The following is a 121896-nucleotide window of genomic DNA, read 5'->3' on the forward strand; positions in this document are numbered from 1 at the left end:
ATGACACTTATATTGGATCATTGGGGTTTTTGTCCAGCTCTTGGTCAGAGAAATACAAAGACATACAAAATCTGCTAAGACCTCAGAGTTGACAGACTGTTCTCCAACAAGAGCTGAATGCCCATAAGCATGTTGACCTTTTGGGGTCAGAAATCATTGTGTCCTGTCCTTCCACTGTGTGGTCTCTGGTGTATAATTGACATTTAATGAAGGCCTCTGTTAGCGTGGGGCCATAATGCCACTGGGTAAAAGAATGGAGAGAAGGGGGAACAGGGTGAAACAGGGGAAACAAGTTGATAATGGAAGCTTGGGTAAAAAGTGAAAATAGGTAGATAGTGGTGTTGGTGAGGAAAGGGTGTGAACGGAAGAAAAGAGGGGCTATATGAGGGGGTGGAGGAGAGGGGGCACATGGGATACATGGGAGCAAGCAAAGAGAACCCAGTAACAGACGCAGAGGACAACAGCCTGTTGTCTGGCTGCCAACCCCATCTGTCTACTTTCACATCACCTCCATCAACCACAGAGAGTGAGAGAGAGAGACGGAGAGAGAGAGAGAATTGACACACTAATGTGCCTCACGTTGACACCATGCCCTGATATGTCGTCTTAAAAGCATACCACTGCACGAGAAGAGCACACAAGTGATCTGTTTGTGTGTGACAGAACCTCTGAATGAGGTGAATCACTATTGTATAACCTGTGCTACAGTAATTATATTCTTCTCAGGGCATGTCTGGGTTCAAGAGCATGAAACACATCTCTTAATGTGTGTAATCATCTGTCACAGTGCGCTTCTTACACATCCTCCTTAATGACTGGATCAAAGTGGCTCAGTCTATTCAGTGAACAAACAGCCAAGGAGCATCTACAGTAATGAAAAGGTGTGTGTTCTTCTTTCCAGCCATCTCATTTGCCTACTTCTTAGAAATGGAGTCTATGTTTCTAAGGAGTGGCTGTTTTTTTTTTATCTGCTTCAAACCAACTGAAGTTGGCCGGGTATCAAAGTCTCCACTCGGGGGGAAAACCACGCTGAATCGCAGTGGTCCACAAAATGTGAAAAGTAAACAACTGTGGGGCCAGAGGTTAGCCATTGTGACTTAATAATGATACAGTAAAAAGCGTTTTGCCTGAGGTCAGACGACTGCAGCCTCACAAACGCAACGGCAACCAGAGATAAGAAGAGGCGGGAAAGGTTAATACAGCACAAAGAGAAGTAGGAGAAACCCATAAAGTATCTGTGACAGAAAACATAAGACCTTATTTTACCATATAGCACAGTTGGATGATGAACAACATGTTAGCCTTGTTACTAGATTTTTTGCATCATAATCTAGATTAAGATTGCCCAGTGCCAAAAACTTTGCCATCACATATCAACTAAAGTCTACCTAAGAATTGTAAAATCAGTAATCACTGAAGTCCTGTTATCTTTATTGCTTGAGAAAATCCCTCTATAATGTGTTGCCTTGTATGCTGAAAAGATAGCTGAGGTAGTGTATTATATAGCTATTAGTTTATCGGTAAGTGGATAAACAATAGAAACTATCTTATGCATTCTAAGTAGATAATAGTAATATGCATTTATTTGGACTCTCTAGACATTTATAGAAATACCTGAATCATTTTGACACACTGAGCACGTCTGGGATCATATTTTCACAGAGATTACAAACACTGTCAAGTCTGAAAATCCTCTGAGACAAAAGAACAGGGTGGGCACAGTAATAAAAGTAGGGCACACCTAAGGTGATTCAAAAGAACAATTCATTGAGGGAATTTGTGTCTCATGCTGAAGCCTAAATAACTATGATGTACAACTTAATGACACAGTCATAAATGACACTTGATGGTGCATGAACACACAGTAGCCATGACAGAATAAGGCAGCATGTGTAGCTTTCAGTTTCAACCAGAGTCCTCTAACGTTTGAATGTTTTTTAGAATGCAGCTCAAATTATGGTGAAATTACTTTGCAATGGCTTCTCAGCTGGATCAGAAAAGTCACTGTCATAGATATCCAATCAGCAAGTCGGCAAGTATTTGTTCAAGTTTGGATCTGTGCATCCCTAACAGAAGGTTTAAGGAGACACTGTTTTAATAGTCAGATGGATGAACCTGTATTTTTGGTGGGCCGTCATTACTAACCATCCCAGAACTGCTGTGAGAGAGAGCAAACGCTGCTTCAGTGGAAACCGTTAATGCCCATAATACCTGTGATTACATAGTGTACAAGAGGTTTATACCCCTATTATACTGTGACCTTGGCCATAAAGTGATGAGCCCTCCATTAATTAGCCAGTAGGCTAGTTACGCTATTAAGTTGTACTGTTATTATACTATTTTGTCCCGTGATAATTATATTACTGTACCCCATAATTAACCTCCTCATAATTACAAAATTGTCACCTTATAGGCCCCTTTCACAGCAGATATTTTGACTTGTCAAAGTGCAGGTGTTACTGATAACATTGACAATGGCTCTGTTCCATTCAAGTGTCCCAGAAAGACATGAAAGTGAGCCAGCAGGATGTATTATTTACACCTGTTTCCTACTGTGACGTGCCAAAATGACTTGTGTGAAAAAGGTCAGTCATTCTCTGTCTTATTTTGTTTCCATCTAACTAAATCGCTGCATCCACAAGTTTTTTTTTCTGTAATTGAAAACATTGTCAGATCCCATGCTCTCGTGACTTTTAATAAACAACTCTTTAATACAAAACATCTCCCAGATGAGGTTTTGCAATGGATGACATTTTATTTTTCAGTGTGATCATTATGGGGTATTATGGTTCGAAACAAAGAGTAAACATTCTGCATTTCTTATTAGAAGTTACTGATCTTTGCAATATTTCAAAGAGTTAATGTTTTCAGAACCTTCTTACTTGACTTTTTTTAGTTTCCAGTGAAACCAACCTTGCAGAGTGCAAGGCAGGCAGAAAACTATTAAAGCCTCCCCTTCTCTGGGGTTTAAAAACACTCTAAAATAGAGAGCTGTGCAGCAGAGTCGCCCCTCAGGGAGGAGCTCAGAAATACTGTTCCTCCCAAACAAACTTTACTTAGCCAGCGCTCATTCTCACAGCTCTGTGATCTCTTTGCAAAATTATACATCGCTGCTGTCTGTCATTCACTTCACCTTTCGTTACCTTCACAGCATAATTGAGTTCTTGTGTAGGCTCCCCGTACACACACACACACACACACACACACACACACACACACACACACATAACTATTACACCTGAGATATTTTAACCCAATTTTCAGATAATTGGCTAAATGGATTAGAATCTGCCACACATCTGCTCTGTCTTGTTTCGATCCCTACTCATCTGTCTGTGTCTATCTACACACAGAGGTACAGACACATGCGCATCCAATGTCTCATTTTAAATACACCAAGATGAAACAATGTCATGGGAACACAGGACATGTGAATGAGTTTCTAAGTGTGACAGAACACTGAAACGTAAAAAAGAACACTTATTATGTTATGTTATGAGAAGTCTGTTCTCTAATACATTTGCATAAGATCTCATCAAGCCTATTGCTTTCACACGCACAAAGAGGAAGGTTTGTACTTTATTAAACCTGACTTCATCCTTCCTCCTTTCTCGTCTGTCCTCTTCATGTCTGTCTCCCATTCCTTCGGTACCTGTAACCGCACACTTAGAGCAGTTAACGGTGGCAGTAGTGTGTACGTGTGTGTGTGCACATGTGTTTAATATAAACAGACTTAGAGACATCCATCTGTCAACACAAATACCCTGTCGACACAGGGAGGCAAACAGTAAATTATACACACACATATGATTTTTGTTGGCGTGCCCTCTGTGAAATGGTGTGTGTGTGTGTGTGTGGACTTTTTCACGCTGTCTTGGAGATTGGCATGTGAGAGGTAATGGCTTGTAACTGGGTGTCAGGATTACCAGGCCCACAGCTGTTCTCGCCATAATGAGAAATCATTAGCTAAACCACAATGGAGACACTCACAGAGGCTCCAACTGTGTTCCTACATGAAGGTGGAGATGACTAAATATAGAGGGATTTCTGCTGTTGTAGTGGTTGTTGTTTGTTGGTCTTCACCTACACACACAAGCAGACACACAGAGAGCAAAATTAGGGCTGTGCGGTTGCCTGTCACTAGCCATCAGGTGTTCACACATGTGGAGATGGAGGGAAGAGCCGTGTGCATACCTGGCCCTCTCCCCTGCAGGTTACCTGTCAATCACAGCTCACACAGCACTAATAATCTCAGTCACTACAGTCACATGTAACTGCAGGTAGTAGTCACCTAAACATTATTTTGCCACCTCTTTCTATTTAATGCAAGTTTGTTTTAACTCTGCACCTGTATTTTAAATTGTGTCTCCTTACAGTAAAGTAAAAGCTGTGTTTCCTTTTTTTATTAACTCATGCCTGATAATATTTTATTTATTCATTTTGCAATCATGTTCTAAACACCGCCAGTAAAATCTGGTTGTTTCAGGACTTTTTTGAACTGCATGTTTCCGCCATGTACCATTGTGTTGAATGATATTGGGATTGAGTGATTTTTATGAATTTATGAGTGCCCGGAGGGTCACTTCATTTCCTCATAACTGCCTTCTCATTTTTCCCCTCTGCTCTCAGCTTTCTTAGTCCACTTTTTCATATCAGGCTGCCTTCATCCTCAGCCAAACAGTCATAAATTCAGGGGAACTTAAACCAGGCACATGCCATTTCAGAACACCTGACATCAACCATGAATATACGTTTGGCACAGCAGAACTTCTGGTTTTCTTTTCTGTTAGGTAGTTAATATTGTATCATATGGTATCCCAGCTGTAAAATAGTCCCTGACTGGATGGAGTGAAAAGCAGCAGAGCTCTGAGTCATTTGTTGAACTCAGTGTCCTTATAAATTAATAGAAATCTTACAATTAAGGCTTGTGTGTCTGTCAGTGAGAGTTGATGCAAATCCATTTATGCTATGAAACCATATGACTTCCCAAAGACAAAGAAAGAAAGAAATGTAATATGTAAATAATGATAATAATAATGATAATAATGATATGTAACTTCTTTAATCACAGGACATGGTTGCAAACATTTCCTCTGAAAAAATCAGCATTCAAAATGCTGTCTTCTACTGTTCAGATCTTGTACGAATCGGCTCTATATCTCACACACACTTGCTTTAATGGTGTGTGTGTGTGTGTGTGTGTGTGTGTGTGCGTGTGTGTGTGTGTGTGTGTGTGTGCGTGTGTGTGTGTGTCTGTGTGTGTCACTCAGTCTCTGCTTGACAGGTAGAAGAAGAAAGAGCAACTCCTTACCTCTTATCTGTCTTCTCATGAGCCTTAAATTAGAGGGCACATACAAAAGGAAGTACATATGCAATATTGTGCATACAATATGTACTTTACTGTATATGTACAATATGTATATATGCGCATGTATACTGCCAATATCAATATCAAATAATGCATGCCTCCGGTTATCTTTTTCCATATGCTTGGTATGAAACTGTCTGTTACTTAGTCTCAACCTGCCCACTGACTCTTTTCATATGTGTGAGAAAAGAGAAAGACAGAGAAAGAGAAAGACAGAGAAGGAAATCATTTATTTAAATGATTATTAAAGAAAACTTTTCATAATTTTGCAAAGAAAATCTATATTTTATTTTTATTCATGTGTGCATGAATGCTCGCATGTTCGTCTACACGCTTTGCAGTGTGTGAACAGGGTGGGAGTACCCAGCAGCATCAAGGACAGCCAGCAGCCATTTCTTGTGCTTGACGGAGCTGTCAGAATGCATCGGCTCGTCCCCTCTCTGTCGGGGAGCGCAGGGCATGCATTCTTCCATCAGAGAATGGAAGGATGAGACCTGGGAGGTGTCTTCATCCAAAGGACAGACAGGTCCGCACAAAGAAAGGTACGGTAGACTTGCAAACATACAGAATCTGACAGTGTGAGTCGGTGGAGGGAGACACTGTCTGAGGCCCCTGTGAGACATCCTTTCGTGCCAGTCACAGTAATGCACCTCAGTATCGGACACTAGGACAGAATCTGGTGTACACAACTGGGCATTTGGCTTTAAAGAGCAAATGTAACCAGACTGAAGTTTGAACAAGTGCTGGAAGTTATCCTAAACAATGACAGTGAAAAGAAAGTTCATGCGTTATGCCCCCCCCATCCCGCTGACACTGACACACATGCTCAGAGAGTCGAATCCATCCTTGCTCCAGGCTACTTTCATTCTCCGCTGTGTGTTGAGACGTGAGCAGACCTGCCTGTCACATCCCACGCCAAATTATAGCAAGAGAATGCCCTTAACCGCCAACTGACTTCTAACATGTGTCTGTGTGTATGTCAATGTATAGTGCAGTATATGTATGTGTTGATACTGTTAGACTAAGACTGTGTTTTATATATATATATATATATATATATATATATATATATATATATATATATATATATATATATATATATATAAAGATCATTGTATGGCTTTCACTCATATCTCAGCTACAAATACATTGTATAACTGCAAGTGAACCTATCGACAAGGGTCAAGTTCATAAATCATGCCTCCCAACTATCACAACACATTCCTTGAAGTTCAATCCTTTTCCATAACTGTGACATATAAAACTCATAACTCATACTGATGACTGTGAACACATTTGATTAATTCCAACTTCTGAATTTGGAGAAGATGTTCTGATCCTAAGAAAAGGTTCAAGTATAAATTACAGCAAGTTGAAAAGAACTGATAGGAGTCTCCTCCGTCAGGATGTTACAGAACAATCAACTGGAAATGTGAAGTCGTTGCTGAAATCTTGTTTAGTCACCAGGCTAGATTTACCATCAATGGCGTGTCACAACAACACACCGGTATCTGACTCCTTTATGCTTGGTGTAAATATAAACACTGGCATGGGCTGCCTTTACAGCTTCAGTGTTATGTGTGTGTTTGGAAGCTTTACACTTGGAGGGACGGAGCAGTTGGCCTATACTTTGATTGTCTGCTGCCAACGCCTTGTCTGTTTGTTTACTGTACAGTGAGATAAGCAAAACCCAAAACATAGTAAACGCTCAGCATGCTCCAACGCTCATCCTTTTCTCTGGAATGCCACTCAGCTTCTCCAAAGGTAATCAGTTCTCACTGGGGGAGGAGGAGGAGGAGGAGGAGGAGGGCGAGAGTTGTTCATTTAAACAGCACACAGTCGTTTGATCCAACTGCATTATAATTTGTCAAGGTGATGTCATTGAAGTCGCTTGGGTAGATTTTGACTGGATGAGTGGTGATTATACACAACATATTTATCTGACATGTTTGATTTCATGAGAAACTATGTAACCTTGGCTATAATCTAAATTGGGGTTCACGGCAGGTGTTTATTTTGTCAATCTGAGAGACTGTGTAAAGTGAAGAGGTTAAAGGCCTTGTCACATCTGTCATTTAAAATTGCTAAATCAATTCATTTCAGTGGGAAAGAGTTGATTCACCTATGGGGCGAAGTAAATCAGCGCAAATCTTTTGCGTCTAGTTTGACTTTGGTGAATTTGGTGAGCATTAATGGTGTTGGTGGGTGGAACTTGGAACAGAGCCAGTCTAGCTGTTTCCTCCTGTTTCTAGTCTTTGTGTTAGGCCAAGCTAACTGGCTGCTGGCTGTAGTCTTATTTTTAATGAACAGATATAAGAGTGGTATCAATCTTCTCAGCAAATAAGCATATTTCCTGTTGAACAATAGCTTCAATAGCTGTGTTTCACCATCCTCTGTTGGAGTATAAACTGCTCCATAAAAAAGCAAGGTTTGCAGACTAAAATCAATGGTACAAACGTCATGAACAAACTGTGACGCTAACTAGCTTGGTAACTGACAGTTAGCTATCTTAAACGGTTATTGGGCCTCGTATGTCAGGAGACTTCCTAGTGTGTTTTCGCGACTAGCTCGCAAGCTACAGTAGATCACTAACTAGCCCAGAGATTATTTACACTTTCTGGTGTGACCGGACGTTTAACCTGTACAGTGATGTACAGTAACTTAAATGCACCTGAAATTATCTTCTGATTTGTAGAATACATTTATTTATTAGATTATAGAAACGTTTATTTTACGTTTTAGCCAAACGTGAATCTAAACTGATGATGAAGATATTTTAAGAGTAAATAATGCCGTCATGACATTTAATAAAATAAAAAAATGTATTTACATTAGTGATGATCATCATTTTATTTACCTCCACATCAAAATCTACACGGACAACAAGGAGCCTCATCTAAATCGTTCCAACATAAACACAGACACACACCCACATGATTCCAAATCCACACACACACAAATGTATGGGCACATACGCTCACATGAACGCTCAGCACAATCCTGTAGCCTATCTCTTTTTTCTCTTCTTTTTTTTTTTGATCAGCCTTTTTAATTGTGCGTTCCTGCATCTCGCCTGGTGTATTTACAGAAAGCGTAACAAGGCCATTGGAGCCAATTATACAAAGAACGGTCTCTAAACCCATCGTCCAGGCGGAGGAATCACAGAAATATTTATCCTGTTTAAAAGTTTAGGAAGGAGAGAAAGGGCCTTGGCACTAAACCCTTTAGTGAGGCAAGGGGAATGAAAACCTCTAGTGTAAAAAGACCTATTAGTCTCAGGACATGGGCATTAGCATGATAGTAGACTTAGCCTCGGGGCTGAAGGAGAGGGACGCTGTCTCTACGCTTTCAGCTCGAGGGAGAAGGGGGGTTCCTATACATATACACACACACACAAGCTCTCTGATAGGCAGGGAAATGCAAAGTGGGGCCCTATACAGAGCATGAGGCACACCAGCAACCCAGTAAATAAGGAGGAGGAGGAGGCGGGGAGGAGAGAGGGCGGGTCGGGGAGTGAAGGAGGGTGATGAAGAGAGAGGAGAATTAAACTCACAACAGACCAAGAAGAGGAGAACCATTAAAAGATGTAAGGAGCAATTTGTAAAACTGCAAGTGACAACAATGCATGAAAAAGGAGTTTATACCTTCTTTTTGTGTATAACAGTCACTCTGTTGAAGCTGCAAATGTTCTGCTCTGCTCCAGTCAGTAATGACGAAGTGAACTGTATTCCAGGACAGAATCCCGTGATATGTATTATAATAAAAATAGTATAGTTTCAGATGATCAGTGAGTCCTGAAGATTTCTGCTTTTTCGTGCACAGTGAAGAGAGAAAGTAGGGAAGGATGCTTGAGCAAAGGACACACAAGGAGGTTCAAAAGGATGGGAGGGGTTAACCTGTGCTGAACAAGTTGACCAACACTTCACGCTGACTTTGGGGAGAAAGAGTCCACACAGGAAACATCACAATTCTAAACACACGCAAACAAACACCCAGTGTACATTGAAACACAAATACAAGCACAATCATGTGTGGTCATACAAACATGCAAATGTGTGTGTGTGTGTGTGTGGGTGGCAGATGAAAGGAGTAGCCTCAGTCTGGGGTCACAGAGGGCAGTTATGTACAAAGCGTGTGTTGATATAGTGTAAAGATGGAGGACACACAAGCAACTCATGCAGGGAGAGGGCAACAAGTGGAGAGAATGAACCTCATTGTATGTCCGTTAGGGAGATGCCGAGCATGGAGGGATGGTGGTGGTGTTGGTTTTGGTGGGAGGGTGGTTGGGGTGGGGGTCTAAAACTAAACAACAAAACTGAAAGTGCGTACTGGCATTGAACTGTGTGCCGACAAAACAATCAGTAGGCGGGGGGGGGGGGGGCGGGGTTACAGAGAAGAGACACCTCCCTGAAAATATGATAAATGGGCTGTTTAATGTCTGCATTCATAGTTTGGAGACAAGGCAAGACGTTGAGGGATTAGACGGTAAGAGTCAATATTAGTGTTGGTGGCATTAGGAAAGCCCTGTCTGGTTAAACAGAGCAGGGAATAAAGCGTTTCCAGCTGATGCCAATGTTTGAACAATGACTCTAATCATTTGCACAGAAATGAGGACTGCCTTGGTTTATCTAATAGATCAGGCACTGGTGTGGGGCTGATACAGAGACCTGCATAGTAAGAGGAGGCAGAATGGTTTTCTGAATGGGCCGATGGGGGTGGAAAGTGTTGAAAACATATATATATATATAAATTCTAATTAATTAGCTGGAATTCTGCTTATAGGTGTCATATTTTAGTGGGAGGTGGGAGTAGTAGGAACTGGCCCATCTCTATGTATTAAAGCTCCAATTCCCCAGCACCCTTTGAGCAACCCACAGTGGCATGCTCTTGGTTTAGTTTTCCAAAACCTGAATGAACATTGTATGAGAAAGGAGGTTTGGACTTGGACCAGTGGTACATAGCGTCTTGGCTTGTTTTGACAGTTTATACAGAGATGCAGGGATGACATACTAGTATTCAATTTTACTTTATCAATTATCACATGTGGTTCGACTACATTTAAAGGCAAAAGTGTTAATACCTGTTTTGAATTCAATTCAAGTCAATTTTATCTATACAGCGCCAAATCACAACAAAAGTCATCTCATGACACTTTACAAATAGAGCAGGTCTAGACCGACTCTTTATAATGTTATTGCTATAGTACTGCCTCCCCAATCTCTCGAAAATAATTCTGTCTCTTTATATATAGTCACAACACAACAAATCATACAAATGGTGATAACGGTGCACACGTTCGGACAGTCTCTTCTCAAAGGCAATCATGGTGTTGCGCTGCATCCTGAGGCCTTCACTTTCCAACCATACTGCTGCCTCTAATATGTAAAAATGACAGCAGTTCTGTAAGAAACAAAAAAACTACACCAAAGAAAACTATAGGGACCTAAATTCCAAGTGCGACAGATTATTTACCACCTCTTCACTAGTCTAACAAGATATCAATTTAAAAATTGGGGTAACATTAGCCTCAAAGTTGGATTAGGAGGTTTGGACAAATAAACAGAGTTTATCGTATTAATTAGTTACAATTCCTAATATTAACGTTTTTGCACACCCATCGTCCTCCAACACAGGTGTTTCCATTTCTTACGACTGATTAGAGCTCTTAACAGGACTGTGTGGTTGTGCACAGACTGTACATATTTGATATCTCCTTCACACTCTGGTTAGGTTTGTTGCACATATTAGGATGGGACAAATTACACCTTTATCATTCTTATTTGTACGAGTTGAGTTTAGTGAGCTTAATACCTCCACCAAACTAAAACCTGAGCAGAGGTCTATCCAGCCAGAATAGCTGAAAACACCTGAGTGGACGTGCCAGGCCTTCAATGACGTCACATTGTTAACCATTCCTTCTATCTTAAACCACAACTCAATTGAAAATATATTGTGGTGAGATGAAGATGCAGTAGGTGGTCAGCAGCAACCTGTATTATTGGGGAAAACTATGGGTAGGCTCAGATGTAGTCAGTAGCCACGGCGACAGATTTACCCCCTGCAGAGTCCAAATCTGGAACACCAACAACGCCGAGCAGCAGCAACTGATCACTGTTTGAGAGCACAGTTAATCCTATAGTAGTGCCTCACCTGACTCAGTTTACTGAGTGAAAGTTAATAGGTAGACCAAACATTGTTATGATATGCAACCTCGGGTCTTATTATCTTAGTTATTGTATTAGTTATTGCACCTGGATGGAGCCATTTTTGGCTTGCTAACAAAGCTGAATATGTAAAAGTTTCAGCTTTAACACCTCTGCATGCTTGCAAGGGTTTATATCATTTTAAAAGTAGCAAAGTGCAGTCACAACAGAATTATGGTAGCTCATAATTTATATGTCACCTAAAACTCATACATAAATTGTCCTTGTAAAGTAATTGTATTTTTTGCAATCCAGCAAGTCAAACTGAACAGGCATAACAACATGTACACTAAAACCCTCCATAAAAAAAGGGCCTCTTTGTTTTTCAGGGAGGATTTTGCATCTGATGTTTCAACAGTTTGTTTTGATCCAAATGATTTACAAGTTTCTCTAGTACAACGCGAGCCCAAGGTTGTAACTGCGAATTCAAAACGACCCCACACTAACAGTTCCCGCTAAGGTTGAATGGCACATCAGATATGACAGATAACATGCAAATGAAACCACACGTCAAGATCTCACTGATAATGCATCAGCATTTCATAGAGTTAACACTTGTGACTCACATTTATGTCTCAGGATAACTGTTCCACAAGTGTTTGCATACACACACACACACACATTTAGGCAACAGCAAACTGAAATCATACAGTTATGTGTGGGGTTGCAGTGTGTGTGTGGTGTGTGTGTGTGTGTGTGTGTGTGTGTGTGTGTGTGTGTAGAGGTATCCCTATAAGACAGGGGGAATATGCTTGTCCCGCCTACAGCTGTGATGAATGGGTCTGAGGCTTTGTACCACAATGCTCCTCACTTCATTACTGTCACATGGAACAGATGGTGCCTTTCACCGTAGCATCACATGTACACACACACACACACACACACACACATTCTTTCCGGGGATGCCGTCGTTCTGTGATGCGCGCACACACACGCAGGGGACAAGGAGGCTTAATGAATTCTACACCACATGCAGCCTCTGAGCTCAGCCGAGGCATTAATTTACAGATCTGAAGAGCAACCAAACAAAAAATTAGATCATGAGTATGAAATGTTAAACAAACCAAAGAGGGGGTAATTGAATGAAGCGGGGAATAAACAAAGACCTGTGTTCCTTCTTCCAAATGGAAAATTGTTTTGGTTCTTGGGAATCATGATTTGCCAGCACAGCAACACAACATCCCTAGATGTTTGAAGAAAAACAATGTGTGTGTGTGTGTGTGTGTGTGTGTGTGTGTGTGTGTGTGTGTGTGTGTGCATCGCTGCCTTAGGGACATCAGGTTACACACTCTTCTTTGCATTGTGTATCTCAACTGGCGTTCAGCGTATGACAAACAGACAAAGTGCAAAGTTTGAGTGAGCGATTTTCTTTATTATGCATCCAAACAAATTAACTAAATCAAACATGAGATATGCCAAGAATCACATTAAATATTGCACTTGTTTTTGCAGGAAAAGAGCATCAGCTTCTTGCCCACTTGTCTTTCTGTTCTTCTTCTTCATTCAGGCCTCAAGGTCCTGAGCCTGTGGGTGTGTGTCACATTTGTGAAGGCCCACCGCTTGAACAACTTTCTGCTCCCTCTGGCCTCAAACCCAATGTCCCCACTAAACCCGAACGATATCCCTTTCCCCTTCCACATGGGTCACAAATTAACAGGCCCCCGCTCGCTCGGCCGCACAGGAGCATCCCTGGAGCGCCTGGTAAATGCAGCATGAGCCAAGGGGGGCCGAGCTGCTGGGTGGAGAGGTGTGAAGAAGCAGGGTGGTGGGTGGTGAGGTCACCTCTGGAGAGATGGTTGGCACAGTAACTGACGAGGATCATTTTAAATTCTTCTGTTCAGAACAGCCATCTTATCTTTCTCTGCTTCTCTCTTTCTTTGTGATTCTCATTTAAGTCTTTAGTATCCACCTTCTCTTTATCGACATGTAATCACACTCAGCATCTTCTTCATTATCCTCACCGTCGTCTTCCAAACTGTGGCTCACCTGTCCCGCAACAAGAAAAAAAAAAGCCAAAAGGGCTTTCGACACACATTCACAGTCTGAGGAGCAAAGTTCACAGGGCTACACACTCTGCTTTAAAGTTACACCTGCCAATAAGTGGCTGTAAACACTATCTTTAACTTAGCACACACACACGTTTTGGCCCCACTATCTAACTGAAAATCAGATACAGGGACCAGAGACCACACGCCACACAGTGCCCAGTCCAAGCTCTATCTCTGGATGGAGTGAGTCCAGACTACATAGTCCCTGTATTATCTTATTGGTTTAACATTAAGCAAACTGTGGCAGCACACCAGACCACCAGCTCTTGGTTCCTCTTTGCTTTATCATTTTTTCTATTTACTCTCCTTTCCTTCTGCTATCTTGAAGGGAGCTATTAAAGATGCATCTTTCTTATTTACAAGCAAACCAAGACAGTGTGTTTGTCCAGCGTGTTAAGGTACTTTCACTTAAATGAGGTCAGGAGGACTGGAAGAGTAGGAGAAAATCTGTGTGAATAATAAGGAGAATTGTCTTTTACCATGTCTTTTGTCATGTTTTCCCCATAGTGAATAAAGACAAAACAAAAATGCTCAATTCGCACAGAAATGTTGTCTTTAAATATTAGTAAATAAGGTCAAATATGAGATATAACATGAATTAAAATAGATTTTTAATCCCAATTTCTGAATATAGTGGCCTCTTCATTTCATAACTGGAAACAACGCATACATATGTTAACACATCAGTGTACCACAATATACAAATAACGGCAGAATGAATGGACTGGTTTTAGACTATTAGAGGAGTAACTGGTCCCAGTGGGCAGCAGATGCAGGACAACCTCCCCACCATGTAACAATAGCTCCCAGTCTATGCTGTCCATCCATCTGTATTTGTCAAATACAGTTAAGAATCCCTGCAGGAAAACCAACTGGCATTCTTCTGTTGTCTATTGTTATGAAACTATCACAGGAATGGATCACTAGGAAGACAATCCAACCTAATTCTCTGATCCCAAACCAAAAACAAGGCCAGGAATGAACTTTGATTGATCAGGGAACAAATGGACCAGATTCTCCATGCCCGTCTTTCTCTGCATAGACTAGCATCTGAATGGCTAACTCAGTTAATTTCCGCGGCCTGTGGCTTCATCCCTGTCAAAGTCTGATGGAGTAGCTGGTTTCAGTAGGTGGCTCGTAATGACCGGGGGGTTCATACATGCTACCGCTGCTGCTGTAGGTCTTCGCTGCTGTCTCTGAGGTGAGTGAATGTGGACCCCCCAGAAGAGGTGAAAGCACATTACACATTCCTGTGTCTACAAGGAGATTGCTTATCACTGCAGTGACACTGGACGACTGTGGGTCAAACAGACACACACGACACACACGATCGTATCAACCCCTGGAGTAGTACACCTCTTTCATTCAATGACCTGATGCACTGATTTCTACACATTGGTCCAAAAAGATGCAGACTTCCTTGTCACTCAGAACAAGGCAGTGCAACATCTCAACAGTTAGCAGTTAAAATAACTGTATATGACATGTGACTGTAGCTGAGTGATCTATAGTTCTGAGTTTGAACCTGTCACAGCATGAAAAACAGTATATATGCTTCTGGGCTACTCTGAGGCGTCAAACTCTATCAACACTCAGTGCCTCCACAAGTTTTATGAGCTAACCAGCCCGAAAATAGACTGGAGATACACTGACAAAATATTTTATTCAAATAGTTCTTTGGTATTTCACAGGCATAGAGAGGCAGCAGCTGCATTTGATTTCTGAACAAATGGTTTCATAATTTATGTAATTAAGGAAATATCCTGTACATATGGGGTACCAATGAAACACTTTTGGGGTACTCCAGTAGGTAGTTGCTATGAGGAACATGCCAGGGAAGCAAAGTAGTACTGATGTAGGCTACTGCTTGTGTGTGGGAATTAGCCTAAAGCTCTGTCTGGTGGGGGTTTTTTGCTACTAAAGAAAAAAAAAGAGAAGAAACTGCTGAACCAGACAACTGACAAGTAACCAGTTGGCTAACGTGTTAGCCAGATTTATCCAGTGTTATCCAGAGGCTTTCAACTTCAGTTTTTAAGCACAGATCTTTAAACGAAAAAAACAAAACTTACCGATACACTTCAACAGCTGTTTTAATACTACACATTTTGGCCTGCATAACTAATATTTACTTTGTAATGACGTTTAAAACGGGGTACCTTCATGGGTACTGGAAAGCTACTTAAAAGCATCCAAGTAGCCAAACAGGTTATCACAGAGAATCTTGCAAGAACAGGACAATGAGCCTATATATTTGTTGTGGAGGCTGATTTGAACAGGTTAGTCAGTGTAACGGCCACAGGTTGGTGTGTGCTCTTTGCCTGTCTGAGGCTGGACTCTGCCCAGAGAAGACCAATAGGGGTGGATGGAGGGAAGAAAGGTTTCATCCTTTATTGCCCATAAAGACCCAGGAGTGGAGTCACTTGTGTGCAGTAAAAAGCGCTCGACACCTGCCGGGATGTTGACTCAAAATCTTTATCACCAATATCTAATCGCTCGCCTTCTCCCTCTGATAAATGGGCTCATGTCGGAATTTTCCCCTTCTAACTAAAAGACATGCTAAACACAGGTGTGAGTATGTGTGTGTTTGGCTGATAGAGAGGATATCTGAGGACCTGTGCATTTATTCACTTATGGTTGACGTGGTTAATGCTTAAGCAGGTGTATGTGTGTTTACCTGTGGATCCTCTATACCTGAGGAGGCCATGAACCTGGACAGGGCATAAAGAGGAAAGAGTGACTGGGGTTGTTATCTAACGAACTGAGATTAATGGTGAACAGAGCAGACCTGCTGCCACACGTCAACGAAAGTAACTGGAAATCCAACACACATGCACAAAATCGAAAGAAAGATAGGCTGTTTATGCTTATTATGACATGGATAATTAAATTGAATGAATGTGGTGAGTCACTGCTTTCTTTTTCTTTCTTTCTTTGTAACTCTTTAAGAAATGTCTCTCACATTCCTCTCAATGACTAAAAGGAATAAAAGAAATGACGCTCAAAGCCAAAAGCAGTTTCTTTAGATCAATAACAATGATAGGTCTTTTCAGGTGCTCTGTGTGATGTGAGATGCTAAGATCTTACACACTTCAAAGTGTTAGGATTACACTCTTTGCTTCTGTTAATCCCAGGAGTCAAATGACAAGAGCTGCCTGTTCTGTTTGCATGGGACGGCATTGGCCAAAAACTGTTACCGCCTGCAACAAAAACAGGAGGGAGGGAGAAAGCCAAGAGGTCTCCACCTAACTCTAAATATTGACTCTGAGGTCTGTCACTGCGTCCAGTTTTGCTTGACTGCTATTCACACAGGAACAAGGTTATTCAAGATGAAAGCGCTGCACTTGAGGGAAGCCATTACAACCGCACAAAACAGATACTGTTGAATCTATGAATGCTGTTACAGCTAAACCTCATTTGTCACTCACTGATGAAAACCCTAACTAAGTATCTAAAGCAGTGCCATAAAAAACATCACCCAGAAACTCTTCATAGACGTGCACCTCCATGTGCAGGTACAGACAATAAGCTGGTCAGGTTTGAGGAGTGACAGTAATTGTGATGTGTTATGTCGGTACCACAGGCACATAGCAACACAATGTGGTTCAAGGACTCCAGGATAACCTGAAGGTCTACCGTGTGTGTGTGTGTGTGTGTGTGTGTGTGTGTGTGTGTGTGTGTGTGTGTGTGTGTGTCTGTGTGTGTGTGTTTGTCTGTCTCATAGGTCTGCACATGTAAAAAGCGACACTGTCAGTAGAACTAAAGTCTCACCACACCCAGAGGTGCATGTTATAATGGTCCAAATGCAATGTGAACAGACTCACACAAACACTAAAAGACACAAACACATAGTGACGCACACATACTGACTGCGCCATCTGAAAAGGTAAGCTGCAAAGTCTTATTCCAGAGGTGGATTGTAACATGTACATTATAGAATCGGACATTTACATCATTTTGAGGCATGTGTGTTTCCATTTCATGCAACTTTGTACTTTTTACTCAACTACATTTATTGACATTTATTGACATATATTGACAGCTAAATTTAATAGTTACTTTATAAATTTAGACCCAACATACTAACATTTGATGATCTTATGACATGTAATGCATTGTTATAGATTAAACCAACCAAAAGTAAAAGCTAAATAGCACTTAAAATTAGCTAAATCTCCAACTACAAGCAGTAAAATGTTATTCAGAATGCATAACAATATTAATCTAATAGTAATATAGGGACCATTTTTATACAGACTGAGTACTTCTACTACTATGTACTTTAAGTACATACTTTTGAATGCCAAACATTTGCTTATGATGGAGTATTTTGTTTGGTTATTGTGGTTATCATTCTTCCATCACTGTCCTGCTCACATACTGCGTACAGTCCTTCTTGTTACTCATCTGTACACATTAATGATGCCCATTAACCCACTCAATCACTTATTTTATTACAGGCCCGCCTAATACAAATCACTCTTTCTTATAGTCTGGCTCAAATTACAGCTTTACAATGTTTGAATGGAATCTCTCTTTAGTGGCTTTATGTGACCCTTCTGCCTTATTACCTGTACCAGAGGTAAGGTAATGCTGCTTGCTTATCTGCAAGTAAATGCAATAGAAGGGAATCAACAAATGAAAGTGAAGTAAAATGTGTAAATTATGAGGCAGCCCACCTACAGTGCAGGTGAGTACACACACACATCTCAAAATGGTCAGCAGATAGGAGCTGTCACTGAACAATAGAAGTAGGGCTGAGAACCAGCCAGCGCTGCGACTGCAGGGGGAAGCAGACACATACTGATAGTGGACAACCTGATGAAAAGAGAGAGAGAGAGAGAGAGAGAGAGAGAAAAAAGACCCCCTACCAACAAGGCCACACAGGATCAGCCACATTTTACTAATTTATCTGACCCGCAGTCTGCTTCCGTTTGTATTTGTTTGTTTGTTGTGGAGGGGGTAATGCATCTAAATGCCAGTGATAGCAGTGAACTGGCACGCTTCTCTCTGTTACAACTGGTTTCATTTATTTGACATACTGGGCACATAAATTGTTCAGACCCCTGGCATCAGTGAATAAGGCTGAAATGGGATTACACAGTGACTTGTCTTCATCTCAGTCCTCCACCCTTTTTTTTTTTTGTCTTTTTTGAGTCCTACTCTGGACCCGGCCCTTCTCACAGGCCTGTAAAGCCACGCTGATGAGCCTGACTGGCCCGAGCTCTTGGGGCCAGTAATAATCTCTCTTTAGGAGGCTGAGAGGGTGAAGTGAGCCATAAGAACCCTCTCTGTCAGCTTTAACCGGCCAGCAGAAAGAAAAAGTCATAATTATAGTACTCTCTCTGGCTGGATTTAAATAAAGCTTCCTAGCCGGGCCCCTATAGACACACACTCTCTCGCTCACACACACACGCACTTCAATAAAGAGGCACTAATCAATCAGGGGTTCCCCTGCCACGGCTTCATTGGAGCCCCTGTCTGAAAGGACTGACAGCCCTCAACCTCCCAGTATTGTCAGACGAGACTGATTAGGCTTCTGACTGGCTACCTCAGCCACCAGCTAGAAAAGCATGGAGGTTAAAGGGTCTCCATTTGAAATCGACGAGCACTGAAAAGTTCTGGACACCTGCTTTTTAAAGTGATGCTTGTGTCTGCAGTTCTATCCTCCTTTTTTGTTATTTGCAATTTGAGGGCAGCACAGGGGAGAGGGAGAGAGTTGTTTGAGAGAGAGTAAAAAAGGGGTGAGTGGGGTAATGTGTGTGTGTGTGTGTGTGTGTGTGTGTGTGTGTGTGTGTGTGTGTGTGTGTGTGTGTGTGTGTGTGTGTGTGTGGCTTAAGTTTTGAAGGGGGAGCTTGGCTGTGGGCCCAAGGCTGGAACAAAGAGGAGACACTCTTTACATGCATAGCCAGACAGAGTAAACTGGCCAGCAGTGCTGCCAGTAAATACAAGGCACAAAAACAGACTTAGAGAGAACGGAAAGAAGGGCGAAAAAACAGGAATATCAGACTAACCCAACCATCAGCTTGCTCCACCTCGAAAACTTTTCATCCTTCGTGGTTGATTAAAACGAGAAATGTATTGGGTGGCATGCTTATAAGGCATTAAATAGCACAAGCTGCTTCGATTTTATTGTGTTTGCATTCAATATGGAGCTGTGTGGCCGCGGGTAAACGGAAGCTATCCCTTCGCAAACACCCACAGGATGAACAAATACAGGCAATTAGTGCAGCACAGCAACAGAGGGACAGGTGGACTGAGAGGAGAAGAGAGGAGAGGAGAGGAGAGGAGCTATTTGATTCATAAAGCCGGCTACATAAATAACAATCGTATGTGCACAGCTTTACCTTGAAATTGTCAAAAAATGTATATATTGAGATTTACCTGAAAGTCTACACATCAGGTAAACACATTTTTTCATTGTTAACATGTTTTCTATTATCAGCTGTGTTTACATGAAACACAACAACACTTGGATGTAGCCGTCATCACACAACTGTATCTCTAACCTCTGAATGGCCCAACAGCAACTGAACAATTCCTCTGAGCCATGACACTTCAGATGAATGATTTCTCAAGACCAGCTTTTTTCTCCATCACTGTTATTTTTAAAGGAGGAGGTGCAGAGGATTCCCTTTCTTTTATACTTTCTTTTTTTTCCACTGAAATCAGCTTAAAGCTCTGCAACGATTTCGCCCTTTAAAAAGGAGAGCCACTCCATCAATGAGGGACAATGGTATATTCTGACAAAAAGTCTGAGGGCGTTACGCCACCCTGCCATCACCAGGTTCCCCTCCATACAGCCTCTGTTGGTGACTGGTAAATGCCACTTTCAATCTTTCTCCTTTCTCCCCTCTTTCCTTTTCACTCCTCCTATTCCTTGGCCTCAATGGGTGTGTTAAGTATTGTGCGTTCTGCTGGGGGGCGGTGAGTCAGTCAGGATCATTAAAAGCAGGCCAAGCCTTTGGCCAGATCAAAATAATTAACTGGAGAGGTCACAAGCTAATGAAATGAAATGGGGGGCTGAAAGGAGCCCTAAATGGTGCTCACTAATCCTCCCTTTACCTTGTTTTAGGGAGGGGGCAGGACTCTGTAAGCCAGGGCATCTCTGCTGGTAACAGGTTGTGGGGTGCAGGGGAACTGGGACTATGGATTTTTGTGTGTATGTATACATATGTTTGTGTGTGTGTGTGTGTGTGTGTGTGTGTGTGTGTATGTGTGAGTGTGTGTGTGTGTGTGTGTGTGTGTGTGTGTGTGTGAGTGTGTGTGTGTGTGTGTGTGAGAGAGAGAGAGAGAGAGAGAGAGAGAGAGAGAGAGAGAGAGACTGCAAATAACATCCATCTCAACATTTCATTTGATCACATTCTGAGTCACAAAAACGTATTTTTCAAAAAACGAAATGAAACAGTTGCCAGGAAGGTGTGAAGTTTTCAGTTGCTCTAATGCAAATCAGCTTTACGTGATCATGCATCATTTAGGAGTGGAGTGGAGGGGGGAATTTTTCCTGTTTGAAGAATCTTAAACAGGGAAAACCCTAACAAAATAATAAGAAGACTTGCAGTACTACACTGTAAACACATTTTATTACAAGTAAAAGCATTAAAAGGTTTACTTAAGTAAACATACTTAACTATAGTCAATAAAATATACTTAGTCAGTATCAAAATAAAGTTACTCATTATGCTGGCAGAATGGCCACAACATTGTTATATTATATTGTATATTATATGGTTAGATTGTCACCTAAGGGCATTAAGCAGCATTTTGCTGTTGTAGCTTGTCAGGGTGGACCTAATTTTAAGTACTTTATTGTTGAGCAAATGAATAGACTAAAATTCATATCTTATTTTATACGTTGATCATATGTTTTGTATGTAAAAACTGAACTGAAAAGTAACCTGAAATTGTAGCTGTCAAATAAAGGCAATTTGATAAAACATACAATACTTTGCCTCTGCAAGTCTTAAGTAGCATAAAATTTAAATACTCAAGTTAGTATGTCAAAATTGTAATTAAGCACAGTACTTGTAAATTACCGTCCTTAGTTATGTTCTTCCAATGCATGTAAAGGACACAAACAGAGGATACAAAGAGGGTAAGTGAAATATTATGGTGACAGATAATACACATATTTACAGTATATGTAGGTTTATGAATAAAATGTGGCCAACAATAAGGCTGTAAAACCAGACAAATCAGACAGAACTTCCCTGTGGTTTAACTTTACTGAACCACCTTTACTTGATTTCTTCTTGTTATGCTAAATGCTGCATGTGCTCTCATGTTTCCATTCAGAGTCCTTACACACAAACCTTTCATGACCAGAAGCAAGTGTACACTAAGCTTTGATACCATAAAGAAGGCACATCTATTGTGTCATGCAGAGATATTCACAAGATGTATAAAAGAAAATATCTAAGTGTGATACTGTCTGTCTGAATCGAACAATGGAAGAATGAAGCATGTGATCCAAAGCTGAGGGCTATGCGTGTCAGAGGTTGATGAAGCCATGGTGTGTCGCTGTGAACAGGTTCTCCAGGGGCAGGCTCCAACCTGCTGGGAACCCGAGGACATGACTGTGCGTGTGTGTGTGTGTGTGTGTGTGTGTGTGTGTGTGTGTAGGGAGGGACAGCACTTGTTTGAGTAAAAAAAATAGAGTAGAAAAGTGGTTTTCATTGTTGGAGGTGTGACCTCTGACATGCAGACAATCATAAAAATTGGCTCACCAACCCACGCATACGCAAACTCAGAGACATTATAACGTATCGTTGAGTGAAGGAATGCACCTTATCTCTCTCTGAGTGACAGCTATTTAAACACACACACACACAAAGACAAAAACGCACAAACACACACAGCAAGCCCACACATAACATGTTTTTAGAAAGACAGTTACCGTTTTTTTTTCTTTGATGACTTAACATCTCACGTCATCACACACATACACACAAGTGAAGGCAGAACAGGATAGTATGGATAGTATGAATTTTCAATGAGGTGACAGGTCTGTAGTGGAAGCGGACTGGTATGACTCTTCTAGTAAAATGTACTAAACTGACGCCGTAAAAGAATACATTCAAGAAATCAGTAGATACATTATAATATACTAGAGGAAGTACTGTTGTTGTAGAGTTTGAGTCAAACAACAGTTGAGTGGTGCAGCCAATGTGAAAGTGTCTTGAGATGCAGGTCCTCTAACGACCACAAGATTGTGGCTCAAAGAAAACATGGATTGCATCAAGGTGATTGGGCAAACCCCCAACTTCTTTCTATCAATAAAACTTTCAACAAGTGTTGTTCACAGCAAGCTTTGGTCTCAATACTGAATGTCTTCTAACGTGTGTCAAAACGTGACAAAAGCATCTGCCAAATGAATAAATGTAAATGTAAAAAGATGCTTGTTGTGGGGATATGTGACAGTTGGCTCAGTCTATTACATTTCAGCTGTGATGCTTGCATCTTTCTTATCCCACCACAGCTCAACCAAGGTTTCTCCACATGTCCCAATTTGGATTTGAAGTCATCAGTATACCATTTCTGAATGATAGATATAGCTGGAGAAAAGTACCATTCTCACTGTACTCACTTTCCTGGGTCATCACAATCTTCCCATCTAAATTTGCACACTTAAACTTGTATACTAATCCTGCTTCTTCTACCCATCACTAACCATCATCTCCAACGCTAACTTGGCTCTCATGACTCATGACATGTTTTCCTCATCTGCCTGCAGTTACATTGCTGTAAGTCTTTGCCACTGTTTTGGTAGCAGCACCAGTCTATGGTCCCATCATTGTGTCCATCATCCTCTTCCCTACACCTAACCTTAGACATCAGCTCCAGCTCTACTCTTCCCACCCAGTCTGCCCACACAAGTATAAAAAAAAAAAAAAAAAACAACATCTCCCTCTCAAGCTCTGGACAAGCAGCCCACTCCAGGCTGCGGGCTGCAGTCTTTCTGAACCATCATTACAGTCATTAGGCAAGAATAAGCTCTGTATCACAGGAGTCCACCAGCATCCAGTTTAACCCAGTACAATTAGCACATCCGTTGGAGTAGAATTACCCTGTAAAACGAGAATGCTCTGGACAAAAGAGGCAGGAGAGTTGGAGTTGAAAAAAGAGGGTAAGTGTGAGGGAAAGGGGGAGAGAGGAGGAGAGGAGAAATAAGGGAGGACAGGGAGAGATTAAAATTGTTTGAATTGAGTCCACGCTCGCCCCATTCATTTGGTATTCTGCTCAAATCAGGGCTTTTGTTCAGGCTGGCGTAAAGTAGTGTCAATCATCTCGACCCGGTTTTGTAGAATGGGGAAATTTATTATGAATTTGCTCCTGCAAATAATGAGGACTACCCCCTGCCTGCTCTCCCTTTTCCCTCCTCCTTCTCCCCCCGAGCCACCTCTCCTCTTTCCCCCTTTGCCTCCACCCCCATATCAATGCTGCAGAATAGGCAATAGAGAGTGAAGTTAGCAATCTCAGGGCCACTCGCACTCTGGACCCACATCAAAGTGACAGAGACGTCCAATCAGATTTGTCTTACAGGCATTACATGATGAATATGGTGCGGCCGTAGCACAAAAGCGCCTTTGTGTCTCCTCCGAGCAGAGACTATTCACAGCCCGCCACAGCCAGCCAGAGTGGAAGTAAATGGCCAAAAGGGCCCAGGCCAAAAAAAAGCACCCAAACTTGTGCAGCACAATGGCCCATGCAAATCACAGCCCCCGCCACCTCCACCCTACCACATATCCCCACCTCTTCCATCCCTCCACCCTTCAGGCCTGAGCTTGGTTCCTCCTCTGCTGGGTCGTCTGAAGTTTAGGGCCTATTCACACACATACAGAGGTGTCAGTTAAAAGTGCTGAGCTGCACGCATTCAAACGTTCATTTGAAAAGAGAGAGATTTCTTTTTTTAGAAAGATAGAAGAAAAACACGAGCCGAATGACTGACTTTTTTGTCACAAAGTAAGAGTGACTTGGCGGCTGTGAGCAAGACTCCCATTTAGTAAGACTTTTGGTGTGGGGAAGAGAGTTTCCAGCACAGAGGAGCGGCCCTATGATATTTGCTTGCATTGAGAAAAATGATAAAAAGATATGTGATAGGCCCGTTTTGGCACAGAGAAAGGACTCGTATCTATTCCTTCAACACAGTGATGAACAATAAAACTCAGCATGATTCTGATTCTAACCTTAGCGAGTGAGTTATCCATTTCACTGAATATCTCACTCTCTAAGGTACATCTCCCACTCCAGGAGCGGAAATCCTTAATAATGAAGTCCGAATTTGAATCCCGAAACTAAACTATCAAGAATGCTACTTCATCACAGCAGATATAAGCATCTGCACTATTTCAAATGTCTGCTCCTGCTGTGCTTACAGGCTAGATAAACCTCTTTGTTAAGGACAATCTGACAAGTGAAACTGTTTGCTCTATGAAGAAGAACTCTCTAGTGAGAAGAAAAGCTTAGGCAGCACCAAAATCTCAAAATTTTGTGGAGACAGAAGAAACCTGAAGCTTTAAATCTAAAAGGTTTTATTATCGTGGCTCAGAGCCAATGGGACCCAAAAAAGTAGTAGCAGCAGTGATCAGTGCAAAACACCTGTGCGTCCATAGTGCTTCTACTGCCCAGGACCAATCAATAGCCAGGGGGTCAGCAGATTTGTCTCTGAACCAGCTGCACGGCCCCGTGTGTCTGTGTGTCTGTGTGTGTGTGTGTGTGTGTCTGTGTGTGTGTGTGTGTGTGTGTCTGTGCGTGTGTGAGTCTGTGTGTGTGGGTAAATGAGTCTACACTAAATCAGTTCAGCATGTCTTCTGTCTATGTCAAATATAAACGTGTCTGTGCCTCTGCTTAAACATTAACACCTCTGTAAGCATTGCTCAAGGTTGTCTACATCACTGCTCTGTCTCTGGTCATTCCTCCTTTGTCTGGGGCGTATTTATCGTATTTGTATTAGCAAAAAGAAAATGAATGGCTTTGTGGAGCAATTTAATTCAGGTTCTCGATTAGTTTAAAGGGGTCAAGTTGTTTTATCCACCAAAAGCCATTTGTCATGGAGTGTACGATTTTGTATTGACTCTGTGAAGCATACTAAAATGAGAAAAAATATTTATTTAGTTTGTGATAATTGACAGGTGTGATTGTGGTCTGTAATGCATAGTAAGACAAAGTCTGGTTTCGCCATGTTATAAGCCCAGTGGCTGACCTTTTACTCAGTCAGTTCCTGATGCACCTGTTGCTCAGCAGGCGGATGTGGCTCTGAGGTGAGATCAGATGAGCCACACACTCACATCTTCCAGGTACTGACTCTTGGTGGGCTATGACTTCAGAAACATTCCTGCTGCCATTTTGGTAAAATAGCTTATTAGCAGAAGCCCAAGATGATGGAGAACTGCTGTGAGGTCTTCTCATTCATGTGTGTTAGATAAGTCACGTTTCTTGGACAAAGTGTCAATAACAAAGCAACCACTAAGACTAGTAAACACTTCAGCCTCTACCTCCACAGACATTGGTACAAATCATCACAGCTGCAAATGTGACACCCAGATGTGTTGTGCAAGATAAACTACACCTGAAACACCTTCACTTTTCACTGAATGAATGTTACTGGACAGCAAATTTAATCCAGGCTTCTTTTACAAGTTCAGATCAGTGAACACACTCACTGCTAACATTAGAACAACTGAAGGACAAAACACCAGCAGCTGGGCCACTTATATTTTGATGTTGAGATAACTGAATGCTTTCACAAAATACTGTTTTTCATTTTTGCTAAATGGTAATGTTTAGCATATAATTTCTAAAGGAGTCACACTGAGACACTCAGATTAAACTGAAAGGTAATGAGAGAGAAAATAGTTGTGTTATTAGTGGCAGTTAGACTGTTATCATGTAAATAGTGTCTACCCCTGAAATGATTCATGTTGTGAGGCATACACTGATAAACGTTTTTTTGCCTAAGGGGTCAAAATATAAAAGCAAGACGGTTGTGCATTAAAACTAGCTCAGCAATGCGCAATTTAAGCACACAGTGGAATAATGGATGGCCTCGTGTTCATGAAAAAAAAAAAGGTTTTAAAATCCACTGAGCACTCTGATGACTGCATCTAGAGCAACAGATGACCCCTCACCACCCCACTCTTGGCCAGTTTAGCCCTATATTATAGTCTAGGTATGTGCGCATTTGGCGTTTCCATGGTTTACGCATACATTACATGGCTTTTGCGCACGAAAACGCATGCATAAATGAGCTGCAAGTGATTGATTATTCACCATTGGATTACGCCGAAATTAACATCGCCCTTATGTATTGTCAAAGTGAAAATGACCCACGGACAAAATGACATGAATAAATCTATGTTCGCCCCTGCTCCTCCCGATATATGGCTGAGGAGAAAATTGCATATCCATCTTAGGAGGACAAGAGACAAGTGCTTACTTTCACTCTGTGCCCTGGCCTCTCTGCCTGACACTGAAGGACATCACAAACACCATTTCAACCGCATGATAATGGAGCAGCGGGGGATTCTGCGCCCAACATTGATTTGTCTTTCTGAGTCCCGGTGACGTAGAAGGTTATAAAGCAGAGCGTAATTAATGTCATTTATCACTTGTTTGATTTTGTCGCTGCCTTCAACCAACGGGGCTCACATGCGCGAGCCATTAACCAATGGGAGCGCTGGAGCCTTTGTCGCCGACTACAGGCACGTGGCTTACACCTGCAGGCTGCAGCGTGTGCGTGTGTGTGTGCGTGTGTGTGTGTGTAACAAAGAGAGAGAGATGGAGCGTGCATATGCATGTGGCACACTTTCAGGTGCAAGAAAAAAAACACCCCACATTCAGTGTGTTACTTTTTGGTAAGATTTCAAAAGTCCAGAAGAGAGAGTGACCACTATGGCTCATATTCTTGTCATTGTTGGATTATTGTTGGTTTATATCACATATTTTTAAATTCACTATAAAATACTCGGTCTATAAGATCAGCTTCAATCATCCTCTCTTGTTCCCAATTTTCCACTCCCGCAGAGAGCACCAGGTGAAATTAAACTCGTTATTTCTCGTTCTGCCTCGCTGAATTTGGCATCAGTGTTTAATTACAATAGAAGATCTTCCATAATTGACATAATGAGGCGCAAAGGCGCGCACAATGGCGCTCACAATGTGGTGTTGTGCTCCCCATTTTGCAGGAGATGGGCTTTTTGATTGGGCTGTGTGTGCCATGAAAAACACAGTTGGGGATGCGACTAGTCTACAACCCCAGGTTTTATTTAGATTGATCTCAATCGGGCAATAAGAATTTTGACCTGTCTCATTGTCTTGCTGACTTTCCCCAGGCCGTATTTCAAAGTGTCCCTTTGAGAGGAGTGAATTGCACCCCTCCTCGCCCCTCCATCCCCCCCTCCGCTCCAGGCCCTCTGGGCTATTGGGTAAAGGCAGAGTATGCAAAAGAAACAATGCAATGCATGAAACGTAATATTAATCTCCCCGTCCTGAATGCAGACAAAGCGCTGTAGAAGGTGCACGTCTATAATGGTTATTGAGTGCTCACCCAGCTGCGCAATTTTCCCCCGTGTGCCCAACCAAGTCGGGAAAAGGTCATGCAGGGGCTTTGAATAGAAGAGAAGCTCCATAGTTTGCTCAATTACCGCCACAACTAACACACACCCCTAACACACACATCTGAGCATAAATGTGTGCAACATCAGCTGAAGAACCAAACCACAGCAAAAGCATATAATATAAATAGATTCATCTTTATTTATAAAACTCGTTTTACACAAAATATATCTGTTAAAATCGAATATTTACATTACGGTACGGGAAACGGAGAACAAGTGCATACATTAATTAAGGTCTCCTTACCACCTATAAAAAAAAACAACAACTACAGTCTGACACAGGTAGTAGCCTTGATATTGCTGTCCAGTCACACAACTCATACATGCCAACTCACTGCCTCACTGACAGCCGGGTCTCAAAACACTGTCAGGAAAAGTGGCAGTGACCGTTGTTAGGGAACATTGTTTGTTTGACTCAATGTACAAAAATAAGTCTTCACATTAAAACAAGTCGTTGTATGATACATTTTTTGTTATGAAAGGGGGGGGGGGGGCATGTACATCACGAGAAAGTCTGTTGACGTATCATCTTTGTTGACGTCTTCCAACAGACGTGGCAGCACGAGGAAGGCAGTCCTGCTCTGATGAAACACTCATCAAACAAGTCCTCTGGAACTGCAGCACCGTCTCTGCAGAGTCTGCTGTGTCACGTATTAATTGCACTTATTCAAACATAACATCAACAGTTCTTTCCTTCCACGCGTCAACGTGACTCTGAGTCCAACTCCCTCCTCCTTGTGGGGACTTCAGGGCGACTATTCATGCTCTGTGCAACAAGAGGCTCCCCTCTCTCTCACACACACACACTCTCTCTCTTTCTCACTATTGCTTTGCTCCTGCAGAAGCAGCCCGGGTGAGGGAGGGAGGCAACAGATCACTTCCAAGCACGGAGGGCAATACTGATCTGACGCCTCTATCAAGTGTTTGTCAGCATTTCTGAAAGAAGTCAGCCGCTTTTACAGACACTGCCGTGTGTGGTTTGGATGCTGTCAGCCTCAGTACCTGTCGAACCAGGTCGTAAAATCCAACAGCTCCTGTTCCTCGGAGCTCAGAGGCTCGTAACCACCTTCATCTGATGAGTAGGTGGAGTGAGGCGACTCCGGGTCGGCGGAGTAGCTGTTGGAAATTGTCGGGGATGGCAACCCGCACTGGAAAGCAGCCGACACAGCGTCATGTTCGTCTAGAAGTTGTTGTAAAGCCCTGATGTACTCCACTGCAGACCTCAGGGTCTCCACTTTGCTCATCTTCTTGTTGGCGGCGCCGTTGGGCACATGCTGACGCAGCGTCTGGAAGCCCATGTTGACTTGTTTGACCCGGTTCCTCTCTCTTTCGTTCCGCCGCGCCACGGCCACGGGCTGCTGCTGAGGGATGGAGTAGCCGAGGCCGTTGAAGCTCAGGCGCCGCTTGCAGCGCAGGAGCTCCGGCGAGCTGGAGCGCTGTCTCTTCAGCACCTTGGTTTTGCTTTGGTAGCCGGCAGCGCTGGCGTTGGGGTGCACGGCGGGGACGGCGCAGTCCTGGGCCGGGGCGTGCAGGCTGAGGCTGGCGTGTCTTTCAGTAAGTCCAAAGGTGAATGCAGTCTGCGTGGTGGTGATGGTTGTAGTTTCCATTTCGCTGACAGTTGTTCTGAAGTGATGGATGCACAGGACCTCTAACGGTGGGACGAGAAGAGGAGGAAGAGTGGAAAGCGTTGGCAGTGTACAGCTCTCGTGTCCTTCGCGTGGGGACCGTGTGGCTAACTCTAGTCCAAGTCTCTCTTGACTGCTTTTACTCCACGAGCCGATCTGACCCAAACTTTGGCAGCACTCCTCTTTTTCAACACGCGCCCCAACACACACCCCACCCACCCCTTTTCGGAGACGCACGCTTCGCGGCGAGGCCCCGCCCCCGCTGTGTGATTCTTCTGCACGCCGACTCCCCCGGGCCAGGCGCGTGGCTCCGGGAGCTCAATAAACAATCCCGAGCTTTCACTGCGCCGGGAGCACGCGCTGGGCTCATTTACATTCCAATGTCTCTAACTTGAAGGCCCATTGGTCGATTCAAACGGCCTGCAACCGTGCGAAAAGAAAGAAAGCGAAAGAAAAAAAAAGACAGAGAAAGAAGGAAAAAAAAAGAGAATGAAAAAGTGAATGGTTAGGTTCTTTGAAATGCCTTTTGAATTTGACAATGTAGGCTACCCCTGGCAAGTCTTCAAATTATCAGTCTTCCCCCCTCGGCCATCTTTCTCCTCCAGCTCTTTACAATCTCAAATACCAAGGACGCTCTCTCCTGTATCCAGGCTACAGCTCTACAGAGCAAAATAAATTGCAAGCGTGTCTCTGAGCACAATAATTGGCAATTATAAAGCTCGCGCGGGGACGCCGTTGATTTAAAAGTAAACGTCATGTTTATGACATGTAGGCGTCCGAGAGAGCAGATTACAGTTACTTCTCAACTCGGTGTTCCGCAGGTCCAGTTGGTTGGCACTTGCTTGACAGGTTATCACTTGTTACATTCAATACAACTCTCTGCAAACCGTTTCTTTAGTGTTGTATGTTTGTGCTCTTCCTACGCTCATGGGGACCACATCGTAAAAACCAAACCCAACTCTAAGTGCAGATGCACGGATGCAGCGTTTCAGCACCACATCTGACTGGACAGTTAAAACACAACAACATCGTCATCCTCTAGTTTTGCCTTTTTGCAGACTTAAGTCGCACTATGGGTTTTTATTCACAGTTAGTTTTATTCAGTGTTGCCAAAAGACCTTCGAAATACGTTTTGTTTGTGGAAAAGTCTCCTTACCAGAAACTTCTGGCTGTGAGACTGTGTGGACACGTAGAGACAGTTGCCCAATGAAAATGGGAGACTCGCGGCCTCTGGCGGCGAAAAATGGCAACTACCTCCTGCAACTAAACTTGAACACATCTGTTGCGTCCAATTCAGGGAGAGGGGGGTTGCCTGACAGCTAGTGGTTAGACATCTCTTCCTTTCACAATCAGATCTTCAGACTTTCATTGTCCACAACAAAACTCACAAATCACTGACAACAAGATGTACTATATAATACTGGGGAAATCAGAGGAAATACTAGGCCTAATTAAATAATCCATCTTGCCTTCTTCCAGGCTTTTGAGTCAGCAAACTGAAAGGTATCATCATCATCAATTAAACAACCACATACACTTTTGATCATCTGTACAGCAGAATATTTCAGGCCATTTCATGAGAAATCATCGTACAATATATACATAAGAATATATTATAAGAAAATTCATAATTTTCCACTTCTCCCATATCACAAAGCTCACAGCATTTGTTTTCCTGCTGAATATTTTAAATCTGCCCACCTCAATGACCACAGGAAGAATACCAGTTCACAACTGTGCTAATAAAGATATTCAGCTTCTAGATGAGCAAGCACATGATTCAAGGCAAAACTTTTGTTTGATATGCATAAATGACTCCCCTGATTTAGGCTTTGACAATATGTTTTCAAACCATATTTCTTCCAACTTGAAGAAAAGGTAACTTTTATTAGAGTTAACATTACAACAAAGTGTGACACTGTCAACTTCAATTTATGACCAAGACACGTCGTTCTCCTACAGAAAATATTTCCATTCATTATCATCACCTCATTCTTTATTCATGGTTGAGATGTTATTCATTTATATTTTGATATTCCCTATTGTGAAATGTATTAAGGTAATATAATTTGCCCGTGCAGTAATATAGAATTGCAATGGCCTGTGTGCTTTTTCCCCTTTCTCTCCTCTCTGCCCGGCCTTCCTCTATCAACAGCAGAGGGCGCTGAGTGCAAATAGAAGTGAAAACCCTCTGGCATCTGCCCTGATGCTTCATCGGAACCAGTATCTGACAAAGCTGTCAAGGTATAACATGTACTTTGATGAGGAAGTCTTATAATACATACTGTAAGCTGCATTGGGGTGCTTTTGTGCAGCAGTTATCATGAGAAATGCCACATCACATGGCTGATCTAGGTCACCACCAGGAATTTTGTGACTGTATGAAGGAAAATCTTTTCAATTTCACTTGAGTATTTGTTGGAACCTGCGGTACACTGACTGAGAGAAAGATTCACTTCCTGACACAGGCCTGATTAGGGATGTCAGACATGTGAAATGTATTACAGACTAAGGCACGCTGGAGCAAAACCCCAGAGTAGGAAAAAAAGTCATCAGTCAAAGGTCATGTGACCTCACACACAGCCAAAAGCTCTCCGAAATGGCTCACAGGAAAATGTAGGTGTGTTCTCAACTAGCCCACAATGAATCTTGGACAGTCTTTAAAACCCATGGAGAAGTATGTAGTTGGCTAAACAAACCTGGAATAGGGTGAGCAGATGTGTGTGTGTGTTACAGAGACAGAGAGATAAAGAGGGAGACATGAATGAGGAAGGATGACCTAGAATCTAGCTGGAATTCCCAGTAAAAACCTCATATTCAGATACTGTATGTGATTGTGCAGGCAAGCTAAGAGCCTGTTATCTCACTCGTTAGTATTTTTTGCAGGCCGCTGTGGCATCACACTGGGGAATAAGAACAATGTGACTTTTCTGTGTCACCTGTTGGAATGATCTGCTCCGTGTTCTGCCACAAAATACTTTATATTACCATTGGCCTTCACAGACAAGCTGACACTACTGATATTGGCTTTTTGCACGGTGAATAAAAGTGGAAAATAGGATGTGAACTTTCTGTGTGGTCTTTCAATAACCAGGCTACATCCTTCCTCAGCGGCTGCGATGAAGCCTGTGTTTTCTACAGGGGGCCGTCCACGAGGACTGAGCAGCACTTCCAGTGAGCAGGAAAAGGGAAGTGCTCCATAAGAGTGTGTATCGCTTCTCTATTCCTGACACATGTGTGCTGGGCTGTAGACATATTTCATAAACAGTGTTAGACTAATGCACAAGCGTTATGATGCCTCACTTCATCATTAGCGCAATCTGTGGTCAGGACAGAGAGCAATTCTCCCAGGTAAAGAGAAGTAAGCTCAGTGACCTTCAGCATGCACACTATTGCAACCAGACATTTTTTAGTGTGATTGTGGGTAAGACGCCAAAGGGGGAGAAGAAAAAAATATCTCACAGTTGTGCTTTCCTGTGCAGTGAAGTTAGGAAACACTTATGGTGGAAGGAGGAAGTGAAACATAGTTTGGAGCAAGCCGAGTAGTGTTTTTTTAGTAACACAGACTAAAATGCATGTCATTGAGGCAAGGGCATCCCCACTGCTCTCTCACCCACTGCACACCTGCAGGATTCTGACTCTGAAAGTCCCCCAAAACACTCGGAGTACGCTGCGCATTTATGACAGACTACAGTACGTTCACTGCTAGATGCATTTGTCTAAATTAACTGGAACTGGGTGGTTTCATGGGACGCTATTTTAGTGAGCAATACCTCCTCCAAAAGCACATGAGGTCGGAGCAGCTGGAGCTGAAGTATTGACACAACATAAGAAATACAATCAAATTTTCCTTATTGTACCACGACATATATCAATAGTTACCAGTTTATAATCACTAGTGAAATTGAGTGTCCTTTGGGTCACTTCCATCACATCACACGCTGTATAAACTCAAATACTCTATCTGTTTGTTCCAGTACTACATTACAACTATATGGTGCCCCATGTGTTGCACCATAATATTTTAAATGTCTGGTGCATGGTTTTATCTCAGTTATGACGTGTCATAATTCAGCGGGTTGTAGGCCTACACATGATGTCTTGTTGGAAAAAAGTGGATTGCCTTATTTATATTCTTAGTTTGCCATGAAAAACAAGTTTTCCCAACAGTTGTTGCATCTAACAGTACAGGGAGATTGAGATTTCCCTTAAAGCATTTAACAAGCGAAACAATACCGGAGGGAAAGAGCATCAAAGACAACTGAGAAATCCTCTGGTGATACTGGGACTCCATAGTGTTGAATGAATTCAACATAATTATAAAGTTTACCATGTTGATTGAATAACCAATATATTATTAATTATTATTATTATTAATAATAATAATATATTGGTTATTGTTATTATTAATAATAATAATAAAACACTGTTGAATGTTGAATACAATACATATCTATTATTGCAGATAAAACACATGTGAAGAGTGAAGCTATGCTTGTAAATTAAAGACCATGCCAGCAGCATTTGGAACCGGTTCCCTTAAACGCATGCATGTGTCAATACACACAGCAGGCTTTACATCACTCTCTATGGGAAAAAAAAACAGGTTCAGTGAGAGATCATACAGCAATAAACCCATCATTAATGACAACACGGGGAAGCGCATCAGGTCCCTCTGAATACCAGCAAACCCAAATACCAAATGTCAATAACTGTCAATGACTTGACTCCTGACACAAAACGTCAGTGGGCGAAAATGCCTTAGTGAAAATATTAGTTTGGTATTTGGGTGATGCAAGAAAAGTGACGAAACACACTCGGCAAAACAACTTTCACTTTCTGATACGATAGTTAATGACGAAATTCCACTCAAATAAACACACCCTCTGCAGGTCTTCAATTTATCGACCGTCGGCGGCTCTCTGTTAGAGGAAGTCACGTCGTGCTTTTCCGTGTGTCAGACTCACCCATTCGTCGGAAATGCCCCAAGGAGCTGCTCCCACTGGGGAGGAGACGTCAAAACATGACGTGATGTCACTTGGTTGGTTTCTATAAATGCGCTCGTTTGCTCCCAGAATCCAGATCATCAAGCTCTTCAGGGTTTAACGCCTCTTCTGAGAAATGCAAAGGTAGGGAGAAACACAGCGCCATCTCTTTGTCTCCCTTCCGTCTTCAGGATATCGTTTAGTTGTGAGTGGATTGCACTTATTGTGAGGTCGTTAGCGCTCTGTGAAACTTGCTGTGTGTGTACATTTATTCCAATCCTGCTGTCGTCGTCTAGTGATGTTGCTGATGCATGGGTATTTCCTGCCTTTGTGAATGTCTGTGTCAGAAGAGAAAACACATTTGACTGTGTAAACTGACTGTAGCTGTCACCACAGTACTGTGTCCTGCGTGTGTGTGTGTGGGTCCTGCGTGTGTGTGTGTGTGCAGGTCCATCTCCTCTTGTGTGAGGTGTTTTGTTAATGAGCATCACTGATTTGTGGCCATGTTTCCTCTCAGCCTTCCCAAGCCTCCGTTTGCAAGCTGGCTCATAGCGCAGGTGGAGACGGGCCAGTACACGGGCCTGGGCTTTGTGGGCCAAAACAAGTTCAGAGTCCCGTGGAAGCACAACTCCAGGAAGGACTGCAATGATGAGGACAGCAAAATATTCCGGGTAGGTTCAACGGCCGGCTGTTGAACTTGTCACTGCAATAACAGTGTTATCTGGCACTGCGTGATTAGATCAAATGTTGATGGCTTTGTTGACATCTGTCTGACACATCTACAGTGATACTGTAATGCCTTTGGATTTATGGACGTAAAACCTTAATGTATAATATTGTGCCACAAACAAGTTTCTGTAGGAAATGACAGTGACAGGGTTGTCATTACTGTCAGAGTGCTGATGTGTGGCAGGTGTTGCCAGGGGCATTTATAGCATGCCAATACCAGTGCACCACTGGTATTGCTATAATTGGTACTTCCACTTCCCTCGAGTCAAAGTAGAGGCAAAGTAGCAATACCACTGCGTACATGGTTCAATCAAACTTTTCCTTAAGAAAACAATGACAATAACTGCAGGGAAATGTAATAACCTTCTGCTATGTAGTACTCATTATGAAGAATGGTAGCAGTCAGCCATTTTGTTTGAACATATACAACATATATTTAAGTTATAAACACAGGAGAGAAAACAGACAATGGATCACCAGAATTATTTTTCCTCACTTGCCTCTCAGGGCTTTGGTATGTAAACAATGGATGTAAGCAATGTGTTATTGTTGTTGTTAATCCAGGTGAAGCTGAATCTGACAACTTCATTATGTAAAATCTTAATCTGTAAAGTGACTTCAGATGGTAGATTAATGTAGTGGAGTAAAAAGTACTATATTTCCATCTGAAATGTAGGAAAGTATACATTTAAAGTATCACAAAATGGAAAGTAGTACATAAATGTATTTATTTTTCAACTCTGGCTAACACAGTAACTGTCATCATATTTAAACTTTTCTTTGCATGGCTGACAGGCATGGGCAGTAGCAAGTGGAAAAATCAACGAGTTCCCCACTGACAAGGCCCGGTGGAAAACCAACTTCCGATGTGCTATGAACAACCTTTCAAAACGCTTCAAGATGATAAAGGATAATTCCAAGAATTCAGATGACCCTCATAAAATCTATGAGATTATCAACACTGAGCGTAAGACAATTGTCATTTAATCCGAGCCTCCCACTGTGGAACCATTTTGAGTTTGAATGCAAATGAATGTAGGTCTGTTTTCTTTATCTGCAGACAACTATGAGGAGGAGGATTCTAACATGGCCGCAGTTATCTACCACGTCCCCTCCGGAAATGAGGTGCAGTATGACCAAGAGGACACTTCCACTTCTCCCTGTGAATTGGTTTAATATCGCAAAGATTTTCTTTGTGATGTTTGCTGCCCTACTTATTCAGTGATACTATACCTTTTTCCTCCAAACAGCTCAATCTGCCTGACAATTTCAAGGCCTTGGATCTTGACGACTTAGGTACAGTGTCTGTATAAGACATACAAGTTGATAATATCCTCTCCACCTGTTTATGATTTTACATTGTTTATAATGAAGGTAAAATGTAGTTTACTTAGCTTTTTATTGTCTTCAACAGAGGAGCAAATGTGGCCAGACTATGGTCAGCCCGATCCAGCTGTCCCCGGAAGCTATCCTGTAGCAGCCGAGAACAACCCACAGCTGATACCGGACCAGCCATCTAACTATGAGGGTTTGTTCAGCCAAATAAAATTTTAATGAAATCCTATACAACAAAAAGAAGTTTCCAATCGATTATCTGTAAAGATGTGATCTTTTATATCAGTTATTCTTACATGTTTTCTTTTTTGACAGTACCTCCGCCGGCCCTCAGTTCATCTCAGCCGCCAAGTATATATGACCTGGAGATAACCATCCACTACAGGAAAAAAGAAATGCTGAAGACCACATTTAACACTGCCCGTCTCCAGCTCCACTACCACCACGAGGCCCCTGAGCTCGATGCCTGTCATCTCTGCTTCCCCTCCACTGACGGTCTGCTGGACCACAAACAGGTACGTGATTACGTCAGCTGGACATTTTGGCCAAGTCTGGGGAGTATACTTCCTGCAGTTAAATTCAATAAAGAAAAGTAATAAATACAACAATAAACAAAGAAAACGAAAGAGAAAAACACAGACACTGCTCCTGTGTTCTATGTTGCACATAGATGGTGCTTCCCAAAAGGCGCTGGAAGTAATGAACATTACTAGCCAGGTTCAGACACTAGTTCCACTCTTGGATTCATCTAAGTATGTGAGGTATGGCCCCGGATATTTGAGCTATATTTTGGCATCTGTACAACTGAGATAATGTTGGCAATCCACCTTTGGAAACATGGGAAAGATGGGGATTTGCAGCCTGTTTAGATAAGTCTCTTGGCCAAAGTAATGACTATCAAAGTTTGTTGTAAGAAGATGTAATGTGGATTCTAAACTGCCAAAATTTGCCAGCTCAACTTCAGGCTTAGTGTGGGACAGAACGTAAAGGCTCCCTGTGAAGTTTTCATGTAAACAAAGTTGTTTACTTTACTTACCAAAATGCATCGTCTGTAACCTTAATGTCTAACAAACATGGTGAATGCATTTCCTTCCCCATGAAACATATGCTAGCCCTGAAGTATCTTAAATAATGCATGGTTTACATCCATGTTTGCCAGCAGCTGCCTTTGCTGGCGCATTACTGCTTTTCTTGCTGTGTTACCACCACTTGTGGATCAGTGGAATAGTGTGATACCATTGGCAGGAAGTATCACATCACCAGCTTGCTCGTGCACTGGGTATGTGATATGTGCTAGTCTGATTTTATTTTTAAGAAAAGCATTAAGCATTAAGAGGAGGAACAAGTTTCAAAAATTGGTACACATGGTATCTAAAAATATCACACACTTTGGCTTTGAAAGAGGGCTGTAAAAAGTTTGGGTTTGCGCTCAGCTTCAATTCAGAGATGAGATTTTGTGTTAGTGCAAGAGTTTCTTTTGAGACTCAACACTTTGAACGGGCTTCCAGCAAGAAAAAAAACAACACAAAAACCCATCACAGGAGGAAGAGATATCAAACTGTCCACTGGCCTCAGTAAACAAATAAGCAGAGCAATGCAATGCACCTATGACGTGTGCTTTGAGTGTGGGACATATCTTTACCAATCGTGCCTTGCTGTGGCTCTCTCCATCTATACCTATAATCCCTCGGCTCTCTGGGGTTGTCAGAAGTCTTTCAGGAAGGTAGTAGGAAGTAGAGGTAGACAAACCAATTTCATGGGAGGTTGTCACACCATGAAACATTTATCACACACATCACAACACTTCACTGCCAGAATTCATTGAAAATCAAAATATTCAAGGCTCAACCCTTGCGTTTATGTGCAATATACTGCTGTACACCCTCAATGTGACAAAGATTTTTTATGCAAAAGCTTATCTAAACACAACCTTTCTTACACCAGATTGATTTCACCAACCGCATCCTCAACAGCATCCAGAAAGGTCTACTCCTGGAGGTACGGGAGACTGGTATCTATGCCTGGAGGCAGGACAGGTGCCATGTGTTTGCCAGCACCAGTGACCCCAGCGTGGCTCACCCAGAACCAAGAAAGCTTCCCCAGAACACCATGGTGGAGCTCCTCAGTTTTGAGAAGTATGTAAATGGTAAGTGTGGATCTCTTGCTCATTTATGTGAACAAAACTGCTACTTATTGCTAGTATTATTATATTTAATTTGAAGCCAGCATTAAGTGTGCACTGTGAAATAAACGGTTCCACCTGTATCTGTTTCAGAACTGAAACAGTTTAGAGAGAACAACGGTGGCTCTCCGGACTACGCCATCAACATGTGCTTTGGAGAGAAGTTCCCCGATGGAAAACCTTTGGAGAAGAAGCTCATCGTAGTCAAGGTAACACTCTTTCCTATTTTTCCTGAGCTTCTCCTCAGAGACACTTACAGTATTTGAATTCAGCTCCCTTCAGTCATGCAGTTTAAGTGCTGTAAAATGTCTCTGTCGCTTTGCCCCTGTAGGTGGTACCTCTGATCTGTCGATACTTGCACGAGATTGCCCAGATGGAGGGGGCTTCGTCTCTTCACAGCGCCAACGTCAGCCTACAGATCTCACACAACAGCCTCTATGATCTCATTAGCTCTGCCTTTAGTCTGCCGACAGCTTATGAGCCAGCACGGGCTGATGCGCCTTTTCTACACCAGATCTGAAATTTTCTCTCTCGCCTCTGATGGGCGCTATTTCAACTACCTATGGGACCACATGATGCACCACATTCTGCTCTTACCCAAAGCTTTGCTAAATACATAGCTAAACTGGTGACCTGTTGAATGTGTTACAGTAGCTGAAACAGGAATGACCAGAAGGAAGAATGAATTGCATAATGTGACATTACCGGTCACTTTATGTTCACATTAGTCACAAACTGTAGGCAAAAACTGACATTTATCACTACATAGGTAGAAATGGACTCCTTACTATTGGACAGTTATGTTACGCAAGTCAAAGGCCAATGGGCTTGCCTTAGAATAAACTTTATATGGTTATGTAAATGCCAAATTACCTTTTAATGAAATGTATGGTTCAATTGATATTATATGTATGAAGTCACCAAATGATGCCTAATATATAAAGTTTTTGCTTTTTGATAACATTTTTGAGCTTGTAAAGTTAAATAATGCATCTAATTTTTGATGTGTCATACAGCCAGTGGCTGCAAAAAAACCCCCACGTCTCTGGTGAATTGTTTTGCACTTTGTTGAAATCATTTTAATACTCTGCTGGTCATCTTGCACTTTTCATACTAAATAAACCTAACTGACCTTATTTTGATTTCAAATAAACTGTTTAACCTTGAATGAGGTCTCATGTCATTACCACTGTGCGGGCTGGGAAATATGACGAAATATGACAACAGGAAATGGGAATATGGATATTGGAAATTCCTTGAATTAAATTGAGACAAAACCCTATTTATCAACAGTGATTTATTATCATTTGTGTTTCCTCTTAGAAACACCTGGCCTGTTTGATCAAGTAAATGCAGAAAAAAAGTAAAATACATTCAGAGAAACATGAGCACCAGTTTTCTTCCACTCCTACTCCTTAGCTTTATAAAGCCGAATTAAACGTGACAACAAAGTACAAGGCAAGTCCAACCACCCACCTGCTCAGTCTTTACAGTAGGCAAACGAAGTACCATAGACAACAAAGTGGTGAACAAAGCAATGCAGAGTAGTAAAGGGTAACGTTTAGGCTAAAGACATGACAAAGCAGTCATAACGAGGTCGTTATTAAATACTGCAGACACCTCAAGGTCAACACTGAAAGGTTTCTTTTAATGTTCCCAACTGAAGGCATGTGTTAACTTCTATCATACCTACCTTGGAAAATGCTGCTGTGACTGAGATGTTGCATTTTATTTCTAATATATGCACTATAAATTGATCTCACAAAACCATGAAATTTTGCCAATAAGATTAGCTTAATACTTAATAATAAACATTAAATACAAAAAGAAAAGGAACTTTAGTTAAAATGTTTGTGGAAATGAGAGCACCAGGTTGGACAGTGACAAAATCTAGACAAACATTTTTGAAAGATAACCGGGGCTGCAGCTCAGCCATTGAGACATGAAGTAATAATGTATAATCCTTTTCACACTATAATAAAATCTATATTACCTACTGTATTATGGTGTTGTAGTCTCCATTGTTTAAAAACAGAATGCCCAAAAACAAATGAAATCTCACTTATTCAGGGAAATTGATTATTTTTATTATTTTTATTATTTTATTATTATTATTACTCGTTTGGCACAAAAAAAAGTAGTTCTCTAGTTCTCTAAAACCTGGTTTTCTACTTTTCAGTCATGGGTTGAAAAAAGGATAATGATGAGAAGACATACGAAAACAAATATGCCTAAAGAGAAGATGCTGTTATTTGAGAAGAGTAACTCTATTATTCATTTCAAACTACTGAGCAAGAATTCACCTGTAGTATGCTGGACTAGATTTAGCTCATTAGACATGGATATTAGAGATGTGGAAGACCGATAACAGAGGCTTTCAAATACAAAACATAAACCAATCAACTACATAAACTAGAACAATTATGTCATTCGTAACAAGCAACACAGATGAAAGGAACATAAGTGGATATATCAAATCTATATTATTTACAATCAGTTCTAAAATTATTTAATTACTCCACTGATAAATGTTCTACAAAAATTGCATAACAGTGTCTTTCCTTAATGTGACAAACTTCTTAAATATACATACTTTTATACCACTTCTTAACCAACATGAGTTTTGCCACTGATAAATTACCCCTTCCCTCCCTTCAAAAAAAAAAAAAAGCAGCCATAGAAAACTCGAAGCATGCTGCATCCTCTCAGTGATATGCCTGTGGAGAAAGCTACCTGATTTATCACTCCATGGAAGGGACTTTGAGATTTGCCTCTTTAAGGCGCAATCTCAAGGGCTCCTATTAAGTTTCTGAGCTGGACTACACAGAAAGTGTTCTTGGCAGTGACAGTCCAAGCACAAGACACCAATAGGTGCAAGTGATCAAGAAAAAAAGGGTTTGTCCTCAAAATTTAATTAAGATAGAAAGCTTGACATTATAGAAAATGTTCCATCTTGAAGCTGTGAGCAAATCTTAGTTAACCACTTAGTTTGGGTTAAGTCTGAGAGTTTGAGATCACACCCAGTGGTAGGACACAAAGTAAAACATAGTATTACATACAAATGAGTGTTTGCGGTGGGTGCAGCAGTCCTTGCCTGTAGTTTATGCCGCCTCATGGGCTGTCAGAGGTTTTCATGGCCTCAGTCTGAACTTCCTCTGCCTTCCCTGAGTCCTCCCCTTTCTTGTGTTTCCTAGCATGTTTGTATTTGTCAACGTATGCCTTGACCAGATTGCCCACTTTCACAGGGTTGATCTCCCCGCTCTTGCTGTGGCACACCTGATGACCGGGAACACATAAATTCTCATGAAAAACTCCTTCAACTGATGGGACACTGAAAAATGCCTGAGTTTATTACTCAAAAACTATTAGGGCTTTAAGTTGTCGGTCAGTGACAGACCTTTCAGTATCTTGGCATAATGTTTAACCCACCTTCTGGACGGCTTTGCGTAGAATCTCTTTGTATTCATCCTTGTTGATGTCTCTCCGCTGGTAGAAAGGCTTGATAGCCAGCTTCACCTCCTCTATAGCTCTCTCCTGCATGTGCAGCTTCTTCAAGTACTGTTGGCAGGGGTAAAACATCACAAATGTCATGATATAGTTTTCACAAATATTCTCCAAATAGGAAGGAGTTAGGATTTATTCAAAATTAAAGACGGTGCGAGACTACTCGAGATATTCAGTTCAAAGTATGAACATTCAAAAGCCAGATTCACCTGGTCTTTCCTCAAATCCCCTTCCTCTACTTCTCCTTGTCTAGTGGTTGATAACCTCTCAGGATGGACACCATCACACCTAGAGGAGGAGCTGAGAGGACCCTTCTTGGAGGAGCCACTGACAGCTCCAGTGATGTCCTGCGAACGTCAAGAGAGATTATATGGATAATATGAAAATTACTAGACTAAAAGATAACAGGAGGATAGAATAAAAGATAAAAGATAGATTCAGTAATTTAGGGTTGTGATGTATCTTATACAGACATATGTATTACATGTCTTTAATTTACACTGTAAGGACTTAGTTTGTAATTGGTGATTACATCAAATATGCATAAACAGTTTTGATTTCCACAGAATGGCTTTTAGTTTCGTTTAGTCTGAAAATACTTCAGTATCAGTTTCAGTTTCTACCATGTGACTTAGACAACACAATTGCACCTTCTAGATAAACACTGCCACCCTCTGGTCACTTAATCGCATTAAACACTTGATGCAGTTCTAAAAATAATTGATGCTAGAAATATAAGGTTAACTCTGTGGCGACAAGTGACTCTGGCCTACCTGACTGGATGTCTGGACTGTTGAAGACGGTCTGCGAGCTCCTTCCTGCTTCAGCTTCAATTTATACAGAGCCAGCTCTATGTAAGAAAGGAATCAGGAAATATTCAGTTTATATAATAGAATATATAATATTTATATTTAGAGAGGCAGATACAAATGGAGATAAAAATTCTTGATCTCTCTGGTGGGGGGCATTCTAGCAGCGACACTTACTACTTGCGGATTTCTCCGGTTGAGGCCCCTCAGGCTCCTGTATATTCCAGGTAACCCTCTTCACTTGAGTCTTGGATTTCACTCCCACTACAGTCGATAACTGCTCGCCTTCAGTCTTCCCCTCCTCTACTCCCTTTTCTTGTTTGACAGATGCACCACTTCCCTCTGCGTGCTCAGACTTCACATAGTCCAGGTTGTCTAGCATCACATCAACATTGAAGTCATCATCAGAGTCTGAGGGTTGCTGAACTTCCTGCTTTACAGGGACAGTCAATCCAACAGTGTTTGGTTGTTCGGCAGAGGCCATCGACACTGGCGGAGACTGAGAGACAGTGTCCTGGAGGCTGTCTGCTGCAACAGGTGAGGTCAGTGTAGAAAATGAGGTGTCAGGGGGGAAGTGGCATAATTCTGGGGAACTTGGTTCAGATTTAATCATGGTGATTAAAGTTTGAGTCTTGATTTCACAAGTCTCAGTCTTGATTTCACAAGTCTCAGTCTTGATTTCACAAGTCTCAGTCTTGATTACACACGTCTTGATGGGGTCTTCTTCGTTTCCTTCCTGATCCATGCCTTTGACTGCCATCAAAGCATGGATGTCAGTGTCTTCTTTCTTAATTGATTTAGTAATAGGAGAATCTTCAAACATATCAAGAGATGGTTGTTTTTCTTTCTTAATTTCTTTTCCAAACTTCATCTCTTTCACTATTTCTGCTGTTGTGGCCTGGCTGTCTGCCTTGAGGTCTTTGCCTTCCTTTTTAACTTTAGAGGCAGTGGTACAGGAGGGAGTCTCCGGTTTATTCACTGTAGCAACTTTTTCCTCTTTGAGGGAACTTCGAGTGATTTCCTTCTCTTTTTTCTTGTCCTGTGACTGTTTTGTGTCTTTAGAGTACCAAACACAGGACCCTGACATTTTCTGTGAACTCTTGGATGACGACCCTTCTTCTTTCCTTCTCTCTCTTGAGCTGGATCTAGACCTGCGTCTCCTCTTGTCTTTTGACCGTGACTCCATCTTGTCTCTAGAGAGAGACGACTGTTGCAGTCGTGTCTGGTCTTTCCTCCTTTCCCTGGATCTGGATCGTGATTTGGACCGTGATTTTGAGCAAGATCGACCACGTTTACGGTCCTTCGATCTAGATCTGGACCTAGAACGTGATTTTGACCTTGATCTTGAGCGAGACCGACCATGTTTCTTGTCCTTTGACACCCGTCTTCTCTCTCTGTCATCATTTCTCTCCTTGCTCTTTTGTTCATGCTTCTTCCTTCTTGAATGCTCTCTGCTGCTAGAGCTGGAACCAGACCTAGAATCAGTAATGACAGACAAAACCCTTAACTGAAGAAAACAATTTGGTCCTCAATGAAGACCTTAATGTCTAACAGATGGTTACTGAATAGCTGATACCAGGAAAGTATTACATATTTACCTAGATCGCCTCCTGTCTTTGGATCGTGAATGGGACCGCCGTCTCTTTCTGCAAGCCCTATTGGGGGAATTGGACTGAGAGCTTTCTGAGGTTGAGCGTGCCCTCCTCCTCTCTCTGGACCATGACCGCCTGGAACTCCTTTCTCTGTCCTTCTCCTTTTCTTTCTGCCGGCCTCCCTGGCCTGAGGCATAATGGTCTCCTCTCTTACCTCTGTCTGTCTCTGAACTGCTAGAGCATCGCTCCTTTGAAGTTTGGAAGGTTTTCTTCTTGTGGCCCAAATCTCTTGACGGCGACTTGGAACAGGGTTTGGAATCAGATTTAGTTTCTGCCTTTTGTTTCTTCTTGGTGGGAGCAGAGCTGGATGCTGATGAATTATTCTTACAGTTAGGAGGAACACTGTTTGGACTTCCAACACTCTGTCCACTCCGCTCTTCTGAAGTCTCTCTCTCAGTCTTAAGATCCAGGTTGTGATAAATAGGTGATTGGGTGTCTGCTGTCTCTGGATTCAAACTTTTTACGCTGTAACCAAGGCTTTCAGCTTCCCCTGCATCATCTAACCCTGGCTCTTTCTTAACTTTAGTATCAGGTAATGCTGTTTGTGTCTCAGTGTTTACTAATCTTGATTCTTTTTCAACCTTGACATGTTCCTCTGAGCATCTGACCTCCTGTGATATGGTTTCCTGAGCACTAGCTCTCAGTGGTTCTTCCTGTGAGACCTCAATCTCCTGTGTTTCGGTTTTCACATGAACCTGATTGCTTTGCACTAAACCCTGCTTGTTTCTTAAACTACGAGTCTTCGCCTCATGTGTGATGTGTCGGGAGCTGCCAGCCAGGCTCGTGTGCTCAGCTTCATCGTCTGAGCTGCTTGAGTCTGACAGAGTGGGATTAAAGGGATCATAGATATTATTACTGTCTTGTTCCTTACTGACCGGCGTATGTGATGCCAGGAGCATCTGTTTATCCCTGTGTAGCTGTCTCTTTCTTGCTTCATCTTTCTTTTCTCTCCAGGGTTTCTGCATGCTGTCTGCACTAGTAGAGGGTGACGCACTGCTAAGCCGCCTTGAATGCCAGGAGTTCCCACTGGAATTAATGCGGAAGCTCACTGCTGATGAAGATGAGGACGATGAGGAATAACGTGACTGGCTGGCAGGAGAACCAGAGGAGGAGGTAGAAGAGGAGAACGAGTTGGAGAAGGCTGAGGATGAGCCTGCTCCGTCAGGCCTGTGCCTCTGGGCTTGACCTTCAGCTCTGCCCTTTTGCTGGTCTACACTTTGTTGCCTTCCCTTGTCCCCAGCAAGGCTGTTCATGCCTGTTTCTGGCATGTCGTAACCATTACTACTGGTGGTAGAATTACTACTACTTCCCCTACTACTGCTGCTTCTATTACTGCCACTGCTGCCACCTTGATTAGTGCCATCATTTGTGCTACCACTGCACTCCCTTTGTATTTTTGGTATCCTAGGAAGCACTGATACGTCTACCCACATGGGCTTTGTAGGTGCTTTTTTAGATTGGGATGTGGATATTCCCTTGCCCTTGGAGCTGGGGTGGATGGACGAGGAGGGACTGGGGGCTCTAATTCCACTGATTCCCCGGTGACCAGGAGGGTGGTTGGGTCTGATTGGACGAGGTGGCTGCAAACTCAGATGACCTCGAAGTGGTAAATCCGAATGGGGAGATGATTGTTGGGGATGTGAGGAGGACATGTAGGGGGGTAAGCGAGAAGAGCTTTGGGAGAAAGGTCTGTTCATGGAGCTTTGGGAGGATCCTGGTAGGTCTCCGTTGAAGTGGAGAGACGGAGAACTGTCTCCTTGGTTGGGTGACATCACTGGGTTGATCTGGGTGCTGGCATCTCCTGAGCTACTGCTTTTGCGGCAACCTGGTTTTAATGCAGATGGTATCGCTGTAAGACAAAAAAAGGACAAATGATAAACACACAAAGAGTGAAACAATTTAGTTATTTTGCTTCTTTTGCTTTGCTCAGCAGATTACACTGACTTACACAATGTACACTGCTCGCAGTAATTATTCAAGAGTAAGTCACAGTGTTGGGAAAAAAAGAAAATGGTTCAGGCTCAGTCAGTCACAATCAGTGGAGAATGAGTGAGGAATCACTTGCCAATGTGGAAGAACACGAGCAGCACAGCTGGCCTCTTGTCTCGCCCAATTGAAGATAAATTAATTTTACATTTTACATGAAGCAGTCAGGTTGAACTTAATTAGAAGTTGTGTGATATTCAACAGCTGGATTTAATGCAAATAACTATTTCAAAAGCATCAATTATCTTCATTTCAATTCTAAATTTTCTAATAAAAACAGCAACAATACATTTAATTCAATCTCGCTAGACTTTGTGTTTAAAAATGTTCCAGGCACACTTACTTGGCTTTGTAGCTTTAAGGGAACCATCTCGATTAATAACGACATCGGAGCTGTCCATCAAGAGCATGCTCTGTCCTGATAGGATACTGCCCAGCAGGTCAGGCACAGGAGCTGCCTCCACAACATCCCCTGCTTGGGGAACATCAATACCCCTCCTGGTATAGCAAAGCAAACCTTTAATTAGATCAGCCATATTTCTTAAGTACTCATCAAGCTAGAAACCGTCTTACCATCACAAAGACTGAGACAGTTAAGGCACATTAGGAGCATTTGGAATTGCTGTTTAATTGTTTCATGCCATGCACACGTTTTCCATTTACAATTGTTTTTACATTCGACCTACAAGCTTTTGCTGATTCTGGGTCATTATAACTCAAACTGACAACATTTAAAAACCCTGCATTCTTACACCAAACGGCAATAAATGCTTGGTCATATTAGGGGTTGATAAGCAGAATCAAAAAGTTATAAATATGGACAGAGATCCAATTGAGAATTTGTTCTGGACAACCAACCCTACACATCATGGCGTCATGTTACCTGGAGAGGCTTGCAGTGACTGGTCGAGCTACAGGCTGGTGAGAGCGAAGAGCAGAGCGAGAGATTCCTCGTCTCTTGGCCTCCAACAGCGATGTAACGTGGGCGTGCTGCTCTTCCTCCTCACTGATCAAATCAATACCATAAGGCACAATATGGTTAATAATTAACACTCTATATGCTAAGCTAATTACAAACACAAACACAGTGAAACATACATAAATACTATCCACACATGTACTATACGATAGTGATAACCACATAATGATTATAATTCGGCTGATCAGAACTATTTCACTTTTGTTTGTTTGATTGATTACAAAAATAAAAACCTAATCGCATTGCTCATCCATGCTGTTAAGCATCAAAACAAAGCACACATTGGGTTGAAAGGATTTCAGTGGAAGAAAAGCTTGGTTCAAAGTATGTGATATGGAGTTACTGTACCAAGGAATCAGGACCACTAGACCAAAATGTGAGTGGCACGAGTAACCATCTCTGTGCATTCCCTACGTATTGTACGTCTGTAAAATGGTATTCAGGTAGGTCCTACAATAAGAACAAGTCTTCTTACCGTTCCACAAATGGATCCAGGTCAAATGGATCTCCATAGATAGAGAGGGATGCAGCGCCTATGTCAGCACGCATGTTGCTTAGCGTGTGCTCCGATGGCCGGTATACTGTAGGAAGCGAAGAGCCCTTCTTGTCCTTTACAATTCTGAGATTATTAGCAATACGGCTGCGAGATGTGGCCATCTTTTTCAACACCTATTGGGAAAATGTAGGTATAGAGTTTATCTAGAGAGAAAAGCATCTTGTGACTACAAGAGAAATTAGTTATTCATTGTTCACATTTAGTGTTAGGTACATCTAATGAAACGTTTAAAACCAAATGATGTCCACTGATGTAGATGACACACTCACCAGCTTTCTTCTGGATTTAGTCCTCCTCCCTCTCCGTTTCCTCCTTCTGACTCCTGTAGTTCCTACTTTACCTTTTTTACCCGTAGCATTCTTGCTTTGGACTTTTCTGCGCTTTCCTGTTCAATCAATCATAAAAGTTATCCCATATCACAAACACAACACTATTTCACAGCTATCTCTTGCCGTTCCTTCCACTACATCTGTTCATGTATGTGCTTGTGATCATGCTAACCTTATCTGAAAATTATTGTGTATTTGTATTTCTGTGCTTACTTACTGCTCTTGCGCCTAGATGGGATACGAGGTGTGAAGTCCCGAATATACACAGCCGTGTTGAGCCCAGCCACCACAGCATTAATGGTCTCATCCAGCCAAGTGGACTGCATCAGATACGTTGGAGCCAACTAATTTGCAATAAAATTTGCATTACCCGACTGGTTCACTTTCCACCCCTGCTGTCTGAATACAACTCTCCTCAACACAAGCATTTCAATCGACAATCACATTACAACAAATGTCAAAAACACATGCTATCATTTCTGCTGTCAGTGACACTAAGGTACATTACCCAAATACACAACATAATAAATACATACATGTCATCAGTAACTCTAATATGCAAAACAACACTTTGTGGAACATCAGACATTTCTGCAAGATTCCACCTTGCGCATGTGCTGTAGAAGTGAGTTAGAAAATAAGCCAAGACCGAAGCGTCACGCCTCATGCCAAACCTGTGATGTGCGTGCCTGTGTGATGCGATGTCGGTTGACATTGGCTCGAACCCTCTCACTCTGCTGAGTTCGGGCAATAGCTCTGGTGGGACCTGCAGCACGAGACTGAGAGCGACTGATGGCAGCACGGGCAGTAGACGGTAGGCTCTCTGTATCACTGGGTTCTTCAGCTGAACCCCCTGGGAAGAGAGGATTTAAACATCTGACTAGTGAAAAGATGCTAATGAGTGCAAATAATTAGTTGAGTTCTTAACCATGGCCACTTGTAACATAATGAATTCATAGTATAGTAAATATGTATTATTTATATGAATTCGTTTTTTTTATCAGCAATTTTCATAGAAAGAGAGTTACCTAAAGAGCAATTCCACAAAGAAATTCAAATATTCAAATTCAAAACAAACATACAAACGTACTGTAGCAGCATTTTCAAACTACATTTGTAAAGGAATGAATTTTAAGAAGGAAAATAACTTAAAGGCTTACTTGAGTGACGGTTGTTGGCTTCACACTCAGGGCAGAACCATTCCTCTACAGGAACAGAGTCAAGAGGTGGCGTGAGACACTCCATGTGATACCTATGGAACAAAAAAGGCTTAACAAATTTCTCTGATGATAAGAAATCTGACAAAAGGTCTTAAGGCTGTAAAAAAGAAAGTTATTTGGTACAATAATATCTATCTCACCCAGCATCACAGCCATCGCAGAGCAAGAGGCGGTCCTCACGGTCACTGCCCCCACACACCTCACAGTTGGTCTGCTCCAGGTCCACATCTACTGTTTCCTCTAGACCTTCCTTAACAGGCTTTTGTACTGTGATCTGAATGAAACAGTCATCACAAAAATCACACATCCACACAACATAAATGTATATAGAGTAATCTGAGTTAACAAATGTTCCAGAAGTTATGCTACCAAAGACTGAATGCACTCACCATTTTCTTCACTTTGCCTCCATAACATTTCCTTAGGTATATGTTGTTGAAGGAAATGCGGTCTACTGGGCACGAGTTTGCATTCTAAATTGTGGAGCACAAAAACACTGAAAATGAGCCATTCTGCTTCCTCCTCTCCAGATGCTTTTTAAATGCAGAGCATATACTGTTAATCAAAATACATAAGGTGCTGCTCTCTAGTGAATTCTCCTTGTGCTAATACAACATTAAGTCAGACCCACCTTGGCCCACTCAAGGAGGCAGTCAAGACAGAAGTAGTGCTCACAACTCTCTGGTGTTGCAACAGGCTGGATGCTGAATGAATTAAGGCAGATGGGACACTTATCTGCGTCCTCATCTGAGCTCATCCCTGCAAGGTCAGCAGAGGTTCCCCCAAAACCTCCATCCTCAGCCTTGGCATCTGCCTCCTCTTCCTCATCTGATAAAAGTGTAAAGTAAAGATGTATTGTGTATGTACCATGCAAACTATATTCATAGAGGATATTGCAGCATAACAGAGGATAGTGGAAAAATAATGATACTTATACAACACACCATAAGTGTGTAGGGTATCGCAGAAGCTTATTTTTCCTCCCTCAACTCTACAACGGAAAACTAAGGCTTGTTAAGTTACAAAAATTCCAATTATATGTAAGTTGAGTCAGGGCAGCCATACATACTATACAACAGTGCATTTTGTAATCACATAAACCTTAATCAGAGAAACAAGTTGAGCAAAGAATAATTACATGATAATCTAATAAAAAAACAAAAAGCAGACCACCACCACCACCATCTTTGACAACAATATATATTGCAGTCAGTCACTCTTACCATCCTCCTCTTCATTCCCTTCTTCTTCTTCCTCATCATCCTCTCCATCTAGGTGATCCTCCTCTTCTTCCTCACCACTGTCAGATTCTCCCTCCTCAGACCCCCCCTCAACATCATCTGAATCATCTAGGAGGAAAAATAATATTAAAAATACACACACAATGCATGAGGTTTTAAAATCTTAGGTATGTTTGATACTGTACTGGAAGTGGGTGTAATTTTATGAAAACATCTGCTCATTAATTAATCAGCTCAAGATCTTATACATAACAAACATGTTAAAACAAAAAAACTACCTGAGATGGCCCACAACGCAGACCTTTTTCCTTTGCTATAGGACGTACTGCGGTTGATCAGCTCATCTTGGCTGTCATCTTCATCCATGGCTGACCATCAGAAGAACAGTTGAACAAATTCTCTGACAGATTTTCTCTAAAATAATAAAATAGATAAGACCAAAATAGCAGATAGTGTTTAAATGACAGATAATGACTGGGTTTTTCTTGTGTACAACTTTTAACGAGTTAGGTCTCACTGAATCTGAAATCTGACTGAAAGAAGTGAGTGTATTGGTAACATGTAGGGCAATCTACTCACTGTTAAAAGGACAGGTGATGGAAGAAAGATTTTCAACCACCTTTATGAAATAACAAGCTGATTTTTTTTGTCCTTGAGCAGAAAGGGAAAATTACCATCAAGCATATGCTCTCGGTCTATGGGATGTAGTAACAACTACAGTGAACAGACAAATTAAGTTAAGATTTTCTTACTAACCACGAGTGACATCTGAGAGCTCACGGGTAGTTCAAACATTATAAAACAGCCTTTTTTAAAAAGAACCGGATTTTCTAACATACTTTTATTGTTTGCTGAAAAATACGAAAAGGTTACCTAACATTAGCTAGCTAGCCAAGCAGGAGGCTGCAGACAATGCTAAGGCTACATTTGTAAACAAAGAAGACAACACGGCACAAAACAGAGTGCTTCCTCTATGCCTCATATAAAATATACACGTAGCGTATATGTAGATATACACATCATAGATTGCGCACTGACAAGAATATGGGACTAGCCTGTAACGCTGTTCTTACTGAACAACTGACGCTTGCTAGTAACATTAGCTTCAGTGTAGCGTGTTAGCTAGCCTCAGAATGGCTAAATTTAGCGAACGTCAACTACAAGCTCCTTCGAACTCTGCACTAAAAACAACGAGTGTGGGGTGAAATTTACATAAATTCCCAATTCAGCTCTCATAACTATAACGTCCTATTCGAGCATTTAATAGTAATTTCAAACCTACCCTATTAAGTAGCGTGGGGTGTGTTAGAGTGATTTGAAGTCTCCACGGTTGTTGAGTGACACCACCGGCTGGCGAGGGACGGAAATTGCCGAGTGCACTCTACGACTCTTAAAGAGACAGTATCCGTCTATTTGCGACCAGTATCCCCTAACCCAAATGGCTACAGTACTGTATGTCTAGGGTGCTCATCGGTGTGTATTCATGTGTGTATTCATTAGAGCGTGTCCAATCACATTAAAGGCACACTCTGTAATCACCACAGGGTAGCCCCTAAACACGACACTGAACTTGCTGTCACTACCATTTCAATTAGATTAACATGTATTTTAATACATGGACTGACCGGAGTTAACAAATGAACCAAATGTTTTGTGGTGCTATTTTTAGAGTAGTAGAGTAGGCCTGTATTTTCAATCGTAATACACACTTTTTTTCCACATGGTACCTCACACCTCAATTATATTGCGAGAATAGCCTAATAAAAAGTAATACAGAATGTAAATGTAAATGTCCATACTGTTTATTATTGCAGTTACAAACAAACACAATATAAAGAAAAGACACACAAATGCACTCACAACAAAAGGCGGGGATTTAAATGATGGTACCTATACCTTCACACAACTGACATATAGTATTGCCTCAAATTTAGTATATATACAGTAGTTCAGTTTACTAATACAGTTCAAAGTGGACATCACACTCGTGGGGCCAATCTACAGGTGTGCAGGTCTAAGCTGTGTGAAAAAAGTAACTTTTGAGACCCATGTGTTAAATTATGACAAGGTTATATTTTATATTCAATACCTAACCCTTACTTTATACTAATCAAAACATTTTTAAAAAGTCTGCTAAATCATATCGGAAATATTATAACAGTCTATTACTACAACAAATATTCCCTTAAGGTGTCAGAACTCCCACAAGTCACAAGCAGTCAATATGCAAGCAATCAAGTGCCCCTGTCGCCCCCCAGTGGTAACTTTATCTTGAAAAAATCAGCTGTTACATAATATAATGTAATCCTGATTTGCTACTTTATGTCATGGGGTTATGTGTATCCTGGCTGTGGATAATCCGAGAGGGCTTTGACAGTCAAAAACTGGTCAGAAAAAACACTAGAATATAGGTCTACCTAAACCAAATAATGGTGATATGATAATATCCTTGAAACAAAGAGAGAACATCATGTTCCAGTAGCCAGTTTGAAAAGTGGGTCAGTTACACATGAAGTGTTTTTTGTATATATCTAAAATAAAAAAAATAGGGGTGTTTTCTTATCATTTAACATGACGAAAATCTATTATGTTGATATTAACATTGTTATGTATGTTCTATGATAGGATTATAATTCCTTAATTGAGTAATGGAGTACAATGAATGTTCTGTATTTAACTTCTAAACCTAACTTTTTTCCATGTGATGTTGATATTCAAAGGGTTAACTGGTTCATATTTAAATTGTAATTTCAAATTGATATGCTGTTACACAATTTGTTAATGATGGGAGAGAGTCCTGAACTCTCACTCCGTAAATAATTGAGTGTTCATCATCGTCGTCGTCCTCCTCCTCCTCCTCCTCCTCGTCATCGTCAGGTCAGACTGTCATGCTGCATCCTTGGTACGTGCACAGCCACACTCTGCTCATGGCAACACTGTACACAAGTAAGCCGAGTTCAACCACTTCAAACTGTGGGGGTGGGGCCGTCCTTTGTCAAACCGGCTTAAAGTACACTTATCCCACCTCCAGCAGCAGCTGTCGCATCACATGGCGTCTATTTAAGGGAAAAGAAACCTGTGTCTCATTGATGTTTGCAATAAATAATAGGTCAGGGCAGGAAACTGTTAACACGATAATGGTTCATTCCTAATGTACGACGTGCAGAACTGAACGCGCCGCACCCCAACTATAACTCTAAAAGTCAACTGAACATGCTGGCCTCATAAAACCCACCTTCCTCATATTTTTACTGGCCGATTAGCTATGATAGGTGGGCCATTCAACTGTAACGCGGTAGTCCATTGGCTGTACGTGATGCCAGTTTCTTTTCAATTTGAATAACCAGGTCGGGTTGCAGATGCAGGGGAGTGGGCAGGGTAGGGGTAGTGCAAGTGAACTGAACTTCTGCGTCGGTGTAGGCTATAGGCTACTATAGTCTTAAAATGCACCTAACTTTAATCATGCAATGTGATTTCTTTTGGAGAAAAAACAGGCTGGATGTTTGGAGAGATGGTAGAGAGGCTTCTATCGGCGAAAATGAAAGAGTCTTTCTTTTAAAATTAATCCAAAAGAAAAGTTGGGACTGGTAAGTAGCTCTCTTTATCTGCCACTATTCTTTATTCTGTCTATATGGTGTGGATGAACAGGCCACATCCAATGTATCATTAGATGTAATTTTTCTATAAATTTCTTTTCAGTTGTCAGATGTCATTATTGATTATTTTGGAACTTTTTTTTATGCCAATAGAAATTGAAAGCATTTTAATATATATCGGTAGCCAAATACATACATCGTGGAATGGAAGCAGCTGTAATATCCAATTCTGTTGTACAGTTTGTTACAGTGTTGGGACAATGGAGGTTTAAGATATTTGTCGATTTAATTGAATTGTTATATAATTTTGTGTTGTGTGTTAATTTAGATAACGGTATAATTATAATAATTTTCTAGGTAGGCCTATAAGTGATGTGAAATAGATGAAGATATGTCACTAATCTCACACTTCATGTTGACTATATGTCTGTTTTATTGCTGTTTTATTACACAGCCTTTGTCTGTGTTTCTCCACAGATTGCGTGTGGTTATGGTTGTCAGTATAATGTCTGAGATCTAAAAGCAGGTAAGCCACTGACTAACGCACATTGTGCCAGTTGCCAGTTCCACTGTGCGTGTGACAGCGGCTAACCTGGTTTTGGGAATACTTCACATCTCTGGCTCGTCCAAGACCAGCCACAGCCGGACCACTATCTACAGGCAGGGCTTGATCATGTCCCGTGCACATTGCTGGGACCGGCCTGCATAACATGACTGCTCTCCCAGTGGTCTCCATGTGTACTGTAGCCTACTTCCTCCTATGTTCACATACTGTCCCTTCTTTAGGACCATAAGCTTTTGCATTGCCTCCTATGGAGCCGACCTCTCTAATGCCCCCTACTGTCAAGGCTGTTGTGAAGTGTTTTGTTTCAGTTTCAGTTTAATCTGAGTGACATGTTTAGACATGATAATCATCATCATACTCATTGGTTCCCAATCTGAGGTCAGGGACCCTCCAGGGGTTCTTGAAGAGGTTCCTGGGAGCCCTCCAGCAAAAAGGAGCATTACAATAAAGAAACTGAACTTGTTTTAGAACAAGATTTACTGAATCGTGAAGTAAATCTGAGTTCCAAGTAAGAAAATTCAAATCAATTTTATCCATTCATTATGTACCATGTTTGTTTGTAAAAGGTAACCCTCAAGTCATAAGTAAAGTTTCTATTCAAATCAATTGTGGCATCATGTATCTTACTTTCTGTTTTTACCACGTAATGCATTTCTTGGTATCAGTGGGGATGTTTTATTCCCATCGGTGCATACTGACTCATTGTGACACAGAGGAATAGATAAGTGCAGTATGTCAGACTCATTAACTTGTGGCCCCATTCTTCATCATCATAATGTGGACGTGCAGATGCTTACTCTCGAGGTTCTTTCCCAGACACGCACTGCCTGTTGTAAATATGTATCGATCAGTCAAACTTTCAGCTTTATGGCCCCTTTCAGATTCACCCGAAACCTTCCAGAGTGGATTTGGATAGGGTTCATGTGGCGTGCCACTGAGAGCAAAAATAATTCCCATGGTGAAGTGTCCTGAAACATCATCATAATCTGTTAATGTCCCGTTTATGAGATTGTGGTCCTCTGGGTTTAGATATGAAGAGGGTGACGTTGGGTAATATATTTCACTTTGCATGTAGGATAATGGAAAAATAAAATACATGTACAACACTGGCCTGAGGTCATCTGAAAAATAAAACCATATATCTGAAGGGTCCACAGGTAATGCATTGATTTTCAGAAATCTGACTTTTTTCTACATCATTAGGGATCTGACCTGACATTAAATACTGCATTATTTTTAATGTGAATGTAGTAGGTGGGAAATACAAAGAGAAAGCCTTTTTATTTTGACTTTAGTGCATGTGCAGTATCCTTCACGTCCACAGGAAGGCGTCAGCGTAGCACCATGCTGTGGGCTTGTCCAGACCAGAGGTCCAGACAGTGGGAACTAAACAAGGATTTGGAGCTTATCTAACCCCTGCCAAGCCAGACAGCTCTAAGTCTTCTCAGTAAAATCCAATTCTACATAATTAATCATAATATTGACCTCCTTGCTTCTAAACACATGGTCACGAGTTAACAACATTGGCATGAAGTGGAAATGACTGATAAAAATAACATGTTTTTGATGCTTTGAGAAAGTCTTTGATATCCATTCATGTATATATGGAAATGGAGAGAAAATACGTGCATGCCTGGGATTTTACCTGGCAAGTGTCAGCAGATGAGAGTATTTATAGAAATCCACAGGGTTTCAGTCAGGGGTTAGCCAGAGCACTAGGGAAGATCAAGTCACTCAGTATGTGACAGCCAGCATATTTATTCCCCAGGGTAAACAAACAGGAAAGGGGTGGAGGACAAGAGTGTTGTGCAGAAGTCCATAGTTGCGCAACTGTGAATTTATCCTTTCATGCCAGGGTGATTTTTTCACAAACGACAGAATATAACAAAACAATGGGTCGTTTTGTTGTCAGTAATTTAAAGAGTGATAAAGAGAACATACTGTACATCAATTCAGAGGGATAAAGTCCTCAGATGTATTCTGGTGCTAAGAAAAAAGACACAATTCATTATACTAATAGCAACCAGTTAATTTACAACTAAATAGATAGGTAGTCAGCTTTCTCAAATGGTCACAGGTCTGTAGTGCTTTTGTGCCATTATTGTCACATGTCTTGTAGATATACTGTGTTACATCACCCATAACAGCAGCATCTGTGATGCCAGGATGTTTGCAACATTTCCCTCTGCTCCCAAGTATTCACCCTGTGAACTTTCAATCAGCCACCTATGAATGCCAGATTTAAAATGCCCAGAAATGATCACGCATCTTAGGACCCACTGTACCTCAAGCAATGAGGAGAGCATGCATATTTCATCACCTATAATATATTCATAATGTATTTCACATAGGACCTTCAAGACACTGTCATTTTTAGAAAGTGTACACTGGTGTGTTAATTATTTACTGCAGGGTATTCCAGATGCGCTGCACCTCCACTCCTAGTTACTGTAGTTACAAGGATGATTATAATAAAATGTGAGTACATATACAGCGTATCAAGAAAAAATCACTCAAGAAAACATTATCTAAAACACAATGCACATTTTTATTATATTTAAATACACAGTAATTGCTCTAGGTAAAAGGTTTCTAAATTATTTTACATTTCAAACAGATACTTTGCAGTGTTTACAGTAGCAAAACTCTGTAAATATATTTGTCTTGTGTATATACAGTATGTATATCATGGTCGATTAAATAATGACAAGAGTTACAAAGAGAGGGGTTAAATAAGAGGTGACGGTGACAGAATAGTGAACAAGTTTCCCTTGGCCCTGCGGTCCATGTTTTATCTCCATGACGACTCTCGGGATGTCAGGACTGCAAGACACACAAAAATAAGTGGGGATGATGATCCCTTTGTTTGGAAAACATTTTTTTTTTTTCAGCTAAGACACAGCAGGAGAGACTCGGGTCAAACAAGCTAATCACACATGCCTTTGAGAAGCACACACTGACACAAGAGCAGTCAGTGGGTTAAGTCCTTTACCCGTAGACGTTGTGAAATACGACTGAAGGCTTGTAGTCAGAGTAGCATTTTGGGACAGAATTGGTTTCAAGCACGTTTCTAAAACAAGCACTGAGATGTCTGTAGTTTTCAAAGCAAGGAGCGGTTGTATAATCCCACACAGGAAAAAACCACACCGTAGATGGTAAGGAGAGTGCACACTCAAACACACGTCACTTTGACCTGTCAGCATAATGAAGCGACATAATGGTAAAATGCCAAGTGCTATGATTAAGTAAATATTAGTTTAGGTGGTTTGGATGGTCATGACAGTAATGAAACAACAGCTTCCCTTGTTCCCTTAGACTTATGCAAGTAAGCTCATCCTAAATCTACAGTACGCCGAGGCACATTGCAAGTTATGACAGGTCAAATGTTAGGTGTGATGACAGGCAAAAGAACCAGGCGCATCCGTCCCAATAGAGGAAAAGAAAGATATCTTAACAAACCATGGCCCTCTGGTACAACTTTTGAAATGTATCCCTTCTTTCAGCATGGAGCTTGACAAAAATAGACTGGCAAAAGCTATAAGCTCCTAAAATAAGTTGCGCTGACTTCAAGCTGAGCAGAAAGAGAACACAAAGATACATTTCTCTGCAGGCAGACAAGGGCCAAGGCTTCACACAGGAAGAGAATGGGACAGTGCAATACATTTTGCAGAGCCCTCCGTGAAAGGCTCTTGCTCTTTGGAAGTCAAGCGTCACCAAAGTACAAGGCATTGTATAGATACACCCCCCTCACACATAAATAGTATCCATACATACAAGGCAAACTGAAATGACATTGGTGCCATATCTTTCCATGTTACAGTATAAAAACAGCGCTACAATCAGAATGTCTGCTACAGTCATTCCCTGTGCGATCGATGCATTACATGGAGATATGGTGAAAAGCAGCTGTCAGTAGACGATTGTTGACTTGGTGGGAAGGCCACTCTGTATTACAGAGCGGGGAATTAGGAGCCAGTTCCCAAATGCATTAAAGTATACCGAAAGCAGCTACTGTTAGACCACAAGCAAACAGTGAGAGGAAGAGGGCGGGGAGAAGAGAGTCAGAATGAAAGGATAGGATAGACTCAGAAAAATGAAATATACAGGGGTATGCGAGAAAATAGAGGGAGGAATGTAGAAGATTAAGTCAACTGTAAGAAGGTAGGGGCAGGAATCAGCAGAAGACTGAGAGTTAGGCGCAGAAGAGAAGTCTTTCAGCCTTTAAAAGGTTGAGCACAGGGAAGCTGCTGAGAAGTAGCAGGGGCCTCCACCATACAGATGCTTCCGCTACCCAACACCAAAAAATGGCAGCTGTAGCCTTAAACCCAATCAAGCTGGGGGAGAAAGTTTGGGGGCAAGGGGCTCTGGGACCAGGGGGCGAGCAGGGCAGGAGAGGAGCAGAGCAGGATGGACTTGGGAAGCGGCAGGGTCTCACACATACACACCCTCAGGGTTGAGACTGGACACTAGAGGGTTTTGCAGGTTGCGTGGATGTCCCAGGAACTGTTTGGCAGTGGGGCGAGGTGGTGATTCCACTAGAGTTACACTGTGGCCTGTCGGAGAGAAAGAAACATGATTAGCAGACAAGTAATTTGACTTTAACAGCCAAGTAGGCTACACAATTATACGTTTTAATATTTATTTTTGTTTCCATACTTCCATTACTGTATCCTTCTTGCAGAAGATGTGCCAGTTCTAACTGCTCCAGTTGCTCCTGAAGCTCTGAGCGTGAGTGGGTGTGTGCCGGCAGGACACCCGTCTGTTGAATAAACTGCTGCAGGTTACACTGCCTCAGCTCCTTATTCAACTCCTCCAGCTCCTCCTGTTTGGCCTGAGAAGGAAAAGAACATGGATCAGTGAGGAAGACAAAGGACGAGAGCTCACATCAGTCAGCGCTGACTCACTGAACACTGACACGTTGTTTGCCTGTAAAGTGGGCGCAGCATACGGAAATGGGATGAGCTAAACATGTCTGTTAATCAGTAGATATAATTCTGCTCTGCATGATTTTAATGATAACCCTAATAATAACACGCCAACAGCAGAATTTATTAATATATTTATAAGGCAGGACTATTGTACTTTGCCTTTAGCTCACAATACCACTACTGTAAATGCCAAGCATCTTTTCACCATGGGGAGGCAGCAGAGTCTACAAATCTAGTCTCAAGCCACTGATGAAGACTATCACCTATCAGCCATCATCAGGCCATTCAGCTACAATGAATCATCAAAGTTCCACAAATACCATGAGCATTTTTCTGATTCCATCAGATTGCGTTTCAATGCCAGGGGGGAAAGATATTCATCAGCTCCAATTATTGAAAACGTGGACTCAGAGATCCTCCATCGAGACAGTGCCATCACAGATTAAACTGTGATGTACACAAACAGGCCAGTCAATCATTCATGATTGACTTTCCATTTATGCTTCATCAATGTGTCTGCACACAGCACAGGGAGTAGCAGCAGTAAGCTATAGCCCCCAACCCCAGCGCCTGTGTGTGTGTGTGTATATACGCGTAATTAATGTTGGACTGAGACAGCCTGCTGAGGCAGTTCACACCTGCAGGTCTGCCTCCATTAGTCTAATGACAGAAATGCTGCACTCATCACCATCAACACTCGACCCATCAGTGGACTGATGACTGACACCGCCAGAGACACACACCTTCCTATTGCTATGGATTGAGATTTATTATACTGTATCATGTTACCAGTGTTAACATGTTATTTACAAGAAATAAAAGGATCTTATTTCTTCCAGGCGATAACCTGCCTGGGTGGCAAACTGCCTCTGTGGTTACTTTTGGAACTCTTGCAGTTGCATGTTATGACATGGTGGTACATAATATACCACTATGTATGAAAAAACAAACCCTAATACCTCTGTTCTACAGCACGATGCTTTCTATATAATTGGCAAAATGATCATGACACAGTCCCTCTCTGTTCCATCAATCGGGCACTAAATGTGTTGAGTTCACCCCCAGAGTCAGACACATTCCCCCAAGGATGACTGACTGAAAAGCAAACAAGCTTATTGTTATGTTTTAATCAGTTTTGCAGCCAGTTTGTTATTTATTACTTTGAGCCCAGTGGATTGGGAGTGAGACAACAGTCTTTCAGTTGGGATGGTCTTTGCTAATGAAGACATGGAAACACTAGATTACATATGTTTTCAGTGTGCTATATTTCCTTGCCACAAAACATTCAAAAACACCATCTACCTTACTACAACAAAAGAGCAATTTAATTTTCTTCCCTGGCTGGAACAAGACTGAATGAGCTCCATGAAGTGGGTACCAGAGTCTTTGGTTTCATGTGGATTAGGAGGAAACTCGAGTTTGGGTTAGGCTTTTATTGATACAGCCGCATCTATGACAACCACCAAAAGTAAACAAACAATGACACCACAAACTACGATAAGTTGAGGCTGAGTAGATCCAATAAAACGGGCTTTTGTTCTACAAATCAATCCTCTTTAATCTCTTTTTTTCCATAAACAGGGTACAAGAATATATATATATATACTGGCAATGTGATATAAACACCATTGGTAACCACATGTTCAGAACATGCATACAAGATGATACCTGCCAAACCAGTTCAGCTACACTTTAAATAGTTGTTCAGACAATAAAACATTCATACAAGGTAGGATATGAGTATACAGCAGTCATGTCATCGTAATTTCTTGAATAATTATTTGCATATCAAAATGCCACAATAAATCATGTTTGCTGTTCAGTATTCCTTTTCTTTTTTTATGAGTGTCTCTGCACTGTTGTTTGTCTGCTGCAGTATGCAGGTAGGAGAGGGATACAGTTTTACAGTATAGCTACAAGAGAGTGTGCTACACCCCTCAAATGACCACACATGGGCTGATGTGGATTTACAGCCCTTTCTCCAGAACCGTGACCTCTCTCCTTACCTGCAGCAGAGACTCTGCCTTCCCCAGAGCCTTGTCAGTCTCAGATAGCTGCTCCCCCAGCTCTGTCCCGTGATTCTCCTGGCTCTGGAGCTCGGCCGTCAAGGCGTCAAGGGACTCCTCGGGTTTGTTGGCTTTGCCCTCCGCCTGGCTTTCGCGCTGAATCTCTTGCTCCAGCTGTGCAGAGCGAACAGAAAACTCGTGGAGCCGCCGTCCACAGTCGTCTAGCTTGGCATGGAGCTCTCCTAGCTTCCTCCTCATTCCTCGCTCCTTCTCCACCTCTGCCTGAAGCTCCTCCTCCCAGTACTGCTCGTGGGCAAGCTCGGCCTGGTTCCTTCGCACCGCTTGCTCCAGAGCGTCCATCTCTTCTTGCAAGCGTGCATCAGAAACTGGTGAAGGACATGGGGATGGGTAGGGTCGCTCCCAGGTATGCGACTCCCTCTCTAGGGTTTCTAGCTGGGCCTCGATAGCCCTCAGTCTCTCCTGTTGCTGAAGAACCTTCCTAAAGACCTCCTCTTTGGATGGGCCTATAGGTGGTGATGGAGAGGGGGATGGCACATGAGAGGATACAGGGCTGGGAGAAGGGGAGGGGGAGGCTCTTTGCTCTGGAGAGTCCCGAGGAGACCTCTTAAACTGTTTGGTTCTAGGAGAAGTGGATGGGCCCAAGTTAAAGGTGAGTGCTTTCTTAGGCTGGCTGCGTTTCGAAGGCTCTAGCTCAGGATGCTTGGGCAGTGGGAGGGGAGTTGGTCCATCTTGTTTTGAGCTGGGTCCATCACTGCTGCTAGGGCCAGTACGGCGCAGGAAGAACTGAACTTCACTGCCGTGTTGCCCTAACTTAGCCAGAGACTCCAGAGGCCTATCTGTGGCCAACAGCTGCCTCTCTGTATCCCTAAGACGCTGGATCAGAACATAACGGCCCGTCTGACCTGGGGACAGAGAGAGACAGAGAGTGAGCACAAAGAAATACACCTACAAACTGAAAAACAACACAAACTGTCTAAAACACCACCATGTTTTAGGCAAGAAGAAGCTGCATGACACTTAATAAAAACTTATATTTCATAAATCAGTCGAGACTGTTGATGAGTTACTTGTGAAAGACCTTCTCCTTCAGCGTACTTAAAGCAGTTGGTTTGACTCCTCCCACTGCCTCTACTCAAGTAATGCTAAGTTAACAAATGACATCAGACGCATTATGATGATGCTGACACCTCTAAACCCCTGCCTCTGAGGACTGGAATAAAAGGCTGCTGCGTAAGACTTGCACAACATGTAAAAAATGTTCAAATAAACTGAAGTCTCCACAAGGACCTTGAAATTAGGACAAACCCTCCCTAATGGCTTGGCAGGCAGCTCACTCATGGAAGGAGGAGAGTGCTAAATCTGGAGTGATGTTGTTCAACGCTGATGCAGGCTTGACTAAAGCCGGAGGATACGGGGACAGAGAGCTGGCTCAAATCCAAACTGACCCCCTGACAATCCAGCAGAGTACTCGATTTGGGTCAGTGGAGAATGAAAAGGTGAGCGCAGAACCGGATTGCTGCAACCTCGACGTCCGCAAATACTCTTGTTTCATCTGCATCAAATTCTAACTGCAGCGCTGTTATCTAATCACTTAAGGCCTTGAGATAAAGTGTCAAGCAGACAAAGAAGGTGCCAAGTAACAGCCTGGAAGCTGGTATCTCAACAGGAACACAACAGCAGAAAAGAGTTTGGGGTACTCACCAATGGCCTGGGCCAAAGCAATGACCACATCCTGGCAGGACGTCTCCTCAGACAGGCCGCATACAACCCGCACCACTCCATCCACCCACACTTTGAGCTCCATCTGGGACCAGGCAGGACGGGGTGAAGGCTAAGATGGTCTTCAAAACAGATCACTTCAGCTTGGGTTGACTCAACTCAACACTGCATGGCACTGACTCTGAAAGACAAGAACAGGGAGAAGTGTTAGAGGTGTGTTGACATAAACAGATTTAATGTGAATGTAAAAACAATGGTGAGCTCTTGGGGTTAACAAAAAAAGACACCACACCGATTTTTCTAAAGGCTTCACTGAGTTATGGATTGTGATGTAATCTTACCCCAACATGTGACACAACTTGTTGCTAACCTAAAAAAAAAAAACACACTGGAAGCTGCCATATACAGTACTGACTCAAAAATGTACAGTGCTCAGTGAGAGCATCATTGAATTGTACATTTCAAGACCAGCAGCAGAAGGGTAGAGCAGTGTAGCGTTTGTTAAGTTCCTAGTGGTTAGTTAAGACCCCGGCAGTATCTTGTGGACCTGGGAGCATAAATGCCAATCTGTAACCCAATTAAACGCTCCGCTGCCCTCCTTCAAAGCCGTTATGATAGCTTACTGCCGAGGGGAACGGACAGGGAAAGTGGAGCAACTCAAGTGTGTCTATGTTTGGGAGAGGGTGTTTGTGCGGGTAGAAATACATAGAAACATAGCAGGAGAGATAGAATAAGTGTGTGTGTTTGTGTCCCTCAGTTTGATCCTCCTCAGCGGGCACCAGAACTGGGTCTCATCAGACTTCAGAGAGCAGATCAGCAGGTAGCCTAACACACGTCTGGGCAGCAGCTTTAACCTAAATGAATATTGTTATGTTCAGTCCTCCCTCTGCCTGTCTGTACTTTTACAGCTAAGCTTCAAAACAAGGTAATAAAATACCGCAGTGCTCATAAAAAGTGAAATGCCTCGGGCGGTGGTAGGATTATCTATAGAACTTGGCACAGTAAATGAAACTTTGTAGCCTAGGTGGGTAAAAGACAACTCTTCACCCACAGTCAGACAGATGGTGTTCTCTTTCTGTCCGTCTCTCCGGTTCTCAATGGGAGGTGTTTAATACTGAGCCCCACCATTATCTTGCCCCTCATTCAGTGCCTGGCTCTGCTCCACTGGCTGCCTATAGGGAGCTGCTTTGGAGGAATGCACTGACTTCATCTGCCAGCCGGAAGAATTCCTGCTTTTCTTAACAAAGCCCTCACCCAGCCCTGCCCCCCACCCCACCCCCACCCCTCTGCTGCTGACCTGGCTGCCCCTCACCGCCACATCTTCTCCACTGTTTAGACGCCAAACACAAACTCTGCTGGGGAGCAACAGCCTATCTGATGTGGCAACAACATCACACGGAACAGCTCAACATGACACCACATACAGAGGGGAATGACGGCACAGCTCAGAGATTGAACCCACAGAACGAGATCACAGGAAACAAGCAGGAGATAGAGATGGATGATCACATGTGGTAGAAATTCTCTTGAGCCATGCGAGTGAGGTGATTTCATCTGGAGGGAAACTCGATACGAAAACACCACAGCGGATATGTCAATATTTTTCTTTGAGAGGGCACAGAGTGTGCTGTGTTGCAATACATAATTAAGCCTAACTGGCTGAGTCACATAGTGAGTAGACAATCATTTACTTTAGCTGTGAGGCTTATCTTAAAACACGCAGAGGTGAACAGGAAGAAACATTTTGAATCTTCAAGCCCTGTGCAGTGGAATGCTACCTGCCAGCAATGAACCAAACTTTCCTCGGTGCAAAAGCAACCTCATACCTGGGAGTAGGAAAACAGTTCACAAAGCTCAAACAGAGGTTGAACTCTTGACATTTTTGTCAAATAGAAACTGCATGTATAGGGAAATTAGGTCTTACATAACTGGAGTTGATGCAATTTACATGCAAGCAAACTTGCAGACTGTACCCAACTGAGAGGTCTCTATGTCTGTACAAGATTTCTATGTACCGTAACAATCTCATTAAATGAGAACACAAACACACAAACATCTCCCAGCTAAGAATGTCACTCTCCCATGGTGCTTAGTACTCGTCCCTCCTGGCTGGTGAAATGTGATAATCTGCACTAACAGGAAACAAACAGGCCTGTGAGTCTCAGGTTGCTGTCTATTCTCTTCGTCACAGGCACAGCAACACTGAGAACCAGACATCCGCCTGACCCAGCTCCTTTTCAAGGCACAGCTGCGGAGTCCTGTGTCAGTTGTCATTGAAATACATATGGAGAAGAGGCACCTTTTTACACTGTTTGTGAAATGTTGTCTCAGAAACATGAAGCATGCCTTCAACGTAGGCTCTCAACAACAATGACAGGGGTTGAAACAATGTTCTAAATATTGCAGAAGACAAACAGTCCGTCAATCAACACATTTGCTATCCCAAAAGGAGGGTGACTCCCAGCCTACTGTAGAATGTTTGGTTTCAGAGTCAATATGCAAATGCTGTCGACAAATGCACGCTGCAAACTGCTTTGCATGTTCAGAGTTACTGCACACACACACACACCCGTTCTAATAGTATAAAGTTATCCAAAACTCATAATTTTATCCAGCTGACAACACTCCTGACACACCTTCATACCCCACCCTTTAACCTCAGGTCACTGCCACCCCCCTAAAGAAGAAAAACACATCTCACCTTTACTTTCACCCTAGCCCCACCCACCAAAACAACCGGACACAGTTTCAGTTGAAACTCAGAGCTTCGGCCTGTCACATGTTTTCTCAGAGGAGGAAATCAAGAAAATGTTGAGGTAATCATCAAACTGAAGCCATCAAAAATCTCCCACTCCAACCACAGACACAAGCACATCCACACAAAAAAAGCACTTGAGGAGCTTAAATTGAATAAAGAAAACAGGCTAGGCATATTGTATGATGAAAGGGAGAGAAAGAGAGACAGTGAGGAAGAGAGACAGTGAGCAAATGACAGAGGGAGAGAACAAATGTGGGGGGGGAAAAGTCTGACAGAAAGACAGATATACAGGGAGAAAGAGTGGTAGAGAAAAGAGCAGTGATCGGAGCCATGTGCCATTCCCTCCTCTCCCCTCTCATCATCACTCACCCATCCAGCTAACCCGCTTTGCGTCTTTCATCACCCTGTCTATGCCTCTGTCTGTCTCTCTTCAATAACAGCCTCCCAGCTCCTCGCTGAATTCGACTCGAGGCAGAAGTGGTTAGCATCACAGCCCCGCAGACACACGGGGCATGATTCGGCTCTTCTGTGTGTGCCACTCTGTGCGAGCAACAAGGTCGGGCTGTGAATTGATGGGCCTTTTTGGACAAGCTGGGCACAGAGAGGCGTGCACATGCCAAAACTGCTGCTGTTTACTTGAAACAAATTACAGCTTGAACATCTGTGGAATTGTTCTTATTGGACGTCCACTTCCTGATATCATTTGTTTCTTTACAATTTAAAAATAAACACCTAACATCTGGCTCAGACAACAATCTTGAGGGAGACACCCACACTCTTCACCTATTTTTGTGTTTTTCTTACACATGGGAATCCAAAAATGCATGCACAAACACAAATACACACAAAACACATACACACACACACACACACACACACACACACACACACACACACACACACACACAAGCACAAAAGTATTCATGCAGCTGGACAGACACACCCTTAACCCTCGATTTCCTTTGAAAATGTTTGAACAATTCATTTCTGTTAGTCATGAGCAGTATCGGGAAACGTCCAGAAAAGAGTAAAGCTTTTCAGAAATATTCAGTTATTAATGTACTGGTGTTTCTCAACACCTGAGCCCTTAGGCTACATGAAGAGTATGCTTACTGGGTGTGTAATGTGTCAGTATGTGTGTGTGTGTGTGTGTGTGTGTGTGTGTGTGTGTGTGTGTGTGTGTGTGTGTGCGCGCATGTGGGAAGCACAGAACACTGTGTCATGATAGTGCAATGGTCAAAGGTTGGATTGCATGCGTTCATGTACAAGCTTGTATGTGTAAGTGTGTTTGCAAGCAGACATGCCTATCTTTAAGAGAGGTTGCTCCAGCTGAGCGTGATTACTGTGTTATCTCTGCAACAACACAAGTCCAAGGAACAATGGCAGGAGCAGAGGGCAGAGTGTGTACATCACACACTGCCTCAGATCTCATCCACAGACAGACAGATACACACACACACAGAGAGAGAGAGAGAGAGAGAAAGTGCAGACAAACAGTTATCCCTATCAGCATCAGCAGAGAAAATAAGACCCTGGCCCAGGATGGTTAAAGTGTACATAATAGGTTAGACATTGCTGTTAGAGGACAATGAACAGTGCTGGGAGAAGCTGTGCCCTCTGTGCCACTCCGGTCCAGGTTGGCAGAGACACACACACACACTCAAAGAGCCAGTCTCACGCTGGCACCGAGCAGGCTGGTCTCATCTGTACTGCAGAGACACTATTGTTGTTCTGGTTCCACACTCAGCAGACAGTGTTGCCTCTTTTGTGGCTCCTGGCATCGCTGGGTCGCCTGCCAGCTTTTAGTGCCATTCTGCTCTCTGTCCACATGTTACTAGTGATAAAACTAATAAAAAGGGAAAACAGATACTTTCTTTTGTCCTCCCTCGCCTCCTGTTCAGCATTCTTTGTCACCCCCCCTTCTCCGTCATCCAGTGTTTCAGTCTAACAAGTGAGCTCAGTTTATATGCTTAAAGACAGATGAGACCAAAAACAAACAAATAATTATTCATAATGGTAGAAAATTATCCTTTTGCTTCAGCAGAAATCTCATGATGAATCACATGGGTATCATCAGTCACTTCTTCATGACACACTTGATACTAAAGTGTGGTACAACACACACACACACACACACACACACACACAATAACTGGAATCATACTGTACCTTGCAGGAGTTTCAACTGGCTTTTATATTTTCAAAACACACACAAACAGCTTATCTGGCAAGCGTTCTATCCTTGTCTATGTGGCCGCTTAAATTTGGACAGAAGTGTCCAGGTGGTGCTGGAAGCAACCGCCTTGGTGGAAAAACCATCAACATCATTATTAACAATGAGCAAGCTTTTGCAGTCATAGCCCCAGGACTTTGAAAAGCTTCCCCACATAACACTTTGATGAACAAGCCTTTCTAGTATTATTACTTTCTTACTTGTATATTTCACATTCTCTTTTCTTGTACCTGCACTGTTGTTCATGTTTTCATTGCAATTTGCATGCTTTTTTCACCAGTATTTCCACAAAGTATTTAATATCTCGTTTTAAAAGAGTCTTTGTAAAAGAAAAAGTTGCTTCAAGGATTGAACTTTGCTAATCACTGTACAAAACATCTGCGCAAGCTAGGACCAACTTAGTCCTCGGGCAAATGCATTAGACAGACGCTTTACATTGCAAAATAACACTGACAGGCCTAGCCTAGCCTTATGTTCTTATCTGCTCGTGATTCTATCTCTGACAGATCTTCTTCCAGATCTGTCATGAAGAAAGCCATGTTTTCCAAATTCACTAAGAGCCATCAGTAGCTTCCAAAACACCATCACTCCCATGTAGAAGTCATTCTCAGCAGGGCTTGGGTGCCTGCGGTCAGAGAGCAGGGAGTGGTCCACCGGGCACATGAGGAAACTAGATCCAAGATCTGAGGGCTTGTATTGGGCTATATTAAAACTTAATAACGTTCCAATGTAGACACGCCTCTCACACAGGAGATAATTTGCTTTTATAGTATGTGACAAGGCAGTAAAATGTAGGAAAAATAATTGAGTCGCAGCTGGATGGCTTGGTTTGTCTGGGAGGTGTTAACAAAACATCAAACAGCAGTCTATTCACTCTGTGGTACATGCACAACTTCTGTAGCTCTGCTTTGGAAAAGAAAACTGGGTTATGTGTGTTTTTGTTTGTCAAGATAACATTTCATTTGTATGCAGGCATTAGTGTACACATGTGTAAAATTGTGTATTTTACTATGACAATGACTGTGTTGCTTCTTCTTCCTCACAGCAGAAGGCCAGGCTACAGGCACACTGCTTGTTAATTAGACTGAACGGTTGCCTGGTTCCCCACTAACGGAGCTTCACTGAAGCTTCAACACAACTGATGAATAATGCATTTTGTCACAGCACATTAATTTGGCAAATATTTCTCGGAACAAAATCCAAACGCTTGTGACCGACCAACTCTTTGAAAATGTCTCCCGTCCGTCCGTGTCTCTCCTCCATTGACATGCTAATGACTCAGCGCAAAAGGACTCAGAAACAGTACTAATAAGCTTTAGTCGTCATACTTGCATACAGGGATCTGTCGCAGCAGCCTTCAGCCTTCTCCATTATAATGATTGGTTCGTCCAAGTGAGTGTGAAATCTCAATGAGAGTAGATCAGTGGTTCATTAATACAGGGGACACCTTTGCCTCTTAATCAAGGGCAGATAAAAGGCAAATATGGGCAGCAGCACCTAGTATTTCCAAAAGCAGACTCATTAGTAAAAGGTTGAAGCTCAAATCCCAGATCAGCTGTACAAATGGGGTTTTTCAACTCTGAACTGCTCATGTACAGCCACTAAACATACAAGCTGTGCATGCATGTAAGTGATGATGGAAGAGGGTTTAAAGGTTGAGGTTGATTACTCCACTTGATCTGACGTAGGCCTCGACACGGCCATTCAGGGTCTGACCATCACCTGTGGTTGTCAGTACCACTACAGTCACACTGTGTAAAACAGCACTTAGTGTGAAATCCCAGTCATCGTGAATCACCAGCAGCACTTACACAGACAGATGGTAACCTGGCCTGAACCACAAGAGAGAAGAAAAGGGGGAAGGTGTGAGAGAAAGAATCTGACAGAAAATACTTAGAAAGTAGGTTTTGTTTTTATTATTCGTCTTTGGAAATATAAAGAAGCCCTGCTGGCACACTTTCAAATTTCATTGAATAAATGAATGAATGAAATAAAAAGGTACACTCACATGAGCATGTGGCCACCATAGTTTACACAGCTCTGGCCACAATAAAACAATACTGCATTATTCATCTCGCCGAGTGAAAGACTTACTCATACCTGGTTTGGCAGTAGTCATTCATTTGTCCGCGTCAACCCCGGAAACTGAGCGGAGGCGAGTACATTAGAGACCAGGAATTCGTTTGCGCTGACTCATGGATCCGCCCACAGAGCCACCAGCTAATGGTGAGAATGATAATGCAGGATTGCACATAGCCTGTGGAAGGCCGGGCAGAGCCGGCCTCCACTGAGAGCTCGGCTCAGGATGAGTGGTTGGGCTGGCTGCAGGCTGAGCCCTGCGAGCACAGGAGTTTGTATTGTTGGGTGAGCCAGGGAAGAAGGCTCTCAGACTGCTGATGGGCACCCATGTGTAATTATATACTCCCGACCTGACTCAGCAACGCTTGCCAGGGAAGGAGGACATCGCTCTGCTCCCACCCAAACTCATACACAGCGCACACTAGATAACACGTGTGCAGTAAGTACATGCCCACATACTGTTTGTACAGTCATTCAGTTATCAAATAGCCAAAATAATATGTTACAAAGCTGAAAGACAGACGGCAGACAGGCTGACTCAAGCTAAATGATGATGCTTAATTTGGGATTAAAGCAACATGCAACTGTAAAAGTGGACCTACGAATTTAAAGCATGCAATTTACACAGCACACGGGTGGAAATGAGTAGCCTTAAATTTACCAACACATGCTATTTATGGTTGAGTTTTATTGCAGGTGCATATGTCTGTGTGCGCTCCACTCTCACTTCCTGCGTGTGTGCATGTGTCATTGAGGAGTCAGGAATGCTGCCGCCTCCAGTGTCACAGGTTTGAAGCTAAACTCATTAGTAATTTAAAGGTCGTTCCATGTCTGCTCATATCAATTATTCACTCCACTTTTTTTGTTTTCTTTTGCCATCTTACATTCTTGAAGCACAATCCCAAATAAGGCCTCGAATTATACACAAGAAAACGTCAATGGTTCAGTCTAAGCAACTGAATGTAATTCAATTCATACAGTTGAAACTGTAGAGGTATTGAAGGCTTGGTCTTTCATCATACTTTAAATCCATGTCAGCCATGATGCAATATACACTTGCCAGTCTTTATCTGAGCTGACGGGAATATTTCCATTAGCATGCTCAAGGTATCAAATATCTATGTGTTGCTGCAAAGAAAATGGCATACAGGAGAGCTCAAAGCCACACAGTCTGTCACATCATGTGCTACAGTGATATATAAGACTTAAATTCAGTCTAAGGTAAGGCAGCTATCAATGCAGGACAGAGCAGGTGCACATTCCTGCGCAGGGTTGGAACGGTAATATTACAACAAAAATATATGGCTCCAACATAAAGAAAACACGGACCTGTCTGCTGAATGAATGTTTTCACAGATGAAAGTGAAGAATTCCACCCAGTTTCCTCCCAAGACATCAATCTGAGGTCACGGACTTTACACACTTCACAAACTACCACTATGGCTAATGCGATCCATTCACCGCTGGTTATGATTAGATTCAACTTTGAAACTGAAAGCCAAAGTTCCCGACTGTGACATTCTTTGAACAACCGCCAGGAAATTTGAGAGAAAGTCACAGCCTGTACGGATTAACATGTTACTCCATTGCTAAGGTCAATTTATGCAAAATTTCTCTTCTCACATGCTCCCAGTATTTACCTAGGGAGTTCCAACATACCTGGCCCTTGGAGAGAAGGATACAGGTAAACACAGCCATGGAGTGAGAGAGACAGAGAGTTAGAGCGTGTGTGTGTGTGTGTGTGTGTGTGTGTGTGTGTGTGTGTGTATGTGTGTGTGTGTAGACCTTCAGGTAACCCATTGCAACACTGTGAAAATTCCTGCTACAGATAGATAAGATGTTGTCTTTTCATTTATCATAAAAGAGATTCATTCCACAAAAACACTGTGTGCCGAGATAAGGTCCATACAGGGGGGGGTTTGAACAGACACTGTGGAATGTACAATACATCATCAAATTATGAACAATATTTTGTTAATATTAAAGCTTTTGTATTGTGAACACAATACATTTCAAATCCCACTGTTCACCTGTAGGTAAGGTTTTATTGTCTTATTCTGAATAAACAACAACTTAAAAGTGAAACATATTATTAGAACAGTGATCGGAGCTAACAGGCTAGTTAATGAAAAAACAGAAATAACTCTCAGACACAAGGAAGAAAAAGGGAAAAAAAAGATGCGATATCAATGAGCATGAAGGGTTCAGAGGTTCACCGACACAGAATAATTATAGCATCCGTGCCAAGAACTGAATCTTGTGGTGTTGGTTGGGGGGCGTTTAATGTTTTGGAAAGCAGCTGTACAAGAAAACAAACTTTGAATTTAAATCACAAAGTATCTGACCAGAGGAAGGGAAAACACGATTACAAATCTGACCATTAGATGCAAGCTTTTAGAACTTTTTCATACACAGTGCTCAGTCTGTACCAACAAAGTACTGACAGTCGATACCCAGCCCTAAATGTACCCATTTAAAATACACAGAAAGTAAAGGGTGGAATCTGTTTGTGTTGCATGTGGATCACAAGGCTTAGGGTGGGCCTCTCAATAAGCCTGATTTATAGTCCGATGGGGAGGTGTCACACACGACTCTCTCTCCCTGTCATTACTCTGAGGAGGAGTAACGATCACGCCTATCAGAGCAGTGGGGGGAAGATGTGTGGACAGTCAAGATGAGTAAGAAAAGGTAGGAGGGCAGGGTGCAGATTTATGGCTGATTCCCAGTATCCTAGGAACACCTTTGGGACTAAGACGGTATATCTGTCTGAGGTGCCCCTCCACTTCCAGAGAGCTGCCTTTCACCACCCCCCCCCCGCTCCTTGACTCAAGATCACCGGGGTGATCTTTGGCATGGATACACATGCATACACACACAGCTTAATACTGACAAGGCTGATGTTGTTGAGTTTGCATATGAGAGATAAGTCGGCTTCCCCTGGGGAACGACAAAGAGAGAGGAGGCGGAGGAATGATGATGGAGGGGATGGACGGCACATAGAAGAGTGTGTGTTAAAGGGGGAATATTCAACAGCAGGCAGACAGACACAAACAAAGTGTAAGTTATGTCAAAATGAAACTGACCAAACAATTCCTCTAGTCGGTTTCATAGAGATGATAATTGAAGCCTTTCATAAAAGGACCTGTTTCATGAAACAAGTTTATAATTTTGTTATGTAAAACCTGGAGCAGTCCATGTTTCACATTTAAGGTTTTAGTCTGCCAAGAAACCCAGGCAACTCAGTAAACCTGCGTCTTGGCACAGGACCCAGGTCTGAGTCAAACCGCAGACAAGAGGGTAACCTGGCACTGAGAATATGGCTTATCTGTTCATCTCTATGGATGAAAAAAGTGTCCGCTCTGGTCTCTTTGTCACCAGGCTGTGGCAAGCATGGTGGTCTAAAGCATGCAGTCATACGCACATTAAATGGCACAGATTTACCTGTGAAAGATTGTGCTTTGAGTATATTCCTTAAACATACATATTTATATAGTATATATATGTTTATTGTCAATATATTTCTTTTCAAATAAATCTGTAAAAATTATTGCAATTCTGCATGCGTGCACCTCACCTTACGAATGTGCGTCTGTGAACGAGTCCCTTCTATCTACCCACGAGCAGCATTTGTTTGTTTTGCTTCTAATGTGCTTGATCAAACACATCTACATTCAATGACAGGCCTAACATCAAGCCTCTCAGCGTGAGGGACGAGTCTGTCAAATCCACCTGCCTCTCTCCTCTCCCGTCTGTTGATTTAGTATCTCCGGGCCCTGAGGCAGACATTTTCTCTTTCTTGCTGGCGTCTTGACCCCCCTCCTGGCCCTGTCCGGGGCCCTTGGCCGAGGCACCATGTTATTTACTGCCCAGAGAGCTCTGTGTGCAGAGAGAGTCAACACAGCATGGCTGGTTGAGCAAGGGAGCAACCTGCTGCTCACTCTCACACACACATCCACAGATGCGCACTAACACACACACACACACACACACACACACACACACAGTCACATGACCATCCCAGGGGCTGGCAGAGATGTTTACCGCGCTACAATCACTACACACGGTAGAATTGAGAGCTACAGACAGAGAGACAAACAGACACAGACGTCCATAACCCCAGTGGTTTCAAACTGTTACAACTGAACAGGAAATGTGAAGCTATTGGTTTGATGACATGACAGAGCAAACACCCATGAAGGCTACGGAAAGTTCACCCCGACAGGACATGACAGCATTCGCTCAGGTGAACTTTACAGTCAGCTGGACTCACTTGGGAACATGTCCTTAGGTGGACTAAACTCTGTAAGGACGGTCTGAGTGTAGGTGGTTTAATCTAACCTCTGACCTGCACATGTTGGATGAAAGAAGAGAGATTCAGGCTAAGGATGTGTATGCCGCTCGATGACCTAAAACTATTTCAACAACATTCCCTAAAAAGGTAAACTGAAGACAAAAACAAGTACAATGGCTTGCAGTTGGTAACAAACCATTCCCCCTCAGGGGATATGTTTCTCAAACCTCCAGTTGGGATCAAAACACATGTACACTTAATTCTGATTGTTCCAGAAATTTCAGCAGTTTAACAACACAACAATGTGTTTTCAGATGGTCTTGAAAGGTTCATGTCTTAAGATCTAAAAGCAGAACCGCAGTGAAATTCCTTCTTCAAATCCCCTCCTTCCTCTCAGTAATTATAGCCTCCCAGCTGACAAACTACAGGTCTGTTGTGTTTGTCTTGGCCTCCTCAAATGCAACAGGTGAAGTAAGGCCTGTGTATGCTGGGCTGGATGCCAGTCTCTCACTGGTTCTGCTAGCCAAGTACATATTACCCTGATACAACAAAAACACCTGGAGAGTGAAGGAGGAAGAGACCTATTTAAAAAAAAATGTACTGCCCAGAACATTTCATGAGAAGGAAGAAATTTTCTTTGCATCACTTGTAACCTTGTACAACAGGCTGAGTACAGCATCCTACACAAGAAAAACAGAATGCTCCCCTTTATGAAATCCTATGGGAAAAGTCTGCCATAGTAAACTTGGTGAGGATGATTTATTTAGACGAGTACAGATGATTTGATAAATTGAAAACTGGGTTGACTTTGGATTGGAAATATGAGGGAGCAGGGTGTGAGGGATGCGAATGTGATGCAAGGAGGACTGGATCAATCTTTTATCACTGCAGTGTGCTTTCATCCCTAATGGATCCGACATGAGCAGAGCACAGCACTACCTTCCGTCACATTGCACAGGCAGGGGAAGGACGCACGGAAAGAACAAGAGGGAGCAAGAGAGGTAGACCGAGCAACACATGAGGAAGAAAGACGGCTACAGAGAGACAGAGGGAGGGAGGGAGAAAGTGGTTCAAGCCACCTTCCCAAAAAGAATCACAACCTCAAACATGCAAACATATTATTTCACCGACATACTGTCATAGCGTTTCCAATTACCTCTGGCCCCGAGTGCGTCTGCAGGAGTTGGGAAACACTCCTGATAAGGATGGCGAGAAATTAAGTCACTTCACAGCATGAAGAATGACTTTGAAAATTCCCATCAAAAATCCAAAGGGAGGACTTGCCTTCCTTGCCATGTCAGCTGAGTGGCAGACAGACACAGCGACAGAAACACAGATAGACAGACTATTCAAGAAGAAGGGAGTCCATCTGTGTATTCAAGCAGTGAAAGAGCAGTAAAAATAACATTGCGGAGAACAAGGCACGACGACTCCCAGGGGACACTCTGCTCTCTCCATGCTGAACAGGCTCATTCATGTGATAGAAAATAAGAAATATCCAGGCAGTGAGGGAGATACAAAGGGAAGGAGAGAGAAAAGAAGTGCTAACTAAACAAGGCTGGGAGGAAAGTTCAAAGTTTTATAATATGTTCAGACTGCTGGCAACCACATCATTATCCTGCCATCTGACAGTTGCTTTAGGTACAATATCTTCAGTGCCTCAAAGAGAGGGGACACTTAGCTGTACATTATATCATGACCTCTCTGCTCAGGTAACTGAGGTAATAAATATACTATACTTTAAGCAGAGTTCAGACCAAAGAATCGCGACGAGACAAGTTGAAACTTGCAACTACTCCCAATGCGCCTATCTGCAGCGTTCTGAAACCTGCCAGTTTACACCAAGCCCCCAGGAAATGGGCCGGGCTTTGAAGCCAATCTGACATAGTGGCCAAACTGTGTAATTACAACTTGCAAGTCTGTGATGCAAACTGGCCCAAACATACTTTTTCCCATAGACTTACATTGTGAAAGAGACGTCTGTAAATGCGGAAGATCCGGCTAAGTTTTCCACAGCAACGACTCTCTGTACTTCTATTCTAGCTGCCGGCTTTTCAGGCTTTTTATTTTGTAGCTGGATATAATTTGTAGTGTCATAAAATATGATCTTATTTGGGTACATTTTAAAGCTTGTGTCATACTGACATGACTGTTCCTAAAACAAATTGATGAGGTGATGCGCTATTTCAACCATCTGACAGTTTGTAACTGACTTGACCAGCTGACTTTGCTATGAGCTGATTGGATGTTGAAAAGGGTGACACGCCTTATGTCCTAAAAGCAGCCAGCGGCGACTTGACAAGCTGAGTCGCATGGCGACGCCAGCAGCCGGCTTGAGTTGAGCTCAGACGGGCCAGTTTACGCTGCTGCACCTTTCCCTGCAAGAAACGGTTCAATCTCGTCATGAATCTTTGGTCTGAACTGGCCTTAGGACAACTTTTTTCTTAAGGAGCTTGTGGTATGCAGAGTCAGTAAATGAATGGGAGCCAAGTTAAAGCCATGATATATGCTCAATTCAAACTTGTCCTTTTGGCTCTTTCCCCTACAACCATCTATTATGATGACATTATCTCTCTGGTACCAAGTTCACTGTGTGAAACACACAAATAGAGATAACACATATGGTATAACTGTGTAACTCCCACAGTTAGTCAGGAAAAAAAAAATCACCTCCCAAGGGGGGTGGAGGGGTTTCCAATCGATGGCCCTGATTGGATAACAAATACAGCCTGCTAATGAGCTCCACTATCTGACACACACCATGCTGGGAAATGTTAAATAAGATGCTAGCCATGCATAATGATGAGTCAATGTTTAAACAGGCTTAGAGTGGTTTGGTGCATTAGACTTGCACAGCGTTAGCATTTGAGATGTGTAGCACGTTAACAGTTAAATGTGGTAGGAACACGCAGCGAGTGAGCTGAACTCTGCCCGTGCCCTCCATAACTGAATCTTTAATCCTACAGTGATAAGAGGAGCTGCCTGTGTGACGGGAGACCTGTGTAAGAGATAGCCTGCACTTGTCTCATAGTTCCAACATGGTAAATACTTGCACACAAAAAACATCCACAAAGAGGCTGGCTCTCTGACTCACACTGGGAGTGCTCCAAACACAAAAAACACACACAAAAAAGTGAGAAAAACAGGAGTGCACAAAGAGTGAAGTTTCACCCAAACAGGTTTGAGTCCTGTTGTTTCATACTTGGGTGGCGGGTCTAGTGTCAACAGGTACATGTGAAAACATAGCTCAGCTCCCCACAGACATAACACAAGATTCTCTGTTTTCACACTTAATAATAATAGATCTCTTCACAAGCATGCTGGAACACACAGCAAAGCCACAGACAAATCGCCTGACTTCAGAGAAACTTCCCGACGCTGACATTCAAATAGGCAAGGACACATTCAAACAATCCCTGAAAGAAGACACTCACCGAGTGAGAGGATCTTGTCCTTCTCTTCAGTGTCTTTATTTCCTCGGTCCGTTTGTATTCTCTCCGTCTCTTTTCCTCACTCGGGGGAATCCTTTACTTCTGACAGAGCGGCAGAGCTGTTTGTGCGGCTGGTGTGTGCGGCAGCGAGCGAGCGTGTGTGTGTGTGTGTGTGTGTGTGAGGAGCGTGCGAGTCCAGCGGAGGTCAGAGGCAGTCAGACGTGGTCACGGACAGATTTAAAGGATGTCGCGACTCCGCTCTATCTTACTGCCTTCTGCCTCAGGAATGTACTTCTCCTGGGTGTCCTCACCACAGCCAAAATCTGAGAGACTGCTGGAGTTCTCTCTCCCTCTCTCTGTGTGTCTACACCCCTCCTCCTCTCTGTGTCTCTCACCCACACAGAAACACACCCTCCCAGTCACTCCTCTCTCTCTCTCACTCTTTCTCCCCACCCTTTCTTGCTGTGCTGACAGATCAGGTACCTCCCCCTTTTCAGGTAGTTGAAAGCGTCTCTCTCTCTCTCTCTCTCTCTCTCTCTCTCTCTCTCTGTATCATTTTTCTCAGTTATTTTCTTTGTATTCTACATTCTCCAATGACAACAAGGACCGCTTGTAAGAAAACTCAGAGATAAGAGCAGAATAAACTCAAAAGTCTTTGCATGCATGTGTATTTACATATGAGTCTCTACTGTTTGCACCATCTGTGACCTGAGGCATTAGACATACACCCTCTGGCCTCCAGTCACATGAACAGCTGATTACACAAATGAGTCTGTCAGGTGATTTTCCTTCCTTCCTTCCTTTTCCTGGAATGAGGTCATAGTCCAGCAGTCCAGGTGCAATTAGAGAGACTGCGTGTGTCTGTGTTTGAGTTGGACAACGCCCTGTGGGAAAATGAGAGAACGAAGCAACCTAAATCTGACTACCACTCTGGTCCAGAGAGCAACACATGTACAAAACAAAAGCCTAATCAATTTTAGAAACTATTCAACATTCATTTATGAAACAATGCCACAATCCTGAACTGTGCTTCTATCCCCACCGCCCCCCTCCCACACATAGACACAGAGCCGAGACATGCGTGACCAATTGGTCAGGCAGAATCTGTGGGAGCCCCTCAGCATGAGCCGACCCCTTTTTACTATTAACACCTCTCCTCTCCATCATCACATCTCCCTAAATCTTACATTTGAACCATTATTAGGCTCTTTTTGTTTTCTACCTTACCATCCCCCCAAACCTGAAACTAAAGGCCTTCCACTGAAAATGGACCTGATACCAAGCTCCTAAATGTAAAAAAAGTCAGACTGTATTGTCCCTCATAACATCCTAAAAACAGAGTAATTTAGACATTGATACAGTATAAGAGTAAAAACCTATATATTAAAATGTATTAGCCTACAGGCTATTTGCATATAAAAAGATTTGAATAAGCATACAGTAAAGCAAATACACTCTATAAAACTATATAAAGTCTTTAGAAGGTACAGGCATGTTTAATAAAGTTATTACAGCACATGTTAACCGTTAACTAGAGCCCAACCAACACTGGAACAAGGCGATACCGATATCACGTGAGAGTTTCAAAATCAACTCTATGCCCGTACCCTCTGGTAGATCAAAAATATCTTTGGCATTCCTATACTGCTTTTTCTTGTTACACTGGCCAATATATTCGCCAATACTGACATATCTGTGGTCATCAAATATCGGCTGATATATCAGTTATACCAGTCAGGTTCTTACTTTTATACCTCTTTCTGGTCAATTTCTTATTTGTTCTGCAACCATACGTACTTGATTTTTTGAAAACCAGTCAGACAAAAGTCAAAATCCACTTTCAACTGCAGTATCACAAAATATTAAAAAAGAACATTTTACTTCCTACTGCACAAAACCATTGTAGTTATGGAACTTGGACGCTGTGATTCAGCAGCAGGCCATCGACAATACCTACTTCTTCCTTGTGTTTACTTTGCCTTTATCTGACGTCAGATTGTTATCTGAACAGACTAATGAGGACATGCAGTCACAACGCCGAATAACCAGTGTGTTCATTGTATAAAGCAGATGTTCCAAAAATAGATGTCTTGGATTAATTGCATTAATTTGATGAATTAAATCATGCAAACAAAAGACCACAGTGAAGAATGCTTCAGCTTTTAGCCAGGCTGAGTCACTGAGGCCCGCAGAGAGTCAGTTCACATAGAACTGAACTGTTTCACTGTTCTGTCTATAAAGCAAAGCTTTTGGCACATCTAAGAGCTGTGTTGTCGGACAAATCACTTAAACCACACTCTAAAATAAAAGTGGGGGAGAGCCTCCTGAGGCATTGCTAAGGTACTAAAGGCCACAGTGAGAAAAGGCTGTGAGGTGCCAAAGAGGAGTGACATTTTAAAAGCAGCAGAGAAGTAAGTATACTTTATGGATCCTGACAGGCTAGTACCCTCCAGGGGATCATGTGCTTGTCCATCGTCAGACCCACACCAAGTTCATTTAAGGGCTTTTTTAAAGACATGACTAAGCAAAGGTTAACAGGTGGTGAGTCCCTCTTATTGGTTTGAGAGTCTGAAGACAGAAACAGGGACACCAGGGCTGAAATCAGAGTGGTGGGTGAGGGTATTGTAATGTCATGTGGAGGATTATCAGTCCAAAGACTCCCAGACTTCTCTGACACCTTCCAGGCATTCTTCAGGGCACCTCCCACTGCTGTGCCTCCCTCATCCCACCCTCCCCTGTCAAACTCCACATATCATCCCTCTTTTTCTGCGTGACTCAAGCATTCTTGCAACCCCCTTTCCTCCTCCTCCTCCAACCCTTCCTCTGCATTCAGCAAAGAAGCTAAAGAAAACAAAGACGAGGCCTAAAAAGCTTTAAAACCTGCGCTTTAAGAACAAATCCTCCTCCATTTTGAACTTCTTTACCATTTATCCCCATTGCACAAAGGCTGAAAATGCACTCAATTCTATACTCTACATAACTACTTGCTTTCAATCACCACCTACTACTAAGTTAATACCTCAACAAGTGATAGTAGGTATACATTTGAGTGGCAAGCCAGCCATGACTCTGCTCAGAGGAGACGGGAAGATGACTCTCAGGCTGAGAAATAGACAGGTTGAGTCTGGCAGCAGTTCAATAGGTTCTGTGGAGGGGAGCAGAGTGAGGGGAATACATGCTGATAGTGTCTTTGTTGGCCATTATTCACAGAGAATGAATAGCATTACGTTGCTGCTACGGCTCACCCCTTCCCGTCTTCCCTGTTGAAACCCCCACCTCTTCTTCTCTCTCTATTTATTCAGCCTTTCACTAAATACAGCCTTAACAGGTGGACAAGGTGGTCGGTCAAGACTAAAGCCTGGACAGTCAATGGAATGAGAGCAGACTATGTTAACTCTATTTTCAGAAGCCAAAACAAGTTCCTGAACTTTTGTTGACATCGGTTTTCATACTCATGGCAAGCAACGCAAGGTACCAATGCTCTATTTGTGCCAAACATGCCTAAGTATAGCATTGCTGTCTCATTATGGTCAGGCCAATGCTGTTGCTCCAGTGGTAGCTATGTCTTGTGTATCATTATGACAGGCTTTCGCCAGCGAAGGTAATTGCACTGTTGAGGTGTAAATATAGCCCATCCCACACCAAGAACAGACAAAGACTTTTGTTTTCTTCCCAGAAACCTGGCTCAGAAGATGATTCATGTTTTGGAAGCAAATGGATGTCACTATATCATCCCTTTACAAATAACAACGGCTGTATTGAAAATACATTTCCAAGGTAAACCTGAGGACAGCGGGATGACAGGGGAGTACAAAGTGAAAATGACAGGAAGAGATGGTCAATTGGATTACATACACTGCTGGTAAACAAACTTTGCATTCCTTCAAACATAGGGTAGAAAAGAAGATAGAAAAAAAACATACAGCCTTATTTTTTTCTCTCTCTGAACACCCTTCAGATTGCAAGTAATGAAGCACATGAGAGAATCTCGGTCGGCTTTTAGGAGCTTCCAAGTTGTCAGGACTTTGGCTGCACTCCGGCACCCTTTCTCCACCGTCTCTTTTTCTCCCTTTTTACTCAGAACCAGTCCAGACTGGCTCACCATTCAAAAAAGCATTGCTACCTCTCACGTGGCCCTGTGTTGCATCTTTGAGGGGCTATATGACAAAACTATTTTTAGAGTAGACTAGTGCCTCCTTCCTTCATCCCCTCTTGCTAAGCATGTTTGTTTTCATCCTACATCTAGATGTATAGTCATTCTCTGTCTCTTGAGATAAAGCTGTACAATTAGCGTCACATTGTGCTGCTTGGTGATACAGCCAGCCTGATTGGTACTGGGAGAAAGCTGTGAATGTCGTAGTGCCCTAAACTTTTCCCTCATGCACAAAGTTGGATGGGATGTTGTCAGTGGACCTGGTAGCCACTCCATTCCTCCCTGTGACACTCCCATACAATAAGTGCAAGTGAGCCAGGGAACAAAAGAGAGTCAAAGTCAACAAGGCGATACTGCAAGCCTCAGGTCCTGCCTAAGCGGGGGATTTCTCAGGACAGAAGGGGGACCCTACCCACAAGGTACAATCCCGTTCAATGCACAACATGTTCACTGAGAGAGCAAGGAAACAAAGACGCAGAGTAGGCAAGACGAGATATTGGCCTGCATGGAGGGTGGAACTGTTGATTTGATGATGATCTCAGTAATAATAAAAGCCAGTGGTGGTCTGCACTGGATGCACAGGAAATGCGAGTTAGTGACAGGGGAGCTATCAGGTGGGAGCAGGTCAGGGGTCAGAGGTGAACAAAAGCTTCGTAAGCCTCACACAGAGAGAGGGAGAGGCCCCCGGACGCACTCACTGACGCCAAGTCTGTCTGTCTACACCTTTCTCTACACGCCTCCGCCTGTAGCTTGTTTGTCTGACAATGTTTTCTTACATCTGTTTGTGGAGTCTAAATGCTTCTCCATTTGTCCTCCATATAGACTGAGATGTCACCCTCACTTTTCTGTCCATTTATTCAAGACACTGTTTACAATACTGGTTTATTCCACTGGGGGAAGTGTCTGGGGGAAAGGACTATCAAAACACCTGCAGCTCAAACACCATTTAAAAGCTCTCACTGCACCGGGCCTGTCATCTCTTTCCTTCTGTGGCTTTACGGGATCAAAGGAAGGCTGTAGCTGTGTTATAGTAAGAAAGTCTTTTGTAGCTACAATCATGGACTGTAAGCACACACAAACAGAGAAATGTACGTACGCATGCGCACACACATTAAGACACGATGACACCAGTGCATAGTGGAGTCAGATCTCTCTAATCATACCATCCTAACAACAGACATTTTAGTATGAAGCAGAGGATGTATGCAAAACGGATTCACCAGAACTTCAAGTACAGACACTTAAAGACCTGTTGAATTTTAACGAGGCCGGTGAGACTGCCATCACAATCTTTATAGGGGCGGTAGTGGGTCTGAGTGTGTGCTGGAGTGGGCATGTGCATGAGACTGAATTAATTACGTATGTGTGTGTCGGTGGATATGCCAGATTACTAATCAGTGCTTAGACAAAGGCCATATGTGTGCAAGTCTGTGAATCTCTCCCACATATCTCCCACATATTCCCCTCCACGTCTGCGTAAAACCCTATCAGCAGGAATGTTAGGATTGTCGGGTCAGCAGTGGTGACATCATGGCAGGCTGTCAGAAGCAACAACAAGGCCTCAGCGCCAGTTTCCTCCTGGTTGCATCAGCGACGCGATACCAGGCTGTGGATCAATGACACCCACTCCAGCCCTGCATCCTGCTCTCTTCATGAGTCTTCAAACATTCAATGTATACAAGCAATTGATATGTCTGAAACATCATATTCATACAAAATGCCCATACCATCTGACCATGCAGCCTTAAATCTATTTGCCTGCAGGTAACAAGAGACTTGAAATGGTAAGTTGGCTCTATCATTTTAACAAGCCCTGATGAATGACCTTACACAACACACAAGCTTCACTGAGACTCTTTACCTGCTTGAGGTGGTCTAAGGTCACCAGCCAGACATAAATGGCTTGATTATTTACAAAGAGACAAGAGTATAGCCTGAGGGGAGGTGAAAAAATCTGTAGATATGTAAAATATAGGGACTATGTCATTATTTACATTCTGTGGTTACATAAGCAGCACAAATCAGCAAACCTAACCAGCCCAACATGTATGACTGCATTATTCTTACCAGAATCAGTCACTTGGCCACTGGCAAACTCGTCTCTCATGTGTCCCCTGCCTATGTGAGGGGTCAAGTGTCAACAAACAGATGCTAGTGTGTGTTTGTGTATGGGAGTGCGAGTGTGTGTATGTGCAGAGGATCCTTCAGGCCATCAGATAAAGTGCACCTGAGGGAGGGGCAGGGAGCCCGTTTTCAGTGTTGCCAAGGTGACCAAACACAGATGTGACCACCTGGTTGGCGGAGCACAACAAGAGGGGAAGAGAGGTCACCACTTCAGGACGCTAACCATGCCAGAAAATCCTCACAAAGTGGCCCGGTTCCCCAAACACAAACCATACTGTGTTTGTGCCACAACGAGTGAAGAGTCCACACAGCTGTTGAATCTCTCATGGAACATAAAAAGGAACTAAGCCTACTGTACAGCTCTCATTACAGCAGAGAAATAACTTTGGCCCCTCTTGACTGTGTTATCTACACATAGCTTTAGTCATACTTTCTCCGGCCGGACATTTAAAATGTCATACCAAGCCAACCATGGTTGTTCACATCAAGTGCCAGACCATAACAAATCTATAAAATTTGTCCCAGACACACAAATCAGTAATGATCACAGTACATGTTCATACTAGAGCTGAAAATGACTTTGGGATGATTCACTATCAGTTATCACTTAATCTTAAAACATATTGTCATAGTGCAAGCATGCAATTTCCATAACGTGTCAAAAGTTGTTACCATGGTGATTAATATAAATGATAAGCGCATCTGTCAAATAAAGAAAGAAATAGCCCAATATCACAAATTACACAATTTGTCTCAGGCTTATATTTAACTTAAAAACAATAAGTATATATTATTTAATCAATGACGAATCTGTCCTGGCTTTTTTGTTTACTTTGTAGGATTTTTGCAGCATTGAAAACAAGTTCACCCATGTGCTCAACTAAAAAAGAAAGAAAAAAAAGTGTAACCTCAGTGAAAAAAAAAACACTTAAATCTCAACAAACAAGGCTATTTGTTTCACTCACCTCCTGCAGTCTTAATGGTCTCTGTGACTGCCTGCCTGACGAAAAAGGAGAAGAGGGAGAGGAGGAAGAGCGACACAACCCTGTCACTGTCTGTGTGTGTCGTGCTCACGGGCTACCTGATCTACCACAGCCTGAGGAAGAGACAGAGAGAGAGAGAGAGAGAGAGAGAGAGAGAGAGAGAGAGAGAGCGGCTCAGAGCAATGCAGAGAGGAGGGGGGGCAGCTGCAGAGAAAAGTGAAGTGGTGCCGCCATTCCCCGTCACCCGGGAAACCGACGCTCTTTCAAAGAAAATCGGCCAATGGCAGACACCGGCAATTGTGCTAGGACAAAAAGTCACATGACTGCCAAAACACCACTCCCTATGCACAGAGTGAGGAGGGAGGAGGGAAAAAAAGAACTTGGGGGGTGGAGGGTGATAAAGAGGAGAAGAATAAAGAGAAGAGGACAGAAAGAAAGACAGAGAAAAAGAAGTGAAGTAAAACAGATAGTCATAGAAAGTTGAGTTACAGAGGCAGGGAACCGGTCACCAGGCCTGACTCCCTCCCACAACTGTCTGCATGGAGGAACAAACTATTTCCACCTCATCTTCCTCACAGTAGCTTTCTATCAAAGCCTATTTCTGTTTGCCAAGAGGAACAATGCTGGGCAGCACAGTGTGACACTAATGGTACAGCTCTATCTCCAGCTGGCACACACAAACATTACCTATCTACTTCCATATTAGGCTATTGATATACAGTACAAATCATTCAAAGTTTCTTACTACACTGTGTTCAGCCCATATTGGCCACCAATATATAACAAAAATCACATTAAAAGTTTCCTCCTCACCTTTTGTCACAACTTGTCTTTAATCACTGAATTGGATTTAAAAGTGAAATCAAGAAGGAATCACCAGTCACCTAAATCACCCTAAAGTTTTGACAGTGCATATTGGTTATCAGCAGATAATGCTAGGGTTCATTTTATAATAAACTGATGAACTGTGATGTTTTGCTTGTTTCTATTCGGATGTAGGTTGTTACTTAATAGCGGTGGTTGTCAACCTGTCAACATGCAAGTAATTATGAAGGGCTCCTGTCAACCAATAAAAAGCAGACAGTATTCTTTAAAACTACTTAGTAGTCTTTAAATTGAACAGTCATAAAGGCATTATGGTGAAACAGGTGAGGCAAAGAAATAAACAGTTACCACTGCCTGATCCATTACGGCTGCCAGATTTTAACGTCCAGTACAAAGGCTACATTTTGGGGATGTTGGGGGGGGGGTCCTAGTATACTAGGAGCTAACATAATTGTTTTCTAAATAAAAGAGCCCTATTGGTGGCTTTTATGGATATATCAAAGATATACATGTCATACCAAAGCACATTAACTCATCCAGTTTGCAGTCTCAAATACAACAGACCAAGGTGGAACAGTTGAAGTGTACAGTTGAAAAACCAGATGAACTGGTAGTTACAATAGCAAATGCAATGTTGTCTCAGTTTGGCAATTTTGCCAGGTGTATAAAAGAGATATAAAAATGGCACATGAATTATAATTGGAACCCTTCATGCTGTAATCATTCAGAGAGGATTGCACACAGTCTCCATTCTTCTATAATTATTTTATATTATTATGAAACTTTCTTCATTTAAGGCAGCAAAAGTGCTGACCCTCATCTCAAACACTTCAACCCCCCCAGCGGCAGTCAGAGCCCAATGAGGCCAGCAGAGCTACATCATCTGCAAAAAGCAGCGATGCAGAAATCCCTTTTCAGGTTGATTCATTTGATTCAATATCAGCAGCTAGCTGAAGTGAGACCTGAAAATGCATTTGTCTCATCCTATCCCCTATTAATCTTGCCACCCCTAAAATCATCCAATGACCCTCGGGCCGGTCCTACTCAGTTTGAGACCCACTACTTTGCAGGTTAGTGATATCTCAACACATGGCCATGGCCAACAGTTCTGCATCCTAAATGTATTCAGTTGTTTTACTCTGCATCCTGAACAAGAAGACAAAACCTGAAGCATTTTATTTTTGCTATTTGTATAAGTCTCAAAGTTACTTTTATTTCAGTTTACAACAGTGTTGTTAGCACTTTCTGTCTTGGCTTTAGTCTACTGTACCAAACATAGACTTCAAAATTAAAATCCCTATGAATGTGCAATGTATCATATTTTGACTATGCACTCTGGCATCACAGTAGTAGACTAAATTATAGTGAGGCTCTCCAGCGTACATTCCCAACAGAACAGTGAGACAATACAGTCTAAGCATGTGAGGCAGCAGGTTTATTACTCAGACTGAAATCACACATCTATCACTTTCTCAGCAATGTCCTGTGCACTTGAACACAATCATCTGCCTTGTAATACATAGCCTCAGCGCCATTAAATTACCCTACTTCAGCTGTGGCAAGCAGGTCTCGTTCTCAGAACAGCATTTACCAAGTGAAAAGGGACCCAATTACCTCTCTGCAGTGTGAATGTGACAGGATAGCTGATGAGCCACAGCAAGAGAAGGCGACTAAGCCGACAGTATCCAACGCAAGGACAGCATTGACACGTCTAAGCTTCCACCATTGATTTTTTTTTTTTAAAGATAATGGAGAGGACTACCTGAGGATTAACAATCCTGAATCAGTTTGTCAATAGATAATGGGCACATTCTGGCTCCGGGCTTACCACAGATTCTTGGGATATTCCTGCGGATGGAACATGCAACCTGGAGATTAGACTTAATTATATAATAACACCAAAAGCAGTCAGCTTCACAAGTTTGAGGAACAATAACTTACAGTATGCAAGCTGCTCTGCTTTATTCACTAAACAACACTTGCCTATCTATTCTGCTTAAGACCAACTATAATATCAAACTGAAGAGACAAATCAAAACAGACCCTGTGGGGCTATATTTACACTTACATGATGCTCAGGCAAATATGTGATTCAATACTTGGTAACATATTACAATAAAACTGTTAGTCTAGATATAGTTGTTCTCATCTGATGTGCACAGTTGTAGTCATTGCTTAAGATGAGAGGATCATGAATTCTGACGGCTATATTAAAAAGGCACAATCTTTGTGTGTGTGTGTGTGTGCGTGCGTGCGTGCGTGATTCTCAGCTGCTAGACAAGCCTTTATGTTCTCTAGTGTTGAGCAGCTGGACAGATGAGTCACCATGGAGGGATTTCATAGTGTGGAGGGGACAAAGAGGTCAAGCAACTAAACACTTTACTTTCAACATTTTGTATGACTTTTCATTTTATTCCAGTATCATTATGACCAGAGAGAGCTGCAAATGTTTTATGGAAAAAGACTAGAGAAAGATATTAAATCAATTGTGACTGCAGCACTACGCCTAAATCCATTTCCAGAATCAGAAATATTTGCCTGTTTAAATATAATTTCCCCAAGCTATCGCCAGGCTCAAAAGTCTTGCATTAACGATCCATTTGAATGGACTTTTGTTGAAGATGACCAAAACAAAAATACTGCAGAACAGCATCCTATCTCAGCCTCATTCTCAAACATTATCTGATGAAATCTGTCAAGGATTACAAACTAATCAGACAGGGAAGACCACACACACTAATGGAAAAACATTATGGCTTCCAAAGACATAAATGAGATATGAATGAAATGCTTATAGCTAAGACATGAAGAGGCCACAACAACCATTTGTTGTTGAGCTATTCACTTGTGGTCGATGGGTTACGTGGGAAAGATAAAGAAAAGGGAAGAAAACAACATGATTAAAAAAACTAGGAAGTAAAAGTGGAGAGGTACAAACAACAGAGGAGAAGTGGAGGAGGTACTAACAACAGATAGACAATAGACCCACAATGACAAGCAAGAAAAGGAAGATTTTATCAGGCTAAAAACTGAACAACAGAACAGCTAGATAGACGGGTAAAAGGGGATAGATAAATGGTTAACAAAATGATAAACATGACAATTTGTGTACATGTGCATTCAGAACATGTGTGGTAAATACACATTACTGCACCCCAAAAGATGCTGCTTGAGGTGTTTTTGGGTAAAGCAGTAAATCTCCAGGTTAGTCAGGTTTTGTTAAAAAAAGGGAAACTAATAGATATGAGTAGAACTGAAATGATAAGTCAATGAATTTGTCTAAAAGCAAAAGATTATCGGTAATTATCAACTAATCATTTTTCAAGCAAAATACCAAACACTCTCTGATTCAAGCGTCTCAAAATGTATTCTACTGCCACATCATCATCTAGCACAACAGAGGTTTTCACAAAAAACTATGAACAATGGTGTGCACTACTGCTCTTGGAATAATTGAAAATAATACTTCCCTTAACAATTTGGGTGTACAGTACAAATCATGTGTGTATTGAAACATTATTATTATTAAAAAAATGTCACACTCAGCTATTCAAAATAAACTCTTCAATTGCAACGCAAAATGTAAGGAGTATCCATTTTTGATATTTGACAAGTAATTAGTATTTTTGATATTGTGGTTGTTGTTGACATCTTGACTAAATATTATTGTCATTTTCATTTAACTTAACTTCAGCTTGGCATTTGTGTTTTTAATAAATAACCTACTAAAGTTACAATTAATTTAATAGAGTTAACAGGTTACGCTAGCACAATGTTAACTGAATTTTGAACATATTTTGGTGTCAAAGCTAAATTAGTCAACCGCTATTTGACAATATTGACATTAACATAACACGGCAGTGACGCCGATTAAAATAACAGCAAGTCCGTCGACTACATTAAGCGTAACTTATCTAAACTGCACAACAGAGTCAGTGGGGAAAGTTTTGTATCCCAGTTTATCGTTACAGTTAAGTTAGCCTGTCGTCACCCTGCAGGTGCAGCGCTCTGAGCTCACTTATCACCACTTGTTGCGTCCTTTACCAACGTTCAAAAACGTTCCAACGCCACATTATTCTGGCAGAAAATAAAAGACAAGGTGAAAACAACTTACGGGTGATTCAGTAGTCGATCTTCATAAGACGGACGACCGAGTGCTTCATCCTCTAACAGTTAGTCCCCGTCGTCAAAAGTCCGCTGGTGTCAAGCCATCCAGGAAATAGAAACAATACGGCTTCCGGTCAGCAGTTTCAAATTAAAGGCATTAATCGAGAATATTACTGTTAAAATGGAAATGAAATAACCAATAGGAGAAATGTTCAGTATTTTTTTCATATGACAGTTGCTTTTACAAATTGACATAAAAAACTAACTATGCATGATTACAATCAGTTTATGAGGAAAAACTAGCCATTGTATTGCCAGGCAACACCATACACTAATATTTTAGAAGGGTCGGGCCTAGGAATCAGGTCTCACCTATTATGATAAAAAGCTGGTTAACACATGGCTTAAGAAAGTCCCAAACACACAGCATGTTGGCAGCAGTAGACTTAATCTTTCACCCGCCTTGTAGTTTCCTGACAAAATCTGATATTATCTGAGATTGGGGCAGTTGACATCATTCATAGACACCATGACAAAATGACAATGAAGCAGAGAACGCTCTCTGCATAAATACAACATGTTGCATGTTGGAAGTGTTAGAAGAGGAAGATTGTAATTGCTTCTGTGATAATCTTATTATCACATAAAACTGTCTTTAATAAAGTTTATGTTGTTCCCTAAACAAAAGGAAGAGAAACCATCAATGTGTTAATTATCACTGATCTCAACAAGCTTGGCTAAGGGCTTACTTTTACTGCTGTACTTTTGTAATGGAATGTGATTTTTGTTATTGAATTAAAAATGTGCCAAAACATGTCTTTAATAAAGTGCTGATAAGCTAAATAATTCACAAAATAATCTACAGCATTAAAAGTTTAAATCATGTATCACTCCACCCAAATGGATTGAGGAAAACATAAAATGAATGATGCCTCAAATGTTTCACTTTTAACTTTCTGTGCCAAACATTCCCGAAACTTCTGATCATGTTTATGGGATGACATGTGGCTTCACCAAAATGCAAAACTGAAATAAATGTTGTAATTGTCCCACAAATTATAATCACTGCTCTAAAACAAGACTTTTTGAAGTCACAAAGCAGAACACCACAACAGCTGTTTGTGGCTTTGTTCTGTTGGAATGGATTATTAAACACATTATTAAGCCCTCATCTTTTTCTAAAAGCATGCCAAGATACTGTAATACAAAATTGATGTATGCAGTATTAGTAGGCCAGAAAACAGGTTTGTATCCTGGTCCCAAAGCATTTCTTCCCCTTGAACAACAGGCAGTCCTCAGTGTCTCTTGCTGCTCATAGTTACTGAATGCATCATGACCTTGAAATAGAATGAGCGGAAAATGCAGTATTAGCTCCGGTATATCAATTCGGCATTGCAAAACAATGAGTCAGAGGACTGCCTTACAGTGTTATTGACAATATAATCTCTCCATGCAGTGTGAAACATCTCTATCATCTTTGATTTGTTTGTTTTACATAAAAAAGCACAAAAGTTCATTCAATTTTATGGTGGTTTTTGACAAAAATAATCCTCTGATATGTACTTGGAACTGCTGAGGGGCTCAACCATGTTAAAAGTAAACCAACACTGATAGTAGAACTGGTAAAGTATATTAACACAAAGACAATGACTTTACCTGTGTACAAAGAAGATTAGATTCAATTCAGAAAGCTGTAAATATCGTTTGTATACCATTATGGACGGCATGTCTGCATTTGGTTGTAAAGGTGTCAACAGAAAATGAGTTATGCAGCTTAAAGATCTTGCGGTGAATGGAATGTTCCTTCAGGCCGGATCCTGTGGTCTTACATGTACTGTACAAGCAGCTTCTTCTGGGCCTGTCTGAACTCATACTGTAGGTATTTCCAGTCACAACGCCTGATAGGAAAAGTGAGGCGTCAAAGTCAAAACACGAAGGTAGTTGTTTCCTTTGATAATAAAATAAAATGTACATTCCCTTTCAGCCACAAACATTTTCACAATGTGTTTCCCTGTTATTTATTCACACCCATCTTGTTAGTTGCAGTTTCAACATGATGGCACAGCAGTATTGCATACGGATAGACTACTATATGAACCTCCTGTCCCTGACAGCTTTGATGGAGTCTTTTGGGGACTGTAACAACAACCCACCTGACATGAATTTAATTGAATCTCACCAACCACATCTGGTATTTGCTTTAACGTTATTCACAGCATGTGGTGTTGACACAGTTTTCTCCATGTCAGTCTGACAGAAATGGATGCAGTTTGTTTACCCTTGTATGTGTGTGTATATGTGTATTTGTGGCAGAGAGGGTCTCACTTTGCCGTTGTACAGTCTATTATCCATTATATTTGCCTTAATAACATTATCCTCCTTCTGTTTTTATTATCATCGCTGGGGAAAAGGTTTCACAAAGCAAATTTATGACGCGGTGGCACTGCAGTGCTATAATTGTCTGTTTAATTAGATTTTTAGTTAAAAACACCATCTCCATGGACCCTGGCTTTTCTAACCTCAGCTGTGTTTTATTAGATAAACGGGAGATAGAGGCGTGCGTTTTAGAAGAAACCATCTCTTTGACAATAGTGGTAACTAAAAATGCCATTAAAAAAAATCATTACTGTAGTGAAACTGCTGTTTCATACATATTAGAGGAAGTTTATTTCTTTACAATCTGATGTTCAGCTTTTCTCACAGTTTTTACCATTCCAAAGCCACAGCTAAAACCAAGTCCTTCAGGTTTGTCACATCATCTGGTAATAACTGAGGAGTGGAAGAAAGCTTCTCACAGACCAGATTAGGTCCCCAGTCCGGACCAGCTGTGAGAATGATCCCTTTCAGAGAAATTACAAGACTATTCAGAGAGAGTAGGTGGACACTATCCCACTTTCTCACCATAAAAGGCCTCTCTTTTCATTCCCTTCTCCTCCATCTGTGTCTTGAGACGTAATAGCACCAGTGAGATGGGAATGTGGCTTAAAACACCTGACAGGGTGCGAGGGAGCCAAGCAATCCCACAAATGAAGCAGCTGTGTGAGAAGATGATCGAAGGTGATACAGTTACGTGGTGGAAAGAGCTGCTAGAAAATAAGAAATGTACAAATGTCACATAAGAGCTGTCACATCACACATTCTTATGCCTGACATGTGTACATCTCTTAAATCAACACTGTGGTGAGGAGTATTAGCAGTGCAGTCAAGGTTTAATGAGTGCTTTGTTACTTTGACTCATGTAAAGATATCCTGTTTCTGTGGACAGAACTGAAGCACACATGACAGAAATATGGGAAGGGCTTTCTAGTGTGTGTGTGTGTGTGTGTGTGTGTATGCTCACGTCAGGTATTCATAGAAAAGACAGGGCAAGTTTGGAAACATTTGCCTGCTGGTTATAGCGGTTCCCCTGAAATGGAATTCCATGTCATGCCATCAGTGCAACGGCTTCAAAACAAGCCGCTACTCTCAACAGTATGAGCCCTTAGATGTGACTGCCTCTCTGGTCTTCATCCACCAAATTACTGTGCTACTAAGTGTTTCTCAGGACAAAATCAGTCTGAGATTGTCCTTCTCTGTGCAATGAATGGGTCATTTCCCATAGCTCTTGGAAAAAAAATAGGATATGTCACAGTTCAAACATATAAACTCTAAATGGATTGCTTTGTCCAACTCCATTACTCGTGTTGTGTATCAGTCAATGCATCATGAAACATTTTTTCCTGTGTTAGTAGTGTGCAGGGCCAAAGCTTCCATGCTTAAAGCTTGTATATGTATATTGTAAATCACACTGTCTTTGATGTATATGTTGTCTAGATTTGGACAAACAAGGAACAAAATGAACAAATCTTGTGTTTCAAGGTGATGGATTTGAAGGGTTGTTTTCTCAAGGTGGTGGAAGCGAGGGGTTGAGTTTTTGATTTGGTGTTTGCAGATAGTGCCCTCAAGTGGCCAGATGTGACTATTACACCATGATTATCAAGACAGCCACTGGCACTGCAGGAAACCTTAGCTGAAATTAACATATATAACATATATTTTATTAACCCTAGAGCTACGATTTTAATGAAAGAGAATCTAAAATTGACTGAAGATTTATTTTTAACTGGGTAAAACACAAGGTAGCATTTCAGTTATAATAATTCAATATTTCGACCTGAGAAATGTGAGGTATTAGTCACACCCCCTTTCATTTCCATCAACAGTCAACAGAAAACCAGAAACTCAGTAGCATTAGAGGGATTCTCTCAGCATAGCAAGTCCTCCAGTTACACTGTTAGTCGTGTTAATTACTCAGTTACTCGTGTAAAAGCACTATGAGTTACGGGTTCACTACATGTTGGTGTGTTGGTGAGTCACAACATTTCTGGGAATGCTTTCAATATCCTTCCTTAAAAAACAAAAAGAGAGAGAAGATTTATGGCAAAATACAGGTAATTCAAACACACCTCAAAGCATGGTGTGAGTGATGTTCAGAGCAAATAAGGCGGATGATCCCCCTCAATGGCCTCCATGCTACCACTCTGTTTTTAAGGGTATGAAATACTGCTGATCACTGCCAGTGCAGTCAGACATGCCCGTTGGTGGTGTCAGTCTGGGTGTGAGCTCCCTCTGCAGGGCTGGAGTCTGTGGTGCTGGTGATGTTTCTGTAGAGCGGCTCCGGCTGTGTGAGGACGAGTAATCGTTGGTCTGTCCAGGAGTTTGGACATCTGAGGAGTATGAAGACGCTTGCTGCCAGACTGTGCGCTGGATAAGTCCATCTCTGCACTGGAAGACAGAGAACCTTTCCTTAGTACCACCCTATATTAACATAAAGTATTACACAGTGCTAATTAACAACTAGTCACAATCAATTGAAGAATTTCATTCTAAAATGATCACATCATGCATTTGGAAAAACACATGGTGATCATTCACTGATGAATTGTATTTAATTCACCAGTTTAATTCAACGTTCAACTCAAACTACATGAGCAATACAGGAGCTTTAAACAGCAAAAACAGAGTCAAATCTATTGTTTTTATACTGTATAAATACATACACATTGGTAATCTTTAATAATGACATACCATGAATCCCTGTGCCATTCACCCAGGGCACTTGTTGGAGGCGGGTGGGGTATGTGTGCAGGCAGAGGCACATCGGTCCTGGGCAACTGCTGGACCCTCTGGAGTGTCAGGTCCCCTATGGTTGCACCTGCCCCAGGGGAGCGCCCTGCTCTGCTGAAATCAGGCAAACGTTCTGAAATGGTCTGGCTGAGTTGAAGCCTACGTGCACGAATCCCTAGCGGCTTGCGATTACCAGTAGCTGTTGTGGCACTGAGAGGGGGAGAAGGGGAGAGCGTGGTGTCCGGGGACAGGGACTGTCGAGCAACACCAGGGGACAAGGCTTCTCTGTGATGCAGGTCTGAAAACAAAACAAAAGGTTTAGTACCATTACCGTTTGTAATCTACTGGTATTTCATTTGTCATGTCTTTGTTCGATTCAGATGTTATTATGGATAGATGATCATTACAATTTGAAATCCTGAAGTTTGATTTGAAGTTTCTCAGTTGTTTTAAAAGCAACAACAAGGATGTTCATTCAGTGAGTACTCACCTTGGGAAAGAGACTGGAAAGAAGAATCTGGAGAGGCAGTATCTAGGCTGTCACCGTGCTTCTCCTCTTCATGTTCTTCATCACTACTGTCATTCCTTATGCCACCAAAGCCTTCTTCATCATCATCATCTTTCCCGTCTTCATCATCACTATGCTGAATAGCCAAGACCTGTGGCAATCTTTCTGTCTTTATGGCATGGAGACGCCTGAAAAACAATGTAGAAAGATATTTGGTTTCATTAAATGTGTAGAGGAAGCCAGGTTGTCAGCTGAAGAGAGGAACAAACCAGAAGACGTCTAAAATCCTAAATTGCTGTGAAGAGACTCTGCATCATGCATTTAAAGGCCCAATCCTCAATCTGAGTTCCCATGGACAAAATAGGCTTTACATCATTTATTTTCCAGCTTAAGAAAAGGAGAGTGAGGTGAGTAAATACCTGCTGTGCTGCTCCCTCCAAGCTCTAAGCTCAGCAAAAACATCGACACGTTCTCTAACGTCAGGCTCCTCAAGGTCGTATGTGTGTTCCGGTACATGGATGGGCAGGTCACGGGGGGTGAACGTAGACCTGGTGGGTGCTGTCTATGAGGCAGAAGAGAGGTAGAATGAGCATGAGGGGAAAGGGGAGGAAGCTAGGAAACATAACAGAATAGAGGTTTAAGAGCTGAGTACATTAATTATGAATAGACACTAGAGTAATGGTCAGACAGAGAAGGAGAGAAAACACAAGAGGGGCGGACAGAACAGGAGGGGAAGGTAAGACAAAGACAGAAAGTGACAGCAGTGTATGTGTATGTAGTGACAGTGTGTATATGCCAGTATGACAGATCGCATGGCGTTGGCAGTGAGAGACCCATCTGTCAAGTCCCTCTGACACTGTTGCAGTGACTCCTGCTAATAATTAGCTCCTTCTGTTTATACTGACATGACATTAAAGAGATGAGCTGGTGGCGTCAGACAGCCATAATGGCCTCTCAAAGCCCATAAAGCTTGTTGTTCCTCTCCATCAACACTAAATGCTCTACTGTAAGAGAAACAGCATGCAAGAAATTATAGATTGGTGTGGATTCATTTGATATCTGATTAACAGAGATCTGATGTCTTCTTTCGCTGAATTGAAGGAATTTGGTTGTTTTCTCTCACACCACCTACCCTCAACTTTTCTCGCCTTGCTCGAATAGCCTGGACTGGGTTTCCACAGAACAGGATCTTGCCAGCTCCTTCAAGAATCAACAGATAAGAGGATTTCAGTGAATCAAACGGTTTTCTGACACAAAAAAGTCCTCTTGGTGGCACTGTTGAGTAAAGATTTCTGTTGATGATGTTTATCTGTACAGGGTGATGCTAATGAGAAGAAAAAAGGAACTGGCATTAAACGTAGATGTAGAGATGGAAATGGCTCTCATGGGTCAGTAGTTTTGCCACAACAGATTTGGTTAATAAGATAGTAAAGCACCAACAGAGATGAGATGCAGAAGATCTCACAGTAGAAACATCAATGTGAAGAACAGCCACTGGAGTTCCTAACCATGTGTCAGGATGCTGGTTTCTGCTTCTACTGTAGCTAGATCTGAGTCTGCAGAGCCAGGTCTGGATCCAGGCGGGGAGAGAATGCTAGGCCTGGTCGCTGACGTGGGTCTGGAGCCAGTGCGGGGTCTGGAGCCTGCTGACAAGAGGGGCCAGACACAGGAGCGGCTGGAGGCAGGGCGCCTGGCTGAGTTGGGTCTGCTGTAAGGACATGCACTGTCTGCTGTTTCCTCTACAAAGACAAAAGCGAGTGGCCCATTAAATACACAGCTGTAATTAACTGGTCCACATCGAATGCCTCAAAACAACATATACATACACACACCGTCTTCAGTAGCTGCCTGAGAGGAGTTGCAGTCTCTGATGGAGTTTCGGAATATGGCCCAGTCTTCTCCCATGGTGCTGCTGCAGCTCAGCCCGTCCTCCTCCACCCTTAAATCGTCTAGGTAACGCAGCTGAGGGACCAACTCCCTCACTGCAGCCCGATAACTATAGTCTGCCGTCTGGGTAGAATGGAGGAAGCATGGGAAAGAGAGAGGCAGAGTGAATGTAGAAGGCAGACAGGTGTTTGAAGAGGCAATTAAAGGGAACAAAAGTGGAGTATAACAAGATGGATTGGGCATGATATTAGTTGCAAACTGTGACTTAAATGTATGCACAGTAGTGTACACTATGTTGTTTAGTACTCATACAAGAGAGTACAACACAAGCAAGTAAAATTGCCTGTTTCAGATATCATCACTGACATTTTGAATAACATGCACTTTGGTATTGATGTTAATGAACAGACTACTCAGATCTGCGCTTGACATAGACGGATCCACTTAACGATGCTTGATACTCCACTTGGCTCCAAAAAAATGGAATTGTTACACTTCTAATGTAAATCATATTCCATTATAGCTACAATATACCGTACTATAGCTATACTAAGTGATCCATAACTACATATCATAGGCTACATGATGCCCTACAGATGATAAAGAGCCAGGATATGTTGTAAAGGAGATCTCAGTTGACTCTGACTCACATTTAAAAAACAAAGTATTGGTTTACACAGTCAACCAAATCAGATACAATGATATAGCAGTACCAATGTAGGATGGTTCTAAATGTGTCAATAGTTACTAGCATCACATTCAGATAATACATATTAACTAGCTTTCATTATATCTTTTGCACTCTGTTAATCTGTGGAACTTAACTTATTAATTTCCAAACCAGGAGGCAAAAGACATCAATCTATGCAGGTTAATAACTAGTGCTACTAAAGTCTATAATGGGCACTGAGGTCTGGCTGAGAGAGAGAGAGAGAGAGAGAGAGAGAGAGAGAGAGAGACAGAGAGAGAGAGAGAGTCACTGAGCTACTGAGCAATCAAATTAGAGCTCTGCACTCCTGCCCTTCACCAAACCACACAGATGCAATGAATGAAAAAGGGAGTGAAGGGCTGGCAGGGAGGAAACGAAAGAGAAAAGAGGAGGAGAATGAGGGCTGGGTGAGAGGAAGTGAGCCGATATGTGTGCTTGTGTGTGTGTGATGGAAGGAGAGGGAGCAAGAGGAGTGATAGTTTGGCAAGAGAGCAAACCCAAGAACCCCTCAGTCACTACAAAGCGCAGGCCTAATGCATATTCAGCTCAGCATCTCCCCTCATTGCCCTAGTTTCCTAATTAATGCTCTGCTGGTGGGTGTAAATAAACACATTCACAGTGTCCCAAAAAACTCACAGCACACTGTGCCTCGAATCAGCAGAAGGTGGAAATGCAGCTTCTACCCTGTATATCCAGCTACACTCGATAGCACTGAGTAGGTCCACAGTGAGCTGCCTTATGCGCCAGTCATGTACATCCAAATAAAAATGCATTGGCCAGTTTTCAAACAGCTCAAATAGCCCTGAAATGTAATAATAAACCATTTTGCCTGTGTCATGATGTCTCCACAAATGAGTGTGCCAGTTATGTGGCTGTTATGTTTGATTATTTTTGATGCCTCCTGCTCTCCCAGTGTCCTCTCTGGTGTGTTGAAGACCCAGATACAGAGCGGTGAGATCACACAGATACTTTCATGTCTCAGCACATGCTAATTACATTTTGGTCATTATCTGACAGAGGGCTAACAGCCTGCTAGCACAGGAGGGACATCTAACTGAATGATACCTACATCAGAACCACAAGTTGCATTTGCAAGTTGGCTCTTACAACATCAACTGTACACAACAGTTTCTTTTCAGGAACTCTGCCAAGCTCCTTGCTCAAGCTTTTATTCAGCTCCAACCGTTCTCTATTTTCTTTTTTATATCTTTTGCCAGTTTGCTGGGACTCTGACCCTCGCATTTACTTGGTATTGGCTACTTCAGGTGGCAATGATCCAGGGTATTTTGCTGTTGTGCTTGCAGTATGTTAATCTGGATGAGAACATCAGCTAAATGTATATAAGACGCATGCAAAGAAAACATGTTAACACACAAACACACCTCCATCAAACATTCTCCTTGCATCATCACAAATGTGTTATCTTGCTTGGATGGTGGCACAACTGCTGATCAGTAATAACTATTGGTCTTAAGCACAGCACAGGCAGATACATGACTTTTGTAGCTAATTTTGGCTTTCCCTGGTGTCTCCAATTCCACTACACTCCCAATGGAACAATGCTTATTTGTCAAATATCTGTATCTGCTGAATCACAAAGGACAAACAAGGAGCCTGATAAGGACAGAAAGATACGTCTGTAAAGTAAAAGCCAGCATTTGGAGTTAAGCCTGATTTATGTTACCTTATTCAAGCGCCATCTGTTTTTGCAGGTGGTGACAAATATATATTATTTAGCTTTATGGGATAAACAACATTAGTAGAACATTACACTACCTGGATGGCAGTGGGGTTTGGGCGCACACACACAGGGTTTCCCTCCAGGGTGAGTGTCTGGAGTTTGCCACACAACCCCAAATACTGAACCTGGACTAGGTCATCCACATCATTCCCTTCCAGATCTAACAGTTGCAGGTTCTCCAGCATGCCGACCGGACTCAGGTCTAACACATTGTTATAGGCCACATACAACTCCTGAAAAAGAGAGAGGATGTTCATGCAGCACACATAGCAGAGATTAAACACAGATGGAGTCAATAATAGAAATACTGTGGATACAGAAACATGTTAGAGACACAGGGAGAGTCTGGGATCTAATCAACAACTATTGTATCATTACTTAGGAATTTTCAATTTTTGCTGTATATACAATATATATATGTAAAGGACCTGCAGTACTGTTAGACTTGTGTGTAAAGTTGTCACCAGTGGAACACAACAAATGGAAATTATGTTAAAGTTAAGAAACAAATTAAAAAAACAATTTGACAAATTTTTCCAAGAATGCCTTAATTTATTTTTTCGTTCTTTTAAACATTTAAAGTCAAGTTAGGAAAGCATAGCACTTATGATTTTTGTCCCAAACCAGTTTGCTGAGTTGTTGAACTATCTCTCCATGGAGTCATTTGTAACCTATAAACTCTACCTTGAGGGAGGAGAAAGTAGAAATGCCATCTAGGTCTTGTAGGGAGCAGCGAGACATCCACAGCACCTGCAGGTGGGAAAGGGTGGTTCCGAGGTCTCTTAAGGAGACAAAACTTGATTTAGAGGCAGGGAAGGGAGTTACACAACGTCATGAATCATGGGAAAGGCTATCCAGTCCCTTGGCCACTGAAGCTAGAAGCTCTTTTCTCTTCCCCAATATGCCGGCCTCTCCACTGCGTCCCACTTGTCTCTACAGCACACCCCTGCTCTGACCCTTCCAGCAGAGTCTCAGTCAGTGTATCTACAACCCCGTAACACCCTCTCCACTACAGCTCCCACAGCCCAGAGCAGGAAATGCTATCAGAGGCAGTGCACGTCCGGCTGGCTCTTCTCTGCTACTCTCAGGGTGGAGCAGACAGCACTATCTTTGTGTTTGTACTCTCTTTTCCCTCAGCAGTCTCTCGGGTAACAATTCTCCACCTGTCCTGTTATAAGGACAATTTGCAATGTGTGTGTGTGTGTGTGTGTGTGTGTGTGTGTGTGTCTCATCCTGGAGGTTTATTGCTTTTCTTCTATCCAATTTTGATGACACAGCTGTGGCTGCAATCAAACTGGTAGGACAATCCAGGAGACACTGTGCATATTTCCTGCCTTTTTTTCTGGGACTGTCCAAATGGACAAATCTGAAAGCTGATATGCCACAAACCCCTCTGTGTCCTATTGTGAGGCAGGTGGGTGAACCTGTTCTCCATGTGTATCTATCTCTAAGACTGTACTGGTTTACAAGCAGCAACATGCAGGGTGCATGCAGAAACATTGTATTACAAGTCCCTGTTGGTAAACCTTGGCAGAAGCAGAGCAGAACCACACTACACTTTCGATCAGGTACACATCCCTTTGACTTCTGACCTGCTATTCTGCTTCAAAGCACCGTCCTTTTATGGCTTCCAGGGCCTCTGGCTAAGAGTGTCTTCTAGCACACATGTGACCAGTGTGAAGCATGACAGTAATCCCCATGGGTACATCACTGCTCTAGGTCAAATTACAGTTCTCTTCATGGAAAGACCTGGACGTGGTTGCTTTGTTTTCTAAACATAAGCTAAATATGAATTGTGGGTCATACAGTGACAAGAGGCGTACATCAGTAGCACAGATTCAGTTTTGTTTAATGCCGTATTCCAATTTTGGTTTGGGGATTTGAATCTGTAGTATTCCATGAGATAATGTCAACATATTATGTGTGTGATTCAGTGTGTTCTCCCAGGATCCGGTTGCTTTTCAAGAACATAAACCAGGAGGAAAACAACAAGATGGTATTCATGTTATGTAACATAAAGCTTACCTTACTGACAAAATCATGCTGTTGTTCATTTTGAGCTGCACCAGCTTGGGCAAGTAGGCACCTACAGGATGATCAGATAAATAAAGCCATTTCTCTCACTTCCATGTAACAATAGCCTAGCCTCCACGTTCAATTCCAAACTCATCAAGTGTCCAACCTCAATTAGCTAAAAGGAGCACCTAGTGGCTAGGCATGACTCACACATGTGCAGACAATGCTCTGTCATGCCTGCACTTGTTGTGCAATCTTCATATTTTCTGAGGAAAGGTGAGCATAATGAAGATGTTCCTCCACCGTTTATCAGCTCAGTCATCTTGAGGTTGGCACACCTGATAGGAAATCTAGTACGGATACGTTGTGTGCGTCACAGCAATGTCTTTATTTGTCTCTCATCCAGTTCTGGTTGGTGATTGTCTATGTGATCATTATGAGCATCTGTTATGAATCATCATCATACACAGCGTGATAGTCTGTCAGTTTTTCAGTTTTTAAAATCTGAATATGAGTGTAATAGGAGTTACTGAGTGTGTGGCCATGTTCACATAAAGAACACAACATATAAACAATAACCAATACCAACAACAAACAGTGAGCTCTAATGAGTTCACATACAAACTTTGTAACTGTGAAATATATTTGAAATTGAAAGCCATGATTTACATTTGTAAATGTCTTGATATACTGTGTATCTTACCAAAGTTACCCAGTGTGTTTTCCTGTGTGTCTACGCAGATCTCGAGCGAGGTCACGTGAGAGAGGTCCCGAGTTCCACACAGCGATTCCTGTGAGGGACGGAAATTAACCTAGGACTATGATGTAACAATTTATCTGAAGCCTGTAATGTGAAATAATCCTGTCTACCCACCTCACCTTGAAACAGCTATCCGTAAACGGTGTGCTGCACTTTCTCTAGCTACTGTTCACAGAGCAGTTTATCAGGAATAGGAAATGGTAAGAGCAGTATTTCTTCATCATAATACACACACAATATTACAGGCAGGATGCATTCAGTAGCTGTTAAATCTCCATGTTGGCATGTGCAATGTTATCCCTCAACCCCAGTCTCCACAGAAGACTTGGAATTAAATTGCATAAATACCTCTGCCACTGCTACAATAAAGTGAAAATGACAGATATCTCAGATAAAAGAGGAACGTAAGGCTAACCTATAATGCACAAGGACTAATCACATGAATCAGACAAGGGAGAACAGGGTGTATCAGTGGGATGAAAACTGACTGTATCCATAGGCACTTCTGGAAACTTACCAGCTTCTCTGGAGCGAGGTAAAGCTCCACTGCTGTTTCAAAGTCCTCACAGGGTTTCGTGGCAGGAATTGGGTTGATGTTTCCTGATCCACTCAGCTCAGTCACTAGGACCCGCGCTGTGCCAGGCCGGACCTCCATGGTTGACTAGCTTTCCAACAAAGAGGAAATATTTAGTAGAAATCTTTCTGTATCTTGTATCTTGCTTATTTAACTAGCGTTAAATTAGCTAAATAATAATAATTAAAAACTAGCGTTAACTGCTGTGGTTAAATGTTCACATAATGCGGGAGGCAAAACAATTAAAATTTCACTCTAAGCTAACACCAACGACATGTAGTACCAACGGAATATTAGATAGTAGTTTTACTTAGAATATATATTTACCTGTTGCATGAAACTGCAGACTAAAAAGACGGTCTATACATATTACAAACTGAGAGCACTTTGCTTACAGGCAAAAGTTTGCTTGACAACCACAGACGACTTCCTGGATACGGCACTGAGAGACCCGTGGATCCCTGGGATATGTAGTGCATGTGTAACAGTTAGCGCTTCAGTATAACTCTTGAGGAGAACACTAAAAGTTATCCTATACTGCTACTATTATCAAAGATGAATTTATAAAGCCCTGTTTTTACTACCATAACCTTAACCCGCCTACGTTGTCTGGTGCTGCCTTCAAATGCTCGTTGTAAGCTCTGCCTTTGGAAGTGTGAGCTTTTTACCTTCATGTGGTCACAATTCTAATGTCTAACAAAATGTAGAATAATTCCCTTGATGGCTGTTTAAATTACATGTCAATCTCCATGTTGCACAGATCTACTTTTTGATGCATTGTCAGAATAAAGAGGAGCCATGTAGGCATACTGTGTATACATATTAGAATTTATGCTGATTCTGAGTTCTTTTATAAATTGAATATCTAAAATTTGACTGCCTGTAGAGAAAAATAGAGGGATTCAATATTCTCCACCAGAGGTACATAATAGGCCATAAATTAGATCAAATTCTGGAAAAATATAAATTAAGTTTTAAGTTAAATTTAAAATTAAATAAATACATAAAATATGAAATTTTGTGATTGTTTTTTAAATTCTCAGAAAATTTGCAGCGTTTGGTTGGTTGTTAGTTTTCTCAGTTGGGTGGGGTTGTGTGGAATGTTGACTCATGACCTCAGGATTTTTAAAATCCTGGTTTTGTTTCCTAATAATTAAAGAGGCCTTCATCACTATATTCAAATGTTTTCAGAGATTCTTTTTCCTGTCACGTTTAAATGACACTTTGTAAAGTTGAATGAAATAGTAAATACTGCGGGTCAGTTGGCCTTCACGCTGGAGTCACCATATTTCCGACAGCATGTGAATGCAGCAGTAACATGCATGGTAACCGGGGCGGTTCTATGTTTGATAGAGCTGGGCGTGGGCTCTACACCCCTCATCCCCTCTCTCTGTGGAAGCACATTGTTCAACGCGGGCTCATTTTACCCAGAACCAATGAATGCTTTGGTGCATTTTAGCTACTGAAAATTAAACACTTTCTCGGAGAGAATAAGGCACAGATATCTGAAGACGGCGGGAAGCAGACCAAGAACATTTTGTTTCCTTCTGATTACAGCTGAGGGGCGACAGAGTTGAAAGATTTTTTCTCTTCTCCGGTAGACGAAACGTCGCTCTTGTCGCTAATTAGACCTCTGCTTGTTGTAAGTATGCAGTGCACATTCCTATGTCCGAAATATGTCGGCAGTGGCTGTTTTTGTCTAATGATACCGCTTTAAATGCTTTCAGTGTTTTGGGCACCGCTGGATATTGCGGTCCACAGTAAGAACATGTTAGCTAGCTATCATAACATTTTAATTCACGCCCGGCGAGCTTTATCTATCGAGCTCAACAACTCATGCTTGCTCTTTGGTTCTGGCTACATGTATGGGGAGATACACAGGTTTGGGATTTTGCCTACACTTAGTTTTTTTTTGTTTGTTTTTTTAACAATTATCTATTTTGATAAACAGTCTCCCTTGAGTTCGGGTGTTGTAACTTGGTTATGGAGGAATAACGTTATACCGCTATTGATTCCTCCCTCACCTCACTTTAAAAAAGAAACCGAAGGCATTTCAATGAACATAGACATAGCGGGGGATTTACTTTCTGTGGCCTGTATTTTTGTCTGATGTAAAGACAATCTTGAGTAACGTTATGAGGTTGCTGCTGCCGATAGTGGCCACACAGACAAGTAGGGTGACGCCCCGTCACACTGAGTAAAAACTGAGTGTATCACTGCGGAAGTTAGATTCCATTACAAGGCATTTAGAAAGCTGACTTGGAATTATTTCTACTCTGGAAGCTGTTTGTCGAAACTGTTTGGTAAGTTTAAAGTGGAAAATATGGCAACGACAGCACTAATGTTTAATTGACCGTCACTCAAATTATGCCCATAGGGGCTGTTAGACAACAAACATGTACGTTAGTGTTCTCCTAGAAATCAAAGCAAAAAGTGTTTTCACTTTTGCGTTTAATGTTGGCCTTTTGGCATTGTAACTAACTGCTGCTCATATTTAATCTCTTCATCCGCCATAACATCACTGCTGCTGACCAAAGCATTATATATGAGTAATATGTAACAAGTCAACTATATAGTTTTTCCATGATCATATAGGCTGGAGTACATTGGACTACATGGGTTCAACTAAGGAGGTCCAGTGTCCTTAGCGTTCAGAGTGAAGGCAATAATTCAGGCAGCTGGAAAACAGCTGGAGTTAGTCCAGCCAGTGATAGAGGTGTGATGTTAATCTCTTGTCCCTTTCTCTGAACAGCTGTAGCCTGGGTGGTGCCCAGCTGCATGCCAAAATAAGTGGATTTTTAAAATGACCACTTTTCACACTGCTTTCATCTGTAGGTTTTTTTGTTTGTTTATTTGTTGATATTTGTTAAACGTGTCGGTGTGAGGCTCAAAGATGGCTCAGGGTATGCTCTTTTGAGTACAGCAGATGTTAGGGGTGTTTTTGTCTTTTTAATATTAAGCACTGTCATACTCCTGACTTGATATTGTTGTTGTTCCTAACTCTTTAGGTTAATAATTCCAAAGGAGGCTGGTTTGAATTATTTTTTCTTTGGATAACTGACTAAACATTGGGTGGGATCTTCTACAGGTTGGCTGGCAGCTCAGTTTATGCGATACTATATGCAGCCAGTGCAGAGTGTTTTCAAATGCACTCACAAACTAAAACAGCTGGACAGGATTCTCTCATTCCTCTGATTGCAAAAAAAAAAGAAAAAAAGCCCACTGATGAGTTGCGGGGTGTTTGGTGTCCGATGATAAGCCTCATGGCTCCTCTAACTGGCAGGCCTTTGTGTGGAGGTCAGCTGGCCTTTTCATCTCTGCTGCTGCCTCGACCGTCTCACCCTACCCGACTAGCTGAAAGGATGACCCAGTGGGGAAAAGGTCACTTGTACTCCAGTGCCTTTAAGAGCAGCTTGTTTAAGCATGCACACATACACACAGATGCACGCAAGAAACTCTTTATGTAAATGTTTGTGAGGGAGAAAATGTTGGGAGGAGGAATTGTTTATCAAAGGATTTTCTCTTTGAGCAAAATTACGGTTTCATTCATGTTTTGGTATTTTCTCTGGCTTCAGACCCTAGAGGAGATATTAAACGGATAGTCATATTTTAAGGGGTTATAGACTAACAACTACATTTATCCCTGAATTGATTGACTTCATAACAATTGCTCAAAGTCCTCACTTACTTGTGTGTCATTGGCAGAATAGTGATTCCTCAGCTGCTGGTCAACACTTATGTTTGGATGCTGTTTAGGAGGATGATGTCATTGAGAGCAGTGGGAGGGTGCGGTGGGCTATCGAGGCTCTAGGATGGGTCTTGGAGTCTCAGTATTTGACTGTGATACCTCCCTAGAGAGGGTCTCCTTACCATCATCGCTCCATTAAAAATCTATTATCTCTGCAGTGGGCTTGTGGCTCTGCCAGTATGGATTCTTTAACCAATTAAGCACTTTAATGGAGAGAGAAGAATGCATGTTGAGAAGGATGGCCATTCATGTGCCCTCCTTCTTGAACAATGTGTTTTGAAGTGATGGAATTGTTCTCCAGGTTGCGAGGAATCATAGGAACAGTAAAGAGATGTTTATTGACTGTAGCTATCAGAGCCACGCAGCTGAATTAGCTGGGGGAAAAGCTGACGAATGTTGAGCATTTTCGTTATTGATTTTCAGTTTCCAGGTCGACCCCTCCCTCCTGTGGTTTTCTATGCCCTTGGCATATAGTAAGAGTAGCCCTCACCCTCAGCCACTCTCCTCCCATCAGCCCTCTCGCTGCTCTGTACTTGCACCCTCCGTAAGCTGTCATGTAAGATTATCCTCTTGGTCCAGGCAGGGCTCTAGGGTTTCAAAACGAACTGTTAATTTCCCAGGCTGAAGGTGGCGAGCTAAAAATAACCCTAAATACAGACATACTGTGTAGTGCTCCTTGATCAAAAAGGGAGCAACCATGCAGAGATTTTGGGGACTTTGGTAGGTCACCAACTTGTAGATGACTGTGCGGCTTTACTCTGTCTCAGAGGAAGCAGGACACTTACTCTATTCACCTTTTGATGAGCTGCGTTGTTAATACAAGTCACTTGGCTGTACGATTATTACTTTTGTCAGATATGTACATTGTGTGAAAGAAAAAGTACAGCGTTGCGTGACCTCATCGTGGGTGTGTGTTTTTACAGGCGTTGGCTATTTGCAAATGTGGCAAACTGTTGCAAGTCTGGGGCAAAAAAGGACTGTACAGGTTGCCCATGCGCCAACAGTAATTATTGTACAGTATGAAGATCAGGACTGCAGAGGAGGGCATGACACCACTAGAGAGACAGGATAACCATCTAAAAAAACTTCAACAAAACGTTCTTAGGCTTCGTCTCCATGTGTAAAAAGATTGATGTGTGCACTGATGATTGGGAACTCCAGCGGCTATGTCCTCATCCCTCCTCTCTATCTGCACAAAGACCAGCTCCGCATGAGCCCCTACTGACAACAAGTGGCTCTGAGAAAGCGACAGCATCTCTTATCAATGATTCATTTTGCTATTCATCTCCATATGTATGTGTGGATTATTAATCAGCCGCTGACATGGCCTAGTTCAAGAGGAGACGGCACGGCTGTCTGTTTTCGTTTCTCCAGTCTCCCTGTAGCGGGCGCGGGTGTGTTGAATTTGCATTTTGGGCTGTAAATTTTAATCGTTTGGCAGGTGTACTCTTGAGATCTGGTTATGTAGAAGAAATGTGGCAACCAACCGTGTCAGAATCTGGAGAGCTGTGGGTGTGTGAGAGAGTGCAGGTGTCAATTTTTTTTTATTCTTAAAAAAAATGTATTTGTGTGTGTGTGTGTCATACATTTTCTATCTTTGCTACTTATCAGTTCAATTCAGTGCACTTTATTGGTATGAAAGTTCATAAACAATATAGAAAAAGCTTCTATTTAGGATTTAAGTTTTGATCAATGTTGGTTATTTAAATGCTTTTTGTGCATGTGTTTGTCTGCATGAATGTGTCATGATGAGCATTCATCATTGCCTTGACATAGTGAAGCAGATGTTGAACTTAATGTATGAGTAAAGTTTGGGGTGGGTGTGTGTCTGGAAAATCTGATTAACTAGTAAATATTACAAATATAATACAAACTGTTATTTTCATACAAGGCTGAGTGTGTGGGGAATTCAAGGGCAGGTTAAGAACTGGGTTGTGGTGTTGGTGTTGTAGGTTATAGTAGAGTGAGTCAGCACAGAAAGCAACAGACGAGTAATATGGGAGGGGGAATACAAATATCCCTCAGGCAAAACCGCAGACTTTTCTTCGCCCTCCTGCATGTTTGGTCAGCACCTGTCGTCCTGTCACCTTTATCTACCGGCCTGGGAATAACTTGAAACCACCATGAAATCCTTGCTAGTGTTAAAACCATCACTTGATTAATCGATTAGGCCGTCAACAATAAATAAATCGACAACAATTTTGACATATGACAATTGTCAAAGCAATTTATCAAGCAAAACTAGAATATTGTGAATATTGGATTTTTGAAACTGATACCAATATAGGTATTTCAGAGTTATAAAAAAAAATCTGATAACATAAACATAAGCACTTTTGATAAGGTTATGTTCGAGTGGGACATTTTATAGTTTAAAAATGTGAAGTGCTCTCTGGTTGAAACTGTGTAATGCCGACACCATTTATAAATTACCACAATCTTTGGCATTATTGTACTCTAATTTCTTGTTTTTTATCATCTGAAATATCTGCCACTGCCAACGTGTCTGTGCTAATATTGTTCGTTAATATCCACTCTAATTGAGGACATCTTTTAGGCTCTGGGAAGTTGTGATTGGCTTTTGTCACCATTTTCTGATATTTTATAGACCAAACAATTAATCAGTTAATCAGAGAAATATGCAGCATTTTAATCGATAATGAAAATAATTTTAGCCCTACTCCGTGATAGCATACTCGTCATCCCCTGTTTTAGTCAACTGGATTTGAGAGAAAGTCCACTTTCTCTAATCCCAATGACCAGTCTGTAATTTAACATGTTATTGTGTCCATGCTGTTTCCATCACATTAAACTTGATTAGTTTCCGATTAGCCCTGACGTGAATCCTTGCTTTGTCTTGAGCTTGTAGCCTACAGTGGCCAAAGGTGTTCCAGCGTCTGTCTGCCCTGCACAAGTCTCTCCTCTTCGCACAGCTGCTGTTTATTTGGTTAAAGGGGGCTGTGAGGAGCAGGGCTGGCTCTGCGGCTCTGCCACGGTCTCTGTACTCCAGCCAGGGTGGGCAGCACTGTGTACCAGGTTGATTTATTTACAGTGAGGGAAAGGAAGCTAAATGTTTGGCCACAAGATTGAGGGGTCAGGATAATTCCCTTCCTGTTGTGCTTGAGAATTATAGCAGTGAGGGTGTTTTTACAAGGAGGCCATTGTTGATATTGGTGACGGTGCTCAGAGCTACCTGTTCCATCAAGGCGAGCAATGGCTTACGGTATCAAGGATGTGTTGTAGGAACGTGTGTGTATGGTTGAATGAGAGGCGCTAAATGGCTGTGTCGTCAGTTAGCAAGTCTGCTTGTCTGTCAATCATTAACATCAGTGAGCTAGTCTTAGTCATGGCTAATCTTAGTCACACACATCTCAGACACAAATAACACAAAGTTTTTACAGAGATGCATGCAGATTCTATGAATACAACACCTCAGCCAGAGACAAATATAGATGCATGTCTGTTACTTTTGACTCCCCACTGCTGAATTTTTGAGTTTTCTTTGGATATTTTGCATGTTTCCGTCATTAAACTGTCCAGAGGCTGTGTTCATGTCACCTGTTACTCCTCTCCTTCTACATGTCGGGGATTAAAATTCCCTCCAGCTGTGTTCGTGCTCCTTTGGGAGTTGAAGCACAAGAGAGAGGGTGTGTACGTGTACTGCTCAGGCCGGCTGAAGCGCTGATGTCCACTGCTCTGTGGTGAGCGGTGGCGTTTGCGTCACAGAGCTACATGGAGTGCATTTTATGTTAGGGTTGACAGTTGGTGCCCTGGAGAAGGTAAAACAGCATATGTGACCTGCAGTGCTCATGAAATCCTGACAGATTAATTACACACTTTAGCAGGTGGTGCAGTTTAGTGATTTTTCTTCTTCAGTTCACCTAAGGAACATTCAACAGATTGAGACACTGTGGACAGGATGAGCTGTTTAACCGCATGTGACCTTATTTTACTCTGAACTGCTTTTGTCTGAATTGCGAGACATGGTCGAGACTACTTTTGAAGAGGAGAAATTAAAGGCTGCTTTGGGTGTTGATTACAGTGTCTAACAGGACATATTATCAATCAATCATTCAAGTTTATTTGTCACATGTAATCATATAAGGTACAATCATAGTGACTCCGCCAGTTCCTTCAATTTGTGTATTAAAAAGAGTTTAAGAAGAATAATGATGTTTGTGTTGAAAGTGGAAATGGCGCTGTTCAGTTAAAGTAGTTAAAGTATGAATGCATAGAAACGTCTGGATTTGAGTTTTTCATCACATCTGTCAAACAGAAAGTGAAACTAAACTGCCGCTCAAGACCGTTGCACCCTGGGAGGTACATGAATTCCCGGTGATTTTCCTCTGGGCTCTGACATCAGAGATTACGTCGCCGTGATGACATCACCTGACCACTCATTGTTGTCAATGGGCCTCCAGCAGACTTTACTTGTGGTTAGCCATATATTTTTGAACACACTAGTCCTAATTTGTATTTGATTTAATCGTGCTTCATGTCTTTCTAATTCTGACTCATCGTGTGCCATCTTGTCTACCACAGGGCTGATGTTGGGTCATTTTTAGGTCATAGGTTTTGTAATTTGGTTAGATTTGCAGTAAGCTGAGTCACACTTTGCCACTGTATGTAGTGGAAACACCCATATGACTACTTTTTCTACCCATTGACTCAAAGCGGCTGGAATTTCACTGGCCAGCAGTGAGGATGGTGGCGAGGTCAGGGGATCTGTCTGTCTGTCTGTCTGTCTGTGTTTGTGTATGTGTCTTTGTATTGTATGTGTATGCATGTGTGGTTCCAGCTGACTTGATAGTTAACACTGTGAAGGCACAATTAGCATTTTCTGCAAATTTCCCAAATCTTTTTGAGCACGCCTGTTTTTTCTGGAAAAATCTGGATGTTCTTCACTCTGGACCTCCACATATCTCTCTCTGCTCTATCCCTTCATCTCTGCTACTCTCTGTTGTTGTCACTCAATTGTTGATTAAGGTGTTACAACCAATCACCAACCAACTTACAACATCTCAACCTGAGTTACAACTAAATTATTTCAAAACCTGCTTTTAATAAAACGTCTGAGCTGTTTAGCACAGTGATTTTTTTTTTTTGATAATTAAGCAGAATCATGTCCTTCCAAGTTGGGATTGTACTTTAAATTTTACCTGTCAATGTTGGAACTGCTTCACTTTTCCTATTCTGTTTTCAAATACTCTCCAGGTCCGTGTACAGGTGGTGTTTACCTGTGTAAGTTTTAACCTGCAGAAAATGGATATCACTTATGTTTTGTCAAGAGGCCGACATGTTTCTTTAATAACATGCTTTGATTTATAGTCAGGGCAGCCCTGTTGCATCGACTAGACCTATTAAGTGGGTTCAGTGGGTCCATACGGGACAACTGCAGGCACACCTGGAGTCATAAAATCCTCTTTTAGGCCTCTTGTTCTGTTGCTATGGATCAATCCCTATGGAAGAAGCAAGGTCAAACCAACAAGAAACAGATCACTTTTCACGCATTTTTCTGTTTTGTTTTTGTGTTTTTGTCATTGCTTTTTATTTTTTACTTTTTGGCTCTGGCACCTGTCGCAGTGGGGTCAAAGGTAGGCATCAGTAATGTGAAGCCTGAGTGATGAGGGTCAGTCATGCCAGTGTCATGCCCCTTCTTTTTCTCCCTCACTGCCTCCCTAGCTCTCCCCCTCTCATACATATTCTCTGCTGCTCACACTGAGCAGGAGAGGATTGGAACATTGAGTACCTTCAGCACATTTTTCACATTCCCCTTTGAGGGTCTCAACCTCAGCTCCCACTACACATACACACACACACACTCACACACACACAAACCACTAATGTTTCTCACCGCTGGACAGTAATGGTAATAACTGTATGCTTTGTCTGGACCTCTGTGGACCGCATCATGGCAGTCCAGCAGCAGACAATAGCTTCTCAAAGCTCTGTGTATGACTGTTGTTTTGTCCAAACCTTGTAATGTGTATGTTTCCTGTCAGAGTGCTAACCTGCACCTTTCTCTGCTCCCTGTCTTCTCTCCAGCAGTGGTGAGTGTGTGTGTGTGGTGAGCAGCAGCGGCAAAGATGACAGAGTACAAGCTGGTGGTGGTGGGAGCTGGAGGCGTGGGCAAGAGTGCACTCACCATCCAGCTCATCCAGAACCACTTTGTGGATGAATATGACCCCACCATAGAGGTATGACTCTCCTCTGCATACATTATTCTTGTGGGAGGCATCTTGGGCGTTTGGGTGGGAAGGTAGGGAAGGGTTGATCATATGGTTAAAAATTCTTTCCAGCTCCACCTTGAATTGTGTGGTTGTACACCACTTTAACACCTATGTGGTAGAAGTGCATACATTCATCTATGTTTTTATACAAATGTCCGATCCCACAGTCACTGCAGAACAAGATTGTCTAGACCCTACTGAGACGACAGCTCAGTCTAAATCAAGTTAATTTAATTTAATTAATCGAATGCTGCGGCAGTTCTCCAAACGGTCAGGCTTGGAAGAAATTCCTAATTTTCTTTTAAGAAGAAATGTTTACTCTGCCCGACCGTAATTCTTATATTTTCATGAAAGTGAGACAGACATTGCAAAGAGGAGAGGGACACCAGTGAGAATGTTTTCTCTCTTTTTCTCTCTTTCTGTCTCTACTCTCTCCCTCTCTTTCTCACCACGCCTGCCTCTGGCCAGACAATGTCCTTTTTGTGTGTTTGCATTCCTGGCCCCTATGCTCTAACAAACAAAGGGACGGCACTCCATGTTTTTGTGGCTGCGTGTTCGAAGGCTAAACATTGGCTCCGATACCCTGCTCCTCTGATCTCTTGATGTTGATCTGACCTGGAAGTGGACAGGGAATTAATAACAGAGACCAGTTAACACATGGTCAATCAACATCATATCTCTGTGTGTTTGTGTATGCGCATGCTGCTTAGCACTGGGTGACCAAGGCCAAGGATGTGACAACCTCAGTGATGGGCCCACAGTTGTCTCAATTCCCACCTGAACCATCTGTTTTGTGTCTCATTCGTGTCACTGATTGCTCATTCACACATTTGACTTTCTAAATGTTGGAGTTTCTCCCTTTTTCTGCAGGACTCGTACAGGAAACAGGTTGTGATTGACGGGGAGACCTGCCTGCTGGACATTCTGGACACTGCAGGTCAGGAGGAGTACAGCGCCATGAGGGATCAGTACATGAGGACAGGGGAGGGTTTCCTCTGCGTCTTCGCCATCAACAACACCAAGTCTTTTGAGGACATTCACCAGTACAGGTGTGTGTAAGCATGAGGCAAAAAAAGGGATGCAGGGGCATCAGAAATCATGACATTGAATTGAGCATTACGGGATCTATTGTTGCAGATGTGAACCTGTGTATTTTCTGGCCTGGTCACAGACCAGTCGGGGTGGAGCTCAGACACAAAATAATTTATGTTAGTTCTCTTGTAAGGCTGTGTGTGTGTGTGTGTGTGTGTGTGTGTGTGTGTGTGTGTGTGTGTGTGTGTGTGTGTGTGTGTGTGTGTGTGTGTGTGTGTGTGTGTGTGTGTGTGTGTGTGTGTGTGTGTGTGTGTGTGTGTGTGTGTGTGTGTGTGTTGCTATATGCAGTGTGTGTTACAGGGACTCCCATGGGGTCTGGATGGAGAGGGGTGTGTATACGTGTGTGTGCCAGCTCTCTGCAGTAGTTGGATGATGTCATGCTGTAGCGTTTAACACGGCTAAAGAAAGCTTAGCCCCCAACTGGAGGATTACAGCATGATGCCAATGAAATCGATCCTGACTCAATTAGAGGAGCGGGGAGAGGTAGCACTTTCAAGGACAGGGAAGGAGAAAGGGAGGGAGGGAGGGAGAGGAGGGGGGTTCAGCTGGAGATGACAGTGTTCTTTCTCTTTCCCACATTTTGTCTTTCTCATCACATTAGACACCCACTTGCCCGTCTTGCACGTGGCAAGTAAAAGAGGCTGCATATTAACTTTGCCACCTCCTCTACGGATTTGCAAGATTTTTTAGTTTATTGCACACACATTGGTTCGCTGCCATTGCAGACCGGCCATTTTTTGGGGGCCAGCTTTAATACAACGGCTGGTATCACTTGTGAAAGCATGCATGGATCTTTGGCTGGATGCTAGAATAGGTGGCGGCCCGGTTAGAGCTGTGGAGTTATTTAAAGATTGGTTGTCTATTTTACAGGCAAAAATAGTCAGAGGCATTTTTGCACAACTTCCCCACTGTTGGCACATACTGGCATGGCACCTGCTTAAAACTGGGAAGTGCATATTGATTTTTTCTTTCTTTCATTTGAAACAACCAACAGTATTACACCTCACAGAAGAATGCACCAGGTTGATAAGATTATATCTGCTTGTGGTGTTTGCTGGCATTTTTAGACTTGAAATACCTGCCTCACCAGCATATAACAAGTCAATGGTCTAAACAGGGTAACATGTCTGCTGTGACATCAGGACTCAGAGCAACTGTGGTCATAAATTAGCAGTGTTGACTTCAGATGGGCAGGGCTGACTGTAGTGGATGCATCCTGCTGTACTGTGGCTTAGGGAGAAGAAGGGCTGAGCTGATAGATTGATCTGACCCACTCCTCTCACTCAGTTCCTCCCTGGCTGCCTGGCGTTTGGCGCTGGCTGCTGTAGTGATGAGGTAATGCTGTTCGCCGCCTGCCTGTTGTCCATCCCTCCCTCTCCCTCCCTTCCTCTCCTCCACCTCCCTCCTTCAGCAGTGCAGCACAGCCCAGCACCGGCAGGCCCTGGCTCTTCCTCAGGGTCCTAGAGCTCCCTGGGTGGTTGGCTCTCCAGTGGTTGAGCTGCTGTTGTTTATGAAGCAGGGAGGATCCCAGACAAGAGAGATGTCACTGTGACTAAATGCAGTGCTGGGATGGGTTAAGGAAACGGACAAAGTTATGCAAATGAAATGTCAACTATCGCAATTTTCTTGTTTTGCAATTAACAGAGAACAGATTAAACGTGTAAAGGACTCAGACGATGTTCCCATGGTTCTCGTGGGAAACAAATGTGACCTCCCGGCACGCACAGTGGACACAAGGCAAGCCCAGGAACTTGCCCGCTCCTACGGCATCCCTTACATCGAGACCTCTGCCAAGACACGACAGGTAGGCAGTGAATAAGAAGTACACGCCCTCATATCATACATGCATTATCATGGAAGAACCCATTTCTTTCTCTCTACCTCTGGCACTTCAAATTCCCTTTAAATTTCACTGATATCTTAATTTTTCCTCCTGTGTTTGCAAGCCACAAACCGTTTCTACATGAATTTGAAGCCCCCCTGTGCTGCATCGTACTGTAGTCAACAAGTTATGCCAGTGTTCTAGTATGGGCTCTGTAATCTTACATTTTGCACGTGTATTCATGCGCATGAAGAGCAGTGAATGGCCCGCGGTATGATGTGATTTGTGTTGCTGGGAACATTTTATTATGCCGCAGGCAATGACTCATAGTCAGGTTACCTTGGCTTGAGAAGAGAGCTACAGTATTTGAAAGGCCTCATTAGAACAAGTCGCCGCACAGCTCTCACTGTCTCTGACTCACTGTCACACATTATGTAGGTACATACAGACTCTCACATTCACCACTGAGGTTGCAGAGAGACTGTCATTCAAACCGAAGAGTATGCAAAGAAGTAAGCCATGACTTCTTTTTTGTCATTATGGTTTCTTGATTAACGGTGTCTGAAATGATCAGGGTTGCCATGGTGATGTTGCCAAGCCTCTCAATGGTGAGTACACTTGAGAGGTTTGCTGTCAGTTACAAGAGGTGCATGCAGTGTACTCAACTTATAATTGACCATTGTAAGTGGCCATATTTTTCTGTAACCTTTCTGTGTGTTTGTGTGTGTTTTCACAGGGAGTAGAGGACGCCTTCTACACGCTTGTTAGGGAGATCAGACAGCATAAGCTGAGGAAGCTGAACCCACCTGATGAGAGCGGTCAGGACTGTATGAGCTGTCGCTGTGTGGTATCGTGATGCAGGTGAGACATCTCCCCAGAAATGTCTTTTTCTCCTTTGACACTTGGGAAGTCTCCATATTGGTCTGATTATGCTGGAACTCATGTCTTTTTATGTATATGACTGCCCATTGTAAGTAAAAAATGAATGTGAAACCATATCTCCCTCTGTTACATTTTTCACTAGAATGGCACTAACATCTGTCCCCCTTTGGTGTTATTTAATTTTCCAGCTGACTGTTGCACGTTGAGGAGAAATGCTACAGCGCGTAGTGGCAGCATGGACTTAAAGATAGAAAGAAAAAACAACTCAATGATGAAATATAAACTTTTTCAAAGAGAAGATGATTGAAGCAAAAGCTCTCAAGGAAACCACCAGAGCTGACTGAACCATAGACCTTTACGGAAAGGAGGATTTGGACTGTTGCCTAAGTGGCTACCTGAACTAGCCTGGTCCGGTCCCTTTTTTTTTGGTCCACACGTCGACCTGTGAGCAACACCACTAATGACTTTTTGTCAACTCCAGTGTGGTCTCGCTGGGTAGCTCCACAGGTTTCCTGCTAACTTATTGTTTTCAGTCTCAACACTGGTCTTAAAGGGGCGTCTCTGACCTCCCCCCACCTTGAAAGCCTAATTCCACTCCCGCTGCCTGCCCACTGGAAGGACTGACTGACTTAAATGGAAAAGACTGGAATGGACAATTAGTTACCCAAACTCCTCTCACATAAACAACCCCCCATCCCACTCTACCTGCCTTTGGTTTCCCAGTACTGGCTGTCCCTTCATCATACTGGATACAGGGGGTGGAGGCTGGCATGGGAATGACTAATTTGTCATTGTTTAACAGTTAGCCTAGCTGTAAAAAAATCTTTCATTTTGTTTTTGATATGGAACATTTTTTTTTTGTGATTGCAGAATTTGAAAGTCACTGAGCAATATGTGAGCAAGGGTGTTTATTTCTGATGGCACCTGCTTTGACATTTTTCATGACCTGCCTGATGTAGTTGGAATTCCTTTTGGGGTAGAAATGTTAAGCGGAGAATACAAAGATGAATTTCCAGAATGCAGCTGCCTTCTCTCCTTTACAGATGTTTCTTTGCTAAGAGTTGTCTTTGTGGAATAATAATAGTAATGGCTAGTGTACGTAGGTTCTGGTGCAATAGGATTCTTTACAGTCCACAAAGTATTGGGAATAAACCACCTCTCATGGCTACTTATTTTCCTTTTTTACTTTGGTTTAGGAAGGAGAGGTACCCAGCATGAAAATGTAGTTGTTGTCATCTTTCCAGTTGCTAAAGCTGGAGAGGTTGCCTGTAGAATAGGAGGAAAACCATACACTTTACAATGACAATGCTATGGTTTTAGAAAAAATGACAACCGGTTGATTTTTCTCGCATTTCATTTCAGTAACTGTATGGCGTACACCTCTTATTTCCTACATGGTGATGACAGCTATTTTTAGCAAGAAAATCGCTCCTTGTGGATGATAAGGCTCAGGAAATCAAGGTCCAGGAAGGTCTCACCTAACAGTCCTGGAAACCAGGGTTTAGAATGTCACCAGTTAGCTTTGCACGAGTAAGTAGTGTAACGCACAAGTCCTGCCTCAGAGTCGAACTTCAGTTTCTCCACACACCATACTATCCTCAAACTGCTCCTCTCTCTCTGCCACCTCAGCTCTGCAATGGAACAATAACAGGTCAGGTGCTAATCATGTCACAACCATATTTACTGTATATGTGGGACTATTGTGTGTAATAGGAGGTGGATATTGGGTTATGGGAGTGCATTGCTTTGTTTCTTAATACTGACTAGCTTGTGCTCTCCACAACTGCATTAATTTGCTGCCTAAATGAAAAAGACTGCTCTGTGTTTACTTTGCCTTATCTGTTAGCTAGTTTGTACCTCATGTATGCAGCAAGCTCTACCTGAGACGATGATGTGTTCTTTCGGCTGCATTGTTTTGTTTATGTTTGATTGTATGTGCAACTAAAAAATATAGAAGTGTGTTGAGTTTAGACATGCGCTGTATAGAATTTGAATTTGAAGTCCCTAAAAACACTACACTGATTTAAAAAAAAAAAAAAAAAAAAAAAAGGAGGGGGGGGCGTGTTCTGTAATGGCATGTGCGTCTGAATGTGATTGTGTTTAACAAGACTGAAAAACAACAAAGTTTAAGATAATTCTTTAGACAAAAGCCCATTATAAGCCAAGTTGTCCTGCTCCCATGTTCACTTCCCATGTACTTTTAATCCAAATTATGCTTTTTGACAGTTCGGAGAATTGGTCATGTTTGATAATGTATGGAGTTCCAGACACTACAGGCAGGTTTTGGCATAAGGCTTTTTTTTCTGACCCAATTGATTTTGTACAGTTAAAGTGACTCTTTTTTAACTTATAACGTGGCTTAAAGAAATATGATCGGTCTAGTTACTGTGTGGATGGTAGTGGTCAAGTCGTTTTTAATCAGTTAACTGTTCATTTCTCTGTTTGGAGGAAGGATATGAACTGTGAATGTGTTTTGAGTCTTTACATATTGTTTGAAAGAAGCCTCGTGTTTAAAAATGTCACAATATTGAAATAATGCAGGAGTTGATCCTTGGTCCCACTTTTGGCTGTGTTGTTCCTAACTTTTATTTTTCACCTATTGTACTTTTAATGGAAAAAGAGTGTGGAGTTTGTAACATGTAATTACAGTTCTGATAGTATGCTTGTCCTCTCCCTGTCAGGTGTGTCTTTAAACAGTACATCCATGATAATAATACCATAGAATTCCATAAATCTGTGTATTCAAATTCCCATTGCATTAGAATATCAGCGTCATGTTGCCGCAGGGATACTCCAGCCAGCAAACCACAAGTATACATGTCAGAAAACCTGGCGAGCATGACAAAGACTGTACGGACCATTGGGGGTTTTGCACAAGGATACAGTGGGCTCAAGGGCTTGTTTCTCCCTTGCAAACTGTGGAACGGAGGTGTGGAGGGAATTTGTGAAAAATGTCAACTGTTTAGCTATTTAAAATGTATTTACTCTTTGAAAATGTGGCAAATGTATTGCAGGACAGGAATAAAGATGTCAAGATGAAACGTGTCTTTGCTCCCTCAACCGTCTGACTTTCTCATCATGTTCTTGTCAAATTTGAGATTTGCTGCCACCTACAGGCTGCGTTGTGTATCAATTTTGAGAGTATGACGAGCTTAGAAGGGACAGATATATTTTGTTACAAAAATAACATGACTGTTATTCAACTAGCCTAAACACAGCTGAACTATATAAATGTTGACAAATGACAAATATTTTCCCTGTTTGTATGGCAGGATCATAATGTAGGATGTCGTGTAGTTTGCACAATGTGGGCAAGTACAGCTGTGATGAAGGCTCAAAGGACAGTCATAAATCTTGTGTTTACACAAGAATTTTACTATCATCATCATCATTATTTACAAGACGTTTTTCTGTGGCACAGGTGAACAGGGCACACCTGTTTCCTTTTAGTAAACTTAAAGTCCCCCTCCACTCAAAAATATGTTTTTCTTGTGCTTACAGTTGGATGTTTGAGCTTGAGAATAATTTATGTGCAGTGTTTGACACTAGAAGGCTGATTTCACATCCATCTGCTGAAAGTGTGCTCAGTGAAAATTAAAAATTTCCAATGAGCTAAGAGTAGAAGCCTTTTTAAGGATT

General features: G+C 42.2%; 6 protein-coding genes across 8 annotated transcripts; 2 read left to right on the forward strand and 4 right to left on the reverse strand.

Annotated features, from left to right (window-relative positions):
- Positions 1-29226: 29226 nt before the first annotated feature.
- ascl1b (achaete-scute family bHLH transcription factor 1b) lies at positions 29227-29838 on the reverse strand. Its single transcript, XM_070908073.1, has one exon. The coding sequence runs from the start codon at positions 29836-29838 to the stop codon at positions 29227-29229; it is 612 nt and encodes a 203-aa protein (XP_070764174.1).
- A 5506-nt stretch (positions 29839-35344) lies between these two features.
- Positions 35345-40255, forward strand: irf7 (interferon regulatory factor 7). The gene is made up of 9 exons (XM_070906738.1): positions 35345-35512; positions 36366-36537; positions 36631-36695; positions 36821-36866; positions 36985-37098; positions 37221-37420; positions 38850-39051; positions 39181-39296; positions 39419-40255. Exons 1-9 carry the CDS (start codon positions 35345-35347, stop codon positions 39605-39607), a joined length of 1272 nt encoding a protein of 423 aa, XP_070762839.1. The 3' UTR covers positions 39608-40255.
- Positions 40256-41612: 1357 nt separating this feature from the next.
- phrf1 (PHD and ring finger domains 1) lies at positions 41613-51729 on the reverse strand. The gene is made up of 18 exons (XM_070906736.1): positions 51642-51729; positions 51346-51471; positions 50754-50950; positions 50512-50595; positions 50263-50396; positions 50063-50154; positions 49577-49755; positions 49120-49246; positions 48843-48958; positions 48493-48686; positions 47922-48044; positions 47382-47536; positions 44999-46901; positions 43578-44875; positions 43365-43441; positions 42801-42938; positions 42517-42645; positions 41613-42363 (listed from the first exon to the last, which is right to left on the reverse strand). The coding sequence occupies exons 1-18, from the start codon at positions 51727-51729 to the stop codon at positions 42199-42201; spliced, it is 5325 nt and encodes a 1774-aa protein (XP_070762837.1). The 3' UTR covers positions 41613-42198.
- A 6337-nt stretch (positions 51730-58066) lies between these two features.
- On the reverse strand, positions 58067-91201 carry rassf7a (Ras association domain family member 7a). 2 transcript variants are annotated; one of them, XM_070907341.1, is made up of 6 exons: positions 91190-91201; positions 64181-64379; positions 62459-63381; positions 60181-60355; positions 59970-60077; positions 58067-58347 (listed from the first exon to the last, which is right to left on the reverse strand). In XM_070907341.1, exons 2-6 carry the CDS (start codon positions 64281-64283, stop codon positions 58316-58318), a joined length of 1341 nt encoding a protein of 446 aa, XP_070763442.1. In that variant the 5' UTR covers positions 64284-64379; positions 91190-91201; the 3' UTR covers positions 58067-58315. The 2 variants fall into 2 exon arrangements, with proteins under 2 accessions (XP_070763442.1, XP_070763441.1); XM_070907340.1 differs by lacking the exon at positions 91190-91201 and adding an exon at positions 78994-79294.
- A 4567-nt stretch (positions 91202-95768) lies between these two features.
- Positions 95769-104564, reverse strand: lrrc56 (leucine rich repeat containing 56). The gene is made up of 12 exons (XM_070907051.1): positions 104427-104564; positions 103853-103940; positions 103159-103219; positions 101818-101914; positions 101169-101366; positions 98629-98806; positions 98305-98535; positions 97929-97996; positions 97216-97358; positions 96779-96984; positions 96250-96586; positions 95769-95946 (listed from the first exon to the last, which is right to left on the reverse strand). Exons 1-12 carry the CDS (start codon positions 104562-104564, stop codon positions 95769-95771), a joined length of 1923 nt encoding a protein of 640 aa, XP_070763152.1.
- Positions 104565-105920: 1356 nt separating this feature from the next.
- On the forward strand, positions 105921-121302 carry LOC139287190 (GTPase HRas). Of its 2 annotated transcripts, none has more exons than XM_070908192.1 (6): positions 105921-106125; positions 114277-114428; positions 115332-115510; positions 117198-117357; positions 118112-118236; positions 118446-121302. In XM_070908192.1, the coding sequence occupies exons 2-5, from the start codon at positions 114318-114320 to the stop codon at positions 118229-118231; spliced, it is 570 nt and encodes a 189-aa protein (XP_070764293.1). In that variant the 5' UTR covers positions 105921-106125; positions 114277-114317; the 3' UTR covers positions 118232-118236; positions 118446-121302. The 2 variants fall into 2 exon arrangements, with proteins under 2 accessions (XP_070764293.1, XP_070764294.1); XM_070908193.1 differs by having other exon boundaries at positions 114280-114428.
- Positions 121303-121896: the final 594 nt, after the last annotated feature.

Source organism: Enoplosus armatus, chromosome 6 (genome assembly GCF_043641665.1).
Source record: "Enoplosus armatus isolate fEnoArm2 chromosome 6, fEnoArm2.hap1, whole genome shotgun sequence".
Classification (NCBI taxonomy): domain Eukaryota; kingdom Metazoa; phylum Chordata; class Actinopteri; order Centrarchiformes; family Enoplosidae; genus Enoplosus; species Enoplosus armatus.

Excerpts from the sequence above, each read along its gene's own strand:
- ascl1b (XM_070908073.1), bottom strand. The coding sequence starts at position 29,838 with ATGGAAACTACAACCATCACCACCACGCAGACTGCATTCACCTTTGGA.
- irf7 (XM_070906738.1), top strand. The coding sequence starts at position 35,345 with ATGTTTCCTCTCAGCCTTCCCAAGCCTCCGTTTGCAAGCTGGCTCATA. Across the intron at positions 36,696-36,820 it reads ACGTCCCCTCCGGAAATGAG|CTCAATCTGCCTGACAATTT; the intron begins GTGCAGTATGAC and ends TCCTCCAAACAG. Across the intron at positions 37,421-38,849 it reads GTCTGCTGGACCACAAACAG|ATTGATTTCACCAACCGCAT; the intron begins GTACGTGATTAC and ends TTCTTACACCAG.
- phrf1 (XM_070906736.1), bottom strand. The coding sequence starts at position 51,729 with ATGGATGAAGATGACAGCCAAGATGAGCTGATCAACCGCAGTACGTCC. Across the intron at positions 48,959-49,119 it reads CCCATCTAGGCGCAAGAGCA|GAAAGCGCAGAAAAGTCCAA; the intron begins GTAAGTAAGCAC and ends TTGATTGAACAG. Across the intron at positions 48,045-48,492 it reads CTGGATCCATTTGTGGAACG|TGAGGAGGAAGAGCAGCACG; the intron begins GTAAGAAGACTT and ends TGATTTGATCAG.
- rassf7a (XM_070907341.1), bottom strand. The coding sequence starts at position 64,283 with ATGGAGCTCAAAGTGTGGGTGGATGGAGTGGTGCGGGTTGTATGCGGC. Across the intron at positions 63,382-64,180 it reads TGCTTTGGCCCAGGCCATTG|GTCAGACGGGCCGTTATGTT; the intron begins GTGAGTACCCCA and ends CTCTGTCCCCAG. Across the intron at positions 60,078-60,180 it reads AGAAGGATACAGTAATGGAA|GCCACAGTGTAACTCTAGTG; the intron begins GTATGGAAACAA and ends TCTCTCCGACAG.
- lrrc56 (XM_070907051.1), bottom strand. The coding sequence starts at position 104,564 with ATGGAGGTCCGGCCTGGCACAGCGCGGGTCCTAGTGACTGAGCTGAGT. Across the intron at positions 103,941-104,426 it reads ACCTCGCTCCAGAGAAGCTG|GAATCGCTGTGTGGAACTCG; the intron begins GTAAGTTTCCAG and ends CGTCCCTCACAG. Across the intron at positions 97,359-97,928 it reads CAAGGCGAGAAAAGTTGAGG|ACAGCACCCACCAGGTCTAC; the intron begins GTAGGTGGTGTG and ends TCTGCCTCATAG.
- LOC139287190 (XM_070908192.1), top strand. The coding sequence starts at position 114,318 with ATGACAGAGTACAAGCTGGTGGTGGTGGGAGCTGGAGGCGTGGGCAAG. Across the intron at positions 114,429-115,331 it reads AATATGACCCCACCATAGAG|GACTCGTACAGGAAACAGGT; the intron begins GTATGACTCTCC and ends CTTTTTCTGCAG. Across the intron at positions 115,511-117,197 it reads GAGGACATTCACCAGTACAG|AGAACAGATTAAACGTGTAA; the intron begins GTGTGTGTAAGC and ends TGCAATTAACAG.